The sequence below is a fragment of the Ochlerotatus camptorhynchus genome, unplaced genomic scaffold (genome assembly GCF_037179485.1).
Source record: "Ochlerotatus camptorhynchus isolate MF236.1 unplaced genomic scaffold, CSIRO-AGI_Acam_v1.1 ptg000463l, whole genome shotgun sequence".
Lineage (NCBI taxonomy): Eukaryota > Metazoa > Arthropoda > Insecta > Diptera > Culicidae > Ochlerotatus > Ochlerotatus camptorhynchus.
In genome coordinates this window covers 3,397-147,575 of record NW_027040949.1, presented here as the reverse complement: position 1 = coordinate 147,575, position 144,179 = coordinate 3,397, and the positions used below count along the sequence as shown (strand labels likewise).

General features: G+C 40.6%; 1 protein-coding gene across 1 annotated transcript; it reads right to left on the bottom strand.

The window, feature by feature from the left end:
• Positions 1–70,166: 70,166 nt before the first annotated feature.
• Positions 70,167–143,296, bottom strand: tx (taxi). Its single transcript, XM_065235159.1, has 2 exons — positions 143,264–143,296; positions 70,167–71,551 (listed from the first exon to the last, which is right to left on the bottom strand). The coding sequence occupies exon 2, from the start codon at positions 71,483–71,485 to the stop codon at positions 70,412–70,414; it is 1,074 nt and encodes a 357-aa protein (XP_065091231.1). The 5' UTR covers positions 71,486–71,551; positions 143,264–143,296; the 3' UTR covers positions 70,167–70,411.
• Positions 143,297–144,179: the final 883 nt, after the last annotated feature.

The following is a 144,179-nucleotide window of genomic DNA, read 5'->3' as shown; positions in this document are numbered from 1 at the left end:
TATTGGTGATATCGACTCTCCAGGAATCTTCGGTCGAGGAGTTTCCTGCATCTTGGACCTCGTGCTGCGAACTACAGCTTGCATGACCCAATACGGCTCATGTCTGGGCGTTTCAACGAGTTTTACGAGTTCTTCAACTTTAACTGTGCGGCGGAAACCTTTCGTCACCGTATTCAACGCAGACTCCTGAGAAGGTGAGTAGCTTAGTAGTAGTCCATTTAATGTACACGTGAAGGATTGTGCTACCTGTTTATTTTTTGTTTCCGGTCCAACTGCATGACGAGGACTTCTACCTGATTCACGGAAAACTCTATGCTATAGGAGGATAACTTTTTTTATGCTATAGACTTGAATCATGTTCGTTGTAATTGTATTGTATTATTGTGATTCATGTATTTCGAAAAGATATGGGGTTTTTACGCCTTTTCTAGGCTTTTCCCCATCAGGCTTCATTTAGACACCTTAAGTCCGATGAAGAAAAACAAATTAAATAAATACCTGTAAATTGTGGAAGATTCACTCTATTGAAGGAATGGCACTTTTTGATCCCCAAAAGTACCCCTCCTCCACGTGAATCCTCACGATCTAATCGAATAATGTTAAAATCATAAAAAGGAAGATCGATATCTGAAGAGAGCCAAGTTTCACAAAGAACAAATGTATCACAATCGTTATTGTGAACTAAAAACTTAAATGAGTCTAATTTAGGAACAAGACTTCGACAATTCCACTGTAGAACAGTGATCAAATCTCTGACCTCGTTTGGAAAATTATCCATCGAAGGAGATGGTTGCTGCGAGGAGGGGCTACTTCAATGTCAATTGCTTCAAGAGCGTCTTCACAGTAGGAAGCATTGCTAGAACGATGATTTTCAGTGGATCAGAAATATCGAGATACTTGAGGATACCGTCCACAATGTCATCAAATGAGAACAGCCCCGATGAAGAAGGGGCTTCTGTTCTTAAAATTGGGGTACCGGGGGTATACGCTGTTCCCGGGAGAGGTGGAAAATCCTGGATATAGTCAGTTCTGCGGAATCCAGGAGGAGTAGAAGTCTCCTTTTTTCCACCACTCCTTGATTTGGGCAAGCTGATTTGGGGTTGTTGATTTGCAGAACCTTCCGGAAAACTGAAAGAAGTTCCCTCCTTAGCCAAGTCAGAGTCAGTCTCGTCTTCTGACAAAAGAGAAAAGGGATTTTTGTCGTTGGTCGATGGCGTGGCCGTCTTAAGCATTTCTGCAAAAGACTGCCGGGAACGTTCCTTGAGTGAGCGTTGTAATTTCTCCCCGTGTTGTTTGTACACCGGGCACGACGAGATACCATGAGGAGTTCCCATACAGTACACGCATTTTGATGCAATGACTGTGCAGGCGCCATCCTCGTGCTTCTCCCCGCATTTGGAACAGCGTGCCTTACTTCCACAGTGGGATGCCGTATGTCCCAACTGCTTACAGTTTTGGCAGTTCATTACCCGGGGAACGCACAGGTAGTCGAAGTTTTCCCAGCTCGATGTAGTGTGGAAGGGCTGAACCAGAAAAGGTCACACGAAACGAGTCTGTGGGGGTAAAACTCTTTTTACCCTCGTTGACAGATACTGAGCCCAGTTTTTGGACATCCAGTATCTTCACCGGGGGAAGCAAAGGGTTCTTGAAACGACCAACCGCCTGCTTCTCCAAGATCTCGGGGGTCAGACTCGCTTCGGTGACCACACCTTCGATCTCCACATCACGAGCTGGGATGTAAACTCTATACTCGTGTGTGAAGAGCTGGGAGGCAGCAATCTCGTTAGCTTGCTTCAGGTTAGAGACGGACATACGACGTTTATTGTGCCTAGCCTTCGTGATTTCGGTCACGGCCTAGGCGAGTAAGAGAGGTGACACAGTCGGAAGAAGTGTTAGTTTGTTTACTAAAATGAACCATGCCCATTTTGTTATGGCAAGTTTGCTATAAGAAATGCTCACGTGTTTATTAGCGAAATTCGCATCAACGATTGATTAACTGCGTAGGAAATCAGTTTGGCACGGCATTTGTGACCAGCGTACACCTTCCGGTCATATGAAGCAGGTCCAAAACCGTCCAAATTCGCCAAAAAAAAAAAAAAAAAAAAAAAAAAATTGTTTTGAATTTCTGTATGGCAAAATAGTGAACTTTTCGTGAACATTAACGGCAAAGAACTCACCAACACTGGGAGACCGTTAGTTCCTGCCCATCTGTCACTTCCCATCTCGGGTCACGGCCAAGTATCGCTTCGTCAGATCATTAGTAATTTGCATTACATTTAAAGGTTTGGTTTTGGGCTGAAAGTAGAACCAGGGATGGCATCATCTGTTTTCTGAGATGACGTACGTTTTCGACCCTTCTTGTCATCGCGTGGCAAAGTGGCGTCATCTTTCGACAAAACGTCCATTTTGTCTTCCGACAAGAGTGAGAAGAGTGAGAGCGAAAAACGCTCTACCACTGAAACAATAATCACTCGGACACAATACAAGAAAAAAAAAAAAACTACAAACACAGAAACACAAACTTAAAATTTAACTGATGGGCGAAAGAAAGAACCAAGAACAAAAACTTATCTGATAATCCTATACTACTACCACCGAGCGTTTACACAGCAGCAGCGGAGCGACGCGCAGCGTGGGCGGTCTTCGTTGGTGAGTGCTTGTGTTAGGGTCGGCACTCAGCTGAACACACGATGATAGATGAGTGGTGAAAATACGGAGGCAGATGCTGACACTCGATGACGATCGAGATGTGAAATGACAGGTGGGCAGTGTTGGTGAGTTCTTTGCCGTTAATGTTCACGAAAAGCTCACTATTTTGCCATACAGAAATTCAAAACAAATTTTTGTTTTTGGCTAATTTGGACGGTCTTTGACCTGCTTCATATGACCGGAAGGTGTACGCTGGTCACAAATGCCGTGCCAAACTGATTTCCTACGCAATTACTCAATCGTTGATGTGAATTTCGCTAATAAACACGTGAAGCATTTCTTATAGCAAACTTGCCATAACAAAATGGGCATGGTTCATTTTAGTATACAAACTAACACTTCTTCCGACTGTGTCACCTCTCTTACTCGCCTAGAATCTCTCCCTCGTGGTTTGCCCGCTATTGTGGTCGATCTGCTGATCGCCAGTCCGGCTAGATCCATCGACCTCGACGGCGCCCATCCGACCAACGGCCGCAACGCAGCATGCTAGCCACCGAGTGTTTCAATTATATTTTGCAAAGTGAATTGCTTTGAATATGAACTTTTCAAACCTATTCCAAATTAGTTTTCCTATTAATAAATATTTGCACTTTAAATACTTTTAGTTAAATTGAATTTGGATATGTGAGAGAAGAAATCTACCTTTGTGAGGCTATCTACGATCGGGTAAGTGTCAATTCGTCTGTTCTTCCCTTGGTTTGCCCTGAGTACTTTATATAGATTGTTTCAAAGCAACACCTCAAATCACATAAGAATCTGAAGAAAATAACTACCCATGACAGTTACATCGATAGCCCAGGGCCATATTGATCACCCCTGTACACGTTACATATTCCCTCGGAAAATGACCAGAGTCTCAAATCAAAACCCATCATGTGATACATCAAATTACAGAAAACTAAGGTCAATGTTGGTCATATTGTTTGCCACCTGAAGTTTCCGACAAAGATCTATCGTTGGTGCTGGGGAAATACGGTAAAGTTAAGCGTGCACAATTCCCACCAGACCTGGGTTTCAATGCTTACGCTGGAGTTCATGAAGCAATAGGAAATTCCTACATCGCTGCATTTGTAACCAACGCGTTACAACTCGTTCTTGGATAGTCCGAAGCTAAATGATTTGTTTATATTCAAAAATTTCAATCAACATTTCATCTTTACCAAAATGAGTCACATGGTTGTTCATTAGACTGATGCAAAATTTGAAATTTTCGCTCCACAGTGCTTAAACGGTTCCAAATTGGGTCCTGCTTAGCCTCCCAAAATTTTAACTACTTTAGTAAGAAACTGACTTGACACAAACAATTTCAAGTTTATATGGGTATTACTATGGGAAAACTTATGTTTTTGTTCTAACAATTCACCACATCACTATGCTTTTAAAAATGTAATGATTGTAGCAAATTTTCTAAGCTACAACGTTGTTCAAAACCACTTTTCAAACAAATGTAAGGAACAAAAGTTATTAATGATTCAAGTCACTGATGTCTTATGATTATGCTCATTCAACTGTTCAGCAGGCAACATTGGTGTTTCTGATGCGAAGAATAGAGCACAAAAATCATGGCTACTATGTCACCTTACAGAATACAGTGTTGCCCACAGAACAGTTGCTTGATCATGCCATAAGATTATCAATCTCTTAAACAAATAATAACAATTTAATTTGACATTTGGCGGAAAAACGATATTCCGCAAAGTAGTAGCTTAGAAAATTTCCCGTAAGAATAGTTATGAAAATTTTCGAAAAAGCAATATAGAAAATGAATAGAAAACAATGAACAAAAAGTTTGGTTTTTCCATGGTAATTTTCATATGAACTTCAAATAGTTTGTGCCAAGTCAGTTTCTTACCAAATGAGTTTAAATTTTGGGAGGGTAATCAGGACCTGATTTGAAACCGTTTGAGCACTGTGGAATGAATATTTCAAATTTTGCATCAGTCTATTGTTCATCCATTGCGAGTAATGGCGCTGTCAGGCGTTAGGGCGCGTTTCCAATCGCTAGAAACGTAGCTTTGTTAGAAATGGATGAGAAGCTATGGAATGTGTCAGTGATAAGTCTCACTAGGAAATAGTTACAGTAAAAATAATACATACATAAAACCAGGGCACAACCTATATATGATAAACATTATTCTTCCTAAAAGGACATTGAAATTATTGAAATGGTATTAAAACCCAAAAGAAATTAAATGAATTAATAAATATAAAAGATAGCGGTGTATGCTACAACTAAACTTCCTTTAATTTCTGTTGATAGCTAGGATACTAGTCAAAGGCGCGACTAGATTACTCCCAAACAAGAATTTTTATAAAAAAAGCCTTAGATAGGGAAATCTAGTTTTAAACAACCGTCAACACAAATCCTGCTAAATCGATGGAGCACGAATGGCGTTATCATCTGCACGAAACATGGCGTCTACAACTCTGGCATCAACAGGAAGTTGGCGGTTACCGAGAGAGAGATAGAGAGAGCGGGGATCAGCGACAGGAGAGCAGAGGGTATAGGGTAGGATGGTGCAAAACGCACCGTTTAAGCAAAATCGTCAATTGCTGGCGTATGGAAGCTAAAATCAAGAAGAAAGTAATGGTGTTTGGTTCATTACCATGTTTTCTACGAAGATCAAGTGATTTCGAACTATAGAACGATGCTTTTTCATGATTTTCAAGGTATTTTATAAATTGGTTCCAATATGATAGCGGGGCAAAACGCCTGATTCATGGTGATCTGACGCCTGATGGTTATTCCTTTATGTTACATCAGAAATAAGGTCGCAATAGAGTGTTAAGCTGTGATTCATTAAGTAAAACATCTAAAAAATATACGAAAAGTGAATTAGTTCAATTTTTTGCGATATATGCTGTTAAAAGCTTAATTTGAAGTCGACGATTTTAACAACTGTATCATATTTTGCACAAAATGCTATTTTCTAAGGGAATCAGTAGGTCAAAATATGATTTTATGATCAAGAATCAATTGTGAAACCTCTAGTTGAAAACAAACACAATCCGTTACCCGGAAAATGCATCTGAGGAAAAGTTATCGCTGTTTTTCTATAAGTGGGCATTTTACCCCAGGGGTGCATTATGGGCTGTTCTCCCTTACATATAAGGCATTCCACCAAGTGAGCGGGTCTCTTTTGATTCTTGGAAAAATCACCAGTAAGTTCGACAACGCGGCTTTTTACTCGAGTGCTATTGATTGGAGAATCATCTCCGAAAAAGTTACATCGGGCAGTTTGAGTGCGGAAAAAACTTTAGGTGGTGCGATTGTGACTTATTAATGACACATTTACTAGGCGGTGAAAGAGGTAGAGTGGTGTCCTTTGGACCTTTTGTGCGGTGGTTTTGATCGGATTGCCTGGGTACGTTAATGATCGAACCATTCGACACGTGCCCGATTTCGTTAGTTCCTTTACCTACCTATAAAATCCCCCTCTAGTGCGCCCAGAAGAAAATCTGGTGATCTCGAGTGAAAATAGACCGTCCGTCAACAAACGGTCCCGTGTAGTCGATGAATGCCATCCTGCGAGGATGAGAAGACTTGTGAACGAATCCTCGTTCGATATCCGGGCGCGGCCTTGCTAGTGAGCAGCCGCAAATCATCAGTCCGAACTAGCATTGGGCGATCTTGAGACAAGAATCGATCTTAGTGAATCAATTCATTTTTTTGAAAATAATCGATTCCCCGATTTAATCAATTATTTTGAAGCGATCTTTTTGAATTGATCTTTTGAATCGATTCATTTTTCAAAATGGCACAGAAATTTTTCAAATATAATGGATCATAGTGCAGATTAATGCCAAGTTCAGTCAAGTTGATACTACGTTACATAAGCTATCTTGTTATGAAATTTCACTTACAATTGTCATTTAGTGTGATGATTGAAATCATTTAGAAATAAATTGTGTAGTACGCACGCAGCAATAGTTGTGAGTGTAACATTTGAAAACATTTCACTTGAAATGTGAAAGTTTTTGCTCAGGATACATGATTTGGTGAGTGATTTAACAGGTTATAATATTCGTTTTATTGGTATTAAATGAATGGTTTAAAAAACGAATGATTAACATATAAAACAAAACGATTAAATGGTCGGAGTGTAAAATCAGGTAAGTACGGAAAGTACTTAATTCAGATATCCCAAAACTCATCCGAAAAGGACCCCAAGAAAGCTAATTGAGCCATGCGTTTTGCATTGAGCCGATATCGATTCTGTGTGGTTTCACCAGTTTTAGAGAATAGCCACTCTGACAGAACACTTGTTACCATTATTGATAAATAGTCTCGAGCACTGGGGTATACATGGGGATATTTACTACGGATTTTCTCTCATGCTTGAAAAGGATCGACAGAACGTGGGAAAACAGGCTGATGCAAACAAAAATGTTTCCACCAGCTCAACGTCTTTGAACCTCTTGTCAAATTTCAGTGCACTACTGCACTATTGAAATCGAAGAACCGCGAGCAAGAGGGAAACAGATTACACAGAAAAAAAATATGAATTTTAACTATCACGTAAAATCTCTCTTCGTTTAATTTTGAGCTATACTTGGCATAAACAGCGAAATCGTTTACAAGCTTGCATACAATATTGCTAATTTATGCGATATTGAGCTTAAATTTACAGGAAATATCGTGTAAATTTACGCCAAATCTAGCGTTGATTTCATGTGTGCTATATCTCGCAGAAATTTACATGAATTTTTCAAACGGTGTAGTGGGAAAACAAATCGTCCGTTCATCCATGTGTGCTAGATAGAGAAAGACAATTAAACGTCAAAAAGGTCTATAATCACCTCTGGAGCCCTAAATTTTCTCTTTTTCGTTCTTTCGGACTGAACTGTCACACAAGTTGTTTGGCATAATCCATGTTGAAGGCAACCCACATACATCACAACCATAGGATTACCATATTGAAAATGGTTTATCTTCCTGTGAAAACCATAATGAAAATGTTTCAGTCAACTTTAATCGAACCATTCCTAGATAAAGTGGTTAAGAACGTTCACCATACAAAATCTAACTTTTTCCCATACATTTTTTGCAAAGGAACTATAGCTTAACCGCATCAGAAAAGATTATATTCGGATATGTGAACGAACCTTCATTCTATTTCTAGTTGATAAATATGCACCGGTTAAATGAACCTGCTTCAATTTCCTTTTTTTTTAATCTTCTTCGCTAGTAGACCGCTATAAGTCATCGTGGCTGAGATTGTCAAACACCCTAAATATGTTTGTGGAAAATACATGCCATTTAAGGAAAACTTTATACTGTAAGCTGATATTACCTACGCTATTATTTTTTCTCGTCATTAAAACCGGTTCAAACAGGCTTTGCATTTAGAGTAAGGGTTTAAAAATGCAATAACTCAGAAAATCAACCAAATGTACTCACGGCCGCCATTCCAAACAAAAGCGTTTTCTTCTATTTGTGCCAAATGTAAAAACATAATGCAACCATAAGCGAAACACGTAAGCGTTGTACAAGTTTTTACATCTTTTATTGGTAATGTTTTGTAGCAGTTAAATATAGTCTCGAATATTTGATCAACCATAACAAAATGTAGCTGGAACATACCATGAACTGTAGCAGTAGAAAGTAGTGTTTCTTTTATGTTTATACATTCCATAAACCATAGCAAAACCAAAGACAAACAGACATAACATATTGAATATTTCTCACTGTAAAACATCGTCGCTAAAACATTATCGCCATCTGTTGAGCACACTGTGGTGGGCAGTACGGCGTAACAGATGGCGGTAGTGTGTAAACGTCAAACGCAAGGGAATTGACTATGCGCGCCACAGGTGGCGATACTACCAACTACGATACTTTTAAATTGACCGTTAAATACTTGTTCGATGAACAACTTGCGAGTTTTATGTCTGTTTGACTGTGGCAAAACTATTTTCTATAAAGTTAAAAGTTAACTTAGCTAGTAAGGTGTCAGTGAAGTTTTAACTGTTCTATAAATGGTTATTTTCTATGCGGGAAGTGATGTGCAATGGTGAAAACAAACAAACAATCAATATTTAATTGCAAATGCAAATTCACTGGAATTTTCTTTTTGGATCGAAACAAAAATCGAATGAAAAGGATCGATCCAGTAAATTTTTGTCGTTTTTGGGATCGATTAAAAAAATCGATTAATCGAACCAAAAGAATCGATCTTTTGTGTTTCGATCCAAGATCGCCCATTGCTAGTCCGAACGTGATCGGCTAATTGCTGTTAACATAACGTTCATCCGTTAACACGTGACCCGACCCCGAGATGGGAAATGACAGGTGGGCAGGAACTCACGGTCTCCCAGTGTTGGTGAGTTCTTTGCCGTTAATGTTGACGAAAAGTTCACTATTTTGCTATACAGAAATTCAAAACAAAATTTTTTATCTGCGGATTTGGACAGTTTTTGACCTGTTTCATACGACCGGAAGGTGTATGCTGGTCACAAATGCCGTGCCAAACTGATTTCCTACGCAATTAATCAATATTTGATGTGAATTTCGCTAATAAACGCAAGGAGCATTTCTTATAGCAAAACTACAAAATGGGCGGTTCATTTTAGTAAACAAACTATCACTTCTTTCGACTGTGGCACCTCTCTTACTCGCCTAGACCCGATCCCAGTTGGTAGTTCGCAACCCATGCATACCACTACAAACACCCTGCGAAGCGATCGGCGTATCGCACGATAAGATACGTGAGTAACCACTATCAATCTCTCCCTCGTGGTTTGCCCGCTATTGTGGTCGATCTGCTGATCGCCAGTCCGGCTGGATCCATCGACCTCAACGGCGCCCATCCGACCAACGGCCGCAACGCAGCATGCTAGCCACCGAGTGTTTCAATTATATTTTGCAAAGTGAATTGCTTTGAATATGAACTTTTCAAACCTATTCCAAATTAGTTTTCCTATTAATAAATATTTGCACTTTAAATACTTTTAGTTAAATTGAATTTGGATATGTGAGAGAAGAAATCTACCTTTGTGAGGCTATCTACGATCGGGTAAGTGTCAATTCGTCTGTTCTTCCCTTGGTTTGCCCTGAGTACTTTATATAGATTGTTTCAAAGCAACACCTCAAATCACATAAGAATCTGAAGAAAATAACTACCCATGACAGTTACATCGATAGCCCAGGGCCATATTGATCACCCCTGTACACGTTACATATTCCCTCGGAAAATGACCAGAGTCTCAAATCAAAACCCATCATGTGATACATCAAATTACAGAAAACTAAGGTCAATGTTGGTCATATTGTTTGTTAAATATCGAGCATTCATCCAAACAACCTTGAAAATAATTTCGGCACTGTTTCGAAAGATACGATGGTGTTTTGGGTAGCTTATTTTAAATGGCGTTGTCCATAACGTGTCACAAAAATTAACGTAATATTTATGTTTAATATATGTGACCTTACTCGAATTCAAGTAGAAAATGTGATATTTTTTGGACCATCAATGTGATACACCGATACACGTCACGCCGTCGAGGCTAATACAGCTTCTACGTCGCCGCCGCCGATTAAAAGACCGGCGCACAGGTCTAAAGAAAATACCTCACCTCCCTTATCTTAGTACGCAGTCAGTGCAATTGGAGCATCAGCCCATTAAAATTATCATGCGCAATCATAACATGCTGACCATTTCCTTCGTGCCTCAGTGTGTCACGATCAGAAAACTGAGTGATTACCTCGGCGGGTATGTAACTATGTCATCCCCTCAATCTGCCAGTGGTAACAAATTGCTCAGACCGTAATCGTATTCCTGTGCCCTGGAGCAAATCGCATCCGCGCCAAACGACGTGCAATACTTCCAAATTTGGTCCCAAAATGCGTCGTGTCGAATCCCTCGTGAGCAACATTGTCCACCTGTCAGGGGCCACGCCAAGTCCAATCCAGGCGACGAGATGAAGGTACATGATCATACCACTTGTCGGCGACGCCATCGAATGTAAAAAAAAATAAAAAATCGAAAACAACCCCAGAGTTTTGCCAATATATCGTATTATGTGTGGCCTTCTGCCATTTTCAGCTCACCAACATTTGACCCAATCTTTCCCAATCTGCCAACATGAGTTGAAAACTGGCAACGACGACGAATCGTGTTTGTCATTTAACGACACCCATCCCCAAACGGTTTCGCACCACACACTCGTGAACACACGACAGAATAAGAAAATAAAACCTGCACAAATATGGCAAATAATGACTTCAAACTGCGCCACGCCAAAACCTACCCAAACCTAAATCGACATTTATAGATTTAATAGGCTTTTCGGAAAAATCAGCAGGGCTACTCCTCTATGCCGCTGCTTGGGTGGAAGACGACGACAACGTGCGACACAATACCCACTCCGAAAGGTCTTGGTGGTGACGGAGAGGAGAAGCCTATTTTGGGCCCGAAGAGTCGTTAATCATCGTTGGTTCGTTCGTAGCTCGTGTGCATGAGCCCTCCTCCCCATGGACAATCGTTTTCGCACAGTGCGCTCTCTATCACGTCCCCATGTGCAATCGGCTTAATTTTAATACTAAATTCTATGCAAATCAATTCGTACCTTTGACTTGAGTAGAAACAAAAACGTAAAGTGTGACACCAGCCGGCATAGTCATGTATCGAACGAAAATCGTGGCTCACTATCCGACCACGAGGTGGAGTGTGAAAACATTGGTTGCCTTTTTACCCTCGCCAGCCGTGTCCCGCTCCGTAGTAGTCTGTAAATCCTCGTGGTTGTGGACAAACGGTAGCAAAACGGTTCAAGGAAAATTGATTCGTAACGGAGGAAAATTGAATGGCACGAGGAGGGAAAAAAACAACAAGCGAAATCGTGCTACTGACTAGCTGACACCATAACTGCTCTGGGGAGATCTGGCCCAGTAATGAAGTTGTTACGGCAGTGGAGTAGTCTTATCGGTATTTTATCCCGCCGTGAGTGACTTGCTCAGAGCTGGACCAGTGGGGAATGAATCTTTTCGGTATTACGATATGACAGATGTCGAACATGAGCAAATGCGTTCGTTTCTTATTTATTGACGCCCAGGGTATTTAAAAAAATGGAACACATACAATCAAATGGTTTAGAAATAACTATAAGGTCAAAAGGAACACCTCTTAATCCTTCACACAACATAAATTTCTCTTAAATTCAATGTAAGATTTCATGCAACAAATGTAATGGCCGTGCTTGCATGGACTGCAGCGTAAAAGCAAGCAAAAGCATCACGAGATGATTTTCAAGATGCAATGTATTTGGGGAAAAAACTTTGTTTAAAATTAAGCTAACATGTTGCAAAATTATTCAAAAAACCTTCCGGCGACCACATTACAGATTACAACGGGGGAGTTTGGTAAAGGAGATGATCAACCCGATTCGTACCTTTCTTAAAATTGGCCTTTGCTCGCTTTCTACCCTCTATATAAAATGTTCACACTGCCGTCCTCGGAACTATCAATTCTATACTTTCATCTCCTCATCTATCGTATATAATGACCACTTTAAGTCTGATATTTGATGTTAAGCATCTCCAACTATGTAAATCGTTAACTTCACGCATGAAGTAATACAAACATGATTAATTAAAGCACATATTATGGTTTAGCTAGATGAGGATAAGCATTAATAACCACTAGACTGAGGCAAAATTTGACTTTTTCGCTGCACAGTGCTTAAATGGTTTCAAATCGGGTCCTGATTAGCCTCCCAAAGTTACAACTCATTTGGTTAGAAACAGACTTCGCACAAGCCATTTGAAGTTTACTTGTAAATTACTATGGGAAATCTCAACTTTTTGTTCATTGCCTTCTAGTCTTTTTCCATATTGAGCTGCGAAACATTTCGTTAGCCATTCTTAAAGAAAATTTTCTCAGCTATAACTTTGCGCAAGATCGTTTCTATGTTAAACGAGACAGAAAAAAGTTATTAATTATTTAAGAGATTGGTAAACTTATGACATGATCAAGCAGCTGCTCTGTAGGCAACACTGTATTTTGCAGTGTGACATAGTAGCCATGATTTTTGTGTCCTATTACTGGGAAATGACAGGTGGACAGGAACTCACGGTCTCCCAGTGTTGGTGAGTTCTTTGCCGTTAATTTTCACGAAAAGTTCACTATTTTGCCATACAGCAATTCAAAACAAATTTTTTTTTGGCGAATTTGGACCTGCTTCATATGACCGGAAGGTGTACGCTGGTCACAAATGCCGTGCCAAACTGATTTCCTACGCAATTAATCAATCGTTGATGTGAATTTCGCTAATAAACACGTGGAGCATTTCTTATAGCAAACTTGCCATAACAAAATGGGCATGGTTCATTTTCTTCCGACTGTGTCACCTCTCTTACTCGCCTACTGTGTTACCTGACTTATAACGAATATACGTTGTATACGAGTACCCCGAATACAACGTATAGTTGGTCTAATTTTACATTGCAAATGCTATGCAAAATTAGACGAGTCATACGTTGTATTCGGGGTACTCGTATACAACGTATATTCGTTATAAGTCAGGTAACACAGTAGCCACTGCTGCTGTGCAAACGCTCGGTGGTAGTAGTATAGGATTATCAGATAAGTTTTTGTTCTTGTTTCTTTTTTTCGCTCATCAGTTAAATTTTAAGTTTGTGTTTCTGTGTTTGTAGTTTTTTCTGTGTATTGTGTCCGAGTGATTTAGATTATCGTTTCAGTGGTAGAGCGTTTTTCGCTCCCACTAGTACGGCGAAATGGACATTCTGCCGGAAGACGAAATGGATGTTTTGTTGGAAGATGACACCACTTTGTTATCTCAGAAGACAGATGATGCCATCCCTGGTTCGTCGTCTCAGTCTGGCAAAGGACAGGCTCAGAAAAACCCCCGATCGCGAGCCTATCCAGATGACTCGACTGGCCCATGGGTTCCCAAGTAACATTGCAAGTTTTATAGTGGTTTTAAAGCATGCTACAAGTCTAAATCATGGTCTACAGAACCCTCATAAAACCAAAATTGTTACTTGGGTTGTCTACTTTCAGCCCAAAAGCAAACCTTTGAATGTAATGCAAATTACTAATGATCTGACGAAGCGATACTCGGCCGTGACCGAAATCACGAACGTTAGGCACAACGAACCTCGTGTGTTCTTCTCTAACCTGAAGCAGGCTAACGAGATTGCTGCCTCCCAGCTCTTCACGCACGAGTATAGAGTTTACATCCCAGCTCGTGATGTAGAGATCGAAGGTGTCGTCACCGAAGCGAGTTTGACCCCCGAGATCTTGGAGAAGCAGGCGGTTGGTTGTTTTAAGAACCCTTTGCTTCCCCCGGTGAAGATACTGGATGTCCAAAAACTGGGTTCAGTATCTGTCAGCGAGGGTAAAAAGAGTTTTACCCCCACAGGCTCGTTCTGTGTGACCTTTTCTGGTTCAGCCCTTCCTCACTACATCGAGCTGGGAAAACTTCGACTACCTGTGCGTTTGTTCGTTCCCCGGGTCATGAGCTGCCAAAACTGTAAGCAGTTGGACATACGGCTTCCCACTGTGGAAGTAAGGCACGCTGTTCCAAATGCGGGGAGAAGCACGAAGATGGCGCCTGTGCAGCTACTGCACCAATATGCGTGTACTGCAAAGGAACTCCTCCTCATGGTCTCTTGTCGTGCCCGGTGTACAAACAACGCGGGGAGAAACTACAACGCTCACTTAAAGAACGTTCCCGGCAGTCTTTTGCAGAAATGCTTAAGACAGCTACGCCATCGACCAACGAAAAAAATCCCTTTTCTCTCTTGTCAGATGACGAGACTGACTCTGACTTGGCTGAGGAGGGAACTTCTTTCAGTTTTCCGGAAGGTTCTGCACGGAAACGAAAACGCATCCGTTCGCGGAAAGTTGCAAATCAAGAACCCCAAATCAGCTTGCCCAAATCAAGAAGAGGTGGAAAAAAGGGAGACTTCTACTCCTCCTGGATTCCGCAGAACTGACTATACCCAGGATTTTCCACCTCTCACAGTGGATCTTCCACCTCTAAGAACGGAAGCCCCTTCTTCATCTGGGTTGTTCTCATTTGATGACATTGTGGACGGTGATCCTCTGAAAAGCATCGTTCTAGCAATGCTTCCTACTGTGAAGACCCTCTTGAAGCAATTGACATTGAAGTAGCCCCTCCTTGCAGCAATCATTTCCTTTGATGGATAATTTCCCAAACGAGGTCGGAGTTTCAATTAGTCAAAAACAACTTTCAGATATCTGTTCAGTTCTTCCTACTCCACGGTTGATTATGGGAGATTTTAATTCTCACGGTACTGGCTGGGGGGAACTTCAATATGACAATTCTTAACAACGGAGAAGTAACACGTTTGGCTGGACCATCCTCGAATGGTAGCAGATTAGACCTCACACTTTGCTCTAATTCATTATCGTTGGATTGCACGTGGACTGTAATGCAGGATCCCCACGGTAGTGATCACTTGCAGCCCAAAATTTTGATTGCCAGTGGGTTCAGTCCGTCGGAACCCGTTAACGTCGCGTACGATCTCACCCTTAATATCGATTGGACAAAGTTCAAGACAGTGATTGATGAAGCCCTAACGTAGGTAAAAGAGCTTCCACCGTTGGAGGAATAAAACTTCCTCTCCAATCTGATATTGGACAGCGCACTTCAAGCTCAAACTCGGCCCGTTCCAGGAACATCTTTCCGTAGGAAACTTCCTACCCCCCTTGGTGGGAACAGCAATGCACTGAGGTCTATCGTTAAAAGTCCGACGCGCTTAAGCTTTTTCGGAAACGTGGAACACTCGTACATTTCGCAGCGTACTCGCGTTCAAACTCAAGAGCCTTCCCTGATTTCAGCTTCGATAAACTTCGGGTCGAAGTTTGGTAGGCCCCTAATGACGACCTTGAATGGCTTCTCACCGGGAATGTCGTGGGTAAAGAATTCCACCTTGGAAGTCCTCAGGTGGGTGACGACTAAGTCATACTCCGCTTTGGTACGGAGCACCACCTTGGTGCCGACTCTGCCCAACTTGTATTCGGCTTTAACGCCCAGCGTCGCTAGATCTGCGATGAGCTCATTAAGATGGGCATTTTTCACTACCAATGGAGGTAGCTTCACTTTTGCCGCACTCGGGCCGGCAGAATTTTCGTTGCCGATGGGGTCGCCGAAATCACCGATGTCGCTGGCGTTCGTCGCAGTGACATCGGACTGGCCTCGATTCTTCTTTCTCTTCTTGCTGCGTTTTTCCAACACAGCTGGCTGGATATTCCCATCCATGGGGAGAACAGCAAACCTGTTCGAGGTAGGCACACCGGAGCTTCCTTCACCGGGGTTCTGGACCTTCACCGGGCTTCGCGACCGATGCTTCCCCATTTCGGGGCACACACACACGCACGACAAACCGCGAAAGAGAGCGCGAACACTATCGCCACGAACTTTTCAAACAACTCGAGAGAGCGAGCTAACACCGAACTGAACTGCTTGCCCCCAGGGCTCATGTTTAAGCCCCCTCTTGTATCATTTCTACGTCAGAGAAATTGATAATTGTCTTAGTGCCAACTGCACGTTGAGACAACTTGCAGATGACGGCGTTGTGTCTATCACAGGGCTCAAAGGGGTCGACCTGCAAGGACCCTTACAGGAAACCTAACTTAGTTACCTGTTCCTCGAGTAACAAGTTGTTTTCTTCGGCAGATGTTAGGAGCCGGTGGTAGACTGCTCTTTCGAACAGTTTTTATAACCCTGAGAGAAAACTGATTGGTCGATAACTTGAAGGAGAGGACGAATCCTTCCCAGGTTTCCGGATGGGTATGACTTTAGCTGACTTTCAGCACGAGGGGAAGTAGCCAAGTCGGAGGCACAGATTAAAAATCAGTGCCAGATGGTTGTAGAATCTGGAGCTCAAGTGTTTGAGTTCCAGATTCAGGATGTTGTCGAAACCTGGGGCCACCATGTTTTTAGATGATTTGATTATAGGCCAACGGCTCGTCAGCCTTAATCTCGGATTCCTCGGAAAAAATATTGGGAATCTGATGGAAGTTGATTGCGTTTTCAGCAACCTCAGCTTCGTGAGGACTGACGATGTTTTGTCCGAGATTATGAGAGCTGACGAAGTGTTGACCTATCGCGGAAGCCTTCTCTTCAGGAGTTATCAGATGAACCACTGGGTCGCTGGGACTATCCAGTGGGGTCAGTGGTGGAATGGGTCTTGGCTTATTTTTAAGAATTTCGGTTAGTTTCCAAAAGGGCTTTGCACAATCTGGGAGAGAGCGGATCCTGTTAGCAAAGTCCTGATTTCTGAGGCCCACCATCCTGGCTTGGATGGTTTTTGTTAGGCGTTTACAGTGGGTCTTAAGAACAGGCAGACCAGAGCGTTGGTACTGCCTTCGAATGGTGTTACGGAGTCTTATAAGGCCTTTGGTAGATCTGTCAAGGTTCAGAGTATTGCTCACCTGTCTGGATACTGGCACGTGTTGTTCCCTGGCCCGGGATATCGCTTCCTCGATGGAATGCAGACACCGGTCAACGTCTTCGGGCGTCTCCGGAAGGACACCGTAGTCGACAGTGGAGTCGAAACAGTGTTGGAACTGCTCCTAGCTGACACGATGGTAGTTGCGTCGGGAAGCTTGGAATCGGTTAACGGATCAGCCTACATCGGCCACCACCGGATAGTGGTCTGAACTAAGCTCTTGGTTGGTCACAGGTAGCGAGATGTTGTCGCCCATGTTGCTGATGAATATTTCGATGGTAGAGTGTACGCCAGACCGGCTCAACCGGGTGGGAGAGTCCGGCGCTAGTATGGTGTAGCGAGCCTCTTGCAGGTTGTTGTTTAGGATTTTGTCGTTTTGGTTGCGTCGACTGTTGCCCCAAGCTTGGTGTTTGGCGTTCAGGTCGCCCGATATTATGTACTTTTCGCGTCGTCGAGTTAGTCTGATGATATCCCTCCGTAGGTCTGCTGCCAACCCGTCCCTGATAGTGACTTGCTTGGGGCAGTAGGTCGTAATGATGGTGATAGGGCCGACAGGAGTGGAGACTTCTACCTCTAAAGCTTCGATGATTTTCAGCTGGAAGCTCGTCAGAAGCCGACAGCAGATGTTTCTCCTTACAGCAATGGCCACTCCTCCTCCCCCGGAGCTGGTTCGATCAAGTCTTAGAAGCCGATAATCAGAAAGGTAGACGTTTAACTCCGGTTTCAGGTGGGTTTCAGTGATGACGGCAATGTCGATGTTACGTTCATTGAGGAAATCAACGAACTCAATGATTTTGCTTTTGAGCGAGCAAGCGTTCCAGTTGGCTATTTTGATGGCTTCACGGTCCATACTCCATAGTCGACAAAGACGTAGTTCTACGTCAAAAATGTTTTGAAAGAAAGCAACAAATGAATCCTGTATATGAAGGGGCCTGGTATTAAACCTCTGATATTCTGTAAATTTAAATTTAAGTCGATGTAAAATTAACTCTTAAACAACAATAATTTATGGTGGCCCTGAAAAGGACCGTTTTGTCGTGATGGTTGAGTAATGCTGAGCTATTAGGGTGTTCAATATGGATGAAGCTGGCGAGCTGAATGTTGCTTGGAATGAGGGTTACGCGCTTGGAATAGATGGCCTACTAGAGCTACTGAATCCGATAATTTTCGAGTAACACTTTTCGGAAGATAAGTTTAATGTTAAGCGGTGGTGGCGGCGGATTGTGAAAAGCGTGGCATGACGACGCACAGGTCTAGAGTAATCCTTTGTGCATGGAAAATGATCGCAAGAAACTAATCAAACAAAACATTCCGAACATATTGGTAAGCTTGAGATGCCATATACAAAATCGTAACCCTGCTAAATTTATTATCCTGTAGCTGTTTCTCATTAAGCTCTAATTAAAAACAGAATGATTCCGGCAATTATCCACTGATGAAAACAATAAAACGGTCTCCACCCAACAACTGCAGACTGCAATATTCTAACCTAAGGCATGCTCCTTGGTTCCGCATTTCCTTTCCCTCTTTCTTTTCAGTTCCCGCACAGCAAATCAATATCCATGGGATGCAATCAACCGTATCCACGGAGGCAATGAACGACAACTTGATTACCATCGATCACCGTGTGCCAAGACGGCGTTGACTCTGCGACCAAGGTAGGTACGAAATCACAATCAGCAGCAGGCAGAAGCAACAAGACGCCAACCGCAGCTACCTAGCGAGCGACTAGCGGACTCCAGGAGTGGAAGAACTTTTGTCTCGTCCCCACGCCGATCGATGTCCGTTGCCGTCCGAGCCATCAGTCCATAAATTGTTGCTGCATTGTGTGTACCCATGTGAATCACATATCGCCAAAGTTGATTGATCTCGAACGGAACGCGCCCTTTTTCCGCGGCTGCTACCTCTATGCAGGCCGATTTCGATTTCTACGCATTTGTTCTCATGAGGAACTGCTGCAGAGTGACTCCCCGCCGTTCGTTCCCGTCCGGGTCGTGTGAAGCAATTGGAGTGTGTGGAATGGCCGAAGACGACGACGACGACGACGACAACGTGGAATTGGGTGTGGATGTGGATGCAGGCTGCACAATGTAGGGGAACTCTCCGTTGGCGTCTCTTTTCTGTTGTGTCTTGTCTTGGTCTCTGCGTAGGGATCGGAGTTGCGTGCAGTTATTGAATTATTTATAGGATTATTGATGAGGTTTATGCAGAAAAACCAAATTATGCGATGGGAAAGAATGCGGTGAACAATACTACAATCCGACAAGAACGATTCCCACTCGGCGATGGAATAAATTGGGTGGTACCTACGGAACTGGATACAATTTCGCGTGGAAAACGTGTGAAATGGAGCGAGGCAAAATTGGAGGCATATTTACTTTCGTAGAATGATGCCAATGGGATAGAGTCGCATTCAGTGCTGTCATAGTAAATTGAGAGCTGGTTAGTCGTTGAATTTTCGTATGTGCGCTTCCCGATCACCGTAATTTAATGTGCTCACGAGCGTTGCAATACATAAATACATGTAAGCACGATTTCGCTCCCTCTAATTAACACAGAGAGATGGGTAAAGCATGTTTATAATCAACTCGAAATAAAACTTATAAATACTGTCAGTGAAGAGAATTATTCATATATTGCAATCAGTTCTTCTTGTTAGCTATCAATTTCAAAGACGTTGAAAACTTTCGCAAAATCTATGTGAACCCCGATCCTTACCTTGATATGCCACACACCTCACCGTTGTTCAATCCCAACACACGGTGTATTTGTTAGAATAACATTCAATTAAAAAAAAATCGGCTTTCCCGGACCTTTCACCATTCGATGGTGATTATTTTTTTTTGACGTAGAACTACGTCTTTGTCGACTATACTGGGGTACAAATAAAAAAAAAATGTGTGGTGAAATAGTGTTAGGTTTTGTCATTTATAGATGAAATTAAAATCCAAATATGCCAATCGATAGGATATTACATTACAAACCTCCTTGAAGTTATCATTATCTCCCACTAGCCGAGTTTTATAAATCTTTACTGAACGATTCTGATTTTGATATATACCGTCAACGTCAACTACCATTGGAAATGGTAAATTAACAAAATCTCCCATGTACATTTTATACCGTATATTTCACTCACAAAACACGCGAGTTCACCACTTCGATTTCATCTGAGCATGTCCAACAGGTGACTCAGGATTTAGGATACTCAAATCTCAGCTTTTGTCATATAAACGTGAGCAAATGCTCAAGTAAAAGGTTTGACGTTTGGATTTTAGCAAAGTAAAAGCTTTTACTCACTTTATTCATATGACCTATTGTATGCAAAGGTGCAACGGGAACCTAATTTGTACGATGGTGCAAACATTATCACGCATAGGGTTAACTAGCCCATTTCCGGCCTATTAAGCACAACCCACGCTTAGTCTTTCTTAATCTGGCGTAGTTTAGCACCAAACGGAATGTTATTATTACTGATGGCTTTCAAATTTATTTACCTTTCCGTACATACCGTAAGATTTGATAAAGAGAAACAAATTGTTGAGATATTGTTAAAAGTCTAACACTGCTTCTTGACGCCAAACTCGGCCTACGGATTCTAAACTCGGCCTAACGCATTGAAACGCCATTGAAACACCAATGAATTCACTTTGGCCTATCGGATGAAGATTCGGTCGGAGTGCTTTATTTGTGTATTTGGGTGCAAACATTCATATCATGCGTTCTTATTGACTTCGTTCGGTAGCATTTGAACTAAAGTATCGTACCAAACGTATAATTTACCTGTTAACGTCGAAATCATGGATTTATTTTATGTTTTCTGCTTGAGTAGTATGGCGTACAAAGTAGTGTTTTTGTTGAGTTGTGCTGTGAAAATAAATTAATAATTTCGTGTGAAATAGTGGCGTGTGCCGTGAAAGGATTATTCCAACGCGTGCCCGTGGTGTTTTTCTAACAGGATAAGTAGAGGAAAGGTTGCCTAGCAACTAGTTTTTGTTTAATTTTGTATTTTCCCCCCGGCGCGCTATTGATTTGTATAGTGAGCTGTGGCGGTAAAATTTTATTTTGTGTTCTCCTCCCCTGTATATGTCTGCTGCTAACAGTGTTAGCGTTTAATTTGGTAGAATGGATGTGTGTAATGTATGCGAGCAGTCTATTGCTATGAGTGGGCTCCCAGTTACGTGTGTAGGTCCGTGCAATGGAACGTTCCATTTCGCTTGTGCGGCACTCACTAAGACTGCGGCCAGGCTTATAGCAGATAATGCAAATATTCTGTTCAAGTGTGATAGTTGTCTATCAGATCAGAGTTGTGACGAGCAGAATGATCTGATCTCGCGCGTCAAAAGGATAGAGGAAGAGATGAAGAAGGTTTTTCAACTCTCGGACTCGATCACTGGCATGCGAGATCACATTGCTGCTCAGGTGGACATCGCGGTTAAAAGTGGGATGGCAGATATTAGAATAAATGTAAATGGTCTTGAAAATTTGATTTGTGAGAAATTGGATAATATGAAAAGTTCATTTTTTAAAATTGATGCGGAAAACCAATTAGCTGTAAAGAATGATCCGTGCAGTTCATCTAGGACGATTCAGTCGGAATCGGACAAAAATACCAGACGCAAAAAAACGTAAATTAGTAATTAGTAATAGTGATCATGATGATGATGTTGTTTTTCAAGAAAATGCGAGTTTTGCGGATGTTGTAAAAAGACATAGTCGTATTAGTCAAAGTAAAACTAATAGTAACAGTAATAGTAAAAGTAACAAACCAGAAAATCGTAAAACTCGTCCAGTCATTGTGATTAAACCGAAAGAGTCCAAACAACCTTGCGAAGATACTCGTAAGTTTTTAAAAACTCAGTTGGATCCAAAAACACACAAAATCAGTAATTTTAGGAATGGTAAAGATGGCTCCATTATTGTTGAGTGTGCAACAGGAGCAAACGTAAGTGATGTGAAAAATGGTATTGAAAGCAATCTGGGTGAAAAATATAGTGCTGTTGTTCCCACTTCGGTGCCAAGATTGAAAATAGTGGGCATGAGCGATCAGTTTTCCTCCGATGTCTTTATTGACTACTTAAAAAGTCAAAATGAAGACATCGCTATTAATGATGTTAAAGTAGTGAACATGTTTGAAAATCCACGCTTCACTTATAACAAGTTTAGTGTTGTAATTGAAGTCGATGTCGATACTTATAAATGTTTGTTATGTGCGAAAAAAGTAAATGTAGGGTTTGATCGGTGCTCGATAGTTCCCGCGATTAATGTGTTGAGATGCTTCAAATGTGGAGAATTTGGGCACAAGAGCATGGATTGCAAAAATTGTGATAGATGCTCTAGGTGCAGCCAACAACACAAAACGTCGGAGTGTACGTCAACTGTATTGAAATGTATTAATTGTTTGAAAATGAATAAAGAACGAAAAATGAACTTGGACGTCAACCATGCCGCATTTAGCTCGGAATGTTTGCTCTATAAAAGACTTTTTGATCAGAAGAAAAGCAGCTTGCGTTTCAATAAATAGCAGCCAAGTTCCAGGAATGTGAATCAATTCGATTTTTTATATTTGAATATTGCGGGGTTGTCAACAAACTACGTAGCATCACGTCAGATTGTTGAGGAAAAACGTCCTCTTTTAGTTTTATTATCTGAAACTCATATTGTAGAAACTGAAGCTTTTGATCAGTATAGTATTCCGGGATATATTGTTGCTGCTTGTTTATCACATTCTAGACACACTGGCGGTGTTGCTATTTATGTCAAAGAATCAGTTCAATTCAACCTTCGTACCAACGAAGTTATTGATGGCAACTGGTTCTTGGGCATTACAGTTGTACGTGGCATGAAGATGGGTAATTATGGTGTTTTGTATCATTCTCCCAGTTCTAGTGACCAGCGTTTTGTTGAAGTTTTAGAGAACTGGTTTGAGACATTCCTTGATTCTAGTAAATTAAATATATTGGCTGGTGATTTTAATATTAATTGGCGTGATAACCATAATTCGAATCATTTGAAGCGTTTAGCTGAGTTTTTTTAATTTAAAGCAAACGGTAAATGAGTATACGCGTATTTCCAGGCACAGTAGAACTTTAATTGACCACGTTTATTCCAATTTTGATTCCATTTGTTCAGTTACGGATACTGATTTGAAAATAACCGATCATGAGACTTTAGTGATTAATGTCTTAGACCATGTTAACGATAACGATAATTTTGTAAAATTGAAGTGCTGGAGGAAATATTCGAAGCAAGCTGTTTCAAATCTTGTTGAGAGAAGCCTGGATTTTCCATTCGCGGCCGGTAACTTAGATGAATCTACAGCTGTTCTTAATAACGCTTTGAAAACGTGTACCAATCAACTAGTTGAGCAAAAGTTTGTTTCTTTGAAACACTCGAACAGCTGGTACAATTTGGATCTTTTGCGTCTTAAACGGAAAAGGGACAAATGGTACAAAAAGTTTTGTAGATCTAATAATGACAATCATTGGACTAGGTACACAATCGCGCGTAATAAGTATTCACAATCGATAAAGAAAACTCGTTGTGAATATGTTCAAAGGAAGATTGATCAGCATCAAAACAACAGCAAAGAGTTATGGATAATTTTGAAATCTTTATTAAAACCTAGTAATTGCAAACCGCGGTCCATAACTTTTAATGGCACATTAGAACAGTCAGAACAAGTAATTGCATCTAAGTTTAATGATTATTTCGTAGACAGTGTTTCATTGATTAATCAATCTATTGAATTGGTCGATGAACCTGACGAAATAAAACAGCCAGTTAATAGTAGTTGCAGATTTGAAGTTTTTCACCCAATTACATTAGATGAACTTAGAGTTATTTGTTTTTCATAAGGAAAATCGGCTGGAGTAGATAATGTTAATGCTAGAGTTATTCAAGATTGCTTTCATGTCATTGGCCACATCTTTCTGGACCTTATTAATGAATCATTGCAGAATGGACATGTGCCACAAATTTGGAAGGAATCCTTAGTGATTCCTATTCAAAAAGTTGCTGGAACGATTAAAGCCGAAGAGTTTCGTCCCATCAACATGTTGCACACATTAGAGAAAATCTTAGAACTTGTTGTTAAAGGCCAGCTGTTGGAGTATTTGAATAGCAACTCTTTGTTGATACCAGAACAATCGGGATATCGGGAAGGTCATTCTTGTGAAACTGCATTGAATTTGGTGTTAGCAAAGTGGAAAGACAACTTGGAGCGTAAAGATACGATTGTTGCTGTTTTTTTGGATCTGAAACGCGCTTTTGAAACAATTTCTAGGCCCTTACTGTTAAGTACAATCAAGCGCTTTGGAATTACGAGTACTGCATATAAATGGTTTGAAAGCTATTTGTCTGACAGAACTCAACGGACTGTTTTTAATGATTCTGTTTCCAGTCCCGTGGGGAACAACCTTGGAGTGCCCCAGGGAAGTGTATTAGGGCCCCTTTTATTTATTATGTATATTAATGACTTGCGACGTGTTTTACGGTTTTGCGACATTAACCTTTTTGCAGATGATACTGTGTTATTCATTGCAGCTAAGGATTTAGAAGTTGCCGTCTCACACTTGAATGAAGATTTGCAGTATCTAAGTAGATGGTTGAAGTGTAAGCAGTTAAAATTGAATACAAGTAAAACTAAATTTATGGTAATTTCGCGGAATCGATTTAATGAGAACGTCTCTGTTGTAATTGATGATGAGACTATTGATCGCGTTCAGGAGATTAAATATCTTGGCGTGATTATTGATGACAAACTTAAGTTCAACTCTCACATTGACAATGTCATCAAGAAAATTGCCAAGAAGTATGGAATTCTATGTCGATTGAAAAACGATTTAACTATTGCCAGTAAAATACAGCTATACAAATCAATCATCTCTCCTCATCTAGACTTTTGCCCATCCATTTTATTTCTGTCCAATGCAACACAAATATCGAGATTACAGCGCATGCAGAGTAAAATAATGCGTTTGATTTTGAGATGCAATAGATTCACTTCCTCAACTTTGATGCTAGACGCCTTACAATGGTTGTCGGTGAAGCAAAGAATTGTATATTTGACTATGGTGTTCATTTTTAAAGTAGTTAACGGTTTGCTGCCTCGATATTTGTGTGATCGAATTGAAAGAGGAAGTGACTATCATAGATATAATACTAGAAACGCGGATGAAATAAGAACACCACATTTCTTGACTTGTGCTTCACAGAATTCATTATTTTTTAAAGGAATAAATGTTTTCAATTCGATGCCTAGACACATTAAACGTTCAACAACATTAGCAGAATTTAAGAGGCATTGTATTTCACACGTTAAAACTGTCTTTTGAACGGTTATCCAGTGATTTTTTTTTATGAATTGACAAATTATGTATCTTGACGAAGTTATTTTTAACGGATTACTTTGTATGGATAGCTGTTATAACGACTTTTTAATAATTATTGTAGCACTGCAAAAACTATTTTGTTCGCCACGATGATGGATTTTTGATATATGATTTAATAGTAGTAGTAAAAAAAATAGTAGTCTACAAAGGTTTGAGCCTCGCGCGCGTATTACGGATATAGAGGACTGAATTTAACATTTGATAAAAAAAAAAAATGCAATTTTGAAGCTTATTTGGAAGATACCTTGAGTTAGTAGTAAGTTTTCTGGCAAATGTTGGGGGTTCGTGAGCATTCCTGACATTGCTGAAAATTATGATAGCATCAGATTGCGGGGTTACTAGTGTAATAGGATGCTTTGTTGATTGTTCATTAACTCTTGATTGCTTGTAATACTTATGAAGATTTTAGGTGGACAAAAAGGCGAACTAAGAGGTGGACGCCTGAGCTTTTCAACATTTATATCGCTGTGAAGCAACTGTAAACTCTAGAGGGAATTTATATCTGTAACTGAAACCAGTTCGATTTTGTTTGCCAACCTGGTTAAAATGTAATATTTAATTATCTTAAAGATAAATCGTCCAGCTCAAACCTTTGTAGGGGTAAGAGGTGGGACCATCATCATCATCATCATCAGATAGGCCCAAAATGGGCGATTAAGCTGAAGTAGTTCTCTACCCTACGGTAAGACAAAACCAAAAGATGAGTTTATCATCGTACCTGTCACATGGTTGAATTAACAAAAAGAAAGTGAAGCTAAAATGCCTTTCAACGAGAAATCAAAAATCAGAAATCAGAACATCAGAAGTAGTCCATTCAAAATTATCGAAGATAATGCAATAATAACTTATTTAGAGAAATATACAATTTGCGTTTAGTGTTTGATGAGTAAATTCAAGCTGCTCAAAAGGAACAAATGATTTTTTTTATCGGAATTTATTAATATAATAAAGGAAATAAAATATATTCCACTTCCTTAAAAAAATCTGTAAATTCTTATCATTCTTCTTCGAACAACCTGGAATTAGCATATGCAGATATCTGTATCAAAATATTGGGACATATCTGTATGATTACACGCAAAAAAAAAACGTTCCTATTTTCGAGAACAAAAAATCACGATAACGTGAACTAACAACTGCTTCAAATTCATGACTTAGTTCATATAAACGTGATATAAAAAATCCAGCTTTCATGAAAAGAATCACGAATTCATGAACACAATTCAAGACTGTTCAGCACCCCAAACCATTTCGTAACGCATTAAAAAGCATGAAATATAATCATGATATCGTGACTTCATAAACCCTTAAGCGTGATTTTTGTTTCTACTTTCGTGAACGTTGTTTAGGCAAGTGTCATTCTAGTGTAACGCATGCGAAAAAGGTTTTCATCTTGGATTCATAATTCAGTGTTGTGTTAAGTGAAATCTGTGAAATGCCTACAAAAGAGGAAATTGTCGCTCTGCTGCTGCGCCAGCTGCAATCAGATGAACTACCTGATGATAATGTCGAGCATGTACTCCTTGAACCGTCGGAACTGAGCAACTTTACGACCGATACGTTGCAGCAGGAAATGGAGTCCGAGGGGCCACTGATTGTTGAACGAAGCGCCTCCGACGCAGTCAAAAACGATATCGGGGTGCAGTATGTTCTTCTTGAGGAAAGAAACTGCAATGAGTTGATTCAAGATACAACAAGTGACCCACGGAATGCATTGGAGCAACTCCTTGTATCAAGAGGACTCGGATACTACCAAGACATCCTTCAAAATGTCCATGGCATTGAGACACCTCAAATGTTTTCAGAGATGGAAAAAGATGACATCAATTTGTTTTGTCAGGTCATTAGTGATAGAATTCTGTTCAGAAATCTATTGACTGAGCTGGTATGTATACAACTATGTAGCGTGCAGGTTTGTCTAATAACAAAAAAAAACCTATATGATCCATAGAAAGATGCGTATAAAACCTCCACTGATTCTCTGGACTCTTCGATCCCTGGCCCTTTAGCATCCATCGACGTGGCTGAATAAAGGGTGATACGGTCAAAATTTGGTCAAGGGAAAACGCGTGTAAATCGGTGAAATCGTTTATTTAAAAAATCAAATTAAATTTCTTTTTCAAGTTCAATTAGTATAAAATTCAGGAAAAATATTCAGTTAGGCTTCCGCTTTTCCAAATCCGAATTGCCGGGCCTTACGCTTGACCCCTGTCATCAGATTTTGTACAGCCACCTTGTCCACCTTCTTCGCCGCAGAAAGCCAGTTTGCCTTGAACTGCTGCTCGCCCTTAGCAGTTTTTTTGGTCTTCTTTAGGTTCCGCTTGACAATAGCCCAGTATTTCTCAATTGGGCGGAGCTCTGGCGTGTTGGGAGGGTTCTTGTCCTTCGGAACCACCTGCACGTTGTTGGCGGCGTACCACTCCATGGCCTTTTTACCGTAATGGCAAGATGCCAAATCCGGCCAAAACAGTACGGAACAACCGTGTTTCTTCAGGAAAGGCAGCAGACGTTTATTCAAACACTCTTTCACGTAAATTTCTTGGTTGACAGTCCCGGAAGCTATGAAAAAGCTGCTTTTCAAGCCACAGGTACAGATGGTTTGCCAAACCAGATATTTCTTTGCGAACTTTGACAGTTTCATGTGCTTGAAAACATCTGCTACCTTTCCCCTTCCTTTTGCCGTATAAAACTCCTGTCCCGGAAGCTGCTTGTAGTCGGCTTTGACGTAGGTTTCGTCGTCCATTACCACGCAGTCAAACTTCGTCAGCATCGTCGTGTACAGCCTCCGGGATCGCGCTTTGGCCGTCGTATTTTGTTTATCATCGCGATTTGGAGTCACTACCTTCTTGTAAGTCGATAGTCCGGCTCGTTTTTTGGCTCGATGCACGGTTGTAGACGATACACCCAGCTTATTTGCGGCATCTCGGAGAGAGAGGTTAGGGTTTCGCTTGAAACTACCGGCAACTCTCTTTGTCGTCTCAGCGACTTCCGGTTTTCGATTTCCCCCCGATCCAGACTTCCTGGCTGTCGACAAACGTTCCCCAAACACTTTAATTACATTTGTAACGGTTGATTTGGCAACTTTTAGCGATTTTGCCAACTTTGCGTGCGAGTAGCTCGGATTTTCGCGATGCGCGAGCAAAATTTTGATACGCTGCTCTTCTTGCTTGGACGGCATTTTGACAACTGAAGAGTGAATTCCAAAATCAAAATAGGAGCAACATTCTACACACACACACCTTCAAAATGAGGGGTGTTCAGGTTTTTTAAATGCAAAATTGAAAGAAATACGTCAAGTTGATATTGACCAAATTTTGACCGTATCACCCTTTACCATGTCAGCCAAAAGGTTGGTACAAGTTTATATTGTTTTGTTTGTCGGAATTTAAATTAACAATTACCTATTTTATTTGCAGTTCAGATGCTTCCGGAACTACCTTCAAAATCGAACTGAAGGAAGGTCTATTTTGACCTATTACGAAGCACATAAGGAGCTGTCCAATTCGATGCGCAATGAGCTTATCAGACTAGTGTTGCTGGAAGGGTTGAATATGAAACTTACTCTGGACAGTCGATTTTATCCTATAATGACAGCGAAAATAGTTGAATTGTTCCCTGGAGAAAAACCGGTAAGAAAGCTTTTTTTATAATTGTGCATTTACAATATTGTGTTTTAGGAAACGTATTATCGAGCAGGGCATATTGCCGCTGATGGCAACCAAATCCCGCCATGTGGAAAGTTCATAAAACGGAAAAGCGTTGAGCTAAAAGCGCTGGGTTTACGAGTTACAAAAGCTTCCAGCATCGAAAAAGACCCGGAATGTACACCCGGAACATTGGGAACTCAAAAACCGTTGGGAAACACAGCAGGAGCATCTAACATAAACGAAGATTCGCAGATTCAAGCGCAACACTGGCTTGTTCATGGACGAAGTCCCATCGAATTTGTACAGAAGCTTTCCTCTGATTTCGATCGCCTTCATCCGGATGCCACACGAAAGTTTTATCTACGATTCCCATTGCTTCACCAGAAGCTTCAGAACCACCTTGAGAAAGCCGGTATCCACAAGGTACACGGAGAGAAATATAAACAATACATCGAAACCGCTCATGGAGAATACAAGAATTACTTACTGTGCACGTTCCTGCCGGTTATACTTACGACGAACTATCGAATAAAGGGCAAGTGGCGCCCATCATTGAAGGAATCTCAAATGAGCTTTATACTTGAAGTGGAGGTAAGTCCTATATCCTTAACGGCATATTTTGAAGAGTACCTATTTCCTCCAGCAGTTGCCTGCTTTTGTTTTGCATTCCACAGTCGCTCCTGGCTGACCGAATCCAATCGATTGTCCTTATCGGTTGAAATGTCGCGATGTTGATTATCAATGTCGTACTCATTCCAATTTCACCCACCAGCACTTCAAACCTAGATATTAGAATCCATTGAATCCAGCTTACCATTCCGAAGAAACATGTGAATATAGTTGAACTCAAAATATAAACTAACTGCACCATCGGATCTCAGACTCTTATGCTGGTAAGCTCCAACCGGTATTATCCTCGGATTAAATCCTGATCAAGAATGTTCGGCTGCTTCGATGTCGACATTAGATTTAATTAACACGACTCTAAGCAAACATTTTGCAGGTCATTGAAACATCAAATTAATCCGAGTTGGAGCTTACCACCGTTACCACCATACCTTTTTGACGTTTCATTGTTTTCCAACTACATAGTATGTTTTACCCAACTCCCCGGCAAGGTGACAGATAATCTTAGTTTCACGTACCCACTTGCAAATAGTAGATGTCGCCACACAACGTAAACAAAGGGACTGCCCTTCACCGCCGCAATGGTATTTCTCTATGGGAAGGCAACTTTTTGTTTCACCATGTGTGGATGTCAAGCAACAAGCAAGAATGCCATGTGAAAAGAGCGATTTATGATTTTCGTGGTGAAATGAAATAAATCCAAACAAATTGGAACAGATTGATGGAAGTTTTTCTTATATAATCAAATAGAAATAAAAACACATTGGTTAATTCTATTATATTTTGCTCTTGAATATTATCAGTCTTGAGAATAATGTTTCTGAGCATACTTGTGCGGTGAAGACTTGCAATAAAAAGCCGTATTATTAAAAACAGTTTACTTCCCCATCTTTCTATTGAGGGGTGAAAAAAAAATACAAAATTGATTCTTATTCGCGGTGAGTAGCAGGTTTGCTGTGTGAACACTAACATTTCGTATATTCATTCAAACATGAAGAAATAAATAAAATAAATTAAAATAAGCGTCTCTCAACAAAAGATATTCATAATGAGCTTCTAAAACGAATAAATTTCAGTGATTGTCTTTTGCTACACCCGTCCGTTAAATTAACATTGTTCCCCACCAACTTGAAGTTTCAAGAAACAGATGAGGCTATCTGTTTTTATGTTCAGTATTTTATTTACTTTATTTACATATCTGCATTCGCCCTATTCAGATAACACTTCTGAAATTTGTGAGTTTGACAGAACCACCAGCACCAAATTTTCGGAGTACACTGGAAATGTACTGGACTTGTCAAGTTGCCCCCGGGTTGGTTTTACCTCTTGCTCGCATTTCTTCGATTTAGATGGAGCAGTAGTGTGGACCGATTAAACGTCCAAAAGCTCTACACGACAACCGCAAAATACCCAATAATGACTATAAAGTAAGCATTTTCGAAGGAAACTAGGACTACCCATTAAATGAGTAAAATTTTACCCATTTATGAGTAATTTAAACTACAAAAACAAGTAGTAAGTATTCATTTTTGAGTAACAAATACTCATAAATGGGTAATATTTTTACTCATTTAATGGGTAGTCCCAGTCTCCCTCGAAAATGCTTACTTTGTGGTCATTATTGGGTATTTTGCGGTTACCGTGTATAGACGAGTGCACGGATGAATTTGAGTTCACTCACTCGACAAAAAGTGACACAACAGCGGGGCCCTGTTTACTTAAAATGAACACATGAATAATGGTCGCATAACATTTGAAAATGGATTATCAATTTTTCTAAACAACTTGCAAGGTCCTTTTCACGAGAACCGAAGTATGCTCACGTAAACCAAGAGAACTATCAGGAAGGGGAGAATTTCTCCTACCCGATGGTGTTGTTAGTTTGCGTGGGCGTATTCGGTTCGCGCGAAAAGGGCTTAACAAGTTTTGTGTACAAAAGTTGATAGGCCCGTTTCAAATGTTACGCCAGTATTATTCATGTGTTCATTTTTAGTAAACAAGGCCCCGCTGTTGTGTCACTTTTTGTCGAGCGAGTGAACTCAAATCCATCCGTGCACTCGTCTATGGTCCTGTGCACAACAGTTGAACCATGTTTACTTAAAATGAACACATAATTGCTACGTTTTGCGAGGAAAGGGCTTAAAAGTTTTGTTTACAAAAGCTGATAGGCTCTTTTCTATGGTTGGCCGAGAAAAGCAAGTACGGGACCATACTTATTATTTACTCAATAATTGAGTTCCAGTTAATACTCACACTTTTATTCGGCATTAACCTACAATTATTGTAGGTTAATGCCGAATAAAAGTGTGAGTATTAACTCACTCGAAAAAAGGTGACACAAGCTGCGGGCAATGTTTAATATTCATGAACACTAAACGCTCATGAATAATGAATATTAGGTTCTGCAGCGTGACGCCATGAATGAACTCAATGTTCATCGGATGCACTTTTTGACAGTTCAATGGTACTGTTTATAAGCACTTAGAATATTTTTCGAAAAAAATAATTTTAAAAATTTCGAATTTTAATTTAAAAAATGCCGAGAAACTGCGCGGTGCAAGGATGTTACTGGTGGACAGGGTTGCTTCCACTCACTTGCTAAAAAATAATGATTTCCTGAATTTTGAAATCATTAGATGTTATAATGATATTTTGTACTTGTTAGATACAAGAAGAGGATGAAAGGCAAGTGTTTGACTCATAAAACCTGTCAATTTTGCTACCAGAGTGTTACAATCAGCGATCTTATGATTCGTGAGCGTTCACTCAGAGTGAGCGCTCGCGAGTCGTAAAATCGTTGATTGTGACTATTTGAAAGCGAATTTGACAGGTTTCATGTGTCAAACTCTTGCCTTTCAACCTCTTCTTGTATCTAACTAGTGCAAAATATGATTATAACATATAATGATTTCAAAATTCAGAAAATCACATTTTTATAGCAAGTGAGTGGAAGCAAGCCTGCTGGTGGACATTGCAGAAGTGTGATTTATATCTCACTGAACTCTGAAAAATTATCGAGAAAATCCACTCATGAAAAAATTGACTAAGTCCACGTAAACAGTACCACTGAACTGTCATCCGATTGAGGTTAACCCCGACAATGCAAAACCTTATTGAGCATTTGGTGTTCATGAATAGTAAACATTGCCTGCAGCTTGAGTCAGTTTTTCTCGAGGGAGTGAATTCAAATCCATTCGTGCACTCGTCTATGTGTCAAAATCTGTCAAAATAATGTTTACCACGCGGTTAGTTTGTTATTCTTATTCACTCCTTCACTCAGTCGTGTTACCAATAGTGAAGATAGCAAAATTAAAATACAGATGGCATCGAATTTGCTGAGCTAAATCGGGTGGGTTTTAAGCATGAATTGTAGGAGTTAAATGAAATAAATTGATAAAAAAAAAATTAACATGGATGTTGTCATTAGATTACTTTACTTTCATCAGAAAACTGTTTTTTTTTTTAAATTAATTAGTCTATCCATGCATGTTGTCAAATGTATAAAATCTTACCGGATTGAAGTCAAGTATTTTAATATATATTTTTTATATTCCAGACTCCTTCAGATGTGTGACGCAAAATCAACGAAAGAATAGAATACCTAGAGAAACATTTCGAGAGTGTTTCGTTACAACCACATGTGGTGATTGTTGGGTCACCAAACAAATCTCCTGGATTCTTTATTGTTTTCGGTGGCGCAGAATACAAAGCCGATAATTTACTACACGCTGTATGTTTATGTCTTCAGGTGTCATTTGTTTTAAACCTGAAGTATGCACCAGATTGTAAACCGGTTTGGACGTTTATTCAATCGTATTTATTCGGGATACACACTTCCGTTCTTGAAATGCCGAAGGTGACGCAAGAAGTCATCAGAAGCATTTCTTAATTATATTTTCGCCCAATCATTTATAATTCAAATTAATCTTGATTTTAATTTTTCCTGTTTTACCTTAAATTGTTGAATGACTATTGCTTTTAAATTCGTTTTTATTTCATATGGGCAATGAAAAAATAAAGTACTGTACGCATTTGTGCGTATTATAAACGTAGAGCCTTTCTTTTTCTATTCGTCATGTATAATTCCATACTGAAGAGAAGGTCCCGAAAAAAGAAACTCTCACGATTCGTTGTTTAAATTCGTGCATTTTGTTTCGATATTCATGAACTTTATTCACGGTCCAAATACAGTCCATGAACTATATTCCTGCTTTCGTGAACTGAATCACCCAAATTCGTGAACTTCAGTCATGAGTACGAGAACTAAGTCATGACTTTCAAGAGAAGAGTTCACGTTTTCATGACATACGATGGCTGGGCTGGTGCATGGAGCGCCGTTACGCAGGCGTTATTTTTATTTTGCGGAACAAGGTTCACGTTTCCATTAGTTTTGTTCATGGTGTACTTTCGTAAACGAAAAATTGACTTGTTCCGATATTCGTGACTGAAGGTTGACAAATTTGAGAACGGTTTTTTTCCCGTGTATAAATAAATCAGTATATGTGGCATCACTGGATCTGTGTGTGATTGAAACCAACAATTCTTCCGTAAGAAACTAACTAACCTCAAAATCGACTAGAAATATGGTCCATCCATGTTCTAAATCTGGTAACGTTCTTGTGGCTCAACCGAATGCATCATCAGTAAATAAAAGCTCGAAATCGTACGTTGCCTCCTTCTTAGCCAACGAATGTAGTGTCCATATCTGCACAATCCCGAAGCTAATCGCAGAAACAAGCCACCACAGCATCATTGGAAACATTCGCTAGATTTCCATGTCCGAGATCGCTTCGATATGCAAACAACCGTTTAACACAGAAAATTCAAATGGGAATGGTTTGTCCCGTGCAAGCCCATATGTCAGTCTTTCTAAACTTTGTTTCCATGACTTTTCACGTCAATTCCTACTAATATTGCATATTAATATGACAACTACCCGATGGCTTTTTATTTGCGGGTCCGCACGGGTTGCAATGATTTGACTCCCCATTGATTGGTGCAATAGTCCAGCGAGCATACATTCACCACACAGTCGTCGTTGGTCGTCACCGGCCTTTGGCATGCATAGATCTCTCGGGCGCGCGCGCGCGCGTAACAATCATCGATCAAGATAAGTATGCAAATTTTCTTTTGTGTGGTCCTCTCTAATCGAACATTGCTCACGCAGTCATTCCGGAGATCTTTCGATGCTCGAAGAAACCTCAATTTTGAAGCACCTCCACTGCTGGCTGACTGACGACGACGGTGCCACATAAGAGAAGGACTCACCAAGCAGATGGCTGAAATTCCTTCCCCACCAAGGTTTCAAACGGGGATCCGATGCGATCATCAATCAATGATTAGACCGCATACTCGCGATTGTTCTCCTTACGCCCTGCTGGAGCACCGTACGTGAAGCTTATTGTTTCGAAAAGAGTTTTTATAGTTAAAGGATAAAAGTAAAAGGTGCATAAAGCATTTGAAACCTTCTCGGCTTAATTGCTTTAATTTTCTACGAGAACAGCCGTCACGCGCATCAACTTCCAAAAACAACCCTTGAAGAGATCTCCCCGAGATTCCAGTAGCACTACTCGCCCAGCAGTCGTCAGTCAACAAAGGCCCAGCGCCAGTCGCCAGATAAAATCGTTATCTTAAAAGCTTTTAAAATGCGGATTATCAGATCGACCGGCGTGCAATCGAATCTCAAACATCTCAAAGGGGATTCGAGCAGCTGATCAAGTTGCGAGCAAATTGCGTACACTCTGTCACTGAACTGACTGCGGGCCCCTGCTCGGTCGACGCTCTGATTGGTATCATCAATTAGTTCGATCGTCGAACGTAAACAGTATCAGTTTATGCCGGTCGGAGCGGGCCGAGTTCTCTAGGTTTGAAAATTGATAACGAACCGTTTTGTACGCAGCGGGATCGGACAGATCGTTTCTCCGACATGGCAGCAACCGGTGCCAGTGTAAGCAAACATGCCGATTCAGGTTTGTGATAAATGCAAGATTGGCGATACCTACAGGTTTGGATTAAACGACGAGGAATTTTGCTTTATCAGGTTCGTCCGACTTGAGATGCGTAACAAATCTGATTTGTTAAATCTTTCGGAGACACTAGGCAGGTTGAATTGATAATCATGTACTGTGACCGTACTAATCCTTGAGCTACGATTTGGAAGGATTAGTTTTGCAATTGCGAAACATGTAGTTAACATCATAAGCCTCTGAAAGAAAGTGGCCAACATATTAGGCAAGCTTGCAACGAACGACTAAACGGACCAGGAATATTGCCCAAGCAGCTGTCTCCGCCGTCTGCAGGTGGGCGCTTTCTGTTGGTTTCCAGCTCTCCGCTCCAAAGAGTGTACGGTGCCATATCTGCCACTCGGGCCATCTGATTCGGAGACCACCGATCACCATCCAGGACCATCCAATTCCGCTTAAGAAAACAGTACGTGTTCTGGGGGTAGTTCTGGATCGGACTCTAAGTTTCGACCAGCACTTCAGATCGGTGAAAGAAAACTGTCGTAGCCGCATCAACATCGTCAGGACAATCACCCGCCCGCACCGCTCCAGTAACCGCGAGATCCACCTTCGTGTCGCCCGGGCTGTTATCGACAGTCGACTTTTCTACGGCATTGAAATTACCTGCTCAGTCACCGAGAAGCTGAACCGCATCCTCGCTCCGGTATACATTACCTACGTACGCATCGTATCCGGCCTTCTACCTTCCACGCCTGCAGACGCTGCTTGTGCGGAAATCGGAGTCCTCCCATTCCGCTATCGATCTGCTGCAGCTACTGCTACGAAAGCCGCTGCCCTCGCTGCTAAGACATCCGGGAATCATAGGGTCTTTCTCCTCAACGAGGGAAACAGAGCCCTCCGCACTGCAGCCAACCTTGACCTCCCCCCGGTGGCCAGGGTCCACTGGCATGGAGAGAAAAGTTGGCGATCTAACGTTATCAAAATAGATAAGCGGATTAAGAGAGGATTCCGATCCTTGTGGTAACGGACTCACACAGCGTCATCCAGGCGCTGGAAGCCGAAGCCCCGAGCCACCCCTGGATACAAGCCATTACACGATATGCCCCACCCTCAACCGTTTTTACGTGGATTCCCGGGCACTGCGGTGTTCCTGGAAATGAGGCTGCGGACAGGCTGGAGGGAGCCGGTCCATCTGGTCCCCGCTTCACCAGGAACGTACCACTCCTAGACGTCAAGCGTTGGATCGCGAATATTATCATGGAAGCCTGGCAGGAGGAATGGTTTCAGTCGCGGACCACTTTCCTGAGAAAGATCAAAGAAACCGTACGACCCTGGCTAGACAGCCACAAGTACAAGGACCAACGGATCATTTCAAGACTCCGGACCGGCCATGCGAGGATTTCCCACAATTTTGTCCAATCTGCAGCATCCCTGCCTCGGTGGAACACGTGCTGTGTGTCTGCCCAGAGTTTCAGAGGCTACGCGAACAACACCGACTCCCAGAGAACATCAGGGAGCTACTTGGCAACGACCCCTCGACGCTGGCTGCGCTTATTGCTTTCTTGAAGGACGCCCACCTGTACAACCAAATCTAGCACTCTCGTCGTTGGCTGCGCTGTCCGTGTTCTTCCACCTTCCTATTTTCCTGCCGTCGGGGTATCTCTGCCGGACTGGGGCACTGTCTCTTACCATGGAGCTCTACCTTGTTCGCGCATCCATTCCTCACCACAGTCCCGATGTAACTCCCATTTTACATTAAGTTTTTTTTTTAAATGTTGTCTCAGAGCCAGTTTTACGTTACGTTAATGTTAGACTGAAACGTTTCCTTAGAGGAAGGCCCTAAGCCTGACCTTCTACTGTCAAATGTGATGAACTAGCCAACGGCTAAAAATCACAAAAAATAAAGAATAAAAAAAAGCTTGCAAATGCTCATTACATAGCAAATTGCAAAATACAAGAAGTGGAGGTAAAGTTTAAAATCTGTAAATTTAGCTTTCAGAGCGTCACAAAAGCATTCACGATAAGCGAGCAATCAGCTAATGCTTGTAAATATTTGAAGTGGACAAAAAGGTGAAGAAATAGGTGAACGCGTAAGCTTTTTCACATTTATGTTAGAGTTTTTCACATAGATATCTCTCTCTCTCTCTCTCTATTGAATATCAGAATATTTTATTAATTATTCTTAAAAACATAGCAGTTTGAAAAAGGGTGTTCTTATTAGAAGTGTTTTACTAGAATCACTCAAACTTCCAACAGGCTCTTTTTTTCCGTTTCGTGGACATTTACCACTGCGACCAGTGTTTTGATCTATTGTGGTGTATCCTCTTTTTACTATTTGCCGTGTGTTTTGATGATCAACCACTATGTAGAGTGATCTTCATCATTGATCATCGGCATTATCCCAATATGGAATTGCACTTCGAATGAAGTTTACAACTTTATTGGGTATACTGGTCCAAATTTCTTCAGGTACGGTGAGTCCTTTATCAAGAAATCTGCATCGTTTATTAAATAAAGCAGTGCAATCACAGACTCTTTATTGAGTCCCAAAACAATACCGATATATCTTCAAAGAGTAAAATTTTCAGGAAACATGATACACACCTAAAAATTGCGCAACTGTTGTCGTTAGTCATCGTCACTAATGTGCATACACAAGATGGTGAGCACGCTAAGAACGGATAACCCAAATGTAGGTTTAGTTTATCCAGATTGGACTAAACCCACAGAACGGAACGCCAACTTAGCACAATGGGGAGATGCAAAAAGTGTTGAATATTCCATCATCGAAAGCACTGCTGGCTTTCTGAGACAGACAGATTATTTAAGCATCATGTTGCTTTCACGTTACCAGAGTAGCCAGAACAAACATGTATTCTTCACCGCTAGTTGCACTAGTGTAAGTAAGTAAGATCTTCTACAGTTTTTGAATTTCACTTACTGTTCCGTTCTGTGTTAAACCAGACGAACTTGGAATGTTGGTAAATTATTAACGCAAATATGCGTAAGTTTATGTAAAATATTCATTAAATTAACTCATATAGGGTAAATGTCGGCTTCGGCACCCATTGACTGTTTTCGGCAACCAAAATTTAAACGTTAATTTCACTATGTTTTCCCATCAACACACTTCCCTGAATGCATCCAAACGATTCTTTAGTCTTTCAGCTTCAATCTGATTGTATGTGTACGTCTGAGCAGTCCTGTTATGGCAGATTTTTCTTCAAATGGAGCATACGTACTCTAAAATGGGGTTGATTTCAAGTTGCCGATAATAGAACAGCTGGTTAACACGCAGTTCTAATGGGAAGGTTGCCGAAGAAAACGAGGCTGCCGACAATAGTCACACTCACATGAGAAGTTTGGAGCGTTGTAAAAACGCTTTCAAACAGTTTTGAAGAATTCTGTCGATTAAAATGGATAGAGAAGCAAGCAGCAGATGAATGTAAACCAACAGACACGTCATATATGTGCGTGACGCTGAGAAAATGCTAATAGAAGTGTGGACACTGCTTAGATTGACGAGAATACGTAAATTCCCCTATACACATCAAAAAATTATGAATTTTAATGGTGATGTAAATATCCATGCATGCTAAAATTGAAGGCTGTAAACTTCCTTTTCACGTAAACTAGCAACTTGCAAGAAATATTGCTTACAAAGATGGATGGTTGCAAACAATATTTAGAATATTTCATTAAATGACTCATAAATTTACACGATCTGCAATGTGAATTTCTATAATATGTGACGCTCCATTTATGTGCATCATTGCGACAGAAATTTACACTACTTTTTCGAACTGTGTAGATTATATTTACCCAAATTTGGGTTAGAAATTTACTCATATTCTGAGTTTGTTCGGTTCAGTCCAATCTGGGTAAACCAAACTAATATTTGAGTTATCTGTTCTTAGGCTGGTCCCAATTGCCGAGTAGTTAAATTTAACTCGTGGTTAAAAGTGTTATTTCGAAAGTTATTTTCAATGTTCAAAATTCCCGGTGATCGGTTTTCAAGCATAACTCAGCCACGGTTGTCAACATTTATCTTCTAGTCCATCAAAAATAGTCACGCTTGGATCGCAGAGCTATTCAGTTCGGCTTTATATTCCATCGTGTATAGAAGTGCGCTGATTTAGCTCCCAGTCTTGTTTCCATTTTGTGCAATAATCCGTTGCGAATATTATCATCACAGTTAATACAAATGGCTACAGAAGGAATCTAGAGCCATATTTATACTTTTAGGAAGTCATCAGTGTTTCTTTCCCCGGAATTTCGAAAAATTCGAATCGTGTCGATTTATATGAAAATGGCGACATGCAGAATGTGGCGTTTGCTGCCTCTGGCTGTGTGTATTGGCTTCAGCTGTTCTATGTATCTGTGTATATGCGGACCGTTTCTGTGTATATGCGAGCTGGCGTGAAAGTGTGTAAGTGTGTGGCTTTAGAAGGGAAGAGGGGAGAAATCGTACAGAAAATGCTCTAGTTCCGTTGGGTAGTGCAGCAATACGGTAGTGTGCGGTCGCGATCATGGCTACTTTGTGGTTAATGTTGTGTTGTGGAAAAATAAAAGCGTTGGAAGTGCTGTCAGTGTGTTGGTTGGTAATTTAACTCGAAAACAAATTCCAATAGAATGCCTTCGAAACGATGAATCACTCAAGTGAAATAAAAACGAAGACTTAAGCGCCCATTACATATGTCAATATATTGACAAACATCGTATTGTCAATTTTCCTTACAATATAATCAATCTATAAATATTGACAACATTAATGACAATTCACTAAAGTGTTGGTTACACAAGTCAATATATTGACATTAAATTGACATAATATTGTCATTATTGAAAAGTTAATATTGATGACGATGGTTTTATGACGAGTATTATTGAAAACTGATTTTCATTCCACTTTCTCAATATTCTTCCCCTACCCAAGAGGAGGGAGAACGTACGTCATTTAGACCGACTGACTCATAATGCACTTTCACGCATGCAGTGTTGCCATTTTGTTTAAATCTTCGTGTGTGATATAAAATGGATATCAAACTAAATAAAATAAAGTATCCTTTTACATCTTTTTACGATTTGATTCAATTCCATTAAATTGTTATCATGTTGTCCTGTGTATTTTCTGTGTCCTGTCAAAAAGTTACAACATTTTATATTGGCGTTGACAGAAGCGTCGAGAAATCAACAAATATTGACAGTCTCTTATTGGCACTTTCAGTGGAGTGAAAGGATAGTACCAACCTGGGTATTGCGAACTCTGTAGGCTTAATTTTTCAAGTGAGCAAAAAAAAATTGTGAAATTCTTTCGAAGATTCAAATTGTTTTGCCGAAACAGCTCACGAAATCGTATATACATGCTGTCAAATGAACTCTTGGCTCCTCCTTCTCTGCTCCACAAATAACGTATACATGGTGTTGGGAGTGCACCTGCCCATAAAGCTCACATGACTCTTATAAAGTTTGATTAAATTCTTGTTTCAGCAATTCGTAACCCAGTTTTGGCATTATTATTAATAAAAAAAAAACTTATTTGAGCATCACGTTCGATGATCTACATTATCCGCCTACTAAGGTCGATGTTTCGACAGTTTCATAATTATAATTCTTAATTTGATTTCAGTAGGTAGCAATACCTTTACTTGTGGTTCAAGCAGTAACTACCCACATGACCTCTGAGCTCTTTTGAATGTTTGGTTCCCGTTTGACAGTTCGACTCGGCTCCCAGATGACAAGCATTTTGAGCTAGTTCGCAGTACTCAGGTACCAACTAGAAATACTCAGAGGGAGAGATAGGCGGAGAAAACAAAATTCAATTCGGAAGCAGGGATTTGTTCCTAAATTATCGTGCAACCCTTGCTAGAAGCTAGCATTTCAAATGAATTTTATTTTTGATTCGAGTTACGTGCAAAATGGTGAGTTGACAACCTGAAAGGAGCGTAATACCTAGCCCTGGTCCTCACAAGTTCCTACTTCACGCCTCCTCGAGTCATATGATAACAAAAGACTACCAGCTGAAACATGGACACAGCTGGGTGGCGTAGCCTGGGCAATGTTGCCAGTCCGGCAATAGCAAAGTGAAGAGGTGCGACGCGAACACTGGCGCGGTAACCATAGTACGGTGATAGAGGAAATGCTTCACCAAACCTGAGCGTCTGTTCACCATGGAGGTGCGGCTCCAAACGGCGTCTATTCTCCATGCTAGGAGCGGCTGATCACCGTCCTAGTGCCAGCGTGGGACTCTAAACAGAGCTGTGCACGATGGTCCCCCGGCGAGATAGGGGGTTGGGGCAGGCCCAACAAGCCGCCCTGAAAAAAAAAAAATAAAGTTGCAAATACCGAAGAAAGAAATACGGATCGGAACAATCGGCACAGACCTACGCGACGAAATAAGGACTACGATTGAAAACTCGGAACATGGAACTGCAAATCGCTCGGCTTCCCGGGTTGCGATAGGTTAATCTATGACGAACTTCAACCACGCAACTTCGAAGTCGTAGCACTGCAGGAACTCTGCTGGACGGGACAAAAGGTATGGAAAAGCGGGCATCGAGCGGCTACTTTCTACCAGAGCTGTGGCACCACCAACGAGCTGGGAACCGGCTTTGTAGTGCTGGGTAAGATGCGCCAACGCGTGATTGGTTGGCAGCCGATCAACGCGAGGATTAAGGGCCGTTTCTTCAACTACAGCATCATCAACGTGCACTGCCCACATGAAGGGAGACCCGACGACGAGAAAGAAGCGTTCTATGCGCAGCTGGAGCAGGTGTTTGACGGCTGTTCGCAACGGGACGTCAAAATCGTCATCGGCGACATGAACGCTCAGGTAGGACTGGAGGCAATGTATAGACCGGCAATCGGGCCAAACAGCCTGCATGCCGTATCGAACGACAACGGTCAACGATGCGTGAACTTTGCAGTCTCTCGGGGTATGGTAGTTCGAAGTACCTTTTTCCCCCACAAGGATATCCACAAAGCCACCTGGAGATCACCTGACCAACACACAGAAAACCAAATCGATCACGTTCTAATCGACGGGAAATTCTTCTCCGACATTAGACATAGATTCGGACTACTACCTAGTTGCAGTATGCATGCGCTCAAAACTCTCAACGGTGCATAACACACGTCGAAGTCGAACGCCGCGACCCAACATTGAGCAACTACGGGACGCCGGAGTTGCCCAGGACTACGCCCAGCAGCTGGAAGTTGCACTACCCACGGAAGAGCAGCTTGGCGCAGCTTCTCTTGAAGATGGCTGGAGGGACATCCGTTCAGCCATAGGTAGCACTGCTGCAGCGGCACTAGGTACTGCAATCCCGGACCGATGAAATGACTGGTTTGACGGCGAATGCAAACTGTTAGTAGAGGAGAAGAATGCAGCACGGGCGAGAATGCTGCAACACCGCACGAGATTGAATGTGGAGCGATACAGACAAGCGCGGAACAGACAAAACTCGGTTTTCCGAAGGAAGAAGCGTCAGCAGGAAGACCGAGATCGCGAGGCGATGGAAAATCTGTACCGCTTAAACAACACACGGAAGTTCTACGAGAAGCTAAATAGTTCACGCAAAGGCTACGTGCCGCAAGCCGATATGTGCAAGGACTTGGACGGTAACCTTCTCACGAACGAGTGTGAGGTGATTGAGAGGTGGAAGCATTACTATGACGAGCACCTCAACGGTGAAGCAGCAGAAAACGATGGTGGCACGGCAACAGACCTTGGAGCACGCGCAGAAGACGACAGGCTACCGGCCCCTGATCTTCAAGAAGTTGAGGAGGAGATCGGTCGGCTGAAGAACAACAAAGCAACTGGTGTAGATCAACTACCAAGTAAGCTATTAAAATACGGTGGTGAAGCACTGGCTAGAGCGCTGCATAGGGTAATTGCCAAGATTTGGGAGGAGGAGATATTACCGGAGGAGTGGATGGAAGGTGTCGTAAGCCCAATCTACAAAAAGGGCGACAAGTTGGATTGCTGCAACTACCGCGCGATCACACTGCTGAGCGCCGCCTACAAGGTACTCTCCCAAATTCTATGCCGCCGTCTGTCACCATATGCAAGAGAGTTCGTGGGGCAATACCAGGCGGGATTCATGGGTGCCCGCGCTACCACGGACCAAATTTTCGCGATTCGGCAGGTTCTGCAGAATTGCCACGAATACAACGTGCCCACACATCATTTGTTCATCGATTTCAAATCCGCATACGACACAACCGATCGAGATTAGGTATGGCAGATTATGCACGAGTACGGATTTCCGGATCAGCTGACGTGATTGGTCAAGGTGACGATGGATCGAGTCATGTGCGTTGTTTGAGTATCGGAGACACTCTCGAGTTCGTGTCTGCTATTAGAACGTTAGAATGACCAGAAGATAGACACGAGTGGCACGATATTCAGGAGGTCCATCCAGCTTTTTGGCTTCGCCGATGACATCTACAACATCATGGCACGGAACTTTGAGACGATGGTTGAAACTTTCATCAGACTGAAGGCTGAAGCTAGGCGGATTGGACTTGCCATCAACGCATCGAAGACGAAATACGACGAGTTCGTGTATTTGGGCTCACTGGTGACCGCCAAAAATGATAAGATACATTCAAAAACGCTTTATGGCAGGGAATCGTGCCTACTTTGGACTCCGGAGGACGCTCCGAATTTGACTATATTATTGACACTTATTCGACCGGTGGTTCTCTACGGAAGGTGTTGTGTACCATCTACGGTGGAGTACAGATGGATGACGGAACGTGGAGGAGGCGAATGAACCACGAGTTGCACCAGCTGCTGGGAGAACCATCCATCGTCCACATTGCAAAAATTGGGCGACTACGGTAAGTTGGGCACGTCGTAAGAATGCCGCACGACGACCCAGTGAAAATGGTTCTCGAAAGCGGTTCAACAGGATCAAGAAGAAGAGGCGCACAGCGGGCAAGGTGAATCGACCAAGTAGAAGGCGACCTGCGGACCCTTCGCAGACTACGAGGATGGTGAAGTGTGGCCGTGGATCGAGTAGAGTGGAGACGACTTCTTCGGACAGCAGAGGACAACAAGGCCTTAGCCTGATTGGTAAGGTATGGAGAAATTTCTAAAAACGTAGGTCACTCAGCGCATGAGTAACCTATGCTTTTAGAAATTTCTCCATACGAATGAGTAAAAGTAAGATTCACTTTCAGTGCTGAGTGCTGTTGTTGAAAAATTTGAGCTCATTAGTGGCTAACTTGGTGCATCACTTTATGGTGAAACGTATATTTTAGTTTCCAGAAAACTAAACTGCTGCTAGGAGTTGTTTGCCACGCAAATTAATTAATATGTAACCGACAACGTAATGTAACGTAACAGTACTGCTGAATCAAAAATGACCATAACTTGAAGCAAAGCTTCCTCACGAGGATGTGATATTATATTAAATGAAAGTCATTCGTGCTCGGATAAAATCATTAAATATTTATTTCAGTAACATGAAATGGCCCTAGAAAATCCTTAACAACGATCTTATAACGTACAATGGCAATCCGGAATGTATAGTGTTTACACTGCTTCGTGCACCGTGATTTCAATAACCATTTTAATTTAGCTAAACTTACAACTTGTTCTATTTCTCCGTCCAAACCAATAACTAGACATTTACATGCTCATTGGAAAGTATCGAACAACATTAATCTACAACATGGCAAACTATTAAGGTATACCTTCAATGTACAGAACCTAACCGTAGCTAACTAACATAACTTTTAATTGGACTTCTTACAATATACATCTTTACAGATTGGGGGGGGGGGGGGGGGGGTTTGTGGAATGTTTTGTGCATGGAAAATTTGATATTTGTACAACGACTATTCTACCAAGCGTTTAATGCGTTTACTCTGCGTGCCCTTACCTCGCTCTCGGGCAATCACTTCCTATAGGTACAGCGGGAACGCACCCGTCACCCGAACACAACCGGGAGAGCTCGCTGACAGTTAGTATAAATAAGCGTGTTTACGTTTTCTTGGCTGTCGACGCGAGACAATCAACTTCAGGCATTCTCCCAACTTTCCCGAGTGGGATGCTCAACTTTGTAGCTTGGATGAAGATGGATAAACGGTTCGGATCAAATTGTGAGCATCCCCAACGGGCAGGACAAACAAACTGCCAACCAAACCGAACGATTGTTTTATGCAAATTTTTATCGCTTTCAAAACATAATTCCTGCCTGCACGGAGTGTATTTACCATCAATATTGGCTCATGCCAGCTACGCGACTCTGGTTAGGTGGTTCGGGTTCGGTTATTAACCACGAATACGAGGTACGGGTGCTCTATAGTCGGAATGCTCGCTCGGTGTCATTACTATCAAACTACCTACTTGTGTCTATGGGCTTCCATCACTTCAATCCATGGTGCGGGGCGACGAGCGAGGAGGTGAATAAATAGCGACAATCATAATAGTAATAATATTTACATTTCTATTTACTTGTTTGCATATTGGCTCTGTTTTTCTTCCCTATCGTGTGATGTGTTTGCTCTCGTTTGCATGGGTTTTGATTTTTTTTTTATGCTTCCACTTCGGTCGTAAATGGGGCTGATCGATTTGATAATTTTATCAGCGGATTTTCCACTGGTGGTGTACTGTATGAGTTGTGTTTTGCTTTACTTTGCTCTCTATATCTGATTGGGATTTTATGGTATGCTGGTGCCGGTATTTTATACTACCACTAAAGTGCTCAGCTGGGTGCTTTATGGCTATGAGGTATAAAAATTTAGAATTTATGGCCATGATTGAAGAAACTGACGGCGGTGGCCGAAAGGTGGTCGAGCTGTATTTGCGATGGTGAGTGTACTATTATAAGGGTGAGACGTTGTAACTGGTTCAAATCTTGCTGCTTAGACTTTACGAAGTGAAAACTAATCGAAGCATTCGCACGGAACGATTTTTTTCAGAACTGGTCTAACAATCCAATTCTGTAAACTGCCTCTCGCTTCGCATTTCCCATGCTAGGCCCAATCTAAATTCCACCCGCACGATACCATTAATCTTCCTGGTCCGCCGCACACACACAATTGTTCCACCAAGCTCTCCATCATTCGTGGAATGGTGAATATTTTAATTGAGAATGTTCACATGAATTTCCACCTGTACTGGAACTAGCGGGGGAGGCCGCCGGTTGCAATGACCAAAATGTCAATCGAAATAGGTCCGCACTCGCCTTGGTTTCCACTATTGTTTCAACTCAAACCCGGGTGACATTTCGCGCTCGCACAAAGACGCCTATCGAAGCGCCCCGATCGGAAACTACCAATTTGGCGCAGTGTGCAAACACTTGTTTACCGGCACAGGTCCAAACGCCCAGTGCAAAACCGGAGCCATTTGCCAATGGGGCATAGGGTAAATTGACATATTACGGACCCCCTGCTAGCTGTTTTAGTAATCAACGCTTAATTCTTAAAATTTGTATTATTGCATCACCAATATTTTTAAGATAGGTGCACGATTACCCTTGGTTTAGAATGAGTGATTCGTAAAATAAAAAAAAATAAAAAATTGATTTTACCACAGATTAACAGACATAACTCTTCGAAGGAAATTCTTCAAAAATACGTCAAGCGTATTTTGCATGCACACTAGCATTCTCTATCATGCACATTCTCAAGCATTGGTTTGCAACCGGAGCATCCCTCGTTCATGAAATGTTTTCACTAGTTGCTTTTCCCTCGATCTGTCATTTATATCGATTACAAAACAGAAGCAAGTCAGTGATGTCGAATTGAATTCTCGTGTCACCTTTCAAATATACCAATCTACATTGATAAATTTCCTTCATCGACTCTCTCTTTCGTTAATAACTCGGCTCCAAAACATGTTTAGCTGTTCTTATCGCCCAATACGCTTTATAATACTTTATTTTAGCAGACTAAAGGGCGAACACGAAATTATTGCGACACATTCAACAGGGCATAACTTTTTTACCATTGGGTAAAAATCAACCAAATTTTGCACACTTTCTCATTGATGTGTATTGTGTACATGCTGTCAAACTCGAAGTCGTGTTTTTGGATTCAACGAAAATGGAGGTGAACCAACGCGAGTAGAGAGAACAAATTCTTTCCAAACATCTGGAATTTCCTGACCTGTCGCACCGGCAGTTGGGAAAAATGTTGAACATTCACCATTCAACCGTCTCCAGAGTGTTGAAGCGGTTCCAGGAGCGGTTGACGTTGGACCACGGCAAAGGAGCTGGAAGAAAACCGGGACCGGAGAACAAAAAGACGGAGGGAAAGGTGAAGCGGATGATTAAAGCAAATCCCAACGTCTCAAGCCGTGATTTGGCTAAAAAGATCGGCATGTCGCAGAGCTACGTCCAGAATGCAAAGAAGAGAGCTGGACTACATACATACAAGGTACAGAACTTCCCAAACCGCGATGAGCGGCAACAATCGACGGCTAAAACTCGGCACGGAAGCTCTACGAGAAGATGCTGACAAAATATGGCTGCTGTGTGATGGACGACGAAACGTATATAAAAGCCGATTTTAAGCAAATTCCGGGGTTGGAGTTTTTCACCGGCAAGAGCAAGTTCGATGTGGACGACAAATTTAAGAAGAAGAAAATGTCGAAGTTCGCCTCCAAATATCACATTTGGCAGGCCATCTGCTCTTGCGGACTGAGGAGTGAGCCTTTCGTGACAAAGGGCACAGTAAATGGCGAGATCTACAAATCTGAGTGCCTCGAGAAGCGCCTTTTGCCGTTCTTGCAGCAGCACGACGAAGCTCCGCTATTTTGGCCAGATTTGGCATCATGCCACTATTCTAAAAGTGTCCTGGAGTGGTATGAGGCCAATTCTGTCCATTTTGTTCCAAAGGACATGAATCCGCCTAACTGTCCGGAGCTGCGCCCGGTGGAGCAGTACTGGGCAATAATGAAGCGGGAACTTCGGAAGAGCAAGAAGACAGTCAAAGACGAGAAGGACATGTTAAGAAAATGGAAAACATGGTACCGGATGACACTGTAAAGACTTTGATGGAGGGCATCAAGCGAAAATGCGTTCAATTTTACACTCAAGGCTCCATCGATTAACTTTTCTTTTGATTTTTGAAGTAAATATATGTATAAAACTACCCTAAAATTTTGGCTTGATTCTAAACATTATAAGAAAATTGGCATGACATTTTCGGTGTCGCAATAATTTCACCCTCAATATGAATGCAGCCAAGTTATTAACGAAAGAGAAATTCGATGAAGAGAATCGATCAATGTAGATTGGCCTATTTGAAAAGTGAAGAGAGAATTTTGCAGAAAATCGGATCCGTAGGAGATATTCACAGAAGCTCAGACTTGTACTAGTGATTTATTTTGTTTGTTAAGTGCCATTTATCTTTTGCTGGAAACAAGTTTTCAAACGTGGTAATGCATCATTAATTAGTGCCAATTCTACCACCGCTCATAACTTTAATATGTTTACACAGCAAACAAATATAATAGGTATCAATCAATGATATTCATGGCGATGTATTTAACATCAATAACTGGTAAACGTTAATAGAATATTAAAGTTATCAGAACGATTTGTTCTCAAATTCTGTGTACATCGTACAGCGTAATATTACGCAAGCGGAATGAACAATGTGCTGCCGGTTTGGTGAAATATTTAACATCTTTTTATTCTGAATTTGACAGATGTGGTGTGTCTCCAATTATCATTTTCAAGAGCTAACATGTACTAAATACTAAAAAAAGAACTGGTATCACTGATAAGTTCGAATTGTTGTAGCTTGCCCAGTGATGCAAAATATCATGACACTCACGTGACACTCGTCTTCGCATCAACCGACTATCGCTGACAGAACGTTTTGCCACGCAGTGAGAGTTAGAGCCATGGTAAACAACAATCACCAGTAATGGTCGCTGCTCACAAGCAAAACGTTACACTCGCTGCTGATGATGAAAAGCACATCGAAAACAGTGAAGCCTTCTGCAGTACGATCATGAGAAAAGGCGAAACGACAGAACAAAATGAAACCAATGCCTACGCATTCCAAGTTCGTCTCGGTAGGCACGACTGTGTGAGTTACGAACAAAGCAGGCAACATTAAACGGAAGCTGTTGGGTTCACTCATCAACATCACATAAGCAAGCAAAGTAGCAACTGCTTCAAAACGAGCACAGATGAGTGTCGTGATTGTCGGGAATGACCAGATCGGTGATGGATCACAACCGAAGACGACATTCACCAGTTGATTTTTACTTCTTTCGTCAATTCGATGGATGGTCATGGAGAGAGCTTCGACGAGCACATTGATATGAATGTACAAAGCGTTACTACCATCAGCTGTTTGGCGATCGTGATTATGATAGGTCGCAACTCTGAGCTTGCCTAACGTTTCAACACCATGACAAATGCGAGCACATTGTCAACTAAAAACTTATTTTCGATGAATGTGATTGTGAGTGTTATGTCTGTTTGTCTGAGTGATTCTACCTTGATTTATGAAAATCTGCATTGCAAGTTGAAGCCATCGTTAACCTTTTAAGGACCGCCCAAGGACAATTATAAGATTTCTTTAATCCTCTGATGGACCGTCTAGCAGAAACTTTTATTAAAGAGAAGAATTCAGCTAGCAGTGATAGCATCGACAAACCGAGATGAATGACCAATAAGAATCGCATTCTCCTTTCGCATGCACACTGCGTCGACAAGTACAAGGTTCAAACAGTGCGCATAGCAGTGAACAAACAGTATATTGCTCTTGATTAATCCAATCTTGATCAGTGATGAAGTCTGCAAGTAGTAGACGAAATTCGCGTATCTGTCAAAAGATAAGCAATTATAACGGAATTAAAAGGAAATGAACCAACACACTCAAAGCTGTTCATTGACATTTTCAGAGAAGATTCTTAGACGATTTTTTAGTAAGACAACAATCGACCAAGGTTCAATCGCAAACTAACACCCACTTTTCAATTAGGGAATCCAAAAGCTTTTTTTTAGAACTCTATGAACTCTTTTAAAATTCTTTTCAGAAGTCCTCTGGAATTGTATTTAGAACTCTCCTTGACTTTTAGTCAGAACACCTTGGAACTTAAATCCCCTTAGAGTTTCAGAAGAATTTCCCCAGCATTATCCAGAAATTATTCCCCGAATGAGCTAGACATTATTGGTACTCCCTTGAAATTTTCCTCAAAATACCTTTGAAATTTCACTCAAAATATAATTTTCTCGGTATTATTTTTGGAATTATCTTGGAACTATAACTGGATTCACTAGAAATTATTCGCAGAATTTTCTTGGAATAATCCCCAGAAATTCTTTGGGACTGTCCTCCGAATTCAATATCCTTGAGGATCTTCTCGGATTTTTTTAGAACTCTCTTAAGAGCTCTTTTTAAATTCGTCTCAGAAGTCCACTGGAATTATATTTAGAACTCTTTATGATTTTTTCTCAGAACACCTTGGAACTGAATGCACTAGAAATTTTCCTCGGAATTCGCTTGAAATGTTGCTTAAAATCCCTTTGGAATTTCACTCAAAATTGGATTTTCTCGGTATTATTTTCAAAATTATCTTGGAACTACCTGCAGGAGATACTAGAAATTATCCGCAGAATTTTCTTTGAATTTTCTCCTGAAATATTTTAGAACTGTCCTGATAATTCAATATCATTGAGGTTCTTCTCGGAATATTTTAGAACTTTTTTTTTTCTCAGAACACCATGGAACTGAAATTCCCCTAAATTTTCAGAAGAATTTCCTCAGTATTCTCCAGAAATTCTTCCCAAAATGAGAATAAAATTATCCTCGGAATTTCCTTGAAATTTTCCCCAACATCCCTTTGGCGTTTCATTCAAAATTTGATTCACTCGGTATTCTTTTCGAAATTATCTTGGCACTATCTGCAGGATTCATTGGAAATTATTCGCAGAATTTTCATGGAATCATCCCCAGAAATCATTTCTTTTGGAACTTGTCTTCAGAATTCAATACCCTTGAGGTTCTTCTCGGAAGTCAAGTTTAAGTTGTCCGTCCATTCACCACAACGTTGTAGTTTTTTTTCTACCAGAAATGTTCAATAAAGCTTGCCCCTCCATTCACCAGAACTGTGCAATATTTACATCAGGAATTTTCAATTCAGCTATCGCCTCCATGCAGCAGATTGTTGCAAATCTTGCACCCACCAGAAATTTTCAATAAAAGTTGCCCAGAAAATTTTACACCGGAAAATTTCAATTGACCAGAACGATGCAAATGTTAATGTTCAATAAAAATTGTTCTCCAATCTTTTTCCATTTTCCACCAGACATTTTCAATATAGATTGCTTCTCCTATCATCAAAATGTTCCAGGTTTTCCACCAAATGAAGCTTGCCCCTATTATCAGATTTTTCAGCATAAATTTTCAGTAAAGCAGCTTCCCTCCAATCATCAGAATGGTGCAAATTTTACACCAGAAATTATTATTAAAGTTGGTTTCTCTATTGAGCAAAAGGATGCAAATTTGAGACAAAACATTTTCCGAAAAGCTTGCCCATCCGTTCACCAGAACGGTGCAGATGTTCCTCCAGTAGTTTTCAATATAGCTTAATTTAAGTAAAGCTTGTGCCTTCATTGACCAGACCAGTGCTAGTTTTCCACCAGAAATTTTCTGTTCATTTCATTTATCAGAGCGATACAAATTTTGCACCAGAGATTAAGTATGCTCCTCCATTCACCAGAACGGTGCACCAAAAGTACTTCTGAACGTTGGGTGTCGTGAAATTCGTGCATTCCCGGTTGGTTTTCAGTGGAAATTCCATTTCACAAAATTTCTTTTTTTTTTGCCGTTCGACGACGACGGGTTTGCTTTCGCTTTGCTTTTTTATAACAAACGGTGTGTAAGTGTGCTTGTGATTTTCATTGCCTCCCGGAAGGCCGGTTCACCGTGTTTGGATGTCACGCTTTCGGCATGTAGTTCTATCGAGAGTTGTACGAGTTTGAACACGGTCCGGTTGGTAAATTAGCTTGGGAAAGTGCTGATAATGTGTCCGTCGCGAGTTTTGGTGGTGATTCGGTGGCCAACGTTGCCGTGAATCAGTGAGTTTACGGCTTGCAAAAGTACTCATCTGCTGGTCTCTTGCCAGTGCCGGAGATTGTGAGCAAGCTGAAGGATGCTTCACTGAATACGCCCAAGACTGGACAGACGGTAGCTGGTGGCCGTGAACGGTCACTGGGGAAAGCACTAGATGCAAACCTCCTCCCAGATGACCATGGAAATGCAAGAAAATTTGTTTTCGTTGGAGGAAGTATTGCAACAAAGGTAATTGCTATTAGATATTTTTGCAAACAGTGACAGATAGCAGACATGAAGCTCAAGTGGAGGTACCGGGCAAAGGTGTTATATCCTAAGAGGAAGGAGTGACAATTGGCTTCTTCCTCTTTTATTTCTATCTCTATCTCTATCTTTATCTATCTCTATCTCTATCTTACGTACATGAAATCGACCAATCAGGAGCTGGTTCACGTTTGACAGAAAAATGGTTCATTTTCGTCCCCGTATTTTCACCTCTTCTCTTAGGTTATATCTTAAATAAATGGTATGTTACAAATTCGCTGTTTTTTATTTGCCGTCGTAGTCGCTGTCCTAGTCACTGTCGTAGTCGCTGTCGTAGTCGCTGTCGTAGTCGCTGTCGTAGTTGCTGTCGTAGTCGCTGTCGTAGTCGCTGTTGTAGTCGCTGTCGTAGTCGCTGTCGTAATTTCCGTTGTAGTTGCCGTAGGCAGTACCGTTAGTATATTCAAAATTAACAGTCAGCCACTAAAACTATATTCATTATCACGTATTTCTGTTGTTCATTGCATACCAAGTGAAATTCGAGAACGTAATTTCATTTAAATAGCTTGTGTAACCAGGGATTAAACAATCCTCACGTCGATCATAGCTTGTTATGATTGCCTGAACAATGCGTAAAGAGCAAATCGAAACATTGAACGTCGCGTGAAAGTGGAACTTAATGAAGGCCTCAGTACTCTTTCGATGCTTTTAATTTTCGGATTTGAAAGATCGTCGTTTGCAGTGGCTTGCTTACTGAGCAGAAAAACGCGGTCCCCGGTCCTTTCGTATTAAAAATGTATGGTAAGATCGCTTGTTTATCGTTTATTTTGTAAAACTTTTCGTTGTCGTCGGTGCCGGGTTTGAATAGTTATAACAACTTGAGTAACGGTATAATGTGATATGAGGGGCTCGGTGGCCTTTGAGCAACCGTTTTTGCTTACTGAGCAGAACAGCATGAGTCTAATCTCAAACCCATCCACATAAAAGATTCATTAATCATGTTATTTGTTAAGATGGTAATAATAGCAACTCGATGATTAAAAAAGAGCTCGTCTGCCTAGTGGCAACCGTTTTTACTTACTGAGCAGAAGACCGTGGGTTCAATCTCAATTTGTTAATTTGGCTGGGGATTGGTTGAATTTTGAGCTATGTTAAATTTAAAATCTCAAAATTGAGCTGAAATGTTATGACTTCAAACAATTTTACCTAGTATCTCATATTTGTAGTTCTGTGACTAAGCTTTCAGCTCAGCGTCCATGAAATTACATAACGCTTATAGGGGGAGGGAGTCAGATTTTTTGGTTTTTTTTTTCTAGTGGGAAAAGTTCTCTATAGATCAACATGATTCTTAGAGTTCTGAAAATTTCTGTTAAGATCTCAATTCTGCATATTTCTCTGAAGACCTTCGGACGTCCCTGACGTTTCATTTCTGTTCTCCGATAAAATATCTTTGAATATCAACAACTTTTTCTGAAGATCTGCAAATTTCTCGGTAGTTCTGCAGATATCTTAGAAGTCCTGTATATTCTATGGAAGATATACAAATTTCTCCGTAATTCTGCAGATATCTTAGAAGTCCTGTATATTCTATGGAAGATCTGCAAATTTCTCTAAAAATTTCCAAAGTTCCTGAATCCATGCAGATTTGAGATCCTTAAATATCAAAAATTATCTCTGATGTTCACCAAATGTCTAATAATCTACGAACTTCACAAAAGTTACATAATTTTCTCTGTAGATTGTCATGATTCAATTCATATCTGCAAATATCTCTGAACATTTACGCAATTCTCATAAGTATAAAAAAAAATTATCTTGAAATTTTTGAGCTTACCGGAAATTTTAGGAAGTTCTCTGAAGATCTTCAATTTTTTCTGGAGTTGTGTTAATATCTATAAAGATCAGCGAACTTTCCAGAAGTTCTGTAAATTTCACTAAAATTTTGCAGATTTTTCAGTAGATCTTCTCTAAAATTCTGTGCATTTCTTTGTGGACTCTTGGACTTCCATAAAGCTCTGCAGATTTAACTGAAATTCTTTTAAATTCCTTAAAGCTCTACAAATTATCTGAAAATATTTGAATTTCCCTGAAGTTGTGTAAGTACTAAAGATCAGCGAACTTTTCAGAAGTTCTGTTAGTTTTGCTGAAGTTTTGCAATTTTTTCTAAAAATGTACGAACTTCCTGAAGTTCTACATACTTCTCTTAAGGCTTACGGACTTTTCTGAAGTTCTTCAGATCTATCTATTTCCAACTTCTGAATGACTCTGAAGATCTGCAAAATTCCTTGCAGTTCTACATATTTCTCTAAATATCTACTCTCCTGAAGTTCTGCAAATATCTTTAAAGTTCTGTAATGTTGTCTGAAGCTCTGTAGTTTTATTTTCAAGATCTACGGATTACCTTGCGGCTCAATACATGTCTGAGTAGATCTGAAAGCTTGTCTGAAGTTTTGTAAACTCCTCTGTAGGCTCTTGAACTACCCTGAACATCTGAAAATGTCCCTGCAGATCTCCTTAGGTACCTAAAGTTCTCAAAATGTATCTGAAAATAGTTGAAGTTTTAAATGTTGCTCTCAAGATCTACAAATTTCCCTGAAATCGTATAAGTATTTTTTTTAAACGACTGAGCTTCCCTGAAGTTCTGCAAATTTCACTGAAGATGCATTAAAATTTCGGACATTCTAAAAATACACCAGAATCGCTGTTCTCTTTCTTGAAGGTCTAAAAATGTATCTGAGGATCTATGACCATTCTTGTGATTTTTTCCAAAGTTCTGTAGCTTTGATCTGAAAAGCTAGGAACTTTTCTGATGTGCAATAATTTTTCAGTAGATCTCCAAACTTCGATGAAATCCTTTACATTTCACTGTAGATTCTTGGACTTTTCTGAAGGTCTGCGAAGTTCCTTGAATATTTTCCCCAAAATTTCCCTTGTAGTTTTACAAATTGATCTGAAAATATTTAAGCTTGTTTGAAGTTTTGAACATTTCTTTCAAAACACAAAGTCTTTTTTTAAATTTCTGTAAAATTTTCTGAAGTTTTGTAGTTTTGTTCTAAAGATCTACGAACTACCCTGAGGCTCATCAAATTTCTCAGTAGATCTCCAAATCTTTCTGAAGCTCTAAAAATTTTTTAGTAGGCTCTCAGACCTGCTGTCTGACATGCTTATTCTTAAATAATACATGCTTCGTATCAGGGTTACTTCCACTCACTTCGCTATAAAAAATGTTTTTCGTAACTATGGAATCATTGGATGCTATTATGAAAGTTTGTACTTTTCAGAAACAAGAAGAGGTTGAAAGGTATGTATTTGACACATAAAACCTGTCATTTTCGCTTTCAGTGCGTCACAATCAGCGAATTTATGACTCGTGAGCGTTCACTCAGAGTCAGCGCTCACGAATCGTAAAATCGCTTATTGTGACGCACTGAAAGCAATAATGACAGGTTTTATGGGTCAAACACCTAGTTTGCAACTTTATCTTGTGACTTACAACTACTAACTATCATTATAATTCTTATGATTTCATAATTCCGAAAAACAATTTTTTATAGCAAGTGAGTGGAAGCAAGCCTGCTTCGTATTCTATAATTACTATTTTGTTGACGGCCAAACACACTGGGAAATAAAAATCAGCCAAATTATACACATTGAATAGTGAAATCGGTTTACCTTGTTGCTGGATGCCATCAAAACACAAATCAAATCCTTGAAATTTTAGAAGAAAAAAATCAAGATTTTCATTGCGACTTGCTTGAAGAAACTGCTTTCGGATCGGAAGGAAAAGGGAAAGTAAACTGCGCAAGAAAGTTCAAGGACAGGAGAGGCAGAAAAAAGTTCCATGCTGAGCAGAAAAATTCAGTCCTAAGTTAAATGCAGAACATACCATACACACTTAAAAAAAATCATGTAAATTTAGGTGCTCTGAGACTGACATATACGAGCGTCATTTTTGACATAAAATTGAGTCGTAATAGACGCAAAACTCAGCTCATTCAAACGTACTTTTCGTCGAGTACCGAACTTTTCAGTCTCGGTGCACTTAATTTGACATGACATGTTTGTTTACTTCTCATCCTTTATGTCAAAGATGGATTCCGTCACGTGTAAAATTAGGTATTTCTAAGTGTGAAAGTGAAGAATTATTTGCGTGTGCATTCAATAGTTGGCAGACCACCCGGCGAAGAAAAGCAGCCTGACTTGTTGAAAACGATTGTTGCCTTATCGTTGAATGGATCCGCCAAGATGAAAGCATCCGCAACTTATTTGAGGTTACTTACACGTCGGTCAAATACGTAGGAAGGTAAACTAACCGTTTCAACAGTTTCTGTTAAGCTGCTTCGAGTTACTAACGATCAACATTCCAAACATAAAGACGGTGAATTCTGCACTGCCACCATCCGAATGTTGGAAGAAATGTCTTCGATGTTGGGCCCTTATGAGGTTGCATTCTTGAGTCAGAACGACAAAATACGAGTTGCCATCGGAATAACAGCTGCAACAAGCAAGCCCCACTTCTGATGCATTTGGAATACCGCATCACCTTACCAGATCATGACTGGGTGGTGACGAACCATCACAAACTAAAACCCTCCATTTATGCTGGAATTGACGTGTCCATTCGTTCCGGTGAGTTGCAAGCCATTCCATTGCCTTTTATGATATTCACTTGAGTTTAATGTATCAATTTGTTCATCTCCAGGAAACATTCGTCTTCTACGGCTTACTCACATGGCCTAGATTACGAGAGACTACTGGACCTTCCTGAGTTTGCTGACATCATGCTTTATCAAGGAAACGTAAAGCCAGTCCATGTGGTGATTGTAGAGGGAGGGTCAGACGAAACCACTAGATACCATAAGGTGATTGATGTAACAATCCCCCATTTTCAAAAACACCAACCGGATGCCCTCTTCATTGCAACCAACGCACCAGGTAGGAGTACGTTCAATTGGGTAGAAAGACGATGGCTCCACTGTTTCGAGAATTGTCTGGATTAGTTCTACCACACGACCACAGATTCTGCACTTGAGAAGAAGAATTCCGAACATGCAAGGGAAACGCTAGGTGAAACTTGGAATCAAATGACGTTCGATGGATTTCCCGTAGTCTCCGAATAAATTTACCAGCCTCGGAACAAACTTCTCTTCTCGTTCGGATGCAAAATGGATTTCCGCACATGTTCGCTCTTCGCATTATTTTCTGCAGATTGTGAAATGTTCAAACCGCGAATGTTGCACTGAACCTAGAAGCAGCTTTTTGGCGTTATACCAACTCAGTTCTTGCCAGCACCGATTCGAATTAGGCAAACTGAAGATGGCTTAAAAGCTTTAAGCCCTAGTGTGATTGACAGCGGATCGAATCCGTCCCTGGTTCTTCGGAATTCTATGAATACTGCAAAGCTGCTCCCAAAATCCCGTCATGCGTATAAGGAATTACAACGCATGGTTTGATCTGTCCTTCCGTTCAAAAGGTGTTGCAAATCAGAGTATGCCAGATATGTGGTGTATACTTTGCATCAGTGTTGGGAAAATATCAAAAAATCAAATCTCATCAATGCCCAAGATCACGCTTGATTTTCGTAGACAAAAATCAACAAGCAAACAACTGCGGTTGATTTTGCAAGCTGTGATATCGCAGCTCGGAATATCAAGCTACCAAAACCCACTAGTTGCAAATCTCAACAAACTGTGCATCAGCGTTACAACAACTGTTTTTTTAAAGAGCCACCCTAACTCAATTTAAGAAAATAGCTCTAAATCGGCCAATTTAAGAGATACAAAAAAGTTACTTTCAACAAAGTTGCTTGAAATTAGCTCAGCTATAACTTTGTCTAAGAATGTATACCTTAATTTATTCAAACAAAAAAGTTAGATTTTTGATTTTATTGATAATAGGAACCATCCTAGAATTCATTGTCATAAAAATGAGGCCCTAACTATAAGAAACAACTTTGTAGAGGAGACTTTTAGTCTAAAGTTTCAATTTCAGGCTCAAAACATATAATTCCACCTAAATCTGCATTCTGGACCACTGTGCAATGCTATTGAAACCAAAGTGATGTGCCAATCTCCCAAAAAAAAATCGGTCGGTATGATCATCTGGAATGTATTTAAAGTACTAGAATGATTATGAATTAAATGTTTGACCATTACGAATAATTTCATGCCAAAGAATAATTTTATTATATTACTAAAATGAAAGTATGATAGCGTCATTTTTTAAGTCTCAGGATTTTGAAATGATTTTAAATTCTGTTAGTCTGAATTTACTTGGAACTCTTTACAGGATATCTTCGCCCTTTTTTTGAGCTTCATTTGAATGATCCTAGAATTTGATCATACTTATTTTCTGGATTCGCTTAAAATAATCTTTATAATATTCAAACTTTTCCAGTAACATTCTAAGAGCTCATAGCATTACTTCTGGTAATCTCTCAAAAATTATTCTCCAATTCCACAATTCCCTCAAACTGGTAATAATTCCCAAGAATTGGTAAAATTTTGTGTACATTTTTCCCTATGAAATTCTTAAAATATTCTTAATAATTTCATTGGTGCACCCTTCAGAATGACTGTCACACTCTTCTCAGACTTATCCGATAATTCCCTTTGAACTGCTTTGTAGGTAAGGTCAGAATTATTTTTAAATCCTTTTCAGTATTTCCTAAGTACTCAAGTACTTTGCCAAAATGGCCTTTAAAGTCTCAAAGAAATTGCGCACAATTCCGTTAAAATGTCCTAAAATTTTATTAAAATGAATCTTCATAGAAACATTAGACAGAGTTCCATTAAAATTATTCTAACGATTCGTATCAGCATACTCCTTAAGTTTCATCATAAAAAATTTCTATGATTTCTCTTCCTGATTGTATTTCCTACATTCACAAAATCTCCAAGAAATTGTCATCAGAGTTGACAAGACAATTGACATCGTCTTCCACCAGAGATTGTACTGACTGAATATTTAACACTAGACAACAGAGAACACACCATACCCAGTAGACCAAGTAGGGAAATTTTTAGGTTGCCAATATTTGCACCGGCTGGAGCGGGAATCGAACCCTCACTTCGTGGCACTCACAGTACGCCTGAACAACGGGTGACGCTGCAAGTTCTGGTGACGCCCACAAAGATGGATGGAGTTCTACTCAGAATTGGCTTGAAGTTCTCCTTTGATTTCCCAAGAAACTCAGCTCACATTTCACTGTGAAATATTTTCAGAATTACCTTAAAATTCCAGTATTGTCCAACGTTGATGGCCTTTTATAATTAAAGTAGCAAGTTTGGATTTATTAGAGGGTAAATCAATTGCAGTGATATTTTTAAACAACATGTTTAAAAAATCTGGGAAAATCTGGAACATATTTGAAAAATCTGGAAACAGACGTGGTCTGTCTGTGTATCTGGCAAGACGACTAAAAACCTGGAAAATCCAGATACATCTGGACTACTGGCAACGCTGGGTGACATTGAGTTTCATAATTTTTGCTTTACACCCGAACGCAACCGAAACGTCCGTAACGGCTGGCAGCAGTCACTTCGTGTCTGCCATCGGTGAAGAGCAAAAAGAGATAGCAAACTATACTTTATCTTTCTAAGAAAATGATGTGCAATGGAATCGGTTTTTGTGTCGAATAAACTCTCAGCTTGATTTTTGCACGTTGTGAATAGTCTCGCAATATCAAAGGTGCTTTTAAAATCAATATGAAGTATGATATTTTGTTCCAATATCATGCGTGATATTGAAAGCGTATGAGACCGGAAAAATATCGTTCGATTGATGATATAGTCCAACACTGCTTTGCATCACAGTTTATGCTAAATGAGTATAATCAAATCCACAAGCCATCAGGTAAAAAGTGTGAAAATCGTAAAAAGCCGATTGCAAATCGAGAAAAGGAAGTGCTGATTATTGAGAACCAAGAAGCAATCTGGACTGAAGAAGATTCCGACACTGATGGTCCGAGAAACGCTGCAATCGACGATTGGACTCCAATTATTACAATTGGTGAACATTTGCAGCCAGTCTGGCGAGATCATTAAATTACCTTAAAATAATAGAGGGGGGGGGGGGGGCGTCACATCTAAATCTCAAGTTTAGAAGCTTAAAAAATCTCCAACTAGCGAATCAATCTTCGAAAAATCTTCTTTCATTTCTCGCATCTACTTGCATCGCGCATCATCTTTTTGCAGGAAATCTTCAGAATCATCATCAATCTTCTTTCTATCTACTCAGCGTGCACGCAGCTAGCCACAGCAAAACAGGATCTTTACGATCCCCCTCGGAAATAATGAAGTTTTATAACCGAATCAAAAATTTAAAATCGAAATTTCACGAAATGTGAGGGGGGGGGGAGTCCTTAATACCGTTACTTAATATGCAGAGAATTACTTTCCGCGGGCGTTACAAAATTATTGGACGCCACATAAGACAACAAACTTATATCATGTCAAAGTGGACCATTTTGTATGAAAATCGTCAATTCAATTATATCGAACAGCACTATTTGACCAATATTTTCCACCAATACAATGCAGATGAGCTGGAAAAGGTGTATGCCGATGGAGTTTTCGCTCAAATTTTTAAAAATAAAATTCCATTGATGCGTAGCTAGGCCACTAAAGGAAAGGGTCCACTAGAGGCAAATTTACCCTAGGTAATGCGCTAAATTGCGCAATTGGAATGGTAACCTAGAGTGCGCAGTAGCGGCGAAATAGTAAAGAACTGTAGCCACCCCTACCTACCGGACGACCACCAAGGTAGTGCTTATATGATGGTGGTGGTCAGCGAGCTGTTGCGCGATCTGGTCTCCCACCTTTATTCGGATCGCTCGCTGCTTCTGGTATGAGCTACCGTGTGCGCGTGCGCGCTAATGCCCCTTCCCACCTTTCGGTACTTGCATACTAAACTATACTTAGCTAGGTATGTAGATGGTGCGGGCATAGAAACAAATTTGCTCGCTTGAGCGCGCACGTGGGCGGGGTTTTCGCGGTTGAATGTGGGAATTAATAGATGTTGAAAACAATGAAGGAAAATGAGAGCGAATTCGGTCGGAGGAAGAGTCGTTGGGTGTGGTGTCTGAGATGGAAGTTTGGCTGGGATGGGTAGGGGAGTGGGAAAACTGCTAGAGCATGAAATTGTGAAAGCAATTTGATGATGGTTGGACGGAAAGTAATTGAATTGAGCTGATCTTACTGAGGATGGAAGGCTAACGCAGTAGATTTAATGCAACGTGGTTGTGATGATGATGGTCCCCTCACTTACCCCTGCAAAGATTTGAGCTGGACGATTTATCTTTAAGATAATTAAATATGACATTTAACCAGGTTGGCAAACAAAATCGAACTGGTTTCAGTTACAGATATAAATTCCCTCTAGAGTTTGCAGTTGCTTCACAGCGATATAAATGTGGAAAAGCTCAGGCGTCCACCTCTTAGTTCGCCTTTTTGTCCACCTAAAATATTCAAACGTATTACAAGCAGTTAAGAGTTAGTGCACAATCAACAAAGCATCCTATTACACTAACAACCCCGCAATCTGATGCTATCATAATTTTCAGCAATGTCAGGAATGCTCACGAACCCCCAAAATTTGCCAGAAAACTTACTACTAACTCAAGGTATCTTCCGAATAAGCTTGAAAATTGCATTTTTTTTATCAAATGTTAAATTCAGTCCTCTATATCCGTAATACGCGCGCGAGGCTCAAACCTTTGTAGACTAATTTTTTTTATTTAATCTACTTTTAAATCAAATATTCAAAATCCATCGTCCCCATCGTGGCGAACAGAAATAGCTTTTGTAGTGCTACAATAATTATTAAAAAAAGTCGTTATGACAGCTATCCATATAAAATATTCCGTTAGAGATAACTTCGTCAAGATACATAATTTGTCAATCCATAAAAAAAATCACTGGATGACTGTTCAAAAGACAGTTTTAACGTGTGAAATGCATTGTCTTTTAAATTCTGTAAGTGTTGCTGAACGTTTGATATGTCTAGGCATCGAATTGAAAACATTTATTCCTTTATAATATAATGAATTTTGTGAAGCACAAGTTAAGAAATGTGGTGTTCTTATTTCAACCGCGTTTCTAGTATTATATTTGTGAAGGTCACTTCCTCTTTCAATTCGATCACACAAATATCGAGGCAGCAAACTACTTTAAAAATGAACACCAATTCTTTGCTTCACCGAAAACCATTGTAAGGCGTCTAGCATCAAACTTGAGGAAGTGAATCTATTGCATCTCAAAATCAAACGCATTATTTTATTCTGCAAGCGCTGTAATCTCGATATTTGTGTTGCATTGTCAGAAATAAAATGGAAGGGCAAAAGTCTAGATGAGAAGAGATGATTGATTTGTATAGCTGTATTTTACTGGCAATATTTAAATCGTTTTTCAGTCGACATAGAATTCCATACTTCTTGGCAATTTTCTTGATGACATTGTCAATGTGAGAGTTGAACTTAAGTGTGTCATCAATAATCACGCCAAGATATTTAATCTCCCGAACGCGATCAATAGTCTCATCATCAATTACAACAGAGACGTTCTCATTAAATCGATTCCGCGAAATTACCATATATTTAGTTTTACTTGTATTCAATTTCAACTGTTTATACTTCAACCATTTACTTAGAGATCTTAAATCTTCATTCAAGTGTAAAACGGCATCATCTTAATTCTTAGCTGCAATGAATAACACAGTATCATCTGTAAAAAGATTAATGTCACAAAATCGTAAAACACGGCGCAAGTCATTAATATACATAATAAATAACAGGGGCCCTAATACACTTCCCTGGGGCACTCCAAGGCTATTCCCCACGGGACTGGAAACAGAATCATTAAAAACAGTCCGTTGAGTTCTGTCAGACAAATAGCTTTCAAACCATTTATATTCAGTACTCGTAATTCCAAAGCGCTTGATTGATCTTAACAATAAGGGCCTAGAAATTGTTTCAAAAGCGCGTTTCAGATCCAAAAAAACAGCAACAATCGCATCTTTACGGTCCAAGTTATTTTTCCACTTCGCTAATACCAAATTCAACGCGGTTTCACAAGATTGACCTTCCCGACATCCCGATTGTTCTAGTATCAACAAACTATTACTATTTAAATACTCCACAGCTGGCCTTTAACAACAGGTTCTAAAATTTTCACTAATGTGTGCAACATGTTGATGGGACGAAACTCATCGGCTTTAATCATTCCAGCAACTTTAGGAATAGGAACCACTAAAGATTTCGTCCAAATGTGTGGGACATGTCCAGTCTGCATTGATTCATTAATAAGGTCCAGAAAGATGTGGCCAATTACATGGAAGCAATCTTGAATAACTCTAGCATTAACATTATCGACTCTAGCCGATTTTCCTTAAGAAAAGCAAATAACTGTAAGTTCATCTAATGTAAATGTAAACCTTCAAATCTACAACTACTATTAACTGGCAGTTTTATTTCGTCAGGTTCATCGACCAATTCAATGGATTGATTAATCAATGAAACACTGTCTACAAAATAATCATTAAACTTAGCTGCAATTACTTGTTCTGACTGTTCTGATGTGCCATTAAAAGTTATGGACCGCGGTTTGCAATTACTAGGTTTTAATAAAGATTTAGGGACGCTACCAATTTGATACGTACATGTTAAATCAAATTCATCTTAAATTCATAGGCAAAATTTTAATAGCTTTCATGTGATCACATAGCTGCAAACAGAATGACTTTGCTATAAACAATGTTTTAGGAATTATGAAATCATTAATAGTAATAGGTCGTAAGTAACTTTGACAGATTCTCTTCGTCGACTTTCTGTTTGTATCAGCACGGCCATGTAAAGACATTCCCTGATATTTTCAGCACACAGATCGATAAAAGAAGTTTTTATCTAGCATCTAATACGACAATCACAACAAGAAACGGTTATGTGCTCAAGTTATTAACGAATGAGAAAGTCAACATAGAGAATCGATCAATGTTACTTAGGACCTAATGCAATATTCAGCTTGATCTGTTGTACAAGTAAATTATAAGAAGAGATTGTAAAGTATGTGTTCGACACTTGAACACTATCATTTTCACTTTAAGATGGTTTCAACCTGCGATTTAATAATTCTTATGAGCGTTCACTTTAAGTGAACGTTCACAAATCATAATAGATATCGGTTTCATGTGTCAAACACTTGGCTTTCTACTTCTTCTTGTGTCTAACCAGTACAAAATATAAATATAACATCTAATGATTTTTTTTTTTTTTGACTATATGTTTTTAGTATTACTTCTACGTGAAGTCAACAATTTACATAGTTGAAGATGCTAATTTAAAATAACAGACTGTAGTGGTAATTTTTATACGATAGATGGAGTAGATGAAAGCATAGAGTTGATAGTTCCGTTAGAGTACGGCAGTGTGAAGATTGTATATAGATATTAGAGAAGCGAGCTAGGACAACTTTTAAGGAAGGTACAAATCGGTTTTTTCATCTCTCTTTGCCAAACTCTTGAGCGGGTCGGTTTTCATCTCTTTTTGCCAGTGGTGGCGGGGGGGGGGACACCCCTCACCATCCCTCTCCAAAAGGGGGAGTTGTCCTAGCTCGCTTCTCTAATATCTATATACAATCTTCACACTGCCGTACTCTAACGGAACTATCAACTCTATGCTTTCATCTACTCCATCTATCGTATAAAAATTACCACTACAGTCTGTTATTTGAAATTAGCATCTTCAACTATCTAATGATTTAAAAATTCAGAATTTTTTTTATAGCAAGTGAGTGGAAGCAAGCTTGTCCGAGGATTTGATTATTCGAGGATTCGATTATCCGGGTCTTGATTTTCCGGAAAAATGGCCATAATTTGTTTCTGTAGTATTGGATTTGAGCAATTAAAAGGTATCCTGAGGTGAACATACCATATCATCCTGAGCTGTGAGCGATTATACTATAGCATAGTTGTAAATTTGATTTGAATTGTAGCACTGTTGAAGATATTCAGAGCAAAACTTGATCAACCAGAAGTCTAGAAAACAAAGATCCCTGATCACCCGATGGTCTGGGGAATAATTTCCGAGTCACCTTGCATCATAAGAGAATATCCGACAGATGCGATGAACAGTTGTAACCTCTACCGAGATTCCAACCTGAAATTCAATGTTTTAGTGGTAGTTTTGCAAATGTACCATATTACAAAATTGTTCGTAAATATAAATCACATGCAAGTTATGTTTTGGTTTACATAATTCGAAAAATAAACGATTCAAGTAATTACTAAGTTTTTCATGGGATTTTCATATTATTTTAGTCTAGTAAAGTAGCGCATCGTGACCACGCCGTGCTGGAAATAACATTTCCAAAAACACGAGCATGATGGCAAAAATAAGGGATGTGCCGTCAAAATGGCACTATACGCTACTCTACAGAGACTGGTAGGAGATAGACAGGGTATTATCGAAAATAGGTAGTCTAGGCACTCTTCTGCTCGAATGGTCATCGATAGCTACGAACGAAGCCCGGCTCTCCCACGGCCCGAATAACGAAGAGCGCGCAATACCCGAGAGCGCGATTCGTGCATCACGTGATCGTAGGTACGATACATGGATGGGGTGATCATCATCCGATTTTGAATCTGCCCCCACTGAGCTATATAAGCCCAGCTTCCCCAAGGATCGGCCTCTTTTTTCCTGGGAAAGCAACAAGTAAAGTTCGGTGATTTTTATCTAAAAGTTTTTTTTTTCTAAAAAGTATTGCTAAACGTTAAGGAGATAGTCTTGCAGTATTATAGTGCTAATCGTATAGGAGTTTCGACTCGCACGTTAGTAGGACAGTTAGAGCTAGAGGCTAATTGCAAAGGAGCTTCGTGCTCGCTAGGTCTAAGTGTTCAGTGTCCCGAAACCACGTGAATATAGAAGAACGATCACCGTTGAAGAGAATCCGTGGTTCAGTGATAAGTGCTTCCCAGAGATCCTAACAGCTCTGTCCGTTACCATACGGATCTCTTCCACGCTTAATCAAATAAGGTTTGGAATCAGACATACGGAGATCTTCCCCTATATATCTATATAGGGTATACGTCCCTAACCTCGGTCTAATATGCAGCCATAGATTACGTTTTTAATCATAACTCATCAATTAATTTACCTGCAAACGATATTCTACTGCTAAATGGTATGCTTAGATATGCTTATCATGTCGTTTGCTATCAGGAACCGCAAAAAGTTGAAAAACTTACTTTTTTTAAGACAAAAACTCACCAGGGAAATGTATGTAATATCGGTCTATTGTCCCCAAATTGGGTCTATTTATGGATGCAACTTCGTCCTATCCTGTTTGATTCTCAAAAAAAAACGCTCTTGGTAACGTTTTCTTATGTATTTTTTTTTATCACTATCACTGTTAACTTAATACTCTTCATTCCTCAAAACATTTCTTAGAGAAAATTTTACGAAAACTACATTAAATCACTCAAGTTAAAAATTAAAAATTAAAAATTTCGCTTATCGTCTTTCGACCGCAGAATATCTAAATCAAAACATTGTGATGTTCATTATACAGATTTGGCAGAAAAAATCTCCCTTCCTGTTCGTTCCTTATCATCCAAATGAAAACCACATTGTTGACGTTACTCTTATTGCTATATGCTGTCAAATGAATTTCATGGGCCAAAGTTAGGAACATAGAAAAGAAATGTGTCCCTAAAGTTGGGTCCATGATTTACTTGTGAAAACGTTGTTAAACAATTAAAATAAACATAAAATATTCAAACAGTAACTGTGAGTTTTACGTCTAGTGTGTATTATCAGGTAATTCCATTCAATAAATGCCATAATCAGGCCATTTGATGATCGTCAGTGCAACCTTCCCATCTTAACCTTAGAAGTCATGGCGGCTAAAAACTCCGAACAGAGTGATATTCTCAACCAGTTTTATTACTTACGAGAGCTGAAAATGTATTGAAATGTTGTGATATAAATTGATTTGTGTGTGGTACACATTTATCAATCATCAGTGATCAATATTTTCCTTATTTTTTGTGTAATATTCCTTAATTAATTATTTATTTGCGTGATAGGCCGAATGAAAGGACTAGACCCACATTACATACCGTAACCCTATATAAAAATGAATTTCTGTCTGTCTGTCTGTCTGTCTGACCTTTATAGACTCGGAAACTACTGAACTGATCGGCGAGAAAATTTGTATGCAGTGGTTTTTGGGGCAGGGAATGATTCTTATGATGGTTCGAGACCCCTTCTCCCTCTGTAAAGGGGGGCTCCCATACAAATTAAACAGAAATTTCTGCATAACTCGAGAACTAATCAAGCCAATGGAACCACATTTGGCATGTGTAGGTCATAGGGGGTAGCCCCTTAGATACGAGGGGGGAGGGGGGGCTACGTACAATATAACAGACTTTTTTTAATTGGCGCATAAACTCAAGCTAATTGAATCCCGAGCAAGGCCGGGCACACTCAGCTAGTAATCGATAAAATGGATTTGTCCTACTATGAATCGATTCATCGAACTTTAGAGTTGGTTTTGGCAACATTTGAATAAATCTGGGACTTTCATCCTCCTCGATGTGCATGCTCTGACCTCTGGCAGCTTTTTTTTTATATATTTTTAGATTTAATTTTGGAGTTGGTAAAGTAGAATATTGTAGAACATTGAATTATGCAAAGCTTTTGATATCTCCATGTGAGGCACATAGACTCCAAGTGTGTCACAATCCGAACCAATAGTGTTGAGGCATGGTTCAAAGCATAAGATTCACTCATGAAAAGGATGTTTTTCACAATAAGTGCAAAAGTAAGTGATGACGTGTGGATTTTTTTGAGGGTAGTCCCTACACGTTACTCTGATTCCAAACATAACCATTTGACAATATTTGGGGTATTTGACAGCACTTGCCAGAGTTGGTTGGAAATGCTAACATGAAGCTTTAGTGTGATAATTTATTAGCTAGAGAATGATCTTTAGAAGAGAGTAGGTGGATAGTTCCGTTAGAGTACGGCAGTATGAAAATTGAATAGAAGTTGAAAATGAGCGAAGGGCAATTAATGCGACCGTTTTTAAAGTTAGACGCACATCTTTTGCGTATGAAGTAACATAAAAACACTTTGAAAGTATTTTCCATTTTTTCTGGCTCCTACACGTCACCCCGATTGCAAAAATATCCATAGTGTGGGGTATTTGGCAGTGTTTCCCTGTTTGTTAGTAACCGGAAGCCACCATCTTGGATTTTAAAATGGCGTCAGACATGGATTTACACGTCACTCCGATTGCAAAAATATCCATATTGTGAGGTATTTGACAGAATTTCCAAGTATTTCTGTAATCAGGATCTGCCATCTTGGATTTCAAAATGGACATGGATTTCCAGTCTCTTCACGTCGCCCCGATTTAAAAAAAAACGCATTTTGTGTGGTATTTGACAGAATTTCCCATTTTTTTGCTAGCCGGAAGCCACCATATTGGATTTCAAAATCCCCCTTCTGATCCCTATACGTCACTCCGATCCCAAAAATACCCATATTATGGGGTATTTGACAGTATTTCCAAGATTTTATATAAATCCCAAATATAAAAGTTTTATATCTTCTGAACACATTTATATGCCAACGTCATTTCGAGTAGATGAGCCGTTTCCATGCAATGATTTATTGAAAAATATTGAATACGCCATTTTGAAAAAAAAAATAGGCTTGACTCAAAATGTCCGACTTCCTGCACAAACTTGATTCATTGCCCCTAGCGAATAATTTTGCAAAGTTTCATGGAATTCCGAGAGGAAAAATCAAACATTTGGTTTGTTTTTCGCTATTTGGCCTGGAACAGCTCAATTGTTTTTAAACATCTCAGGAACCACTTTTTCCAAAATAAGTACAAACGCTCCAATAAAAGTTAAAAATTCACAAATCGCACAGCAGAACACGTTTCGGCACCAATCTCGTATTACCTAAAAAAGAACAAAGCGTATTCCACTCCAAAGCCATCCAACAACCAACGTCAGCTAGCTATCTAACTAATTTATGGCAACTGTCAACGACTGGCAGCTTGTTTCCTATCTGTGGAATGATGTATGCCTTCACTAATGCCGGTGCAATCTATCTGTAGCATATAAGTACAACGGGATGCAGACTACCTTATCTAAATATGACACATTGAGAATAAATAACAGGATCATTGTAATCTATACCTCTTCTAGAGCATACCCTAACATCTACCTAAACTAGGAGGAATTGTCATTTTTCTCTATCACTGATTGTCCGGTTTCCCAAAACAACATAAGAATTCTCGCGCACGCGTACTAACTACCTACTGGACCGCCGACCGGATGTTATAAGTACAGCTCCAGAGCCGCCTGCTCGTTGAATCCGGTGTGCAGCAGGTCGTTGAATGGGTTCAACGAGTCCAGGTGACTCAACGGGCTCAAGCACGGTTCGGAGAGCTGCAACGAATCCGCGTCCGACTCCAGGAACAGCCCAAACTCCAAATCATTCGCAGACGTGGTATTGCAGCTGTTGAAGGTCTGCTTGAGCCCTGCGTTGCCCTGCAGTGGACTGAGGCAGGGCTCCGAAAGGTGCAGCGAATCGTTGTCCGAATCCAGCATCATGCCCAGGTCCACCAGCTCGTCCTTTTGGTATAAACTGGGAGCTTTGTCTTCCACCTTAATGGCGGTTTGCTTGGAACGGGTTGAATTTCTTTTCGCCGCACTCGACTTGGTACTGGCTTTCTTAGGTTTCTTTTTGGAAGCGGCAGCGTTTCCACCCGACTTTCTTCTGGGACTCTTCTCCGCCTGCTTCACCGGTTGGGGACTCAACATTGGCTTGAACATTGCTTCATTCAAGAGCATTCCCTTCAGCATTACTTCCCGCTCGATCTCGTTATGGTTGACCATGTCCATGTCGTTGTTGTTGTCGATTTCCAGATGACCATCGGGGTTCGTCAAAATTTCGCTCAGTATCCGGATGTACTTCATCGCCATCCGCAAGGTCGTAATCTTGGTCAGCTTTTCATTGGTGCTACTGCCACCCGGTTGACCGGGCGAACTCACCGGAGAACTGTTCCCACTACTGCCGGCCACCGCTAAGGGGACCGCTTGCCGCAGATTCTCGAAGGCACTGTTGATTTCCCGCATTCGAGTTCGCTCCCTAGCGTTGGCCGTTTTCCGACGGTACTTGCTCAGCGGGGGAGCTTTCTGCTTGGGTTTCTCCTTCGGGACGGTCTTCTTCTCCGGTTTGGCTGCCGGTGTTGATCGGCGGGATTGTCGCTGCCGGAGGGAGTATTTTTCATCTTTTTTGGCGGGCTCATCGCTCCCGCTGGTAGTTCCGATGGAAGAGTTGTTGTTCGGATCTGCAAAATCCATTATCGGTGTCTGGTTGAAGTTGAGAGTCGATATGGTGTGATGCATGGTTTGAAGGGGACTTGGAATAGCGTTTATCTCAGTTGCTTCTGTTGGGGTTGTTTAGGTTCAGATCTGAAAAGAAAGGAAAAGAGAAAATACGTTAGATTGTTAGTATTCACAGATTTGTAAAATGGCTTTTATATATCGACGAACAACTTTCACTGAATAAGTGCATCAACGCAGGGCATAATCACCGACAATGACCGTCACCGGCAGTGATTGGGCAACAATGTGCCGATCGTTAAAAACCACAATCCTTTGAGATGTCTTTGTTAGTGGGGTTTCACACGGGAAACCGATGCATTTCTACTCATTTGTCATAACCCAAAAGTGGCCGCCCATTGGCCGCTTGTGACCGCATTGCACCGAATTCTCTCGTCGTCGGCGGCAGCGCCATCAATAATCATCAATCTCGTCTACGCGTCCCATCACCGCGATCAGGGCGGTGTGGTTTCAGCGAAGTCAGGTGTCAGTGATACTCATCATCGCCACCACCGCCGCTCTGCTCGAACAATGTAATTCTGATGGCCCGCCCCGAACAATAACGCCGCGACGCCTCGATGAGTTTGTTGGGCCGTGAACGGAGCGGTGCGGCGGTGGTGATAAACATTGCTTTTGTCGCATCCCTTTGTTCAGAGGAATGATTTACAAGCCAACTGTAAATTACACACCGAACCCGGTCGGGCGAGGATTCTTTGGAAAAGTATCGGTTAGCGAGGGCACATTACAATGCATGCTCACGTATATGGCTTTTGTGACACCGTCTTGAAAGAAATTACATGCGAGGACGATTGTAATTGCCAAAAAGGTGGGAAGGTAGTGGGATTTTTCGGTGGTGATGTCGTAGGGTTGCCATCCGGACACTTGGGGCCAATTTCTTCACCTGTGTATAACTTTTAAACCAAGTTTAACCGTATGGTTAAACCTGGTTTACGACTTAAACGCAGGTGAAGAAATCGACCCTTAGTCCAATAGCAGTTCTGACCACTCATTCCCATAATTTCCGCAAAATGGACACTTTCATATCAGGTCTGTGAAGTCGGATGAAAGTCGATTGAGTACTACTCCTACACTGAACGAAAACATCCGCAATACTTCGACTGATTATTGTAGTGCTCGATTGCTTTAACAATATGCTGTCGAATTTCGGATGATTTCCTTGTGGTTGAATTCGTCATCAACTGATGAGCATCCATATGAATGTCCTCCAAATAAAGGTTGATATTTTTTATGAAAATTGGTTGTAAAACATACTGGGTTCACAGGACAACAATTTAAAGATAGGATGACTTGCAAATGCTTTAGATTAGATCATTAAATTCGGTTGTTTACATTTCCATATTGAATAGCCATGAAGAGCCATTTATTATGGATACAAACGTGTGGTGTTGGTAGATGAAACTTCCTACACCACGAAATAGACAATTCAGTGCCAACATTTCAAAGGGGCGTAATTGCATTTGTAAACAATGGCTTTAGCCATCGATTTCTCGCGAATAAAAGCTCACTCATGAAAAATAATGACACCAGTAGGTAGAGGAATGTTTCCTCTACCAGCTAGCATTGTTATTTTGAAGAGGTAAGATTTCATTCGCGAGAAATTGATGGCTAAAGTCATTGTTTACAAAAGCAATTACGCCCCTTTGAAATGTTGGCACTGAATTTACGGTTTCCATGGTTTACAAATGGACTTTACGGCTTCGACTCTACGGCTCCGACACAACGGCTCCGACTCTACGGCTCTGACTCTACGGCTCCAACTCTACGACTCCGACTCAACGGCTCCGACTCTACGGCTCCAACTCTACGGCTCCGACTCTACGGCTCCGACTCTACGGCTCCAACTCTACGGCTCCGACTCTACGGCTCCAACTCTACGGCTCCAACTCTACGGCTACGACTCTACGGCTCCAACTCTTCAGATCCGACTATACGGCTCCCACTCCACGAGTCCAACTCCACGAGTCCGACTCCACGAGTCCGACTCCACGAGTCCGACTCCACGAGTCCGACTCCACGAGTCCGACTCCACGAGTCCGACTCCACGAGTCCGACTCCACGAGTCCGACTCCACGAGTCCGACTCCACGAGTCCGACTCCACGAGTCCGACTCCACGAGTCCGACTCCACGAGTCCGACTCCACGAGTCCGACTCCACGAGTCCGACTCCACGAGTCCGACTCCACGAGTCCGACTCCACGAGTCCGACTCCACGAGTCCGACTCCACGAGTCCGACTCCACGAGTCCGACTCCACGAGTCCGACTCCACGAGTCCGACTCCACGAGTCCGACTCCACGAGTCCGACTCCACGAGTCCGACTCCACGAGTCCGACTCCACGAGTCCGACTCCACGAGTCCGACTCCACGAGTCCGACTCCACGAGTCCGACTTCACGAGTCCGACTCCACGAGTCCGACGCCACGAGTCCGACTCCACGAGTCCGACTCTACGAGTCCGACTCTACGAGTCCGACTCCACGAGTCCGACTCCACGAGTCCAACTCAACGAGTCCGACTCCATGATTATAGGTATAATACCTCATCGTGCCAAATTTTGAAACCATCATCATTTTTCAATTTCTCCTATTCTCCACAAGCGCTATCGCTAGATTGCCAATAGGTAACTTGATCTTTTTTTGTCGTGTAGCGCCATGTAACCCATCGTCATGTTTGAGCAAGTCACCAGAAAAAAAAAATAAACGATCTCACTTGCATTGCTTGGTAACCAGAATTTTTCACATAGATCTTTTTGACGTTTAATCGTCTTTCTCTGTTTATCACGTATGGCTGAATGGACGGTTTGTTTTCCCACTTTTCTGTTTCCTTCCTGCTCGCACCAAACTTACCTTTCCAATCAGGCTAAGGCATTGTTGTCTTCTGCTGTCCGAAGAAGTCGTCTCCATTCTACTCGATCCATGGCCACACTTTGCCAGCCTCGTAGTCTGCGAAGAGTCCGCAATTCGCCTTCTACTTGGTCGATCCACCTTGCCCGCTGCGCACCTCTTCTTCTTGTTCTTGTTGGGTCACTTTAGAGAATCATTTTCACTGGTTCGTCGTGCGGCATACTTACAACGTGCCCAGCCCACTGTAGTCGCCCAATTTTTGCAATGTGGACGATGGATTGTTCTCCCACCAGCTGGTGCAATTCGGGATTCATCCACCTCCTCCACGTTCCGTCTTCCATCTGCACTCCACCGTAGATGGTACGCAAAACCTTCCACCAAGGGTGCATTGGTCCTCCACGAGCATAGTTCAGGTCTCGTGGCCGTAGAGGACCACCGGTCTAATCAGCATCTTGTAGACAGTCAACTTCGTGCGACGGCGAATTTTATTCGACCGGAGCGTCCTCCGGAGTCCAAAATAGGCGCGATTCCCTGGGTCTTTGAATTTCTCTGATGGTATCATTTTCGGCGGTCACCAGTGAACCCAAATACACGAACTCATCGACCACCTCGATTTCGTCACCGTCAATCTGAACTCGGGGTGGGAGACTAACGTTGTCTTCCCTAGAATCTCTTCCTTTCATGTATTTCATCTTCAATGCGTTGATGGCCAGTCCAATCCGCCTAGCTTCAGCCTTCAGTCTGATGTACGTTTCCGCCATCGTCTCAAAGTTCCGGGCCATGATGTCGATGGCATCGGCAAAGCCAAGAAGCTAGATGGACTTCCTTCTATCCCAGCTCTTCTGATCACATCTTCTAAAGCGATGTTGAATAGAAGACACGAAAGTCCATCACCTTGTCGTAACCCCCTTCGAGATTCAAATGGACTCAAGAGTGTCCCCGATACTCGAACAACGCACATTATTATGGATCGAATGCATAATCGCCTTGACCAATCTCGATCGATTGTGTCGTATGCGGATTTGAAATCGATGAACAAATGATGTGTGGGCACGTTGTATTCGCAGCATTTCTGCAGAACCTGCCGAATCGCGAAAATTTGGTTCGTGGTAGCGTGGGCACCCATGAATCCCGGTATTGCCCCACGAACTCTCTTGCAAATGGTGACAGGTGGCGGCATAGAACTTGGGAGAGTACCTTGTAGAGGCACCAGGAGCGCCTGATTCGTCGGGCGAACGTATAGAAACGCGAGAAATTTTACAACAGAGAATCTATTTTCTTGTATTTTGACAGTCGACTGCGTCGCCCACAATGAAATAGTTTTTGCACGGTCGTTTCCGCGAGAAAGGAAGAACACTTCACAGACAAAAAGAAGCCAGTTGTGTCCTCTTCCTCGTAGGTAAAAATAAACAACAAAACTTAAACAAACCATTCGCTTGCAGGGTAGGAATCAAATACCCTTTTATGAGTAAAAGTTAACGCATTTTCAATAAAAGTGGCTTTACTCATTAGTGCTGCTAACAGTAGCTAACAGTTACTACTTAATGGGTATAGTAAATTACTTATTAATTAGAAGTGCCACTTTGATTGAAGATGGGTTAACTTTTACTCATAAATGGATGTTTGATTCTTACCGTGTACATAACAGTACAGCTTTCCCCCGAAGAACGCATTACCCACTGAGTTGCACCTAGTCTCGGTGGGTTTTCAACCAAGCGCTTTGATTTTCTGCGAGTGACAAGTTCTCCATTGTCCCTACTAACATGCAAAAAATCAGACCGACTGGTTAAACCCGGCCGAGAAAAAGCGGTGGGTGCAACTCAGTGGGTAACGCGTTCTTCGGGGGATAGCTGTATACGCTAGTGTGTGTTTCAAATGGTATTATCAACCGGTGGAAACTAACGATTTAAAATTGGCTCACTACTTGACTAGTCTATTGGTCTCAAGTAAATATATAAGCGTACCCCATTCTAGTTGAAATTCTAGTACTACTCTATGTTTGTTTTGATTCGATATGAAAGTTTGACAGACAAAATGAGGGGTTTGTGAATTTTCCTATGTTTCGAGGAGTGCATCGATTAGCTTGGGACCAAAGATAGTACCAGAGCTGAGGCAAAAAGTTGAGTACGTTTCTTCGGGACCTACTAGTCTTAGAGTTCTCTCTATGGTGTTATAGTGTAGGGTTCGTAAGATCCGGCTTGGAGAACTTAATATATCGATAAGTCAGTGCGTTAGGAGTCACTCGCAAAACACGTACGCGCTTATACCCCTGTGGGTTGTTCACAATTTATAAACTTAGCGACGAGAAAAATCCGAGACTGCTTATTAGGTAGACATTGATGAGTGAAGCCATTGTTTACAAATACAGTTACCGTAATCCGGGGACAAATTGGTAAGTTGCGTTTTAAGAGGAAGTTTACCGAGCCAAAAATATTTGTTTTTCGGCACGTTTTTATTTTTCTAACCTTTGCGAGAAAATTTATCAGAAATCCAAAAGAATCAGTTTTTTCTTAGATTCCTGAGAAAATTTACATGTAAAAATATTTTTCCTATCACATCATGAAACAAATTGGACTATCAGCACAGCCGAAAGTCCGATGATTTGTGGTTTGTTTAGTCCAACGTTATGCCATGATGATTTACAAAAAACATTTTTGCATGTGATTTTTCTTTATAAAATTATAAAAAGTGATGTTTTTGGATTTTTGATATATATTTCCAATCTCTTTAGAAAGATCAAAAAGTTTTTTTTTTTGAGCGGCGAACTTCCCCTTAAGCTGTCACGTAGAAAATTTTCGGTGATAGATAACAAGGGAAATCGTGATAATATTTTTTTCATGTGGCTCCAGCATTGCTTTGAAAAGTTTCTTATAACAACAAAGTAGATTTTACTGCACAAGTTTCAAATTTATTTGACTGACGTTCAATATCAGCATTCAAATAAACGGTTGCAACCAACAATCAATACGAAACTAACGATTTTAATTTGGCTCACTACTTGACTAGCCTATTGGTCCCAAGCAAATCGACTAACGTACCCCATTATAATATAAATTCCAGTACTACACTATGGTTTTTTTTTTGATTCGCCATGAAAGTTTGACAGATAAAATGAGGAGTTAGTGGATTTTCTTATGTTTCGCGGGGTGAATCGATTAGCTTGGGACCGAAGATAGTACCAGAGCTGAGCCAACAAGTTGAGCTCGTTTCTTCGGGACCTTCTGGTCTTAGAGTTACCTCTATGGTTGCAACGATTGTTGTCATTAACTTGAAAGTGTTATTTTTTTTTATTAAATTAAGTGTCAATTAAACTGATTTTTTTCAAAAATTACAGTAAACTGTCTTTAATATTGAAGAATCATCGATGTTGTGTGAAATGTTGAGAGATTGTTAATGATATTCAGAATTTGTTTTGAAATGACTGCTGAAAATTCTTTTTCATAAAATACTGAAAATACTGAACACTTCACACAAGGATTTTAACACCTGATTCGGATTCAGGGGACCCAAATGAAGTAAGAACAGTTACTAGACATTTATTTGACAGTTATCAATTTGATCGTTGATCAATTTCACCCCCAATATCCTAAAAATGAACAAAACAGTATAGGGTAGAGAACTACTTCGGCCTAATCGCCCATTTTGGGCCTATCGAGCAGAAAACTTCAAATAAATCCATGATTTCAGAGTTAACAAGTCAATTATGCGTTTGGTACGATACTTTAGTTAGTAAGCTAGCGAACGAAGTCTACGAGAACGCGTGATATGAAGGTTTGCACCCATTATTCCCAAAAACAAAAGAAGCGCTCTTACTGAATCAATTTTTATCTTCATCCGATAGGCGCCGAAGTGAATTCATTGGCGTTTCAATGGCGTTTCAATGCGTTAGGCCGAGTTTGAAATCCATAGGCCGAGTTTGGCGTCAAAAAGCAGTGTTAGACTTTTGACAATATCTCAACGATTGGTTTCTCTTTATCAAATCTTACGGCGGTACGTACGGAAAGGTAAATAAATTTGGACGCCATCAGTAATAATAACATTCCGTTTGGTGCTAAACTGTGCTAGATTAAGAAAGAGTAAGTGGGGCCTCCCTTAGCTCAGTCGGTAAAGGCGCAGCTACAAAGCAAGACCATGCTGGAGGTGGCTGGGTTCAATTCCCGGTCCGGTCTAGGAATTTTTCGGGTTGGAAAATTTCTCGACTTCCCTGGGCAATAGAAGTATGATTGGACTTGCCACACAATTATACCAATGCAAAAATGGTACAGGCATCGAAAGCTCTCAATTAATAACTGTGGAAGTGCATCTAGAACACTAAGTTGAGAGCACGCAATAAGCTAACATGCGATATGCAATAAGCTTGAAATGCGAAGAAGAAGAAGAAGAAGTGCGGGTTGTGCTTAATAGGCCGAAAATGGGGTAGTTAATCCTATATGAAAAGTAATCATGCAAAACGATGGAGACTTCATAGCTACTGATTTTAATACTTTTGGTTAATGTAGAAATTTATTTCTATATTTACATAATTAAATGATAAATTTTCTCCCGGATTACGGTACGTCCAAATCTCAAAAATTTGATCAGGCAATTTGCGGAAGAAAGCATAAAGAAATCCGAACTGATTTAATCAGTTCTGATTTCTTTAAGCTTTCTTCCTAAAATTACCCGATCATATCACCTTTGAAGGTCAAACGGCGCCGGTGGTGTAGTGGTAAGCGTGATTACCTCTCACCCCAGCAGGCCTGGGTTCAATCCCAGTCGGCGCCGCCGGGATGTTCTGAGGCATAACATCTCTGATCACGCCTTCCTTCGGATGGGAAGTAAAGCCGTTGGTCCCCGGTTCATGAGTTGATGGGTCGATAGGTAGGATCCAGGTGTGGGAGCTGCCTTCCTGGCACGTCGGTAGCATTGGTGCTCAGCACGGAAAACAAGATCGACGGAAAAAACAAACCAAAGGAAAAAAAAAATATCACCTTTGAAAACAAAGAAAAGTCTGCCAACCCTAGCTCCTGCAGCCCATAGCGATATGATTTCTTCACACCGTCCGATTTGTGCACATTACTGGAGTCCATCTTTTGGTTGCCAACAACGTCCATGGTTTATCATGCCACCGCAGTCTTTGTGGAACAAACCCCTCGAAGCATTGTTGTTGTGACGCGCGGAGAAACGCATCCTTGTAATTACGGCAGGTGATTAATCATTGGCTCGTTTAAAGTCTTTTAGCCGGAGTTAATTATAAGCCGAAAGAGAATCGTCTGCATTGTTGCCCGTTACACCACGAAACACACAGACTCTGATCGATATTGGCAACCATCCATAAAGCCCCAGCCGGAGCATAATGCAAAAAGTCAAGTGGGAGTATTATGACTATTCAAACACCAATTTGAAAGCGGGCCTACCAGATGGGATCGCTTCCAGCCGCTCAATGCCCGCTTCACCCCTTTTGTGATAGACTTCAATTTTTGAGTGATAAATGATTGTTTGCACAGACGCCACACAGCCCTCGGCTAGCTGTAGTGTGATGCTTTATAAATATTTGGAGATTTGTTGGCATTCGGACACGAGTAGCCCCTCCGTGAGAGTGAATGGTCTGGAGTTACGTTACCGCAGTCGCAGTCAATTAAATTCGATATCGGTAAAAATTACCGCTCAATGTCCAGCATAAGCAGCACTTTGCAAATTGCTTTTCAATTTTGAGCTGACAATGGGAACGTAATCGCTTTCGAGGCTGGCTACCCCCTGATCGCACATCTAGGTATCTGAGCGCGAGAATGGAACGAGCTCGTACTTGAACTTATCGGGGTCCTTTGTCCGTGAGAGAGGCCAATCGAATTATGCGATTTTTGTTTTGTTTTGGAAGGTGAATAGTGACGGGAATGTGTGCGAATTTTCTATGGGCTTGCATTTCACGGGGTGGTTGCGATGGATGATGAGTCATTCCGAGTGAAGTTGCATCGCTTGAAACAGTGTGATTCTGATTCAGGCCCTACAAGTTTGCAAGCGAATGAAACACGCCCTAGTAGATCAAAATGTCATTCTGAATTGTTAATATTGCGTCTGGTTTGTCAAATGGTTTACTCAATTAAATTAAGAATATATGATGGCAATACTGCGGGTGCATCATATGCCCCACTTTGAAGAACTTCTGACAAACACTTCAACAACTGCAAAATCCTCATTCCGTCAATCACCCCCAACTCATCCCGACAGTCGATTACTGGTCAATAAATAAGAAATTATTCGACTGCCATTGCATATATTTCACGGCACTCTTCCAATCGTCATTTATGAACTGTGGTAAGTCCATTTGTGGCCCACTCGAAGTCCCCAGAAGGATCCACTTTGTCTTTGCTCAGCAGCGGAGTGGCTACTTGAGCTCTCGTTCCGGATTCAATTTTTATGAACTCTCAATCAACGAACGTCTCCTCGCCCAAAAAAGGTATATTACCTGACGCGAGGACGACGCGACGGTGGACCTTGGGCTGATGGCTGTGGCGCCCTGTCTGCCTGCCTGCCTGGTGACGTCTCATCAACTTGCTTTGTCTTTCAATTATGAGGATTGTGTTAATTTCAATCTCTCCTCGTCTCGTCCGAGTCCACCCCGGACGGATTTCAGCTCCGTCGTCTGCCGGTGGACATGGGAAATAAAATTGTCATCGTTGTTGTCGTTCGTAAAAAGAGAACGCTACGAGGTGTCAAAATAATACGCAACCGACAGCTTTATGGTGGTTAATGATGAAAATGAAAGCCCCTCCGACGGATTGACTTGGGGGGGATTACCTCGTATCGGGATGAGTGTGCGTTTATCGAGAAAAATAGGAATGCATGTTATTTCCACTCGGGTTCCAATCGTTCTTATCCGGTTCGACATCTCGATTCATCGAAAGTTTCCATTAGCCATAAATCATGGACGCAAAAGACTGTACGGGAAGCGCTGCTAGCAGTGCATCCCATAAACCTTTGCGGCGTTGTAGATCATATTTCAGCCCGCGGCGGCACCCGCACAATTCGAATCCAACAATAGGGCGCGTGAACGATTATTTACGATGACACTGTAGGACGCTCGGAGAGTCTGTTCGCCGGTCAACAGTTAATAGGATTCCGTAGTTTTCAATTTTTATTATAATCTCCTTTCGCCCTCTCCCCTCCCCGGCACTTGCTGCGACTGGGAATCGAAAGAATTGGCATCCTCTTTCAACTGTAGCCGCCGGCTGTGAATTTCATAATCAATAATGATCGTAAAGTAACGCTGCTCAGCCGTTGTCGTCGAGGTAGGGTTGGGACGAGTTCAAATTGCCACGACATTCGCGACTGCGGTTCAGATAGATGCTTAGAAGGTGGTGCAAGTCATCCCAAGAGGAGCAGCACCTTGGCCAAGGGTCTCGTTAGGAAAAGGTTCGCGATGCAAACGCGGTGGTAGACAGGTTCAACAATCAGGGACGATAAATTTTAGCATCGTTTTGTGCAGGACGCTCGTAGGTTGCGATTATTTATGACGGTTTGAGTTAGATTGGATTTTTAGTGCAGTATTAAAAACTAAAGTTAGAGTTCGTTGTATGGCTTCGAAAGGCATTGATCAAAACATGCCTCAGTGTTCAACACGTTTTAGCGTCCCGTAAAACTCGAAGTTTGTTGGGAACAGCTTTAGCTGTAATTTTAATTTTATTTTTAGTAATATTATCACTTTAACAATATTAATCACCTACAATTTTTCAGTATTTCTTCCGAATAACTTCCTTTAGTGACTACAAATGTTAAGTTAGGTGTTCTGCTATAAGGAACAAATTTATCATTTTAATTAATATTAACTTCATCATTAACTTTATTATTTACTTACAGTTTATCGAACTGAACACAAATTTACTATATTTTCACCTTTCAAATATAAGCTAGTTTTAATTAAATAAACTGCCTGCATACAACATGACTTTATTGTCGAACTCTTTATTGTCAATGTTTACATTTCGTTTCTTTCGCCTGATCTTCCGTGTCAAACCGCGATGACATTTCTTCGTTCCAGCGGCTTCGGCAATGCTCATCGATGCGCGTAGCTACCCTGTGGTAACTAGCGATCGTTACGTGCCGAGGGGTACTCGTCGTTACACTCAGAATGGTTGTTATTAATCGTGATTTAGTATATTTTAAAAAGTAAGCATAGCGAAGGAAGATGAAAATTTATACGATGAATCTCAAAAAGATAATTCGGTCACATCAAGCTTCCGAAGGGTCTCACAAGCCCACACAGCAAAAAATAAGGAATATTACATGACATGTAAACGAAAACCATTTTAAAATTACATCGCTTTAAACTATGTTTTATTTAAGTTTTACATTAAAAATCATGCACATAATAAAAACATGATAATATTCATAAAATTACACGTTTATTCGATTAATTTTCTTTTGCAGTTTAATATCACCACGTGATGTAAAAACTTATCGAAGAACATCGGATTTTCAACGATGAAATCTATAAATTTACATGCTCGTGTAAATTTAAATCAACAAACATTGAGAAAGCTAATATGGCGGACGGACCGATTATTCGATCAGTTTTTTTCTCCGCTCGATTTGTTTTGTTTTGTGCACTCAGTTTTGGTTATGTGGAACGATTTATCGTGCATACGCGCGACCAAAAATAGAAAATGGATGACAGACAAAATATTGATTAAAGCGGTTTTATACAGAGAGCACTTTAAGTTCGTGCAGAAAATCAAAAATTTGGATATTGAAAAATAGAAAAACATTCAAATATGCCAGTGTGAATGCAACATCGGTTTGATACTCCACGCGCGCGCGAATTGTAGAGAGTTTTTATCTTCTCGCACGCGAATTTCGAAACTATTTCAAAATTTTATACTAGTTACCGTACCGTAACCTGTTGTTCTAATCGAATGTGATTAAATCCTGTGTTTATCTACACCGCAGTTGACATATTCCATAATTTTGTTGGTTAAAAAACTTGGTTTCTCTGGTGCACTAACAATGGCCATGGCCATTCGACATTATCATTACTGTTGATAGTTGTAGTGTGACCGGTGCGGAAGAAAAATAAACGGAGAAAAGGCTATAAAAGCACGATAGACTTCGATCTCTTTCTGTAAAAGTCGGATTCTGCATCACAGTGAGAGTGTAGTGGGGGTAATATCGAGTACATTATCTTGCTCTCAAAAGAGACCTGCGCAGAAACCACAACAGCAATTGTTCGGAAGCAAAACATGATTAAAATAATAAATACAGAATACATCCTCGACATATTGTGAAATCGAAGCAAACCCGTTTTTGTTTTTCGCTGTGGGCAGTGCTCTTATTTTAGTCGGTCTAATCAGTAGACGGGTGTGATCGCGACATTGATCAGGATAGTTATAATTACCTGAAAGCAAATAACAGCAAATACCACAATCATCATCTCCCAACCATGAAACGGGGTTGGGATATCCCCCCTGATGGGGATCCCGGCGGAGGAACTTCTATAGCTGGCAACATGTTCGATGGCTCATTCAGAGGACGAACAATTCCAAAATGGATGGACCCTTCAGGCGAAGGTGGAGAATTGACCGTTCTTCAACTGCAACCGGTAGAGCCCGCCAAACTTCCCGAGAACCCAGGTATCGTTTGCGTTTCTGTTACCAGCTGCTGTGGAAAAATTGAAGGGGCTTTTCCCGAGAACCGGGGAACTCGCTACGTTCTGAAGGTTCGCAAGATGGATCAGGTGCTGAAATAAAAAAAAACATGAAGACACTGACCGACGGAACCCCTATCAATATCAAGGAGCATCCGATACATAATTTCGTCAAATTTGTGCTACATTGCCCAGATGTAGTTAAGCTGTCCGACCAGGCTATCATGGAACTCCTAGATGGTCAAGGGGTTGTAGAAATACGACGGATCACCAAGAAGGGTAACGGAGAGGAAAGGATCAACACCCCCATGATGATTCTGAGCGTCACTGGAACCTACACTCCACATTACATATACTCGGATTCCTCGGAGTTAAGACACGACCCTACTATCCAGCTCCCATGCAATGCTACAAGTGCTGGAATTTTGGGCACACAAAACTACGCTGCTCAAAGAAAGATACGTGTGGAACATGCTCCGGGGAACATGTGATTGTTCGAGGAGTTTTCTGCCATTTACCTGAGTAGATCGCGGAATGTCATACGATGCAGCAAAAAGGCATTACGAACTCCTGAAATCTAACGCCACTCAGAAAAACCAACAACATGCCGAAAGCGAGAAAAAGTTTCAAGAGTTCGCCCAAAAGATGGAAGATCGGCTAAATAAACAAAGTGATGAAATGATTGCGCAGAGGAAAGACTGGGAGAGACGCTTCGAGGAGCAGCAAGCTGAACTGGAAAGACAGAGGAAAGAAAGTGATATGTACCGGAACCTTTACGAGACCACCAAGACTCAGCTTGACCAAATGAAAGGTTAATACATCGCTTTGCTGGAAAAGACCAGTGTGGAAACCAGGAGTGACGAACCTCCTGCCCTTCCAATAAGCGAATCAACCAACACAACCACCAAAATCATCAGCAAAAATCTCACAAACCAACCAAATGTGCAGCCATCCAAGCAACGTAGAAGCCGAAGCCGTAGTCGTGGACGCGAACTTAGACCAAGGCAAGACCGATCCAGAGGCTGTTCTACAAAGCGGTCACATACGCGGGGCCAATCTGCCAAACGATCGCGTTCAAATGATAGACGATCTCATCAATCACTTAAACAATCGTGCTCGTCTATTGCGGACAACACCAACATTCCCCCGAAAACAAAAGTCCAAAAACAACATTCCAAATCAGACCTTTTTGGATCGTCAGAAGACGATTCTGCAATGCAAAATTGATACCACCCACCGTACTTCTCTTCTCGTCGTCACACTATAAAAAACAATCCGTTCTCTTTTCGCTTTTTACAATGACTGATACCACATCAATCGCTGAAGTCAAAACGATCAACGATGAGAAGTCACACCAAGACTACCATGGAGCAGAAACCAAAAACCAGCAATTAAATAATATCCACACATCAATAAATTCAAACACCACAGGGACGCAAATGGGTAAACATACCCTTTCCCCTATTTGGATGCAACAGACGACGGACGCCTCGGGTAGTTGGGGCCCCGTTGGTGCGGAAGCCATACCCCCACCGGAACTAGCGGACAACCCTCGGTACTCAGGAGTCTCGGACGTCTACACTCCAAATAGTTCCGGATCATATCTGCCAATGGTGCAAACTTCAAATTCGCCTCCCACTGGTGAAACTTATTCACCCGCCGACATGGTTTACCTAGCCTTACCGCTTGAAGCAATTACCAGCGCAGAAGAATACGATCACCTACAATTTACCAACGCTAATAAACCCGGCCCCTCTGGTTACAGGAACAAGAATGAGTTTCCTCTAACTGCAACAAAAGCTACATCTGTTTATAAGAGTAACTCGAACGGAAACAAACGTTTTCTTGACGTTTGTAGTGAAAAAGACAGATTGACCAGTAGACCACACCTCAACACCGAAGACGAAAACTGCAGTTTAAAACACCAACAGAGATGGAGTGGCAACCTCAGCGATTCAATGGGTGTTTATAACCCTAGGCCTTTCCCTACACCGACCCTGACCAAGGATGTCCCAGAATGTACTGAAGAGCCTTTGGCAGCAGTCGGCGCGGGGGGCCTGCTTTCCCAGGCAAGTACTCATACCTTTTCTTTACACGAACAAGAAACCGATGCATTGTACGTTTCAGCTCACGCTCATCACCAGTCAAGTCGTCGACATAACGGCGTCTTCAGTGCAAACCATCCTAAAGTGACACGCGGCCAATCACCATCTACACCCCACCCATCCAATCGTCCACAAGAACGTTGTGTTGCTATTCATTGGAACGTAAACGGTATCCAGGAACGTTATGCAGAACTACAACTATTGGTAGCCCAGTACCAACCTACCGTAATAGCTGTACAAGAAACACGAATTTCCCGAATTGAATTGATGAATCGGTTCCATCGAACCGAATACGAATGGGTTATCCTGCCAGGACCTACATCGACATCCCAAAACGGAGTGGGCTTAGCAGTTAACAAATCAGTACCCCACCATTGCAAGTCGTCGCCGCTCGCGTTGATCACCCGGTTCTTGCTACATACGCTTCTGTGTACATTCCATGTCACTTTCCAATAAGGCAACTAGAAGACGAACTAGACAAATTGATCACCGAACTTCCCACTCCTATTGTTCTTTTGGGGGATTTCAACTCCCACAGTACACTCTGGGGAGGGGCAAAAACCGATCCTAAAGGAACAATCATCGAGAACTTTGCTGCAAAACACAATATGACCATTCTCAATAACGGTGAACACACGCGACAAGATCCTCGTACAGGAAATACCTCCGCAATCGACCTGTCCGTTGTTTCAATGGACCTGGCATCGCGACTTCAATGGAAAGTGGACGAAGACAACCGAACCAGCGACAATTTTCCGGTTATTGTCGGAACTTCTTTTAATACATCAAGCCTCCATCGCCGCAGGAAGTGGTTGCATGATCATTGATCAAGCAAACTGGGAAGAATTCGAAAGTATACTCCTCGAAAAGATGCCCCGAGATCACTCTTTCTCCGTCGAGGAAATAACCGGAGAAAAGTATACCAAGAACAACCGGAAAAATCGGAAGAAGAGCTGTTCATTGGTGGAACAAAGAGGTTGACTCTGTGATCAGAATGAGACGAAAGAAACTCCGAAAACTCAAACGAACAAACGAAAACGACCCTCGAAGGCACGAAGCCTTGAGCGAATTTCAAAAGGCACGAAATGCATCAAGGAAGATTATCAGAGACGCAAAAAAGAATTCTTGGGATGATTTTGTATCCGGATTCAACCCACAATGCCTGGTCAGTGAAATGTGGCGGAAAATGAACGCTTTCTGCGGCAAAAGGAATCTTCATCGACATGTCCTGGTTGTCAATGGAATCACTATTGAAGAGCCTACGGAAGTAGCAGAAAATTTGGCGGAGTTTTTCAAATCGGTTTCAAAACCGGCTGAACCATACTCCACAGTTAACTCCATGATAGACGAGGATCAACTCACGGACTTTGCAGTAGACTACAACAAAATTTTCAGCGTAGACGAACTCCTATGGGCTCTAGACAAAGGTGGTAATACATCAGTAGGAACCGATAACATCAGTTATCCAATGCTGCGACATCTACCATTCCGTATAAAACTACAAGTCTTGAAGACAATCAATGACCTATGGTCCGGAACATTTCCGGAATCACTCCATTGCCAAAACCCGGCAAGTTTCAACAAGACTTTTGAACGGATGGTGAATAGGCGATTAGTAGACTTCATTGAAAAGCATCAACGCTTCCATCAACATCAGTTCGCCTTTCGTAAAGGAGAGGAGTGGACACATTCTTTGCATCGCTCGAAGGGGCAATTCGTCAGTCATTTGAGAAAGGAAAACATTGCGAGTTGCTAACGATAGACTTGCAGAAGGCGTATGATAAAGCTGACAGGAACCAAATCATTTTGAAACTGAAGAGTTGTGGCATATCCGGAAGAATGCTTCGTTTTGTAAAAAACTTCCTAACAGAAAGGAGCTTCCGTGTGATGATAGGAAATGTGCATTCCACTTGCCAAACTCAAGAAACAGGAGTCCCACAAGGTTCGATACTCTCTGTCACGCTATTCCTCGTCCTAATGGAGACGGTATATGAGAGAATCCCTAGGGAAATTTATATATTTGTCTACGCTGACGATATATTGCTACTAGCCATAGATTCTGAACCTAAGGAAGTGCGTCGAAAATTGCAGGAAGCCGCCACAATCCTGGGAGCATGGGCGCATCAGACTAAAATGACCATCTCCTCTGAAAAGTCTAGCTACATGCATGTCTGCAGGAAACGAAAACACCCGTACGTCCCGGCAATTTCGATCAACCAAACTACAGTCCCAGAAGTGGAGTACACCAGAATTCTGGGAGTTATTGTGGATAAACGACTCACTTTTAAAAGGCATTCGGCAACAGTACGAATTAGCGTCCAAACCGTTCTAAATTTTCTAAAAATTGTTGGCAATAGAATGAATGGTGGTACACGGAAGACAATGTTGCAGATTACCAATGCAGTATTACTTCCGAAATTACTATTCGGGATGAGCATGGTGAATAGCGGCAGTGTTGTTAACATGAAGCAGTTAAAACCTCTCTACAACTCCGGAATCAGAGGATCATCCGGCGTTTTCCGTTCAAGTCCGGTGGACTCCATCATGGCCGAAGCAGGGCAACTACCCTTTGAGCATACCGTAATCGTTAATATGGTAACTAAAGCTATCCTGCTTCTTCAAAGGTGCGATCTTCCCTTTCCATGTACCAACACACAAGCCACGCGCTGTTTTCCCTATATTGAAAGAGCAAAAACAGCGTACCAGAATCTTACCGAAAAGGATTTTCCACAAATTGCAGCGTTGTGTAGGGTCAGCGAAAGAGCATGGGACGACCCAGGAATAAAGATAGATTGGGCAATAAAAAGACATTTCAAAGTTGGTGACCCACCAGCCACCAAGCCATAACCGTGGCTGACGAGACGTGCGTCCGACGAGTTCCTGTGAGGGGTAAGTTTATTGCTATTGATTCCCACACCCAACTCTTAATTCGCCTGAGAAATGTTCGTAGACGCCAGTTTCAGAGGACTGGAGATCAAGCGAGGAAACGTGAAATGGCCGATCTGAACAAGGAGATTGCTTCCAGAATGGTCTCACTCCGGAACAAAAGTTTCGGGCGGCTTGTCCAGAATCTGGACGACCGCTCCAGACCATTCTGGAAAGTTGCCAAGGTCTTAAAGACGCACCCTAAACCCATTCCGCCACTAAAAGATGAAAATAATGACGATCGGCTCATAATCACCCCTCAGGAGAAAGCAAATGCGATTGGTGAGCATATTGCCAAATCGCACATGCTTGGCTCCAACATCCAAAGTCCGCTCGAAGTTCAGGTTGAGCAATGCGTACTCAACTTTGATTCCTCCCCTTGTGCCATCCCTCCGGAGGATAGAATCACAGTGGAACAGATTTGCTCAGCGCTGAAATGCACCAAAAACATGAAGACCCCGGGTTTGACGGAATATTCAACCTAGTGTTGAAAAATCTCAGCATGAAGGTTCACTCTCTGCTGGCTGCTGTCTTCAACAGATGCTTGGAACTGCACTACTTTCCAATCATCTGGAAGACAGCGAAAATCATACCTATCCGCAAACCCGGGAAGGACCCAACGCTAGCTTCAAGCTACAGACCAATCAGCCTCCTTTCAGCGCTGAGCAAATTGTTCGAGAAACTCATTCTCAATCGTTTGCTCAAGTTTGTCGAGGAAAATAACATTCTCCTTCCGGAACAGTTTGGGTTCAGAAAGGGGCACTCCACCAATCATCAGCTAGTGCGGGTGATGAATAACATCCGAAGTAACAAAGCTGTATCCAAGTCCACAGCCATGGCCTTGTTAGACGTTGAGAAAGCGTTTGATAATGTCTGGCACAATGTGCTTGTATACAAGCTCTGTAACTTCAACTTTCCATTACATCTGGTTAAAATCACCCGTAGCTACCTCCAGCAAAGGTCGTTTAAGGTATCGTTGAATGGTTGTCTTTCAGACACGTTTTCCATCCCAGCAGCAGTCCCGCAAGGCAGTCTGCTGGGCCCCTTGCTTTACAGCATTTACACTTCCGACATTCCTCCCCTCGGTGACGGTTGCGTGTTTTTCCTGTTCGCAGATGATACCGCAATAGCCGTCAAAGGAAGGATGCCTCGCGAAATAACGAACAAACTTCAACGATGCCTTAACGCCTTTGCTGATTATGCCACCACGTGGAAAATCAAAATCAATGCTTCCAAAACACAAACAATCATGTTCCTCCATCGGCAATCACCCAAACTAAAACCGGCTCCCTCTTGTACTGTAATCATGGATGGCACAAGGGTTGAGTGGTCCGCCGAAGTAACCTATCTCGGGATGTTGTTTGACGAAAAGCTCCTATTCCGCTCGCATGTGGAGAAAACCATAGTCAAGTGTTCCGCCTTGGTTAGGTGTCTGTATCCGCTGATTTGCCGCAGATCCCGCCTCTCAAGGGTGAACAAACTGGCCGTCTACAAACAAATCGTAGCACCTGCGATCCTATACGCAGCTCCGGTGTGGGAATCATGTGCACAGACTCACAGGAACAAAATTCAGGTAGCTCAGAATAGAGTGCTGAGGATGGTTCTTGATCGTCCTTTCGACACTAGAATAACAAATTTACATGAAGAGGCAGGCATTGCCAAAATAGATTCCAAAATTAACGAAATTAAGACTAAATTTGTACAAAAATGTAATTTATCAGAACATGCTTTGATAAGCAATTTGTATATAGTAGGTTAGGTGTACATAGTAGTTGTAGGTTAGTTGTAGTTGTAAATAGTAGTTATAAGTAGTCTCCTTTTTCCAATTCAAATCAAACCAATCCCACCAAGGTGGTCATACTTTAAAATAGGCCTGATAGGACTAGGAACTGTAAATAATAATTAAAATCTCAAATGTACTAAAGTTGAAAAGACGCATCTGTGTCACTTGAAAATTCATACATGTAAACCACACAATCAGAAGAAATAAAGATAATTTAAACTGAAACTGAACTGGTGACCCACCAGCCAAAGCGCAACAGCTGTTTCTTTCGCTGTGTTCAAACAACTACTTCACCTATCGGTACATATTCACGGACGGATCCGTGGATTGCAATAAAGTTGGTTTCAGTGTAGCGGTCGGTAACACAGGTTACAGTAAAAAGTTTCCCAAAGAATCCTCTATCTTTTCCGCAGAAACAAAGGCGATTTGGTTTGTAATCGTCAAAATCTGCACTGATACATCAGCGACCGTGATTTTTATAGACTCGGCTAGCGTCTTATCTGCGTTAGAAAAGGGTCAATCTCGACATACTTGGATACAAGAAATAGAAAAGGCTGCAAAAGGAAAATCGATAGCGCTATGCTGGATTCCCAGCCATGTGGGAATACACGGAAATGAAAGAGCGGACGCACTGGCAAAAGCAGACGGGGATGATGAATTCTTCCTCTGTGGCATCCCTAGCGAGGACGCTATACGAAGGTGCAGATTTGAAATTGCACAAAAATGGGAATATCAGTGGTGGAGCAGTACAACATTTTTGAGGACCTTGAAAGCAACAACTGTAAAATGGACAGACAGACACACTGCTTCTGAAAGAAGAGCCATTAGTCGTTTGCGCATCGGACACACGAGGTTCACACATCAACATCTGTTCAATCGTGACAACAACTCTTGAGTTACATGTGGAGAACCCCTTAGTGTACCACATATACTGCTGGACTGTAGAGCTTACGAAGTGCAGCGAAGAGAATGCGGCTTAGCATCAACGATTGGCATGATCTTGAATAACGAAGAAGAGAATGAGAAGAAACTAGTTAAATTTTTGAGAACAACTAATCTGCTGAATCAACTTTAAATCGAATTGAATTTGTAATCACAGTGAATTGTACAATAAACATTTATGCGATGGGGGATGAATGACCGGTTCTACGGTTAAAATCCTTACAAAAAAAAAAAAAAAAAAAAAAAAAAAAAAAAAAAAACACAAATAGGTATGCGCTTGTGGTTCCTTTTTTCTCCTAACTGATCGTTTTAATGCAGCAGTGGAAGTGCAGGGTATGTACTATGCCGTGAAGGTGGGTTATTCTACGTGGGTGATAATTCTGCGTACTTGACAATCAGTTCGATTTTATGCAAATTCGTTCAAAAAGCCAAATGCGTGTAATTCTAAATGTCCTGTAGAATTACAAAGTGAGCCCATCGAAAGCCATCCATGTAAAATTCAAGATACGTTTAATTTTACATGCATGTTAATTTCAAGTCGTGTAAATTTAAAAACCAATTTAATTTTACATGAATATGCCTGCTCGTTTTATGTGCGTTGAAATTCGTGAAAATTACAAAATAATGTTAACTGTGCCAGTCGATTTACAACATCAATCGACCTTCCTGTGCTGCACCTATATTCGACCAAACAGTCAGCCCGACATTTACACCAAACACGCTGAGTCCGTACAACAGCTCCTTGGTATGGCGAACCCTCACGATACAACCATAGTTGTTGGCAATTACAATCTGCCAAATCTAGCTTGGGACTTCGATGAGAACGTCAGAGGATTTCTGCCTCTCAATGCTTCATCAGAACAGGAACTCGCTGTAGTGGAGTCCATACTGTCTGCTGGATTGAAGCAAATCAACGATCTGGTGAACACGAATGGTAAGCTTCTTGACCTGGTTCTCGTCAGTGACTCCAATTGCATCGAGCTGTTTGAACCACCCTCTGCAATTATGAAAGTTGATTGTCATCACAAGCCGTTGGTTCTGAAAGTTGACTCCCGTTCGAGAGATCATCCGCTCCCGTACCCAGCAGCCCGCAGTGAGTATAATTTTACACAATGTGATTTCGATGTTGTTAACACGAGGATTGCCGCCTTAGATTGGGTACAAATACTTGACCAACCCACCATTGATGCCGCCGTCTCCGTATTCTACGACAACATCTATAAATTAATCCAAGATACTGTTCCGGTGAAGACACGAAAATCTTGTTTGCAATTCCAACAACCTTGGTGGAATCCGCAATTGCGTAATCTGCGTAAAGCTCGAAAACGTTACTTTCCCGGACCGCAGCAAACAAGTATACGGTGCAGCTAGTAGAAGCAGAGTATAATAGTTTGCAGGAAGCTCGCTTTCGTGAGTACGTCGATAACCTCCAGAGGGGTTTCAAGGAAAATCCATCGTCGTTCTGGTCTTGTATCAACTCTCGGAAAAGATCAGCTGGTATTCCCGTGGACGTCACCTACGGTAGTAGAAGCTCCACCACCGACATCGCTTCTGCTGACCTTTTCGCTGACTTTTTCCGAAGTGTTTTCGAACCCGGTCAAACTCCTCCACCGCAGCAATACATTGATCAGCTACCAAGATACGACATTCACCTGCAGCAGCTCATCTTCAGTCAAGACGCTATTCTCAAAGTCTTTTGCTCAGTCGATCCATCGAAAGGTCCAGGCCCGGACCGTATTCCACCGTCTTTCGTCAAGAACTATGCAGCATCGTTGGCCACTCCCGTTATGTCTATTTTCCATCGCTCGCTTAAGGATGGCGTTTTTCCGGATGCCTGGAAGCTCGCCTCAATTACACCAATCTTCAAGTCCGGTAACATGCACAAAGTGGAAAATTACCGACCTATCTCGATCCTGAACTGCTTGGCCAAAGTTTTCGAAAGTCTTCTGCATGAGAAGTTGTATCCAGCTGTTCAATCCATACTCTGAGAGTTTCAGCATGGATTCATGAACAAGTGCTCGACAGTCTCTAACTTGATGACTTACACGAACACTCTTATAGGTAGCATCGAGAAGCGTCAGCAAGTGGACTCCGTTTACATCGACTTCTCTAAGGCTTTTGACAAAGTCGCTCACGACCTAGCCATTATGAAGCTAAACCGCCTTGGTCTTCCACCGTGGATCGTTTGTTGGTTGAAATCATACTCTCATCCAGGAAGACTTTCGTTAAGGTACGTGATTCCAGATCCGAGGTATTCCACAAGGGAGTCACCTAGGACCTCTCATTTTCGTTCTGTTTATTAACGACGTGTGTGATATGCTAAGTTCCTGTAAGTTGCTATATGCGGATGATCTTAAGCTGTACCGTGTGATCAAATCGATCGTGGATTGTTGCGCACTACAAGCTGTTATAGAACGATTATCATCCTAGTGTCCTTACCCGCTCTCAGTCTCCAATCATTTTTGATTACTCTATGAATCAATCGCCACTGGAAAGGGTTAATGCCATTAAGGATCTTGGGCTCATCTTGGACAGCAAACTACGGTTCAACGAGCACATATCCTTGACAGTTTCAAAGGCCAACTCCATGCTAGGATTTTTGGGCCGCAATACTGCACAATTCGACGACGTGTACGCCCTGAAAGCGCTGTACTGCTCTATGGTCCACAGTGTTCTTGAATATGGAGTACACATTTGGGCTCCATATCATGCTGTTCATGTACTGCGCATCGAGAGAATCCAAAAACAGTTTATAAAGTTTGCACTACGACGTCTGCCATGGACAAATCCAGATAGCTTACCTCCGTACGAGCATATATGTGCACTTATTGGACTGCAAACACTAACAAATCGTTGAGTCTTTCTCCAGAGGATGTTCATATTTGACATGATTAGTAATCTGCAGTTGTTTGCTCGGGAACAACAATTTCCACACTCCACCTCGCCGTCTCCGCAACTATTACTTTCTGCGGACTCCCGGACATCGTACTGCTTACGGTTATACAATCCTCTCGATAGATGTTGCAGACTGTTTAATGATGTGTGCGATGTTTTTAATTTTAATATAATTAGACCAGTTTTTAAGAATAGGATTAAGTCACTTTAAACGGTCGGTATGGCTAAAATGTCAAAGATGGTGGTTAAATAAATTATCATGTACCCAGTTTTTGAAGCTATATAAAATTGTAAAAAAAAAATATGACTGCAAAAAACGAAAAAGGGGTACTTTTTCTCTATATGAAAAAATGGCTTCTGCAATTAAAAATGGATAAAATACATCTCTGACGAAGTGAAGACCAACATTTTGACGTAGGACAACGTCTGTGATTTTTATATGGGGGCACACTTTGTGAACACTTAAAATGGAACATGTAACTAAATTATGAAATATTTTGAACGTTAAACGTTAACGGCCATAAAGAACCACATAACATCGCTTTTTGATATAGCGATGCAAGCGTCTAAAGAGACTATATCTACGTCTTTACAAACAATGACGTCGGATATGTCTGATGACTTGAAATGTTTAAATGAAGAAATCAAGCAACTCTCAAGTCTCACAATGGACATGAATTCTAGTGCGCCAATGCACAGATATATGAAAGATTTTGAACGTTGATAAATAAGCTGCCCCTGAACCAATTTCGATAATTTTATCACCAATCAATCAGACATATTTCTACGCATAGATAGCAGTATTGATTTCAACAAGAAACTATTGAAAAAGTTCTAAATATCAAGCATTGTCCAAAAGCGTTCAAATAACTAACAAATCCACCAATTACGTACATGCATATGCTGATTCCCCAACACTGTCATCAAAGAATCGTTTCTAGATGAAACATGTCCATGTAGCATTGCTGCTTCCCGAACACTTTCATCAGGGAGTCGTTAGTAGCAAGTCGAAGTGGTATTCGCCTCCGATCTTCGGGCGTGTGCGAATAGGGAGGATGCAATTGCGTAACATTTTGCACACTCATCGCCATATTCAGAACCACACGCCCCCAACGACCACAGAAAATTCTCTGCAGAGTTGTAATCTTGTAACCAAACGTTGAGCACTGTTGCAAGTGATTTTGATCTATTCTCTTTTTCGACTTTCCGTTTCGTTAATAACTCGACGGCAAACACATTCATTAATAGGTTCGTTGTTCTGGATGATAGAAGAGCATAGCATAAATAGTGCGAAATAGGTTAGTGTTAGGTCAAAAAAGAAAATCGATGAAGAGAAATGACTTTCACAAAACTAGCATCGTACCGCTTTTGATTCTTGGGCTACACTTGCTGGTTGCATTTCAGCTGTTAGAAATTTTCGAAGGCCCACCAAACATGAAATTACATTATTTCTTAGGGATGCCTTAAAGTCCGATTATTAAATTAACGATTAATCGTAAAGATTTTTCCAGCTATTCGATTAAATACATATCTAATTTTCAATTGTTCGAGCGTGTAACCAATATCCCTTCTTATGCTACTCATTTGATCTAGCGCAGTAGAGAAAACAAATAAAAGTACTAATTTATCCGAACATGCATACACCGTTTAGCGCACATAAAATTAACGCTAGATTTGGTATTAATTTACGCAATATTTCGTGTAATTTTAAGCGCAATATCACATAAATTACCAATATTGTATGCAAGCTTGTAAACGATTTCACTGTTTATGCCAAGTATAGCTCAAAATTAAACGAAGGGAGATTTTACGCGATAGTTAAAATTCAGATTTTTTTCTGTGTAGGGTAGAACCATGACGTGAAACTGGGGGAGGTAGAAGAGATTATAATAAACCGCTCTGATTTGCTTATCCAGCTGCCTAAACGTCATCATCATCATCTTTCAAAGGTTTTAAGCCTGTACTGTCATCGGCCCTTTTCAGAGCCACCAAGATTTTTCAAAAGAGTTAAAACTCTGAACATGTCCCAACTAAAATTCATATCAAAAGGTTCTTTTCAAGGCAATCTTAGTCATACTAAAGAGTGTAAACAAAGAGATCCCCGCTCAAATGACTACTCCTACATAAAACACAAGGTCCTATTCCAGCGCTTAAAGAAGGTGGTAAAATTTTGATCACAAATTCGGAAAAAGCTCAGAAACTTGCTAAGCAATTCGAGAGTTCCCATAATTTCAGTTTGGGTCTTACTAGTCCTATTGAGAATCAGGTTGCTCGGGATTATCTTAATATTTTCTCTCGAGAAAGTATTTTTGATGATTTGGACGAAGTAAGATTTATAACTAAAACATTTTCTTAATATGAAAGCTCAAGGTGATGATTTAATTTTCTATATATTCATCAAAAAAAAAACTCTCAGAAAGTACCTTATCTGTCTTGGTAACATTATTTAACAGATGTTGTCATTTGGCATACTTTCCTGATAAATGGAAAAATGTAAAAAGTTATTCCAATTTCGAATCCGGATAAAAATCAAGCTGAAGCTTCTAGTTGCCGTCGAATAAGTTCACTTTCTTCAATATGTAAACTTTTTTTAAATATAATTGTGAATAGAATGATGCTTTACATCAATACGAACACAATTTTTGCAGATGAGCAGTGTGGATTTCGTCATGGGCATTCAACTGCTCATCAACTCTTAAGGGTTGATGCATATATTATGTCACGCTCTAAGGGGGGAGGGGAAGGGTCTAATATTTTGTGACAAGCAATGCATTAGGTATAGGAAAAACGTAAAGATAGGGGGGGAGGGGGTAATTTTTTGCTCGATTTAGCGTGACATAATTAATGCATGGGCCCTAAGAGTAACCACTTTAATTAATTCAAACAAATCTGAAGGCTGCTCAACTGGAGTTGCTCTTCTAGACATAGAAAAAGCATTCGACAGTGTTTGACATGAAGGTTTGATTGCCAAATTGAAAAAGTTTAATTTTGCACTGAAATTATGAAATTAGTTCAAAATTATTTAACTGAAAGAACTCTGCAGGTAAATTATCAAAATTCCAAATCCGAACGACTACCTGTTCGAGCAGGAATTCCTCAGAGTAGCATTCTAGGGCTTCTATTGTAAAACATTTTCACTTTGGACCTCCCTGATTTGCCTCAGGGTTGCCACAAATCTTTGTTCGCTGATGACACAGGCATTTCCGCTAAAGGAAGAAGTCTTTCGCTAAAGGAAGATTTTGATCATCATAGCACCATGTTGATATTGTATATCTGGTGCCAAATGAAAAAAAAATCATGTTACGGTCTTCTTCTTCTTCTTCTTCTTCTTCTTCTTCTTCTTCTTCTTCGCATTTCAAGCTTATTGCATATTGCATATTAGCTTATAGCGTGCTTTCAACTTAGTGTTCTAGATGCACTTCCACAGTTATTAATTGAGAGCTTTCGATGCCTGTACCATTTTTGCATTGGTATAATTGTATGGCAAGTTCAATCATACTTCTATGCCCAGGGAAGTTGAGAAATTTTCCAACCCGGAAAATTCCTAGACCGGGACCGGGAATTGAACCCAGCCACCTCCAGCATGGTCTTGCTTTGTCATATACAAGCAGTGGTTTGGGCAGCACTGCAAGCTGCCAACAACGACACTTGTGCCAACATAAAACAACAACTTCGGTTTCCGCACGGTATGAGTAATTGCGTCGTAGCGTACGTATCACTTTTATACGAACACATATTATATTCGGCACGGTAGAGGAATAAACACGTTAAGAAGTTGTTCCTTGTGTAATTATTATTACGTCTCGAGGTTCCGGATTTAATTCCCGGTATTGATGCTGCCTAATTCATAATAGTTTGGCGACGAGAAGTGTCGGAGCTACGCGAAATACCGACGATTTTCCGGTTCGAAGTTTTTGCTGTTGTGTTTCAAGATGCTTGGAGATGGAAGTCAACCCTCTGGTGGAGCTGCCACTGCTGCTGTTGCTGGTCCTGCGATGCCAGCATCGTTCTCGTTCGAGCCGTTCAATTGTGCAACGTCGAAGTTTGACCGATGGTTGGAGCGGCTGCAGGTGTCTTTTCGGATTTACAAGGTTCTGGGACAAACGTGATTACCTCCTGCATTTCATGGGCGGTGCCACCTACGACGTGCTGTGCAACAAGCTGAAAAATGAAGAACCGCATACGAAAACCTACGAAGAGATTGTGACTCTTCTAAAGGAGCATTACAGTCCCGCTCCTTTGGAAATTCTTGAAAATTTCAAATTTGCGAGTCGAAAGCAGCTGGAGCATGAATCACTCAGTGATTACCTAATGGACCTGGAAAAATTGGCCCAATCGTGCAACTTTGGGGATCACCTGGACAAGGCCATTCGTAATCAACTCGTATTTGGGATCCGGAACCGTATCATTCAATCGCGACTGCTGGAAGTTCGCGAGTTAACCTTGGCGAAGGCGAAGGAGATTGGATTCGGAATGGAAATGTCTCACCGCGGAACTGACGAGATGCATGGTTCCCGGCCAAAGACGGAGGTGCAACACATCGAGCATGGATCCAAGAAGATGAAGAAGAAGAAGAACACTTTTCAGTCGTCGAGTCAATCTATTTCCAACAGAAGTTCCAGTCATCAAGCAAGCAAGCAATATGAACAGAAGAAGCACTGCTACCGCTGCGGGGATGCTGATCATTTCGCGGACAAATGCAAGCACAAAGCTACTGTCTGCAACCACTGCAGGAAGAAGGGGCACCTTGAGAAGGTGTGCCAGTCCAAGCAGAAGGAGAAGAAGAGGGCGAATGATGCACATCACCTGGAAGAACCCTGTACCATCAAGGACGTTTTCCATTTGAGCGCAATTCGTGGTTTGGCTGGCAAGTTTTTGCTGGATGTGAACATTCATCAGAGGAGGCTGACATTTGAGGTTGACACTGGATCGCCTGTGTCTCTGATCAGCGTACAGGACAAGAAACGTTACTTTACAGACTTGGACATTCTCCCCACGACTACCCGACTGGTAAGTTACTGCGATAATGATATCGGTGTACTCGGTATGATGATGGTAAAAGTTGTTGCTAATGGTGAGGAACTCACATTACCTCTGCACGTCGCGGAATCGAGCAGACACCCCCTGCTGGGCCGCGATTGGCTACTTGCTTTGAATTTAGATTTCAACCGCGTATTCAGACCTGGTGCTCATTCGGTTTCTTATTGCGGCGCAATGGATCAATCCACCGCCAGTGCGTTGAAAGATTTGTTCACTAAATTCTCACATGTTTTCGATGGACGCGTTAGTAAAATCTCTGGTGTACAAGCTTCGCTGAACGTTCGTAATGATACAAAGCCTATGTACGTCAAGGCTAGATCGGTTGCTTTTGCGGTTCAAGAAGCAGTCGACAAGGAGATCGACAAGTTCGTGAGTGATGGTATCTGGGAGAAGGTAGACCACTCAGAGTGGGCCACTCCTGTCGTTCCAGTGAAAAAGGCTGGCGGTAGGGTACGACTGTGCGGTGATTATAAGATCACCTTGAACCCAAATTTGCTCGTAGATGACCACCCACTTCCTACTGTTGAAGAATTGTTCGCAACCGTTGCAGGGGGAGAACGGTTCTCATAGTTAGACCTATCGCAAGCGTATTTGCAGCTAGAGGTCCGTCCAGAAGATAGGGACTTGCTTACTTTGAGTACTCATAGAGGTTTGTTTCGTCCAACCAGACTCATGTACGGTATTGCTTCACCACCAGCTGTTTTCCAGAGACTAATGGAACAGATACTCCAAGGCATACCAGGTGTTACAGTTTTTATAGATGATATTCGCATCATCGGTTCCGATGATAGAACTCATTTGCTTAGGCTAGAGGAAGTTTTTAAGAGGTTAGATAAGTACCGTGCGGGACCGAAATCCGTACACCTAAGCACGAGAGAATCATTAACGGTCAATACTAAATAATGCTATCACATTATGCTCTGTATCACATCTTTTTCCTTTACATTTATCTTTATTTTTCCAATATTTGCAAACACCAGGTCTTAAAATTACCTTCAATTATTAGAAAAAAGGATTTAAATTGCACATATCTTGAATCAAAATCCGTACAGCGTTTTACGATTGAATCAAAATCCGTACAGTTTTGAATCGAAATCCGTACACTGTGTTGAGGATGAATCAAAATCCGTACAGTCATGAATCAAAATCCGTACATGAATGTAAATCGATCCAACTCAATGAAAAAAAAAACGTGTTGCTATCTTGAATAAAGTATTTTTTTTGTAGTTGCTTGGCTAAGAGTCCAAAACAGCTATATTCGTTTAAATACACTAGTTTACAGCATATTTGAACTTTGTACGCTGATGGTCATTTCCCATGTAAAATCGTGCGCTGAATCTAAAAATATAGTCAAAAAAAATCTCGGTAGGATAGTTTTGGAGATATAGGGGTAAGAGAGGCATAGTGAACAGGTGGGGCATAGTGAGCATCACGCGTGCTCCAGCTTGGACTTCCGGCCGTTCAGAACAAATTTGTTGGCTGTAGGATCAATATCTTAAGGATATTGATCCTACTACCAGTTGATTTGTTTCATGCAGTTGGAGATCCAGAGCCAAAGTACGGGATGCTCACTATGCCCCGCCTGTTCACTATGCCCCTCCTTCCCCTGGCTAAAAAATGAAATCTCACGTTAAAAAAACTAAAACACAAATATCTCTGGCTGCAATGAAGTAATATTAATTATTTTAACGCCAAATTAAACGTGATAAAATTTTATTTCGATCGTTATAACACTATTTTTAACACCATAAACATTTTAATTAACATTGCTTAAAAACTTAGCAGAAATTCAATTTTTCTTAGGAAAACTTAAAAAACAAACTATTAACTAACAACAATACCATCAATCTCACTGACAATTGATGTTCAATTGATCGAACGAAAAAATTTCTTACCTCTAATTTAGCGTTAAAATAATTGATATAATCTCATTACAACCGGAGATATTTGTATTATAGTAATCAAACTTGTTTAAAGTGAATTTTCATTTTTAGCTGTATCTCAAAAACTATCCTACTGACATTTTTTCGACTACATTGTTGAATTCAGTTCACGATTTTACATAAGAATCATTCTTCAAAGGTTCAAGTTCATTTTTTTTACTCTTACTTTTTTTACTAATGATATCAGCGTTAGATTAATTGATGCTCCAATCGATTCAAAGGAGAGGTAACTGAATTCTTTGTATTTAAGAAGGTAACTGTTCTGGATTTTTATGCTAACTAATATCATGTTTAAGGATTAATTTCTTCCAAATTTTATTCTATACCAGTGCTTTGGGTTAAATATTCTTACTGGAGTTTTCCTCCGATCAAAACTTCGAGGTTTTTGAAATTTGACATGTGATAACGTGCAAGATGCGCCATACTTTGGAACTCCACCAACCCACTGGTATCAAGCGATAAATTAACCGGTTCCTAAGATGGTAGCCCTATAATGGCGGATAAGTAAAAGAAAAATACAACCATCTTAGAAACCAACAAAAAAAGACAATGAACTGACATCAAGGATTAGTTTTTCGTTTTGTGCATGAAAATTAAAAATGGTAAAATAACGACTATAACTTAATTTAATTTAATACGTCAAGAGAGTAATAATCATAAAAATACAGATCTTTCATTGCTTCTTTTCCACAGCTTTCTTCTGCTTCTTCTCCATTGTTACCATTGCCTTTTCAAGTTATAATGCTTTCTTGCTTCCAACCCTAATAAAAATAACCATAATAGAGAGCTTAACGACGTGTTCGGGGTATCATCCAAACCATTTGTGGGAAAGTTTACCCATCCGGGATAAAGTTCGTTCATGGTATCGTTTATTAGGGAACTTTCTTTGCTCTTCTTCCTTTTCTTCCTCCTCTTCCTCTCTCGCTCAACCTTTTTCTTTTGTCGTTCCTCAATCCTTTGTTTCTTTGCGTTCTCTTTATCAATTTTCGCCCGCACTACTTTCATGTGTATTTCCGGTCATTCCTCGCTGGTAGCTGGGAATGCTCTCTGGCCCATTTCTGTCTGCTGGGAGCATCCAAAAATGACGTAGCATATTTTTGATCAATTTTATACTCCCCCCCCCCCTCGTAGCGTATTTGGCTATATCCAATACATGGCCGGTCACAAATTCTGAAACCCTCACCTCCCCCCTCAAATGCTACGTCATTTATGCATGGTCCCTAATTTGTATATGCGTGTTGGTGATATCCTGTAGGGGAGCTGCGTTGTTTTACTTTTCGGCTGGTTCTTGACGCTCTTCATTAAAAGATATTAATAATATAACGTTTACAATACGAATAAAATAAGAGAGTAGCGATTCAATACGGCATCTCTTATGGTGGTGAATTGAACGGCAAAATCCCTGGATGCTTCTCGGTAAGATTTCTCCGCACGCATCATTGCCACAGTCTTCTCCAAATCCTCCGGCGTGTATTTAGTTTCCATGATCTGCTGAAAAACATTAGATAAAGTAGAATCGTCATTAGTGATGCACAAGTGTACGGATTTAGAATCAGCTGTTATATATGGATCGAAATCCGTACAGTACTAATTTTGATAAATAAATACCATATGAACGATCCATTGCTTAGAATTGAGATATAAAACGATAAACACTTACCTTTCCGATCGACCTTCAGGAAACTACTTGCAAAAATCACTTAAATACGCTTAACAACTGGAAGTAAATCCGAGACATTTTCTTAGAAAATCGTTAAGAACGCAACCGATTGACAGAAATGCCCGACACGTGATAAGGTTTTTATTTTTCTTATTTTAATTGCATGTTATACTGCTTAATTGTTGAAGTAAACATCAAGCTGATGCATGAATGAACATGAATATGTATTCATGTATAATATTTACATTGTTATGATGAATATAAACAAACAAATTCAACAGGGTGTACGGATTTCGGTCCCGCACGGTACAATTTGCGTGTAAATCGCGAGAAGTGCGACTTCTTCTCTGACCGGATCGAGTACTGTGGTTACATGATCGATAAAGACGGAATTCACAAACTGCGTGACAAGGTCGATGCGATTCAAAACATGTCAGTTCCTAAGAATAGGGAGCAAGTTCGATCCTTTGTTGGGTTAATTACTTATTATGGTCGATTTTTCCCTAACTTAAGTACGATTCTATACCCACTTAACAATCTTCTGAAAGATGATGTACCCTTTGTTTGGAGTAGGGAGTGTGAAAAGTCGTTCGCGTTTGTTAAGAAGGAAATGCAGTCGGTAGGTTCTTAGTCCACTACGATCCATCACTTCCGGTGGTATTGGCTACTAATGCGTCGCCCTACGGGGTAGGGGCACCCGCATAAACGCGAACCATAAATTGACCTTACCTAAAATGGTTAAAAATTGTTTATAATCCCTGCTAAACTTTAACTAAAATGGTTATGGAACTTTACATGAACGTTTAATGATAAAGTTTCAACCTTATGTATTATGGTTTTTTGGAACTGGACCTTACAAATAATGGGTTGTTAAGAACCATTACCGTTCCAAATTCTTGTTTTCTCCATACATTTTCGGAAAGAGAACTATATTAGAACCTTTTAACTTATGGTTTGAGAACTTTAATGGCAATGGTTATGGTAGTCAGTAAGGTCCACGAATGGTTTTGTAACATCGATCAACTTTATGTGGAATATATCGCGAATTGGTTGCCTGTAATTTACTGATTACCAATTCACGATATATTCCACGTAAAGTTGAGCGATAATACAAAACCATTGATGGACCTTACTGACTACCATAACCATTACCATTAATGTTCTCAAATCATAAGTAAAAACGTTCTTATATAGTTCTCTTTCTGAAAATGTATGGAGAAAACAAGAATTTGGAATGGTAATGGTTCTTAACAACCCATTATTTGTAAGGTCCAGTTCCAAAAAACCATAATACATAAGGTTGAAACATTATCATTAAACGTTCATGTAAAGTTCCATAACCATTTCAGTTAAAGTTTAGCAGGGATTATAAACAATTTTTAACCATTTTAGGTAAGGTCAATTTATGGTTCGCGTTTATGTTTACTCCCTTAGCTCAGTCGGTAAAGGCGCAGCTACAAAGCAAGACCATGCTGGAGGTGGCTGGGTTCAATTCCCGGTCCCGGTCTAGGAATTTTCCGGGTTGGAAAATTTCTCGACTTCCCTGGGCATAGAAGTATGATTGAACTTGCCATACAATTATACCAATGCAAAAATGGTACAGGCATCGAAAGCTCTCAATTAATAACTGTGGAAGTGCATCTGGAACACTAAGTTGAGAGCACGCAATAAGCTAATATGCGATATGCAATAAGCTTGAAATGCAAAGAAGAAGAAGAAGAAGTCTCGAGGTTCCGGATTTAATTCCCGGTATTGATCCTGCCTAATTCATAATATGCTTTGTAGCTGCGCCTTTACCGACTGAGCTAAGGGAGGCCCGTGTTACGGTGTTCATATCTAATTATGCGTTAACAATCTCATTTTTACTAACGCCCCCGCCCCAGACAGAAATCCTGGCTGCGCCACTAATGCATGCCCATGAACAATGACAGTATGCATGCCCTAAATATCATGAATTATTTCCCCAACAAAATCCATAGGAAGCCGTCAAAAGGCTTGACACACACACACACACACACACACACACACACACACACACACACACACACACACACACACACACACACACACACACACACACTGCCACGAAGCAGTCATCTGTTGGAAGCTGCGCCATACACGAAAGATGATGGAAAAAGCGTGAGCATTACGTGATTGCGGGTCGTGACATGGCCTCCTTCCGTTGATGACCTCTCCGTCCGGAGCTGATGCGTGTGCGCCCACGGCTTATTGGTATGACACTTTGACGCTGGCAGGGAAAACCGGGAGAGTGAATCAGCATTAGGTCCGCAGTAGCAACCGCCGCCGACCTGACGTGCCTTTTGATTTGATTTACTTGGACGCGCTGCTAGCTGGAGGCACGTTTATGATTTAAAGTAGGTCCCGTGGTCGCGACCAGACCGCGAAAGGCCATCACACCCTCGCACATTGTGTCGCGGCGCAGCAAGGGAAGAAGCATTCCGACCGACAGACCGGCCGGGTGTAGGAGGAGGATGTCCGCCGTGAGGAAAAACGTGAAATTCGAGGAGCGGTTGCGCTTGACACACGTGGTATTTACTGTGAGAAAATCGGCTTCTTTCCGAGGATGGCTGACGACGCACCCATTCGGTGTGGGGGGAACGTGGCTACGGAGCGATATGAATGATTTCTTATTTTTATGTCAGTCGTTTATTTGTTTTGCTCCGGTAAGCATTCGTTGAACTTTGAAGAAGCGTGTTTGTGCTGAATGCTCGTACGCGGGTGTGGAAGCATGACTCGGCCGAGCGTATAATCGTTGATTGCTGATCCAATTTGTGACGTTCGTGGACTTTGGTTCTCTACGAGAAAAGGCTTTTGTTTTGAAACGAGCTGGTTGGTTGCACACAAAATAGCTCTCATGCGGGAAAAAAGGGAACTCGATACAACGATAGATTGCAACATTCTTAGAGTGTTTGATTTTCCCAGTATTCATTGAATATGGGTTAGTGAAGAGATATCCTCGTAATTGATTTGAAATTCTTCCCGATTAAAATAATATTGCAAAACAAACATAACTCAGAAAGGGTAATGTTTCCCCAGCAAGTTTTTAGTTTGTTTGGGACTGCAAAGAGTTTCGACAAATTGACGTTTTAATCTTTATTTACAAAAGCATGTAGGATCGGCACAGAATTCAAAGTAGCACATAGTGTTCTAATTGTGCAACCTTTCGGCGCTCGGGTTCCGCAGTGCCCCTCCATCCAGAGCAAGTCAACAACGGTTGGCCGAACCAGCGCGGCGGCGGCTCCGACCGCAGCACGGAGTTCGCCACGCACAAAAAATCGCTTTCATAAAAATGCACGCGTCAAAAAGGACTGCGCCGCGTGAATACAAATGTAAATATTGATCAACTTGAAAGTTTGATTGATACCTGTGCTACCGGTGGGTGACACTATCAGTTCTGGTTGATCAACACCGCCGGCCGACGAGCGCGCTGCTACTCAAGTCAAGTACGTCGAGCGGCTGGCGCACCGGGTCTTGTTAGAAGAACCGATGTGTGAGAAGTTACCAAACAATCAGTGTCCGAACAGTGCGCCGGTTTTCGCCTTTGGCCACCGGTGACTTGATTGCAGGTGCTGTTGAATGCACTGGAGATTTTTTCCATTTTTCAATCCGAACGAGGGGGCGTCAGGCAGCTCGCGATTGTTTTTAAGCCGGCGAACGTTTTACATCGGATACATGCCCCGATAACGGGCCGTTATTAATTGTGCAAAACGTGTCAAGCCAGCTGAAGGCTCGATTTAAATTTGGATATCGATTGCATTCAAAACGGTTCGAGTGATGATCTGGAATTTCATGCAGGCATGCAGAATCATTTATGGTCATCGACTGCATTTTTTCCGTTGTTTGCGCCGATCATGCCGGCCGCAGCCCAAATCGAGTAAATCTAGATGGACAGAGGGCAAAGTGATCCCGAGGCGGTTCTCCTGCAGAGTTGTCCGATATGGATCGATCTGCCTTTTACGGCCACAAAGAATCACTTTTTTATTATTGCGCTATCAATGATGGTGGTTGGCCCGGTGGATGCCTTTATCAGTGCGTGGTTACCGAATCGCAGCAGCAGTCAGTCAGTGGTTCGCAGATTGCGGTTTGGATGGCTGGCAATATGTATATATGGGCAGAATCCCATGCAGGTTTCGTTCACTTCTGGTTGGATGGATGATGGTGGCTCCCAATTTGGATCGGTGCTGGGGCTCTGTGCGTATGGCAGGTAGCTGGTTGTGCTGTCATCGCTGGCCCGCCGCTCCGTGGATCGCAGTGGACCTGTTTTTCTTTTGCGTTTCGGAATCCGATCAAAACGGTAGCCCTTGTGTAGCGGTAGAACCAGTTTGTTCGATGTCCATTTTCGTCCGGGGGCAACTTTTCATGGGAAAATCTGCGTTCGGTTGCGTTTGGTTGACGCGATGATGATGATGATGATGATGATGATGAAGCTGATGGTGTGATTTGTGGTCTCGCGTTCTTGGAATACCTTGAGCGTCCATGATAGGCAAGTAGGAAGATGTTCGATCAGTCCAAAAATAATTCAGTCGTGAGATAAAAGGCGCACATTGTTGAATAAGACCTGCTGGGAGTAACAACCTTTGCTCTTATTTGTTGAACAAGGGGTAATATAAAGCAGTGGCTTTCAAAATTTTACAATTTTTATAAGCTCGCAATCCATCAATATTGAATGCAAATCTACTAAGGTTTAAATGACCATAGACTTCCAAAATGGCCTTAGAAAGCAGAATATAACTGTCAAACTACGTGAAAAAAATTAAAAAATGCCTAACAATTTTAAACGCCAATACAGTTAACTTTGCATTCCTCAATGATCTATACATCGATATTCCTCTCTATCTGGATGATTTGAACAGTCCCTTTAGATTCCAATACATAATGTTATCCATTTCTTGAAATTCCATCTACCACGATCGATCTTTATGTCGATAGTCCCTAGAAAATATTCGGGATCAAATTACTATCGATATGTCGATGATTCTCCCAAGTAACCAGCAAGCACTTATAGGTTGCACTGTGTCAGCTGTTATAAAGCATGAGCATGAAGCATGAATTTAAATCTGTATTTAAATTATCAAGAATGGTAACAAGTGTTCCGTCAGAGAGGCTATTCTCTAAAACTTGTGAAACCACACAGAATCGATGTCGGCTCAATTCAAAACACATGGCTCTATTAGCTTTTTTGGAGTCCTTTTCAGATGAGTTTTTGGATATCTGAATTAAGTACTTTCCGTATTTACCTACTTTTACACTCCGACCATCTAATCGTTTTGTTTTATATGTTAATCTTTCGTTTTTTAAATCGTTCATTTAATATCAATAAAACGAATATTATAGCCTATTAAATCACACACCTAATCAAGGGTCCTGAGCAAAAGCTTACACATGTCAAATGAAATCAAAATAATCATTCACTATATTCTCATGATGTATGTATGTTACACTCACAAATTTTACTGCGTACGTACTACACAATTTATTTCTAAATTATATCAATCATCCCACTAAATGACAATTATCTTGTTATGAGCTTATGTAACGTAATATCAACTTAAGACTGAACTTGGCGTTAATTTGCACCAACTTTCCTATGATCCGCTATATTTGAAACATTTTTGTGCCATTTTGAAAAATGAAACGATTCAAAAGATCGATTCAAAAAGATCGATTCAAAATGATTGATTAAATCGGTGAATAGATTAATTACAAAAAATGAATCGATTCACTAAGATCGATTCTTGCATCAAGATCGCCCAATGCTAGTGCTACCGCGATGCCAACACTATCACATCCTGCATCGCCACACTAGCTAATACATAGCAATGCCTTGACTTCGACCCAGCATCTCCTTAGCAACTAGAAACACATCGAATATTCCCAAACAAAACACACAAATCGAAACCCATCCGCACATTGACATCGAGCGAGAAAAGCAAGATGGCTTGAAATGCACAATCGTAAACCGTATGAACAAAAAAAAAAGTTCTCAATTTTCACTTTGTTATCAAAGGATTTCACTTCTTTTCAGGCAACAATGACTAATAATGGATATTTTCACTTTTATTGATTTAATCGATGACAAACACTTAGTGGACCCCTTTCTCCAATAGTGGACCCCTTTCCTATAGTGGACCCCCTCAAGGGCTTTTCAATGATAAGTCAATTATATAATGATTTCTTTAAATAAAATTTCAGTGAGTAGGTATCTTAATTTGTAAACATCCTCAGTGCAAAATTATATGCTTTTTATTCTTTTTAATCACTAAAAGTATTGTAACATTACATGCACCAAAATTTTGCTTGAGATGCTATGGCTTTGGTTAGAAAGCATGGTCAATTCTTTTTCGATTTTCATGCAATTTCCATTATATTTGGGACATTTCAGGCATAACATTTGATAACGGCACAAAAGCATTTGTAAACAAACTTTCTAAGGCCCTTTACATGCGAACCAAATTATGCCCACGCAAACCAATATCACTTTCGGAAAGATGATAGTTGCCCCTATCCGATGATGTTGTTGGTTTGCGTGGGCGTACTTTGGTTCGCGTGTAAAGGGCCTTAGAAAGTTTGTTTACAAATGCTTTTGTGCCGTTATCAAATGTTATGCCTGATTTGTTGTTTCCCGCATGATAGAATATGAATTAATTAGACAAAAAACATGCGAACATTGATGAAAACCATCAAAATTTGATAAATAATTACGGGGTTCATTATAGGAAAATAAAATCACACTTTTCCCATTTTGGACACCCCTAGTTTTCACTGACTGAAAAGGTAAACAAACGTAATCGAATCGGCGTGCTGGTAACAGATTCACGGTTTTTGTCATATTCCTGTTCGGGAAGTGTGTGAAAATGGGAAAAGTGTCAAAATCCAGGAAGTACACCGAGTCGGACGTTACTCAATGTCTCCAAGCGATTCAGAACCGTGTTCCAATCAAGACTGCCTGCAAACGGTACAATATTCCTCGATCCACAATCAAGTTTCGGCAAAGTGAAAAATGGTCTGGGAAAGCACGGAAGGGACCACCAACAGTGCTGACGGCCCAGGAAGAATCGGAAATAGTGCAGTGGATTATGCGAATGGCACGAAAGGGCTTTCCTATCACGAAAGAACGCTTGGTTTTAACTGTTAGGAAATTCCTAGCTGAAAATCCTCGTAAGATAAATATTCAAATGAAAACCGGTAAGTTATAAGCTAACAATTATTTTCATCGTATGTAATATTACTCAAATCATTCATATGTTAAAGGATATAAATGGTTCAATGGATTTATGAAGCGCCATCCCGAAATTTCCACTTCCACATTCCATATTCCACTTCCGGTGATCTATTTCATTGACGGGCATAAGAGCCATACCACGTATGCAACTGCTTAAGAGTGTTTTCAACTTGGGATCATCCTTGTATGTCTCTACGCAAACAGTACACATATTATTCAACCAGCTGACGTAGCAATTTTTCGTTCGCTGAAGGCTGGGTGGACCAAGCAGGTACGGATTTGGCAGGCTGCACATACACTTATTTTGTTTCATCGTTTCCAAATTTAGGTAAGGTAATTCAAACGGACGAGTTCGGTGGAGTTTTACAACAGGCCATCGACGTTTCTTTTAAAGCAGAAACTGTCAGAAATGGATTCAGAGTATGTGGCCTATTTCCGTTCGATGCAAACGCAGTCGATTACTCGAAATGTATAGCAGGCAAGACAAATCCGGAACCGAGTGTTCTTTTCACAAAGGAATCCACTATTGCTGTGTCGCGTGAATTGCTCGAGGGATTAGTCCAGCGCAAGCTGCCCTTTACCGCGAACTTAATGTGGATTTTTTCACGGGGGAATCAGAGAGAATAGTATGCCAATTGTATAAAGCAGTTCTTCAGCCCCTCGATCAACGTGTGATTAATGAAAAATCTGGCGAACTTGGTCAGAATAATGATGAAGCCAAACTCAGCTGTGCACAGATGTGCACTGATTCCGTTTCAGATGAGTAAGTTTTACCTATTTCTTTGTCGCTTTGAATAACATTGTGATATCTTTCATTACAGCGAGATTAAAGCTTTATCTGAAGAAGAAGAGGCCCACCCTAAGGTGCTTAATAATGAAACCGGTGAACTCGGTCAAGTTAATGACACAACTGATCTCCATCATTTCTCTGACGATATCGACACCCGCTCATCGCAAGATAAAATCAACACGAGCGATCCGATCCCTTCGTTTCATGACCTGATGGAAGATGCTTCTTTTGATGATCCGGACATCTTATGTATGGAAAATGCAAATTCTGAGAAAGCTTCATTGTCCTTGTCAAACTGTACTGACCAAGACAAGACCATTCAGAGCTACTTAAGTGAACCCAGTACGCCTAAGAAGAAGAACAGGAAGTTCAACAAACCGAAGAGCCCACCAGTTTTGACTTCTCGAAAACGTATAGAGCTTCATCAGAAGAGAGAACAAGACAAAGCAAACTCAAAACAAGAGAAATTTCGAAAGGCTGAAGACAAGCGCATACAACGAGCAAATCGAGCAAAAGACAAACAAATTGAAATGATCAAACAAGCGGCAGAGCGACTGGAACGTTTGAAGTATGGATTGCAAGAAATTAACAACAATAAAGATTAACCTACACTTATTTAAATTTTGTTTGAATATTGAACGATATTCAATGTTTATTTTTATCTTCCTTTCTTAAGCACAACAAAGATAATTAAATAAAATCAAAATTAAAATAAGTTATTGTTTATTTCTGGGTTCAAGATTTAAGATGGCACAAAATTATTAACCGTAACTAAACTATTTTAACAATAATATCGTTCTTGGAGATAGGAGGGAACAAATTGAATATGTAACAAGGGGCTATACATAAACTACGTTGATGTTTTTTTGGCGTTTTAAACCCCCAACCCTCCCCCAGCGTAGACGAGCGCCCATACATTTTTTTTAGAAATTTGAATGAACCGTAGACAATTGCCACGCCTCCCACCCCCTAATCCGTCTACGTAGTTTATGAACAGCCCCCAAATTGGACTGTCACTCTAGGAAACACTCATTGATTATGTCATGCAAGGAAGGGGGAGGGTTTTAGAAATCGTGACGATGCAAACGATAAAATTACAGATCCATACAAAAATACGTGAAATAGGGGGGAAACTAGGCCTTTTAAGCGTGACGTAATTGATGAAGGTATCTTCTTGGGCACCAAGTTGTATGTACTATACTTCGAAAACAATAAATAACAACATACTCTAAATTCATAAACATGTTTGCATAAATTGTACACCTCAGTGCTTACGTTTCCTTTAGTGGAACCGGGTCCATTAAACGTATAGTGGACAGGGGTTCACTTTAGGAAGCAGGGGTATATTATAGGGAAACTGCACTACATTTTTAAACCAGTTTTATTAACCCAACATACGTAGAAAGCGATGCCTTTCTCAAACAGGTGTCATGCACAAATGTTGAAAGTTATGACCAAATAAAAACTTATCACATTTGTGTTGTTTAAATGAAAAAAAATCACACACAAATACTATTTGTTCCTACTAGGGGGTCCACTATTGGTCAACTTACCAAAAAAAAAACTTATTCAAAAATATTCAGCACCAAAAAATAAACGAGACCGAGCGATGGCAGTGCAGCCAACCCTCTCGCACTGCATCAGCTGCAGTGCTGTGCATTATCATAACGGCTATTGTACCTTGACGGTCATGCTCGCATAACCGTCACATCTCAGAAATGACGGTCAACTAGCATATCACTTGGAAACAACCTCTACCTCACTAGACCGTCTTCATAAAAGCCATCCATGACAGCTAGATTAAATGACAAGGAGAGAGTAGCAAAATCATTCACTCACTGATCATCGCTGTTGGCCATTTATAAGTGGGAAGTGAGAATAATGCTCCCTCATTTTCCTGTTCTTGCTAAAAGTTGTTGAGTTCAGAACATGCGAAACATTTGGAAGAAAACGTTGGATTTTAATTTTCCTTGAAACAAATAAATATATTTGTGCTATTACGTTACAATGTGCAAATTAAAGCCACTTTCACTTTTTTTTTATGATCCATCGGCAATATCAATTCTCTTGTACGTACGCGTCATTATTTACGATGTTTAATAAATCTCAAAACTGGCACAACTCACAATTGACAAGTTCACAATAATTTTACCTTTCAACGTTATTACATTTCGTGCGAAAAGTGAAGCGAAAAATCTTAAATTTTTGAATTGCTCCGGAAAATTGCAAGGACCATCATGGAGCCAACAGGTGGAACATCGACAAATCAGTGCAAAAACGAAATTTTTGTCAGTGCAAACCTCGACCTGAGCTGGGTTTTAAAAGCAAACGACCAAACTGACGTTTGTCCGAAAGCAAACAGGTCCAATATTGATTCCCGATGAATAATAACCGAATTCGCTATAAGTTTTAGCGAAGATTTATTGAAATACATTGCGTTTACTTACGGACTTCAAAGTAACGATTTGAAGTTTTCTTTGTTGATACCAATGGATGCTTTGATTGCTAGCCACAATTCCAATATGTAGAGGGGAATTCCTATTTACGCAAGGATTTTTTTTAATGGTTTTGATTTTTACGGATACCTTGATACTTGGGCTTCGGTAATGTGGATACGATATGCGGTCAGCATCCTTATTCTTGGAGCTCAAGCGTCACGGTATCCGAAAAAAATGAATAGCTGCAAAATCTCTATCCGAGTGCTCACTCGGCTGTCGACAGAAGCAGACCACTCTCAATGTGTGTCACGCGATCGTCTGTTTACTCGGTAGCAACCATTGTGTGGTCCTCCTCATTGCTCTTCGTCAGCAGTTCTTTCAGTCGATGCGTCGTCGATTTTGGAAAGCAACCGTTTCGTGATGAGTGTGTGCGTGATGACAACGTTTTGCGTCCATTGCTGCAATGGAAGCGCTCTGACCCTCGTTGGCGAATCTGCCATACAATAAAACCACTGGAAGCGGCTCCCGTTCTGGTGGAGGAGGTTTATTGGATAGCGGAAGATAAAATGTTTATTGTTTTGTACCATTTGACTACAGTTTTAAGATGTATTGTATAGTGAACAAGAATCCTCGGCTCTGTAAAGTTAATTCGGTTGAGCCTTATCAAATAAATTAATTTAAAAAAAAACTCTATCCATGAATAAGCATTCGTGACTGCAGGTAGTACGTGTTCAGGGAAATATGAATTCTCACAATAATAATTACTGGTTATGATACGATTGTATAACGCAGGATAAGACTTTTTCCTTGATACATCACAACTATCGCCTCATCCGTGATTTTGGAAGGGGAATGATCGTCATAACCGTATTTATGATCGAAATGAGATGACGGTCAATTTATATGTCTGTTTATTTTTCCTCGGTGATATGATGGTAACGAATGGCAGATGTTAGTGATATTGCGAATGAGTGAGAAAAGCAAAACAATGATATCTCACGGTTGTTGTGTCATACTGGTGAGAAGTTTTACGGAGAGAGGGTTCTCAGTTGTTTTGATTGTTAACCGTAGGATTCTCTTTTATCAATCTAAAGGCTGTCAGTACCGTGATGCAACTCAGCACTGCTATTAGACACTACCAGCAAGGTTCACACAAGATCGTGTCGAAAATATATTTTCTTTGCTTAGGCTTAAGCAAAAAAGACCAACAGCTGTGCAGTTCAAGAATAACTTAAAACTGCTGTCAGTTTCCCAATTCATGTCAGAAATTCCAAACACATCATACGAATACGATGATAGACTATGACTGACGAACTTTACAGCTTCAGTCAGTAACCATCAGCAAGTTGTGAGTGATGACCAACTGATCACTGTGGAATACCTGGAGAATGTTTTCGACGATGCATTTTTTGACAACTCTGAAAGAAATCAAATTTATCATATCGCTGGATATATTCTACAGAGCGTCGCCATGAACTACACCGTTTGTGAAGCTTGTTTTTCGCCAAGTATATCGATCAGTGCTATCTTAAAATCATACTCGAAGTTAACTATACTGAAGGATTATACTGGCGAAGCATTGCTATACAGTGGGGGAAATTCGTTTAAACGCAATGTCATTTTTGCGTTTATTTTCAACACAAAAGATCGAGACAAAAAATCAAATATAGTTTGTCATAGCCCATCAGAAGTCTCGTATTTGAGAACACAATTTGATTGGAAGTTCATAATGACTTTTGAAAAAATCCCAAAAAAGGTGATTTTGGGGGGGGAAATTCGTTTAAACGCACACTAACGTAAAGCCGCATTGAGCGTACCTATGCTCCTGTTATCTTGCGCATCTGTCATATTTACACTGTATAGCCCTCGTTCGCCATTAACACGAGTTTAAATTTGCGTTGCGCGGTAGTTGTTGCTTGTTTTCGGCAAAATGGGTAAAGGAAAGTATTTAAGCCAGTCGGAGCAAATACTGGTTCGAGAACTCAAAAGTCGCGGTGAGAGCAATCGCAAAATTGCACGTGTGATCCACAGATCGGAAGCAGCAATCAGGAACCTGCTGAAAAAAGGCAAGACGTATGGCGTAAAAAAGAAAACAAAGGGAAATTCGAAGATCACCAACCGTGTCCGAAACCAAATCATACAAATGGGAGACTCTGGAAACTTCTCTGCTGCGCAAATCAAGCAAGAAATGGGGCTTTCCATTTCTAAGAGGCGTGTACGGCAGATTCTACATGGAAGTGGCCACTTAAAGTACACCAAAAAAGCAAAAAAACCCAATCTTCAACCGGCCCACATTAGCGCCAGATTGAATTTCGCTAAAAAATACATGTCTTGGACTACGGAATGGGACAATGTTATTTTTTCTGACGAGAAGAAATTCAATTTGGACGGCCCAGACTGCACCGCATATTATTGGCACGATTTGAGGAAATCTCCGCAGGTTAAGTTGAGCAGGAACTTTGGAGGTGGTACTCTAATGTGTTGGGCCGCTTTTTCGATCAATGGAAAGACCCCTATTGCCACCATTTCAACCAGGATGAATTCGGGAAAGTACTTGGAGCTTCTGGAAGATGTTTTGATCCCGTTTACTGAAGACGTTATGCCGGAAAATTTCGTATTTCAACAGGATAATGCAGCAATTCATGTCAGCAAGCAATCTTTGAAATGGTTTTCTGAACGAGACATCAGTCTTTTGGATTGGCCAGCTCGTAGTCCGGATCTAAATCCTATCGAGAACTTGTGGGGCATCCTGGCACGACAGGTTTACAAAGGCGGAAGGCAGTTTAAAACAGTTCGTGAACTTGAGTCAGCCGTAAGAGAAGCCTGGAGCTTGATACCTGATACAACTCTGCAGAAGCTGGTGAAATCAATGCCGAACAGAATTTTCGAAACTATTCAGAAAAACGGAAAGCAAACGAAGTATTAACTATTGTTTATTGTTGATTTTTGAACTGTGAACTCGATTTGATTAATAAAACACGAATTTCCCCCCAAAATCACCTTTTTTGGGATTTTTTCAAAAGTCATTATGAACTTCCAATCAAATTGTGTTCTCAAATAAGAGACTTCTGATGGGCTATGACAAACTATATTTGATTTTTTGTCTCGATCTTTTGTGTTGAAAATAAACGCAAAAATGACATTGCGTTTAAACGAATTTCCCCCACTGTATATCAACGAGCATGTCTACGTTTTCGTCGTTGCTTTGGAAAGAATTTGCTGCCAAGCATATAATATATTTTTGAAGACTGTCATGATATCAGGAGAACATTTTTTGAGCGTTTCCTTGCCTTTAGGTTGAGGATCCATGAGCCGTACAAAGTTCGATCAAATAAGTATGACAGTCGCTTCAAGACAGTATAACTTTTGTCATATTTTACTGTTTTGCTTGCAGCGCAATCATTTTTATTTCCAATAAAACAAAATAAAACGTTCCAATTCGAAATTGATTTTTATCACTAACAAATATTTCGTGAAAATAATTAAACACTTTTTTCATCATTGAGAACAATACTCCTTTCTAGTGAATTGAGCAAACAGTAATGTTTATTTGCTTTGCTCGTTTGGTTCAGCGTTTGACGGTTCGTTTGGTTCTTCTTGCTTCAGTATATGCGAGTCTCTATTCAACGTCTCTGGGCGGGGGAAGGGCTATGGGGGAGAAATGTTAAACCGAGCCAAATGTCAGAAATAATTGCTATTCCATCCCTTTTACACGTACGCATGTTGTTTGTTTAGCTTATTTTTTTTTTAGTTTTAGAGTTGCACGCCTTAGCTATCTAACCTAAAGGTTGGACACGAATCAATCCGGAAACATTGAAAACGCTGCGATTATGGCATTTTTTTTTAAATTTCACTGTTGTCAAGAAGTTAAGAGTGTATAGAATCACAGTAGGCATTGGTTGTCAGGATAAGTTCAAAGAAGTCGAAATTCCAGTTGTGCAGTTGCAGTTGTGGGCTGATACCGTGCGGGACCGAAATCCGTACAGCACCGAAATCCGTACACCCTGTTGAATTTGTTTATTTATATGCATCATAACAATGTAAATATTATACATGAATACATATTCATGTTCATTCATGCATCAGCTTGATGTTTACTTCAACAATTAAGCAGTATAACATGCAATTAAAATAAGAAAAATAAAAACCTTATCACGTGTCGGGCATTTCTGTCAATCGGTTGCGCTCTTAACGATTTTCTAAGAAAATGTCTCGGATTTACTTCCAGTTGTTAAGCGTATTTAAGTGATTTTTGCAAGTAGTTTCCTGAAGGTCGATCGGAAAGGTAAGTGTTTATCGTTTTATATCTCAATTCTAAGCAATGGATCGTTCATATGGTATTTATTTATCAAAATTAGTACTGTACGGATTTCGATCCATATATAACAGCTGATTCTAGATCCGTACACTTGTGCATCACTAATGACGATTCTACTTTATCCAATGTTTTTCAGCAGATATGGAAACTAAATACACGCCGGAGGATTTTGAGAAGACTGTGGCAATGATGCGTGCGGAGAAATCTTACCGAGAAGCATCCAGGGATTTTGCCGTTCAATTCACCACCATAAGAGATGCCGTATTGAATCGCTACTCTCTTATTTTATTCGTATTGTAAAGGTTATATTATTAATATCTTTTAATGAAGAGCGTCAAGAACCAGCCGAAAAGTAAAACAACCCCTACAGGATATCACCAACACGCATATACAAATTAGGGACCATGCATAAATGACGTAGCATTTGAGGGGGGAGGTGAGGGTTTCAGAATTTGTGACCGGCCATGTATTGGATATAGCCAAATACGCTACGAGGGAGGGGGAGAAGTATAAAATTGATCAAAAATATGCTACGTCATTTTTGGATGCTCCCTTACAGAGAGCAGACAGAAATGGGCCAGAGAGCATTCCAAGCTACCAGCGAGGAATGACCGGAAATACACATGAAAGTAGTGCGGGCGAAAATTGATAAAGAGAACGCAAAGAAACAAAGGATTGAGGAACGACAAAAGAAAAAGGTTGAGCGAGAGAGGAAGAGGAGGAAGAAAAGGAAGAAGAGCAAAGAAAGTTCCCTAATAAACGAATACCATGAACGAACTTTATCCCGGATGGGTAAACTTTCCCACAAATGGTTTGGATGATACCCCGAACACGTCGTTAAGCTCTCTATTATGGTTATTTTTATTAGGCTTGGAAGCAAGAAAGCATTATAACATGAAAAGGCAATGGTAACAATGGAGAAGAAGCAGAAGAAAGCTGTGGAAAAGAAGCAATGAAAGATCTGTATTTTTATGATTATTACTCTCTTGACGTATCAAATTAAATTAAGTTATAGTCGTTATTTTACCAATTTTAATTTTCATGCACAAAACGAAAAACTAATCCTTGATGTCAGTTCATTGTCTTTTTTGTTGGTTTCTAAGATGGTTGTATTTTTCTTTTACTTATCCGCCATTATAGGGCTACCATCTTAGGAACCGGTTAATTTATCGCTTGATGCCAGTGGGTTGATGGAGTTCCAAAGTATGGCGCATCTTGCACGTTATCACATGTCAAATTTCAAAAACCTCGAAGTTTTGATCGGAGGAAAACTCCAGTAAAAATATTTAACCCAAAGCACTGGTAAAGAATAAAATTTGGAAGAAATTAATCCTTAAACATGATATTAGTTAGCATAAACTCCAGAACAGTTACCTTCTTAAATAAAAAGAATTCAGTTACCTCTCCTTTGAATCGATTGGAGCATCAATTAATCTAACGCTGATATCATTAGTCAAAAAATTAAAAGTAAAAAAAATGAACTTGAACCTTTGAAGAATGATTCTTATGTAAAATCGTGCACTGAATTCAACAATGTAGTCGAAAAAAATGTCAGTAGGATAGTTTTTGAGATACAGCTAAAAATGAAAATTCACTTTAAACAAGTTTGATTACTATAATACAAATATCTCCGGTTGTAATGAGATTATATCAATTATTTTAACGCTAAATTAGAGGTAAGAATTTTTTTCGTTCGATCAATTGAACATCAATTGTCAGTGAGATTGATGGTATTGTTGTTAGTTAATAGTTTGTTTTTTTAAGTTTTCCTAAGAAAAATTGAATTTCTGCTAAGTTTTTAAGCAATGTTAATTAAAATGTTTATGGTGGTTCTACCATTACTCTCACGGAAAAATAGTGTTAAAACGATCGAAAAAATTTTTTATCACGTTTAATTTGGCGTTAAAATAAATAATATCACTTCATTGCAGCCAGAGATATTTGTGTTTTAGTTTTTTTTAACGTGAGATTTCATTTTTTAGCTAGGGGAAGGAGGGGCATAGTGAACAGGCGGGGCATAGTGAGCATCCCGTACTTTGGCTCTGGATCTCCAACTGCATGAAACAAATCAACTGGTAGTAGGATCAATATCATTAAGATATTGATCCTACAGCCAACAAATTTGTTCTGAACGGCCGAAAGTCCAAGCTGGAGCACACGCGATGCTCACTATGCCCCACCTGTTCACTATGCCTCTCTTACCCCTTTATCTTCAAAACTATCCTACCGAGATTTTTTTTGACTATATTTTTGGATTCAGCGCACGATTTTACATGGGAAATGACCATCAGCGTACAAAGTTCAAATATGCTGTAAAATAGTGTATTTAAACGAATATAGCTGTTTTGGACTCTTAGCCAAGCAACTACAAAAAAAAAACTTTATTCAAGATAGCAACACTTTTTTTTTCATTGATTTGGATCGATTTACATTCATGTACGGATTTTGATTCATGACTGTACGGATTTTGATTCATCCTCAATCCTTAATTTTGATTCAATCGTAAAACGCTGTACGGATTTTGATTCAAGATATGTGCAATTTAAATCCTTTTTTCTAATAATTGAAGGTAATTTTAAGACCTGGTGTTTGCAAATATTGGAAAAATAAAGATAAATGTAAAGGAAAAAGATGTGATACAGAGCATAATGTGATAGCATTATTTAGTATTTACCGTAAATGATTCTCTCGTGCTTAGGTGTACGGATTTCGGTCCCGCACGGTAAGCGAAACTTTTGTTACTTCTGGGACCATGAACCAGCAATTTTAGCAGGAGGAGCAAATTTACCTACGGAAGAAACTACTGCCTTTCCTGGAGCAGCATGAGACAGATTGCCTATTCTGGCCGGACGTGGCAAGCTGCCACTACACAGCAAAAAAATAATTTTGATATCACATCATGTCGAAAATTTCATGTAATTTTTATGACCACATAAATAAACAAATGCAGTAAAAGCAGCGTAATGTCAGTTCATGCATTGTATTATTGATAATTTTGTCCTTTTTAGCAAGTAATATTACACCATATTTTCGACATGATTGTAGTGCATCCACTTTGACGTAATATCAAAATAATTTTTTTGCTGTGTACTCAAAAAGCGGTACCGCGAAAATGGCGTCACAGTGGTTCCCAAGAAAATGAATCCGGTCAATACTCCGGACTTACACAGAAAAAAAAATCTGAAGTTTAACTATTGCGTAAAATCTTCCTTCGTTTAATTTTGAGCTATACTTAGCATAAACAGCGAAATCGTTTACAAGCTTGCATACTTGCTAATTTATGCGATTTTCCGCTTAAATATACACAAAATGTCGCGTAAATGTATGCCAAATCAAGTGTAAATTTTCTGTGCGCTATATCTCGCAGAAATTTACATGAATTGTTCAAACGATTTAAGGCCAATTGAGAAACAGTGGTCAATTATGAAGCACATACTGAAGAAAAAGGGTGCCCTGCGCTTTGGTCTGATAGCGTATAGGGCGTCGTTGTGCCAATTTGGTCGTGGCATATTTCGAGTATGAGAAAGTGATTGCAGTTAGATCAAAAGTGCCTGAGAAAGATGCAAGCACTTTCGCGGATTACCCGAAGTGGCGATAGTGAAGGTATGATCACAGACAAGCAGACATAACATGCTTAAGATGTTCATCGAAATCACTTTTAACGGTAACTTTAAATGTTTCATAGTTGGTACTACCGCCACTTGGGGCGTGCATAATTAATTCCCTTGCGTTTTACGTTTACACGCTACAGTCATCTGTTGAGTGTAAACAACAGATGACGGTAGTGTTTACAATGATAAATGTTCAATGTGTTGTGTCTGTTTGTCTGTGATATAACATTGAGGTAACGTACACGCTCGTTTTGTTTTACTCTAAAGTGAGTAACTTCTACTCAGTTTGGTATTTTTATGCAAGATGTCAAAAACTGAGTAACATTTATTTAGCAAACTGACTAACATTAACTCTGTTTATCGTAAATTAATGTTTACTCACCTTTGAGTAATCCACATCAAAAATTACTCATAGTTCTTTTGCCAAAGATTTATAAAATTATCCCTTTTGTCTCAAACTGTAATAATTAACAAGTGTGGAATTCTCGTCGAAGAACTGCATTTCCATCGTTGCAACTTCTTCTGAAACCAACGATTATCAGTAGGGCGTCAAATTCTCCGTCAAATTTCCCCGAGCCCGAAACCATGTCCCCTGACTAAACAATCGGCATCGACATCAAAACCGGAAGACCCCGTCTATTTTGGTCAGAAACGATGGTTACCAATTCCAGAAGGTGCGTTCGTGTACTCGTAGTATCCGGAGCAATTCCATCACTAGCATGTTTGAAGTGTTGGTAGGTATAGGTCTGATTCTGTGATCGAGGAAATGTTGAGAGATTGAATTAAGTTTAATTTCAGGAGCGCGAAACAGCCCATGTTGACGAGAGGGCTGATGACTATATGTTCTTCCATCCAAATCACAAAAAAATATTGCAATGTAACTTTATTGTTATTATATTTTAATTAATATCCTGTTTTTCCAATGTCAATTCAAATGACTCATTTTAAAAACCGATGAACTATACAAGAACTGTGTAATATTTACTCAGTTCCGTAAATTTTCTAAAAACTAGAACTGAGTAGAAGTTATTCTAAATTTGACAGATGCATCCAATACTCAAACGTGAGTAACTATGTGTTTACTCACTTTAGAGTACTTTTACCGAAAGTGAATAGAATTCTGCTCACTTTTGAGTAAAATTGAATGAGCGTGTAAGAATACAATCAAAACATTGAGAAATATAACGCATCACTTTCAGGAATACCTCACTTCGCAACCGATGAACCATTCTGACGGCCATATGAGCTCCCAAGTAACCATTTAGTCGCAATATAGCTTGTATTTACTTACTTTGCTTCAGTATGGTTGGTTGGGGAATCTGATGAACCTATCATTTCTTGAAACTAATCCCTTTCGAATTCCATTCATTCTCTTTTCGTACTTTGCATATTACACCATCTCATACTAAACTCTATATTGGTTCAATGACTCATTCCAAGTGCTCGGTGGACCAGTGATTTAAGACGCGAGCCTTATGCCAGATGACCATGGCAATACAGTAACAGATGGTGGACATGAGATCGACCACACCAACCAGCAAGGAAGAGTAAACATCTAAATAGGTACTGAAATTAGTGCGGATTTATCTCCCTCGGAAAACCAAAAAAAAAAACCTAGAGAAGGCGGAATCATGTCAGAACCGAACAAGGACGATCTACGGAAGGAAATTGCCAAGCGATTCCAAAAGAAGCTATCAATGGCGCAGACCACCGGAACGTGGTGAGACCGAGCCTATTATTATTATTATTTATAAATTAAACATCAAAGTTAAACTAAATACGCGCTAGGTTTGAAAAGAATATTTTCGAACCTGGAAGTGTGTATGTAATACCAATATCCATTTGATAACGGTGATGCATACATGTGGGGCTTATTGTAAGTGAAAGTAACCTCGGAATGGGCGTGACTCTCCAGACATTCAGAAATGGGTTGCTGGATCTGCAATAGAGCTATCACCTTCTAACTTCCGGACTAAAGCTGTCTACAATAACCATAAAGCTGAGTTTAGACAGGGCAAGTCAATTGATCAATTCAACTGACTTGAACGCAAATTGAACGTGTAAACCATGCCATTCAACTGACTTGATCAACTCACTTGAATTGAAAAAAGTTGAACCAGGCTCAACTTTTCAAACCAATTGAATTCAACTGAGTTGATCATTTGACATGCCTAGTCTAAACCCAGCTTAAATGCGGAATTGTAGAGAGAGTTCTTCCATAATAACACTGCCGGCCAGGGGGTTTAGAAGGCATACACACACACACACACACACACACACACACACAAATACTGAAGAAAAAGGGTGGAACTGCAATTGACCAGATGGATTTCAAGCCGAAATGGGATTCGGCAACCATACAAGTGGGAACAGGGCTCGTGCAAAAGATGATGGGCCGTGTACGAAGAAAACTTCGAGCAATGGCCTATGTTAAGAAGAAAGACTGAACAATTGTCTTACAATACGCATAATACTTTCTTATGTTTAGCTGTTACATTGTACTATGAACAATAAAACGCATGTTTAAACCCCAACCAGATTAACGTGTTCAACCGACTTCAACGACTTTACCATACATGGAAAAATTAAGGGACCACCAAATCCATCGAGTTGTAGATAATATTGAGTTGACTGTATATCATGGGCTTGATGTTCGAGAAGGCTCTGATAATCACAATGCAAGCTGAATTTCCCGATACAAGTATGAAGTTGAAGAACGTATTTGAAAAGTGAGTTTTTATGCCTAATTCCATTATGCCTAACGTCCGTATTTCTAACGTGTTTATGCCAACTAGGGTACACTCGTTCATTCTGCGTACAATTTCATGGTTATTCAGAAAAAACGCTCCAGCATAATGTTAAATAAGGCAGCACCAATAGAAACAATGAAATGCATCCATAAAAACAGGCAGATGTGCTAATATTTAAGTTGGAAAGCCCATTAAAAATATGGAGATTTTAATTAAGTTTCCCGTGACGTAATTAATGCATGCTCGCATGTCTGATTTAAATTGAAAAATCCTTCGGACGTCTTTTCAAATTTCTTAAAACCTCTTCACAGAACTAGAAATGTCTTCAAAATATTTGTAGCAAAGAAAAAAAAAATGTCTTCACAGAATCTTCAAAATGAAGACATGCCTTCAAATCTGGCGTCCCTGGGTTGTGAGTCCTCCCAAAGCAAGTGGCAGCAGACCCAGAGTTGATAGTTCCAAGCTAGTGATGCTAAGGTATGGATTACTAAAAAGACACAAAAAATGTATAAAGAAAACTTGTGAAGAGTTTTAACAAAATTATCATTTAATTCAGACAAAGGATAAATTTAAATTGCCCAGGATAAATGATTTATCATTTAAGATTGTGAACTTTAAAAAACCAAAAGTTTTTTTTTAATTTGAAGGATTCTGATATAACAAACCAAATCTGCCAGAGTTCTAAAGATCATGAGCAATTTGCACTCTGAGCCATATTAGACTTGGACAAAAATTGATATCGCAGGCATAACTTAAAAATCAATTTCTAAACCTTGATTTAATCAATTAGAAAAGAAATGCCAATTACTTAGCTTGCCACTGCGACGTGTTTAGCCATATTTTACTCTACCTACAATTTTTGGTCAATTTGCCACAATTTTTCATATACAAATTCAAAATCAACCACCTTCTATGGCAAGAAATCACTCGATTACGATTTCAACTACAAACAAAAACAAACTGCTCACTTCTTACCACAGGGAAATGGATACGCATCAACTTCACTTCACAGCAATCAACAGCTAATTAATTATACTTCTATAAAAACGCTTTCCCCGCACGATAATCATCTACCACCCCACATCCGACAGTTGTTCTCTCCTTCACTGTCCATCTCACTCACGAGCAATAATAATCGTAAAACTCAACGAGGAATGAAATGAAAGGAACCAGCAGAAGGCGTTTCAAAGGTTAAAATAATATCTTTAATCACTCATCCTCTCATCCATAGTGCGCGCACTTGCCTTCTGCTATTGCGCTGACGTTGGCCTCCTCTTGTTGAAAAACACGCAAAATGTGATGAGTGTGTTGCAAGTTAAACACTTAAATCAGGACACGGACCGAAAGCATCTCTTCCACTGATTGACCACCACCTCCCCCGCCTCCAAGCTGGCAAGATGGCGCTGCTCAAGCATACTTAATCACATTGCTATATCCCGGTCGGTGTCTGCTCGTACAGGATGGAATTTTTTTTTAAAGGTCCAGCAATAATCATAAAACGTAACCGTATGATGGGGCTTTTGTTTCGAAGCGGTATTAAAACCGCTTATTATTGGCTTCCAGCAACATACTTGCAGGCGGCCGTGTCAAATTTCACGCCTTGCACTTAAGTGACCTCGTGACGAATCCGGCAGCATTCCTGCCATACCGACACGCCATGATGATCGAGGTCGGGTTCTTCTTCCAAATGTAATTAATTCCGTTCAAATTGCGTACCATCAACGGTCAATCTGCACACTTCTGTGCACTGTTATCAAGTAACATTTCACCTCGCCATAAAAGGTAATAAATTACCGGTGGTCAATTGGGGTCTCCAGTGACATCCGTTAAATCGTCTGCTGCATCGTCCTGTCGACGACCTGGGACCTGATCTGCCACCGAGTGCCACTTTCCGAAAGCTCCGAGTAAATCATCCGTCATAACGTTAATGAGCGCCGACATACGACCGCTGACTTTAACCCTCAGCCAGCTCAGCCAAAGTCGCCGCGAATGCATCATCTTCCCGTGAGATTATCTCCGTCCTGTTCTAGCAACTGCACCATGCAATTTCTGTGGTCGTTTTTTTCGTCGCCGTAATCTCGCTCGTCAAATCGCAGGCAGCCTTCGCACCCCTCCCCCCTTACAACAGCAACCTGCCTACCCCGGATGCGACGACCTGACCGGAATGCTTCATCAGTAGCGACGTGAAACGAGACCTCTTTCGCGACGACGACGACGACGACGCTGACGATGTGCGCACACACGCTCTTTGACTGCCATTTTCGCCGTTACGCGGATAATTAAATTAACGACACCGACGACGACCACCGCCGCCAAGGGATGCGCGTTTTTGTGAGCCCCGAAGAGAAAACTGGCCAAAAAGCACGCATAATAGGCTGCAAATCGGTTTTACCTTATGCTTTTGCGTAATCTTGGCGACGCTTTTTCTTGCGCCAATCTCCGGCTTGGATGGGGCTTTTTTTTTGCTTCTTGGTCACGGTTCCGTCCACGAGGTTGAAAACGATGGTTCCGCTGATTGTCGACGGTCATTTATATTATTTGCTTATGCATGCTGTGTCGGCGGTTTGATCTTTCGGTTAGCAGGTATCTGTGGTAGGTGATTTTTTTTACAGTTTCCGTTTGTTGTAAATGTAAAATTGAAGAAACATTTCGCTGGGACTGCATATGGACATATTTATGGGAAAGCGAAGAAATAATAGAAATATGCAATATGATTTACTTTTTACGGTAAGAACCTTTAAACACGTTGCCTGATTGTTTTGAACTGCCTTATAACTTCTAACTAGACGGGACGGCCCATGCTTCTCACGCCAAAGTTACGAGTTCAAACCTCATCCCGAACAAGTCATGAATGACCCAAGAATGTTAAAGTGACTTTAGGGTAATTTGCCAATTGTTGCACAGCTAAGCACGTGCATTTTGTTATTCTGCATTTTCACGAGATTGATTGATTGATTACGATAGTGATTTGAAATACCAATATTAGGCTTTCTCCTGAAGATGAACTAAACTTGCACGATTTTAACATTATCCGCCTGGACCGAGATTATTCATATGGTGGCGATCAAAAAGTGCTACCCCTTCTATAAAATCTAAATCCCAACAATTTCAGGTATTCAAATTGTCGCTTGCCAAATAAATGTGAAGTGCATAGCTTCTGTGTATGCCCTTCCAAGGACTTCCATAAACTGCCGTCAGCTTTGGAGTTCAGTTACTATGATCAAATCTCTAGTTCTAATACTGGGCGATACAAACTCACACGGTACTGGCTGGGGCAAATCATACGATGACAATAGAGCGGGTATTTTCTATGATTTGTACGACAATTTCAACTTGACTATCTTGAACACTGGTAAAGCAACACGAATAGCAAAACCTCCTGCTCGGGAGAGCCGTCTTGGTATATCTTTGTGTTCTAACTCACTATCATTAGATTGTCTGAGGAAGGTAATCAATGATCCCCATGGTAGTGATCGCTTACCAATTATTATTTCAATCAAATGTGGTCGTCAAAAATCAAATCAGTAAATTCAAGTTCCTTTTGACCTCACGAGGTTGATTGGCAAAAAATTACATCGGCGGTAACTCTTTGTATTGTCTCTACCGATCCTCTGGCACCACTGAAAGAGTATACAGTCAGGAATCCTTATTGCCGGGGTAACAGGGGCGTGAATAAGAAACCGCGAATAAGGATACCCACAGCTTATGGGATTTTCACTAATAGGGGCTGTGGGTGATTATCTCATTTGTTTCAATATATAGAGCTATACTGTCTTCGACAAAGTTGTTGTACTGGGATAGTGCCTGATAGTGCCTGTGTTATTGGATTCAGGTTTACTTTGGAACTACGCCGTCCAACATAGAATATTTCGTGATCCTAGCCATATAGAATGTTACTGTCTTGAGCAAAGTTGTTCAAGTGACCAAGTGTTTTCGGATGGTGGTCATATTAGTTTAGAACACTCTCACTATGCAGCGCTAGTGTGCATATGAGCTTGCTATATAAGCTGTATCTCAAAATCCTGGACATATAGAAGGTTACTGTCTTCAGCAAAGTTGTTCAGGTGATCATGTCCTTTTGTATTGTGTTCATATTAGTTCAAAACTATCCCACTACGCAGCGCTAGTGTGCACTTGAACTTCCTTAATATATTATGTCTGGAAAGCTTGCCCAAATAAGATGTTACTGTGCAATGTGATGGTAGTAACGCTTTGTACATTCCTATCAATGAAGCTCTCTCCATGACCATCCATCAAGTTGACGAAAGAAGTAAAAAGCAACTGGTGAATGTCGTCTTCAGCGGTGATCCATTACCGATCTGGTCATTCCCGACAATCACGACACTCATCTGTGCTCGTTTTGAAGCAGTTGCTGCTTTGCTTGCTTATGTGAGTGCAGTCACAGAAGTCTTCACAGCAGCGAGTGTAACGTTTTGCTTGTGAGCAGCGACCGTTACTGGTGATTGTTGTTTGCCATGGCTCTAACTCTCACTGCGTGACAAAACGATCTGTCAGCGATAGTCGGTTGATGCGAAGACGAGTGTCACGTGAGTGTCATGATATTTTGCATCACTGGTAGAGAGGCTGTAAATCGTTTTCGAGTGCCGTTTTAAAATCCAACACAGTTCGAAAAAGTAGTGTACATTTCTGTTCAATATAATGCACATAAATGGAGCGTCACATATCATATACGTTTACATTATAGATCATGTAAAGTTCAGACACATTTCATGCAATGTAGTAAATATTGTATACAAAAGCCCATCTTTGTAAACAACATTGTTTACAAGTTGCTCGGTTGCGTGAGATGAAATACAAGTTTACGTGAATGAATGTTTACATCACAATTAAAATTCAGAATTTTTATCTGTGAAGATGGCGGTCATTGATTCAAGAAAAACTGTCAAATACCCTACAATATGGGTATTTTCGGAAAGGGAACGGCGTGTAGAGTTTGGAAATCAATGCCAGACGCCATTTTTAAATCCAAGATGGCGACCATCAGTTCAAGAAAAACTGTCAAATACCCTACAATATAGGTATTTTCAGAAAGGGGATGACGTGTAGATGCCGGGAATTGATGCCAGACGTCATTTTGGAATCCAAGATGGCGACCATCACTTCAAGGAAAACTGTCAAATACTCTACAATATGGGTATTTCCGGATAGGAGACGACGTGTAGAGGCTGTAAATTGATGCCAGACGCCATTTTGTAATGCGGTTCGAGAAAAACTGTCAAATACTCTAAATATGGGTATTTCTGGAAAGGTAATACACTGATAGTTGGCAAAAAAGAAATTGAAAGTGTTCAGTATTGCCTTAACCAAGTGTTCAACTGTGATGAAACAAAACTGTTTTTGAAAAAAAAAAATGGGTTGTGTCCTAGACACTACCGCAGTATGACGCAGAACCACGAAAAATTGATGTTTGGCATGCATTTTTGACTAATTAACTTATTATTATGAATGGGGCGGGGCAGAACGTATCTTTTGTGCAGAATATGTAAAAAAGGATGGACGTTGGATGTTAATCTAATTGCATCTATAGAGGTACCAGATATGTTTAACAGTCAGTTATTGGTAATCCATCGAGTGTATGTCTCCTGTTAAGCAATTGTTTTTTTGAAAATGTTGGCTCTCCTTGTAAAAAATTAATTGTTTATACATAATTGTGGTTTGCTTGAAAAAAAATTCCCGGAAAATGATCGTCAAAGTCCATGTCTTTTTCGGGTTATTGTTAAGGGGGAGGGGCATATTTTGTCATTCTCATTCCTCATTGTGGTGGACACGCCGTGATCCACCTTTAGCCGCTGAATTGGTCCTGCTTGCTGTAGGACCTAGTGCCACGCCGTCCGAAGCGGTAATGAGCAGAAGCAGGAGAGCAGCGCTGATATATATCTTTTCAGGTTCAAGCAGAATGATGTGCAACCAAGTGGTATTCGTTTATGATGACTGGGTTTGGGGAAAACGTTTAGTTCATGAAAACAGGGATAAAATTAGTATCTGCGCATTTGTCAAAAGTTTTAAAAATTGGAAAAGTATTTATTTCAGAAGATTCGTTAAGTAATATCCTATCGATTGGCGTATTTGGAATTTAATTTCATCTATAAATGACAAGCGTTCAAAACCTAGCACTCCTTCACCACACATATATTTTGATTTGCACCCCAGTATAGTCGACAAAGACGTAGTTCTACGTCAAAAAACGCTTCAAAGATCTTATACCTCGGAGCATCTGAAAACAATGCCGGGATTGAAAGGGGACACACAAGGGTTCTCAGTCATGTTTTCTCTAATACCCCGTTCACATTACAGCGTATATCACGTGATATACGCTGTCTTGCAATGAGCACTCATACATCTAGTTTTCACTGGAAATCCTATGTATGAGTGCTCATTGCAAGACCGCCTATAAAACATGATATAGGCTGTAATGTGAACGGTGTATAAAGCGAAATTTATAGGAAGTAAATCTCCCTGGGCATTATCGTGGCAACAAGAAAGGTTGGATGACCCGAGAATTATTTAAGGACTGGATAAACAACTGCTTCTCACCACAGTTGCAGGAGTTTCGCGTAGCCAAGAACATTAGCTTCAAGGCTTTGCTGCTCCTTGATAAAGCTCCGTTGCATCCGCCCAGCAATCTCAACATAATGCTTCTATTCATGCAACCAAAGATCACGTCTTTGATGCCACCCCTTGATCAAGGCATTATCCAAAATTTCAAGCTGAAGTATGTTAAGAGAAGCTACAGTTTTATTCTGGAAACAGCCGAAAATGAAGGCCTTTCACTAGCGGATACACGAAAGTAGTTCAGCATCAAGAATTGTTTCGACTGCTTGGATGTGATTCTAAAGGACATTAAGCAAAGCACGTTGGTAAACTGCTTGAAGAAAATTCTTCCGTCGTAAGGGAAATGGATGTAATGTTGGCCTAAATGCGCCTAATTTGGGCCCATACATAAATTCAACAATCGACTAAATTTTCAATAGCGACCAAACACATCCATTAGTACCGTCCCAATGAACGCGTCATCTAGATAAAATGGATAAATAGTAGATTTTTAGCTATGGGTCCAATTAGAGCCAAAAAAACAAAAAGGCGAACTAAGAGGTAGACGCCTGAGCTTTTCCACATTTATATTGCTGTGAAGCAACTGTAACCTCTAGAGGGAATTTATATCTCAAACTGTAACCATTTCAACTTTGTTTGCAAACCTGGTTAAATTGTCATATTTAATTAGCTTAAAGATAAATTGTCCAGCTCAAACCTTTGCAGGGGTAAGAGGTGGGACCATCATCATCATTATCATCATCTATAGAATAAACCTCGTTGTCAGCAATATATGTGGGTGCAAAACCGGTTATGATGACATCGATCATGTAGTTTGGCATTGTCTGGGAAATGACGCCTTCAGAGCATGATTATTGAATACCCTAGTGGCCCGAGGTAGACAACCCTTTCGTGAAGTAAGAGATGTATTGGGAACCCGTGATCTTCTCTAAATGCAGGTGATCTACGAGTTCCTTTGTTTGCATAATGTTAGAGATTGATGTGACCATCCCCTCCTTTCCACACATTTGCCAGCCATTGTATCCCAGTCTTATTATCCTCCTGTTTCTGTGCTACTTGCCCCTGCCCAGCCAGCATTTGATCAACCGTTCGAGAGTAGTATCTGAAGAAGGCATCAGAAACCTGTTTCCTACCTAGTTCCTTTCAATCGAAATTGTTACCCATTAACCCTCGAGCCTACCACGAGTAATTGGAACCCAATACTTATCTAGATTACTGCTGTATAAAATGTTAACTAAAAAATTACGGATTTTTGGCTCCGCAAAGTGTCACACACTTGTAAATGCATACTGCACAACATACTGAAACAGTTCGAAATGGTCACATGCTGTAGATCCTCTGGGAAATCATCTCTACTTTTCTAATGTATGGGTCCCAGGTTGCCCCACATTGCCCCAAGGGAGTAGAGCATTATTTTGTTAAAATGTTGGTACCTGAGCTATTCAGTCTAAAAATTATATATTGGTCCCATTTCATCATTTCTGAACCCGAATATATTAATTAAGATCATTTGAATTACAATCTTGACCCAAACGACCCGTTCCAAATGACACAGATTGTTTCATTGGCTCGTCTAAATGGCTAACTAGCCAAAAACGAGAGAATTGAGCATGACCGATAGGTAGCCGATGGTCATCACTCGTATTCGTGTAAAATAGCCACAAAACCAACAACATTATATATACCGAACCAGTATGAAAATACAAGCTACTAAGTTATACTCGTAGTTAGGTAGGTTATCACTTTTTTTTCAATTCAAATATAACACACTCCCAAGGGGTATTCTGTAGACTAGTAGAAAAACGTGTATACGTAAATTAGAATTACAAATTAAACAAAGATGAAGAGCCTGATAAGCCAATCAATTAAAATGTTAAATCAATGTAAAATCATAATTAATCGTAATTTTACTACTAAAATACATGCTAAAACTTTTGACCGGGAAGCTGCTTAAAATCGAGTTTGACGTACACACTTAGATTTTGTTGCCGAGATGGGCATCACCGAGCAGCTCGGCATATTATTTTGCTGGATCTCAGTGAAAAACTTGCACAGTGTTTGAGCATTTGATCGAGACAAATTTATTCATTTTTATCATCCTACCCATTTGCCATATTGCGCTACAGGTAAACCCACATGAAATTTTCTCAGATTCAACCTACAAAGCTGTCCAGAAATGTGTGACATTTTGGGATTTTGAAATTACTCTAAAACGTTATCTAACTACCTCTTTTTATAAATCTGCGCTTTAAAGGGTCATTTCCAGTGTGGTTTACATTTTAAATCCAAATGCATTTCTTCAGCTAATTTACTCACATCCAATAGGTACAGCTCTAAAGTCCGCCAATGAGATAATAAGGATTTCAAAACGAGCCTCACCCATAAGCACACGCACAATTATCTTAATCATACTACACGCGTACGTAACAACCGTGACCACTAGGTCGACTTCATTATCACCCAAATCCGTAATAATCGGTCTCACTCGATGAAATTGATTTCACACTCTGTCGGTTCAAGTCGACCGACAACTGGGTGAACCGCATTGGTCTGCATCTGAGAAGTCAATCACCAGTCAAAACACCACCGCGCCAGGAAAATACCTCTTCCTCTCTCGCACACGTGTACACAACCGAGCGCACGTGCTGGCACCCCTAATCCCCGGGGCCATGACCAATTGGCTTCCAATCAACAGCCACGCAGCAGCGCTACCTGTTACCCCCTGCTTCCAACAATCAATCGATGGCATGTGTCATTCATTTTACTAGTCGCCGCTCGCCGATGAAAGTTGGATGTCTACATCTCCCGACGACGCGTGTACACAATCATCGATGCAACATGGTCCCAAGCAAATTACTGCCCACAGATAAGCGGTTGACATTTGCTTAGAATTTATGTCCCCATTCAGCAAACCGTGTACTACAACATACCGTGCTGGACGAACCATTCCCCTGTCGGAATTTAGCGTCTTCGTATTTTGATAGCACGATGTAATACTTTCCTGGAGATGAGCAGACTCCGATAAGAACAGCGCATTTTTCGAAAAGCGTTAATTTCTGCTGCCGCAGTGAGACGCACGTCAAGGTCCTGACATTCCTGCAATTGTCATTCGATTTATGACTCGAAATTATGGTAATTAAGCGCTTTTACGAAAACTCGCGACTTCTGCCGTTGCTGCTGTCCGAACGAAGTGTTAACATTTTATGAGCAATTGTGTAAAGGCGAGTAAGAAACGAAAATAAAAACCTGAGCTGTCAAGGCGAAAGTGGACAGCACTTGATAAAATAATACTGGAAGTGGAAGGGTATTTAGGCAGAAAGAGTCAAAAAAAAAAATGCGGGTGAGAAAGCCAGAGAGACGAAAAGCGAGGCTGCGCATCGCGCGTTATCAATTTCGCACGATCTCGGAATGCTGCTGCTGAATAAATTTGCTCGAAATTGGACGTGACTAGATTTACAACTCTTTTTTTTCTGCTGTCCGTCGCTGTTGCCGCGGAAGACAGGAGTAAGTGTTGCGACCGGGCACGACATAAATTGAGATTTTAACTGGGTCTGATCGGTTGACCGGTGATAATGGGGAATTCATTAAGCTATTCGATATGGGAAAAGGAGATTGATCGTAATTTGTGAGAAGAAGTATTCGGATGAAGTGGTTTTACAGCTAATCGAAGCATGGTGAAGGAATGCTGACATTAAAGGAGCATTGAAATAGAGGCAGAACTGCAAGCAAAATGCATGCAACAACCATCCAACTTTACCATTTTTCCGTATTATCAGTTAAACGCATTCAAAAACTAAAGATGGGAGAGGACTACTTCGGCCTAAGCGCCTATTTTTGGCTTTAAAAAAAACATTAAATATAGGGGAAATATATCTAATGTTGGCCTACGGATCTAAGATTAGGCCCATCGCTAAAAATCTGCTATTTATCAATTTTATCTAGACGAACGCGTTATTGGGACGTTTCTAATGGATATTTTTGGTTGCTATTGAAAATTTAGTCGATTGCTGAATTAATGTATGGGCCCAAATTAGGGACACTTAGCCCGACATTACCTGCATTTCCCCTATCTATGATTTTTCCGTAAACTAATCAATCATAAGTTCGTCGCGATACTTCAGTTAAAACCCACTCCTTTCCTCTCGAATTTTTACACGAAATGGAATGTTTTTATGGAGTAAGGTGGGGCAAATCGTCTTAATTTTCCACACCGGTGGGGCAAAAGTTCGTTTCAGCAAAAGATCGCAAACTTAATAGATGTTTTATCAAGTTTTGCCACTTCAAATCTTTTACCTTTCGTTACTCGCGCCAACTTTTGTAACACGAGTACTAGCGCTGTTGCACTTGGTACTACAGTGAGAGTATGCCATTGCCATTTTGCTGCCGAGCTACCAATCGATCTGAAACCAGTGTGTATTCCTCAAAAAACTAGTTTTGAACTCAACAAGCTAAACTTTGATAACAGTAAACCCCCTCAAATTGCGGATAGTAGGGAAAATGAAAATGGAAACCGAGCAAACGGTTTCCATACTACGTGGGATTTGACTTAATTGGTTACAACATGGAATATCTCGAGATCCTGAACAGATTGAAAGATACTATTTTTGAAAAAGTGTAACAGGTAGGTCAAGCGTACGTTACATTCTTGGTTGTAAATAGCAAATCAATTAAATTCAAACATTAGTAGGAAAGCTTTCGATTTGAACAGATCATCATCACTGTCATACCCAACTGGATCGGGAAAAAACCCTTGAAAGTATTTGCGCCATTAGCCAGGCAACACCACAGGACAGGACGTTCCGCACTACGTTTCGCGAGGTCAAGAAGAGAAATGCTCTCACGCAATTATTTCGGATCAAAAATCGATTCACTTCGTGTCCGTGAAAATCGTGGGAAAGTGGGAAGGCAAGATCTAATGCAGCCTGTAAAAGCGAGATGCATGACACTCGAACGAATCCACTTCAACGACTTTGTCAAGGCATTCGGGTGTGACGTATTTCCTGTAGCCTAGATTCCTTAAGGTCTGAGGACTCGAGTTTTTCTCGTCCATTTGCCTGGAAACTCGGTATAGTGTAGGAAGTGTGGCTTTGCCTGTTTTTCGCGGTAATCGAAGTACGAATTTGAAACCTCAGAAATCTTTCATGTGCTAATTAGTTGTGTTTAATTACAGTGATCTGAAAACAGTAAATTTAGTGCTTAGGATTGTTATGGTAGTGAGTGAGAAAGACATAAAAGAGAGGAAAAAGATTAGATTGTGCGTGAGGTGCGTTGTCTAACTGACCGTTGTCGAACAGCCGTTCGACGGCTTTCTATTCCCAGTTTTTTAAAAGCCAGTCGATCAGCCGTCGCCGCATTTTTCCTCCGGGTTATCCGTTTGGCAAATTCGTTGGCCAACCGTCAAACCGACCAGCAGGGACCGCACCATCAACATCGCTGCCAAAATACACCATTCGTCGAAGTATTTTTTGTGTTATTAATTTATTTGATAAGGCTCAACCGAATTAACTTTACAGAGCCGAGGATTCTTGTTCACTATACAATACATCTTAAAACTATAGTCAAAATGGTACAACACAATAAACATTTTATTTTCCGCTATCCAATAAGCCGCCTCTACCAGAACGGGAGCCGCTTCCAGTGGTTTAGTTGTATGGCAGATTCTCCAACGAGGGTCAGAGCGCTTCCACTGTAGCAATGGACGCAAAACGTGGTCACCACTCACACATTCATCACGAAACGGTTGCTTTGCAAAGTCGACGACGCATCGACCGAAAGAATTGCTGATGAAGAACAATGAGGAGGACCACACAATGGTTGCTGCCGAGTAAACAGACGATCGCGTGACACACATTGAGAGTGGTCTGCTTCTGTCGACAGCCGAGTGAACACTGATTCGGCGAAGTACTCGAAGTAGAAGGTGAAGCAAATAATTCCACCGCTCCCGGGATAGGCATCGCCCTGCTAGGTGGATTAGTACAGCACTAGCAGCGGCAACGCGCGCAGTAGTGAGTAGCAAACTCGACATCACCACTTCACCACTTCACCACCTCATCACCTCACCACCGAGCTTTTGGATCGCCGAAGTTCACCTCGTTGAGTCACCGTAAGCAAAACCCAGGCCTGTAAGTACCAAAGAGCTTTTTTTTTAACCTACACAGCAAAAAAATAATGTTGATATCACATCAAAGTCGATTCACTACAATCATGTCGAAAATTTTATGCAATTTTTATGACCACATAAATAAACAAATGCAGTAAAAGCAGCGTAATGTCAGTTCATGCATTGTATTAATGATAATTTTGTCCTTTTTAGCAAGTAATATTACACCATATTTTCGACATGATTGTAGTGCATCCACTTTGACGTGATATCAAAATTATTTTTTTGCTGTGTAGGTGCTCCAGTTACTGCAGTAACTTACCAGCCTTAATTGTTATGATATATAGCTAAGTGTTTTTACATTGTTCCTGTCTTGGCAATTCAGTATTTTAAACAGGTTTTTTAAACCTGTATGTCAGTATAACAATTGATATCTTAAAACTAAAAACTAAAACTAAATCTTATCTAAGTATAAAGAGAATTAATCGTTGCAATTGAGGATTGCAACGATTTTTGCCTGAAATTATTAATTATTTTGTTGGACATTTGTTCTAAAGTCTCAACATTCGAAATTCTATGTACCTCAGTAGTACCAGGGAGGCAACTTCAAAATCATCTTCAGAACTTTGTTCTGAATCCTTTGAAGTGCTTTTTTCCTGGTAGCAACAAGACCATATTGGCACAGCGTAAAGCATGGCCGGTCTAAAAACTTGTTTAAATATTAGAAGTTTATTCGTCAGGCAAAGTTTGGATTTCCTGTTTATAAGAGGATATAAACATTTTATATATTTGTTACATTTGGCTTGAATGCCCTCAATGTGATCTTTAAAAGTTAATTTTTGGTCAAGTATTAATCCAAGATATTTCACTTGGTTTGACCAGGAAATTGGAACTCCGTTCATAGTGACTATGTGACTACTACTACGTTTCAAAAACGAAGCTCTAGGCTTATGTGGAAATATTATAAGTTGGAAGCGTTGGGAGAAATCTTCCATTTTTGTAAATAAGAAGAGAACATATCTAAACTTTTCTGCAGTCTACTGCAAATAACACGAAGACTTCTTCCTTTAGCGGAAATGCCTGTGTCGTCAGCGAACAAAGATTTCTGGCAACCCTGAGGCAAATTAGGGAGATCCGAAGTGAAAATGTTATATAATATAGGCCCAAGAATGCTACCCTGAGGTACTCCTGCTCTAACAGATAGTCGATTAGATTTGGAATTTTGATAATTTACCTACAGAGTTCTGTCAGTTAAATAATTCTGAACTAATTTCATAATATAAAGTGGAAAATTAAACTTTTTCAATTTAGCAATCAAACCTTCATGCCAAACACTGTCGAATGCTTTTTCTATGTCTAGAAGAGCAACTCCAGTTGAGTGGCCTTAAGATTTGTTTGAACGAATTAAATTGGTAACTCTTAAGAGTTGATGAGTAGTTGAATGCCCATGGCGAAATAAAAACTGCTCATCTGCAAAAATTGAGTTCGTATTGATGTGAAGCATCATTCTATTTAAAATTATCTTTTCAAAACGTTTACTTATTGAAGAAAGCAAACTTATTGGACGGTAGCTAGAAGCTTCAGCTGGATTTTTATCCGGTTTCAAAATTGGAATAACTTTGCATTTTTCCATTTATCAGGAAAGTATGCCAAATGGAAACATCTGTTAAATAATTTTACCAAGAAAGACAAGGTACTCTCTGGGAGTTTTTTGATGAGGATATAGAAAATTCCATCATCACCTGGAGCTTTCATATTTTGAAACTTTTTAGTTATAGACCTTACTTCGTCCAAATCAGTCCCCCAGGAATCATCAAAAATATTTTCCCGAGAGAAAATATTCAGATAATCCCGAGCAACCTGATTCTCACTGGGACTAGTAAGACCCAAACTGAAATTATGGGAACTTTTGAATTGCTTAGCAAGTTTCTGAGCTTTTTCCAAATTTGTGATCAAAATTTTACCACCTTCTTTAAGCGCTGGAATAGGCTTTTGAGGTTTTTTCAAATTTTTTGTGAGTTTCCAAAAGGGTTTGGAAGTCGGGTCTAATTTAGAAACATTATTTTCAAAAGATTTGTTCGTCAGGGCAGAGAATCGTTTTTTAATTTGTTTTTGTAAATCCCGCCAGATAACTTTCATGGCAGGATCGCGTGTTCTTTGATATTGTCTCCTACGGACATTTTTCAGACGGATCAAGAGCTGAAGATCGTCGTCTATTATAATTGAATCGAATTTAACCTCGCATTTTGGTACTGAGGCAGCTCTTGCTTCAACTATAGAAGAAGTCAGAGATTCAAGAGCATAATTAATTTTATCTTTGGTTTGCAAAGGAATGTTTGGATCGAAGTTATATTCTATAAATGTTCGATATTGCTCCCAATCAGCTCTAGGGTAATTGAAAGTAGAGCTGTTGGGATTACAAATTATTTCTTGGGATATTTCAAAAGTTACTGGAAGGTGATCAGAACCGAAGTCAGCATGGGTAACCCATTGGCTACAAAGTTGACATGAATCAGTTAAGACCAAATCAATAGTTGAGGGATTTCTTGCAGAAGAAAAGCATGTTGGGCTGTTTGGATATTGAATAGTGTAATAACCTGCAGAACAATCATCAAACAGAATATTACCATTGGAATTGCTTTGCGCATTATTCCATGAGTGGTGTTTTGCATTAAAATCACCAATAATGAAGAATTTAGACCTATGACGGGTAAGTTTCTGGAGGTCACCCTTGAGAAAATTCTTTTGCTGGCCTACGCATTGGAATGGAAAATAGGCAGCTATAAACGTAAGTTGTCCAAATTTTGTTTCAACAGAAACTCCCAAAGTTTCAAAAACTTTGGTTTCAAATGAAGAAAGAATTTTATGTTTGATTCGTCTATGAACAATGATGGCAACGCCACTACAGGGTCCATCAAGACGATCATTTCTATAAATTAAATAATTTGAGTCCTTCTTAACCTTATGGTCAGGTTAAAGGAACGTTTTAGTTTTAACGGCAATATGCACGTTATGAACTCTCAAAAAGTTAAATAGCTCGTCTTCATTATCTTTAAGAGATCGAGCATTCCAATTTAAAATATTTAAAGCTTTAAAATCCATTACTGAATTTTAAAGTCATGACAATATTATTAGCAGATTTTACTCCAGTTTGAATAGCGTCAAACATGGAGTTAGATTTAAGCATATCAGAAATCATGTCAATTAATGAATTCTGTAAAAATTCCATTGTAGGGGCAGTAATGCTTCCTAAGTCAAAATTGTCAAAATTTCCGTTAGAACGTTGGTTAGTATTTTGATTTCTACCCGCTGCAATAGCAGCATAGGTAGCTCCATTAACTCGCTGAACATTGTTAACAGCAAGGAGCTGTATAGGTACAGATGAAACATTTGAAGCAGTGGTGATATTTGTACCTACGGGTACGAATGTAGAATTTGTTCCTCGCTGACCGTTGTTAACAGCAGAGGAATTTGTACCTGGTCGGAAACGTGGAGCGTTTTCTACCTGATGGTTAGAACGAGATTGTAGGATCGCTTTGCGAGTCTTACATTCCAAAAAAAAAAATGGATTTGTAGTTTTCACCACGATTTGAACATTTAAATTTCTTAGGATCTCCCTTCACAGGACAGTCGTCCTTTGCGTGAGAGGAATCACCACAATTCATGCATTTAGCTGGCATGTAGCAATTTTTAGTTCCGTGACCCCATCCCTGGCACTTACGGCACTGAGTGAGGTTTTGGAAATTTCCTCCAGTCTTCCTGAAGTGTTCCCACTTCACTCGGACATGGAGCATAAGGCTAGCTTTTTCTAAGGCCTTAAGGTTGTTTAGTTCACTAGACTTGAAGTGAACTAAATAAAAATCATTAGAAATCCCGTTGCGTGTGCAGTCCTTTCATGACAACCTTGAACACACGTTCAGTTTTGGTGTCGTAAGTAAACAATTTGTGCTTCTTCTCAGTAAGATACTTGAGAAGACATTTAAATCCGTCCAAGGTTTCAGCCAATACACGGCATTCACCCCGGCGGCCAATTTGTAGTGAAAACTTAACTTTCACGAAATTCAAAAGTTCCATGCGAAGAGCATGGAAATCGGAAGTGGTTATCAAAATAGGGGGAATCTTTTCCTTCTTGGCATTAAGCCGGGAAAGTTTACTAGAATTTTTCGTGGATGATGGACCATTCTCATCATCCGTGAGCAAATTAAATTGATTACTCAAATTAATTTCATCAGAAGGGGGATCAAGAGTTTGCCCCTTTCTTTTGCGTTTAGGCGCCATGGCGGCAGTAATTTTTTATCCAAATCGACTTCCAAGCAGATTACTATTAGAATCTGAAGGATCGAAGAGGAATTTTCCAAATCGATATCCAAGAAGGATTACCTCGGGTAGGGTCCAAACAAGGATCGAAGAGGAATAAGAGTTGAACAAGGTAGAAAATTTTTACAGGTTGAGCACTGAAAAGTGCTGTTTAAATTTGTTGTAGCTTTAGGTAGTAGTAACACTTCCTTAAGCCAAAAGCAAATAGATCCGCACGGCAAGAGAGCACGATGCGGACTGTGACTGGTGTCTTATGATTATGCTCATTCAACTTTTCAGCAGGCAACATTGGTGTTTCTTATGCGAACACGGCGAATGAGAACAACCCAAATTTGAGATTAGTTCACTCATAATCGCCAAAAGTGCAGGAACTCAGCGATGAGTAAATTTGCCTTGTTTTCCCAGGTTTTTCCAGGATTTTCCAGGGAAAAATTCCCGAATTTGAGAAAAGTAAAGATTTGATTCACTCAGTCTTTTGGTACTACTCCGAGACTGAATAAAATTTTCGTCAATTTCCTCATTTTCCGGCAGATTTCTTAGGTTTTCCACAGGAAATCATGAGACAAATTTTACTCATCGCTGAGTTCCTGCACTTTTGGCGATTATGAGTAAACTAAACTCAAATTTGGGTCGTTCTCATTCGCCGTGAAGAAAAGAGCACAAATATCATGGCTACTATGTCACACTGCAGAATACAGTGTTGCCCATAGAACAGCTGCTTGATCATGCCATAAGATTATCAATCTCTTTTTTTTTTTTCCTCTGTTCGGGACATAAAACCACTGCGGCCAGTAATTTGATCTATTGTAGTATATCCCGTGTCCTTAGTTTAGTGCATGTCGTATTACTCCATCACTATTGAGAAATGATGAAGCATTCGATTTTTTTACAGTTGTCATTCTCGCATTTATCGCAAGGATCCGACTCTAATTGAAAGGTCCCGCTATTTATACCCTTCGGAGTGTTGGAACACCCTCCAAAGGCGCGCTCCTTTGTCAATCAAAATTGGATCTCTTAGCAACAAAAACAAGCAATGACACCGATAATGACCATGCATCAGAACCCTAGTCTTAACCACTTTAAACTAGGGAATGAATAGAAGATTTGGAATCACATAGGTGAAGACTAACTCATTTTTTCCTTGTTTCAAGATCATCCTCGGTCAAGGTAACCCGGGGACTTGTCACTATCAACAAGGCATAAAAAGTAACAAGGACTAAGATGTGTTCCTTTGATTACTGAAAAATCCTGTTCCCCTAGTCTGAAGTAGACAAGACTAGGAATCGGTGGTAGATCTTACATCCCGTAACGTACCACGAAAAGGTGATCTACCCACGTTACGGGGCTATCAATATCTTAAACAATTAATAACAATTTAATTTGACATTTGACTGAAAAACGATATTGCGCAAAGTTGTAGCTTAGAAAGTTTCCCGTAAGAATAGTTATTGAAATTTTCGAAAAAAGCAATATGGGAAATGGGTAGAAGGCAATGAACAAAAAGTTTGGTTTTCCCATAGTAATTTCCATATAAACTTCGAATAGTTTGAGCCAAGTCAGTTTCTTTCCAAATGAGTTTAAACTTTGGGAGGCTAATCAGGACCTGATTTGAAACCGTTTGAGCACTGTGGAGCGGAAATTTCAAATTTTGGATGGATCACTTTCATTTGATTAACACGCTAGACTGACTGATCCATAATTGTTTTCAGAGTGTCACATTTTTCATTCTGAATTCAATCTTCTGATATGGGGAATCAGTGACAGAGTCGGTATAATCAAACCGACTCCTCGACTCATGCTCCGTAGCCCTGGAACATACCGCGATGTGCTTGTCTGCCCACAACATCTCATCCCATGATCAAAACCCAATTTCATCCGCCGTACTCACCATAATGATTTTGCTCGCCGCTCTATCAGCTGACCGAGGTGGTACAGGTACGTAGGCACATGAGCAGCAGCTTCACTCGGCTTGACTCGGTGAATGCAAGGACCTGTGGACGAAAAACAACACGAGAAAACAACACACATAAGACATTTCCAATCAAAAGAGGACACTGGGGATAACACAAACACACACACACACACACACACTTGCACAAACAAAGATTGGAATGGGTTTTCGATTTTTTTCCTTCTTTTAAATTTTCGAGAAGGCCACTCATTAAATGTCCATAAAAAGAAGGGCCCATCTCCTTTCGGCGGTGGTTCTTACGCAAGCAACCGAACTCGAGTCTTAAATCAAAAAAGTGCAGCATAAATTCAAGTCGCATCACACCACTGCAGTTGCAGTGCGTGGTGGACCGCGATTACCCGCCTCTTCGAGTTGGTTTTTGTTTGATTTAGCAGCGAGGTTTTTCCTCTTCGCTTGTTCGTTTTCTGACGGGGCCCCCACCGAAAAGGCGTCACTTTCAGAAGAGTTACATTTAAATTTAAAATTTATTATTTGTTTCCTATATTTTTCGCACGTCCGGATGGGTGCGATTTAAATGCATTCATTAGGGTTGCCGTTCTTTCAGTTAATTGAGATATTTCTTTTATTTCAATAAATAAAACTCTGATTTTGTGAAAGCTTTTACCAATTTTATGATGTCCATCCATCAAAGACCTTTAAAATCAAAGTACTATACCAACAAAGTAGATCAACCCCATCCCAGGGAACGCCTCGCTTCACTCAGGGTCGAAAAAGAGCACCCACAAAAAAAAACTGATTTCAATGTCTTATCACGCGTAAACTTGATCGAAAGCTTGTTTTTCCCCCTTTTATGTCAATATTTATCCCAACGACGACGACGACGACATCAGCG

Bases quoted from the DNA above. Each gene is read 5' to 3' on its own strand.
- tx (XM_065235159.1), bottom strand. From the start codon at position 71,485: ATGCATCACACCATATCGACTCTCAACTTCAACCAGACACCGATAATG.